Source organism: Trachemys scripta, chromosome 7 (genome assembly GCF_013100865.1).
Source record: "Trachemys scripta elegans isolate TJP31775 chromosome 7, CAS_Tse_1.0, whole genome shotgun sequence".
In the NCBI taxonomy this organism is placed as follows: domain Eukaryota; kingdom Metazoa; phylum Chordata; order Testudines; family Emydidae; genus Trachemys; species Trachemys scripta.
The window spans coordinates 43371344-43508750 of record NC_048304.1 but is presented as its reverse complement, the minus strand read 5'-3'; the positions used below and the strand labels follow the sequence as shown (position 1 = coordinate 43508750).

Genomic DNA, 137407 nt, shown 5'->3' with positions numbered 1-137407 from the left:
GGGTGGGTACGGCAGGGCGGCTCTCTTCTTTTTTGCCTGGGGAGGCAAAAAAGTTAGAGCCAGCCCTGGCCAGAAGATTTTTGCCCTAGCAGTATTCTTTAGATCGGCCTGGGCGCCCCCTGGAGTTGCGCCTTCATGGTGCTCAATATAGAGCCCTGCTGACCCACCACCCCCTCAGTTCCTTCTTACCGTCAGTGACGGTTAGCTGGAACGCCCCATAGCCCTTGCTTAGCAAGCGCTTTTATCTCCGTTATTGTACATATTTCTTCATGGCTAAGCGCATGCCAAAGAGTGACCCCAATGCTTCTTATTTAAGGTGCCTAGGGGAAGGTCACCAAAAGGACCAGTGTAGGATCTGCCACAAATTCCATCCCAGAACTATAAAAGAAAGGGAACAGCGGCTTAAGGTTTTCCTAATGGAGGCAGCTCTTCACCCCCACTCAGATCCGGGGTCAGGGGATCCCGTACCCAGCATGTCCTCGTCAACATGGAGTGCCCGGGCACTGTCATCTTGGGAACCGGTGCCGAGAAAGGACTCCTCCCGAGATGCTTGGCACCAGTGTGGCTCCTCCAGAGGCCAGTCAGCAGCCAGGCACCGGTCTCAGTTGCTGGTGCCTCAGAAGAAAAAGAAGCCAGAGAGGGAGCGTTCTCTCCCAGCCAAATCTAAGGAGCTGATGGCTGTGAGATCCCAGTAGAGCCACAGCACCAGGTCCCCGGGCAGGGCTGCAGCGACTCCTGCCCAGGCAAGGCAGTTAATTTCTGGCCCAGCGCACTCACTGGACCCTACTGGCAGCAACTGCCACTCTCCTCGACACTGGAGACTTTTGAGGCGGCTCAAGACTTGCTATGTCTCACAGCTCCGTTCTCATCCCCTAGGACAGAGGATGCTCCGTCTCCGTCTGCACTACTGTGACCCCAGGTGCAATCAAGAGGGAAGCCAGTGATGATGTCCCGGCGCTCTTCTTCTCCACGGCACCCTCTGGCACCGGCACCTCCGGAGAGAGAGCCCAGTCAGTCCCCGAGTTCCCGACAATTGGTGCCCCGAGGCTTGGCTCCTCCATGGTCTTCCTTTTCAAAGACTTCGGAGTTGGAGTAAGACTCTTACCGCTCCGATAAGAGCAGGAACAGGAGGTCCAGGTCAGTGTGAGACACAGGACCAGTGCAACCATTTAGGCAAACTAGGTGGCCGTTTAGGGCGCCTAGTGGTTGGGGGTGCCTAAAAGCCTGCTCAGGCGAGGAGGTGGAGTGGAGGTGAGCTGGGGCGAGGGGGGTGCGGGGAGGGCCGCCCACAGTAACAGGGGGGCACACAGGGGAATCACTCCCTGACCCAGATCACCTCCACTCTGCCTCCTCTGCTGAGCACACAGCCCTCGCTCTAAGTCTCCTCCAATCGGCGCCGCAAGCCTGCGAGGGGAGAAGAATTAGAGCGGCGCCGGCATGCTCAGCAGAGGAGGCAGAGCTGAGGTGAGCTGGGCCAGGCTCCCCAGGCAGGGTTAGCTGCCGCGGCGGGGGTCTCCCCAGGCGGGGTTAGCTGCCGCAAAGGGGGGGGGGCTCCCCGGGCGGGGTTAGCTGCCGCAGAGCGGGGGCTCCCCAGGCAGGGTTAGCTTTTGTGGGGAGTCTCCCCAGGCGGGGTTAGCTGCTGTGGAGGCGGGTTACCCGGGCGGGGTTAGCTTCCACGGAGGGGAGGTAGCTGCTGTGGGGTTGGGGGTGGTGGGCTTCCCAGGTGGGGAGCTGGGTTAGCTGGGGGGGGAGGGGGGCAAGGTGGAAGTTTCACCTAGGGCGCGAAACTTCCTTGCACCGGGCCTGGTGAGAGAGACGGGCTTTCCTGGTGCCATGGCCGCTGCAGTGGCAGAACCCATCTCAGTGGCCCTTCTGGACTCCCTGGGCCTTTCACCAGAACCAGGGAAGGAGCCAAGGATCCCGCTCAGCAGCGACTTTGATTGCTTCGGCCACCTTTATTCCACCGGCTGAGCAACCAGCCACTGAACCACCACTACCAATGTCGAAGCCATTGGCTGCGGCACTGTCGCCAGTACTGGCTTCGGGACCAGCTTCGGCACCAGCTTTGGCTTCAGTGGCACCGCTATTACTGGCGCTGGCTCCCGCACCACCAACAGAACCGACAGCGGCGCCGATGCTGACATTGGCACCGAGTTCAGTGCTGACAGCCACAGCACCAAGCACAGCATCATACGCATTGGCACCTGCCTGGGATCCCCAAGAGTCACAGGACCTCTTGGGTGCAGATGGCAGGGTGCAGTTGCCATTCTGTGGGGCTTCTTCCTTGTCACCAGATGAGGGTCTGGCAGGCACCGCCATAGCTCCAGCATTCAAAGACAATCGGATGTTGCAGAAAAACAACCTTTTGAAGGTGTGATCGAGGACGATGCACCAGAGCAAGAACTGGATCTACCCTGCCTTACCCTTTCGTCCCGACTATCCCCTTTCTACCATGCATGGTCCTGTATCACTTTGGACCGCTGGGTGCTCCGCACAGTAGCGAAGGGATACTCCATCCAATTCTGTGCCATCCCACCCTTCCACTCCCCTTCCCCATCCCTCTTCAGGGACCCCTCTCATGAGCTACTCCTTATACAGGAGGTTCACTTGCTCCTTTTTCTAGGGGCAGTGGAAGAGGTTCCTCAGGAGCAGAATGACAAGGGCTTCTATTCCTGGTATTTCCTAATACTGAAAGCCAAGGGTGGGCTCAGGCCCATCCTAGACCTGCGAGAACCCAACAGGTTTGTGAAGAAACTCAGTTTATCTGGTCTCTCTGTCACCCCTTCTGTGGATCCAGGAGTCTGGTATGTTGGCCTCAACTTGAAGGACATGTACTTTCACATAGCAATAACTCCATCCCACAGAAAATACCTCAGGTGAACAGCACCACTACCAGTTCACTGTCCTCCCGTTCGGCCTGTCGGTGGCACCTTGAGTGTTCACCAAGTGCATGGCAGTCGTGGCAGTGTTCCTGCGCAGGCAACGGGTGCAGGTGTTCCCATACCTCGATGAATGGCTGATCAAGGGCCAATCCAGGGCTCATGCGGAGGCACAAGTCAACTTTATAAGAACAACGTTCGATGAACTGGACCTTCCTGTCAGTATGGAGAAATCGACTCTGGCCCTGTTCCGCGGATAGGGTTCAGAGGGGCAGTACTGGATTTGAGACAGGCCAGGTCATACCTCCCGGAAGCGAGGTTTTGGCCTCTGAACAACATCATTCAAAGTCTCAGGCAGATTCCCACCACTACAGCAAGGAATTGCCTGAAATTGCTAGGACACATGGTGGCTTGTACCTACGTAGTACAGCATGCCAGACTCAGACTTCGACCTCTTCAGTCGTGGCTAGTGTTAGTGAATCAGCCAGTCCAGGACAGTTTGGACAGGATAGTAACCCTGCCTCACCTGGTATTAGACTCCTTCCTGTGGTGGCTTAACCCACAAGTAGGAGGTGCAGGGGTCCCCTTCACCAGCGCTCACCCGTCCCTCTTCTGAGTGATGAATGCATCAGCTCTGAGCTGGGGAGCATATTTGGGAGAACTCAGAACACAAGACCTCTGGTCTCAGGCGCAACTCGCTCTCCTCATCAATGCCAGAGAGCTGAGAGTGGTACGCCTGGCGTGCCAGACTTTCTGAGCCCACTTAATAGGGAGATGTGTATCAGTTATGACGGACAAAACCACGGCAATGTTCTATATCAACAAACAGGGGGGTGCACATTCCTCTCCCCTGTGCCAGGAAGCCCTCACGCTGTGGGACTTCTGTGTAGAGCACTCAATACATCTGCAAGCATCGTACCTTCCCGGAGTCAGAACAAGTTGGCAAACTACCTCAGCAGTTCATTCCACGGCCACGAGTGGTCCCTTCACCTGGACGTGGCAAACTCAATCTTCCATCAGTGGGGCTTTCCCCAGATAGACCTGCTTGCCACGCAACACAACAGGAAGTGCCAGCAGTTTTGCTCCTTCCTGAACCACAGCCCGGGCTCCATCACGGACACATTCCTTCTCCCATGGAGAGGCCATCAACTGTATGCCTTTCCGCCCATTCCGCTCATTCACAAGGAGCTCCTCAAGATATAGAGGGAACAAGCTTCGGTGCTATTGATTGCTCCAGCCTGGCCCCACCAGCACTGGCATTCATCACTCCTGGAAATGTCCAGTGAAAGTTCCAGTCTCCTTGCTGCTCTTCCTGGACTTACTAACTCAGGATCACGGCCATTTCCAACACCCGAACCTCGAGTCACTGCACCTCATGGTGTGGAAGCTCTATGACTGAATCCCTACAGAGCTCTCTTGCTCGGATCAGGTTAGACAAGTCCTCATTGGCAGTAGAAAACCCTCCACAGAGCCACATACCTTGCCAAGTGGAAGAGATTTTCAAACTGGTCAGCGCAGCACCGCTCACCTCCGTGCCACTTATATTAGACTATCTCCACTACCTCAAACAGCAGAGCTGTCCATGTCATCAATAAGGGTTCATTTGGCCGCCATCTCTGCCTTTCACCCGGGGCAGAGGACCGCTTGGTCTTTGCTAACCCTATGGTCAGTCGTTTCCTTAAAGGTCTCAACAGGCTATACCTGCATGTCCGGCAGCCTGTCCCGGCTTGGGACCTCAATCTGGTCCTTTCCAGACTCATGGGACCACTCTTTGAACCTTTGGCGACATGCTCCCTGCTCTCTCTCTCATACAAAGTAGCGTTTCTGGTAGCGATACCCTCAGCCAGAAGGGTATCTGAGCTCAAGGCCCTGACATCAGAGACCCCTTACACTATGTTCTATAAGGACAAGGTTCAGCTCAAGCCCCACCCAGCTTTCTTCCTGAAGATTGTCTCCCAGTTTCACATCAACCAGGACATCTTCCTCCCAGTATTCCATCTTAAGCCTCACTCGAGCACAGGGCCAGCTCCAGGGTTTTTGCTGCCCCAAGTGGCAAAAAAAAAAAAACAAAAAAAACCGCTATCGCGATCTGCGGCAGCAATTCGGCAGGAGGTCCTTCGCGCCAAGCAGGAGTGAGGGACCGTCTGCCGAATTGCCGCCGAATAGCTGGACGTGCCGCCCCTCTCCAGAGTGGCCGTCCCAAACACCTGCTTGGCAAGCTGGTGCCTGGAGCCGGCCCTGCTCGAGCATCAGGGAACAAAGGCTTCACTCATTAGATGTCCGCAGAACGCTAGCCTTCTACATCGAGAGAATGAAGCCGTTCTGACAGTTGGTCCAGTAATTCATGGATTTGATGAACAGGATGCAATGTCTTCCTATCTCTTCTCAGCAAATTTCCTTATGGATCACTTCCTGCATCTGTGAGTGCTACAGTCTGGCAAAGATGCCCGCTCCTCTGATCACTGTGCACTCCACCAGGACTCAGGCCTCTTCAACGGCATTCCTGGCGCAGGTTCCCATCCCGGAAATCTGCAGAGCAGCAACATGGTCCTCCATACACACTTTCACCAGGCACTATGCAATCACCCAGCAGGCCAGAGATTATGCGGCCTTTGGAAGAGCAGTGCTCCAATCAGTGGACAATTCCGACCCCACCTCCTGAACTTGGGCTTGTGAGTCACCTGATTGGAATGGACATGAACAAGCAATCAAAAAAGAAAAAAACGGTTACTCACGTTCTCGTAACTGTTGTTCTTCAAGATGTGTTGTTCATGTCCATTCCAATATCCACCCTCCCCTACCCCTCTGTCAGAGTAGCCGTCAAGAAGGAACTGACAGGGTGGTGGGTCGGCAGGGCTCTATATTGAGCGCCATAATGGCGTGACTCCAGGTGGCACCCAGGCCGACCCGATGGTTGCTGCTATGGGAAAAATCTTCCGGCTACCATGCATGTGCACACGCACACACCTGATTGGAATGGACATGAACAACCCTCTCGAAGAACAACAGTTACGAGAAGATGAGTAACTGTTTTATCCAACCATAATACTTTGTAAAGTTCTTTGAAGTACCTAGGACATGACAGATACTAAGGGTTTAATACTGTTGCCTATCACTATAGTATCCAAGCACCTTACATGTAAAATCAATAGCAATAACTAATTCTTAATGAACTTCATGGAGTCTCTGGTATATAAGCTCAGTTCTAGCCTGCTTCAGATGATGATAGGTATGGGAATTACATTTATTTTACAGCAGATGCAAAGCTATTGCTCATCCAGATGTATTTTTGCTCCTGCTCTCTGTTTTGTTCATGTTGCAGTCTATATTATTTAGGCCAAATTTGCACTCACATACAGCATACATGTAAAATGCTGTTAAGACTTCAGTTGTGGTGCATAGGGTATTAGAGGAGAATTTTTCCTTGTATCCACATTTCAGTTGCATAATAATGGAATTAAAAATGTAAATACACAAAAAAAGCGAACCTCACAGTACACTTCTTATTTGAGGCTATGTCCACTGATGGCAAGCAGACTATGCATCTTAGGTTTTTCTATCAGTGTGGTATATAACAGCCTGATCCAAAGCCCACTGAAGTCAATGACAATCTTTCTATTCATTTCAATGAGCTGAGGATCAAATGTAGAACAATTAATAATAGCACTGAGCATGCGTTGAATGGCAATAAGTCTCGTCTTCCTTTTGTCGCTAGTTTTCATGTTTGGTTATTGTTTTTTTCTTCTTCTCTTCTTCTCATCCAATATATGGGGTTGTCTCCATGCAGAAAATTGACCAAAATAGCTCCTCATATGCACACACTATTCTGGAATAAAAGTCACTTTATGCCAGCATGATTAGTGCACTCCCATTCTTCTTAAATACACTGACTTTTATTTTGGAATAGTGTCCCCACACAGGGTGCTATTAGGTAATAGTTATTGCAGAATAGCTTATTCCACAGTAGCTTTACCAGTCAATTTCCCTATATAGACAATCCCTAAATGTGGGATAGGGACATGTGAAAATGCCATGACAGGGTAAAGGCCTTAGCAAACTGTTGGGCATGACATTTAGTCCTGACTACAGTCAGGCTCTGTCTAATCTTCTCTGGAAAGGTACACGACAAGGCTGCTGCTGTTAAAAATACTCTATCCCTAGAGTATGTCAAAATTTTGTCTTGGCAGCTACAATTTGAAGCATCTTTGTGAAGTGCAGCATCTTGCAGCATATGAATAGTTATAAAAGTCTTTGAGATAATCAATCTCCCACTGGCAGAACAAAGTGCACTATATATACTGTATTTTCTGGTGTATAAGACTACTTTTTAACCCAGGAAAATCTTCTCAAAAGTCGGGGGTCGTCTTATAGGGCGGGTGCTGAAACTTCCGAGCTGTACTGGAGAATCTGCAGTCGCCGCATATGGTGGGGGGAGCTCAAAAACGGCCGCGGCCGCATCCCCGCCCGATGACGAGGTGAGGGGGCGCCTCACCGGGAAGGTGTAAGTGAAGGGCGGAGCAAGCTGCAGGCGTCCGGGACGCCCGGGGTATGGAAAAAAGAGATAGAGCGGCGCTGTGCCCAGAAAAACACGCCTCTTTCACCTGTCTGGCCCGCCCTTGTATCCTATTACCGTACCTCCTTCTCTGCCTCTCAGATCTCGCTCCTGAGGACTGCAGTGAAGCGGCGCAGGCGCGCATGTGCGAGATCTGAGAGGCAGAGAAGGAGGTAATAGGATACAAGGGCGGGCCAGACGGGTGAAAGAGGCGTGTTTCCGCTACCGCTCTGATAGTCTTGGAGACAGGGAGGGCTGGGCAGGCAGGGAGAGCTGACCAATCCAAGCAGGCTTTGTATACAACAACCAGCCAATCGCCGGTAAGGTACATCGCTTGCCGTGATTGGCTGGTTGTTGTATACTGGGTACCACATACAGTACAGCACCAGTATCTGTACCTGTTCATACAGTATAGCACCAGTACATACAGTACAGTATACAAATGTCCAACAGTCAAAACCCCATCATGGCTCCACCAGCAAGAAAGAAATATGAAGCCAGTTTCAAACTTAAAGTTGTAAACTTTGCCATGGAACATAATAACTGCGCTGCTGCAAGACAATATGGAGTAACAGAAAAGATGGTTCGGGACTGGAAAGCAAATGAAAAAGCATTAAAGAGTATGCCAAGGGGTAAGTGTGCATTAAGAAGAGGCACTCCACATTGGCCAGAACTCGAAAAACATTTAGCAGACATGGTGAATGAGCATTGCCAAAACGGTTATGTAGTGACACGAAATAAAATACATTTGTTTGCACTTCAGTGGGCCAAATCTAACCCAGATCACAGCAACAGATTTAAGGCCACTGTATCCTGGTGTACTAGATTCATGGGAAGGCATAATATGGTACTGAGGCAAAAGATGAAAATTGCCCAAAAATTACCAGCAGATCTTGATAGCAAAGTAAATAGTTTCCATCGATACGTAATACAACAGCGCACTAAACATGGCTATGCGTTAAGTAGTATTGGAAATATGGATGAAACTCCAATGAATTTTGATATGGTTGGAAATAAAACTGTCCATCAAAAAGGTGAAAAAACAATTTTAATTAAAACAACAGGACATGAGAAGTCCAGTTTTACAGTGGTACTAGGATGCACAGCTGATGGCGCCAAACTGAGACCAATGATTATTTTTAAAAGAAAAACAATGCTGAAATTCAAGTTCCCTGTTGGTTGTTTTGTACATGTGAATGAAAAAGGCTGGATGGATGAAGAAGGGGTAAAGCTATGGCTTGATAATGTATGGAGCAGGCGACCAGGTGGACTTATTCAAAAATGTAGTCTACTGGTGTGGGATATGTTCAGGGCTCATTTAACTCCCAGCACCAAGCAAATGCTTGCAAGACTAAACACAGATGCGGCAGTTATTCCTGCAGGATTGACATCGTTGGTACAGCCACTGGATGTGTGCCTAAACAAGCCATTTAAAGATCGCATTCAAGAACAGTGGAACGAATGGATGGTTAGCGGCGAAAAGTCATTCACAAAAGGAGGAAACATGCGTGCTCCACAGTTGGATGTTTTGTGCAAGTTTGTCATAAAAGCCTGGAATGATATTGATGCAGAAACAGTAATCAAGTCTTTCAAGAAGTGTGGCATATCAAATTCATTAGATGGTATGGAGGACGACTACTTGTGGCAAGATGAAGAGGAAGCCGAAGCTGAGACCACACCATCTGATACGGAATTCGATCCATACGATGACTGCCTTACAAATGTATCACAAGATGTCATTGATGTACTTATGATATCAGATGACGAACAGGAGGATTTTGAAGGCTTTTAAAGGGAAACTGTCACGCCAGCAAAACCTGTAAAAATACCGTAGCTTGCAGTTATGATGGGCGTTGCTAACTCGCCAGGGACTTGCCCGGCACTTACTCTCTCTCTCTTGTTTGTTATCTTCCTCCTATCATCATCAGTTCCAGTTTGGTTGACAGCTTAGAAAACAAACAGCATGGCAGCTCCCATGGGTTTATTGTCTTATTCTTCCTTTCAGTTTTAGAGTGAATTAGGAAAAGTTTAATCCACTTGCACTGTTTTATGTTTACATGTTTGATGACAAACAGCCTTATGTTTATAAGTGACAGTTTTCCTGCTAAGTACCTGCATGTCATAAGCATTTGAATTAAAATTACCATATTGAAATCAAATCTGATGTTTTTTTAATTTTTTTTTGGTGTGCGTTGGAAGAGGGGTAGTCTTATGCGGCGAGTATATCCCAAACTCTATATTTTAACTGGAAAAGTTGGGGGTCGTCTTATACGCCCAGTCGTCTTATACGCCGGAAAATACGGTATTTTAGAATGTTTGAGCAGCAAAAGCCTACCCAGGATGGGACAGAGTAGAACAGGACAGCCTAGAGCAAAACCACGTCATTGCTACTGGGGGGTGTCCAGCTACAACTGTGGAGTGCAAAACTCCAGATGCTTGCTAAATGCTAGCATCATAGGCGTGTGCACGGGGTGTGCCAGGTGTGCCCGTGCACACTCTAATGCAGGGCAGTCAGAGCTGTGGGGGGCAGGGCTGCGTGCTCCCTCGGGGCTGTGTGTATGGCTCCGCGCTGAGCCAGACGCTGCTAGGAGCCTGAGGGGGGTTGGATAAGGGGCGGGCGCAGTCGGGGGACAGGGAGCAGGGTGGGTTGGGCCGGGGGATGGGGTGCTCTCACCTCAGGGGCAGCTCCCCCTTCCCCAGTGTCCCTGCGTGTAGAGAGAGTCTCGGCAGAGGCAATGCTGCCTGCTGCCTCCCTCACAGCGCTGACCCAGTTCCCAGCCCTTTGGCCAGGAACCCCAGCCAATGGGAGCTGTGGGGGGGTGGTGGTGCTAGAGCTCCCTGACTGTGCCTCCCCAGCAGGGAGGGCGAGGGAACTGCTCTAGCTCCTCTTGCTCAGCCTGCCCCACCTCCCGGGGCTGAGCCGCCTGGGACCAGTGCAGGGGCTGGGTCGTTCTTGGCCAGCATGGGGGGGAGGGCTCGTCTGGGCCCCAGGCAAGGGGGTTATTAGGGGGAGGGCCCCCTCCCACTCTGATTCCCCAACCAACCCCAGCTGTGACGCTGGCTCAGCCCAGGCAAGGCAAATAGCCCCCGCCCAGCAGGCCGGTGAGTGTGGCTGGGGGGCAGGCAGGCGGGGGCGCTGGGTCTCTGGGGATGGTGCTGGGCAGTAGGGGTCTGTGTGGGGTATTCCTGGGTACCAGGGGGAATGAAAACAGCCCAGGTCCCCCTCCTGCAGCATTCTTTGCTTCCCGGCAGAAAATGAAGGAGAAACGGGTGTGTGATTGGGAATGTTCATGGCATAGTTTGTGGGCATTACCTCCCAAATAGAGGTGAAGGGTGGGGGGGCCACATGGGATGCAAGGTCACACCATTGCCCCCCCCCCATTTCTGTGAACACAGAGTTGCTGCAGCCCCGCTGAAAAAGGAAGGTGCTGCTCAGCTCCCTGGACTTTGCAGCTGGACACCACCTTCTGGGTCCTAGGGCTGGTTGAGCTCCCTTCTGTGTGCTGGGAGCCATCCTTCATTTTGTACAACAGTGAGTTGTGGGGCGGGGCAGGGCAGGGGAAAAGAGGCAGGGGGGGAAGAAGGGGGTGGGATGGGAAAGAGAAGGGGATGGGGGAAGTGGGAGCAGGGGGGAAGGAAGGTGGTGGGATGGGGAGGAGATGGAGCTGTGGGAAAGTGGCATGGGATGGGGAAGAGGATAGGGGAAGTGGGGGCAGGGGGAAAGAGGCAGTTTGGGAAGGAAGGGGGTGGGATGTGGAGGAAATGGAGTGGTGGGGAAGGGGCATGGGATGGGGAAAAGGATGGGGAAGCGGGGGCAGGGGGAAAGAGGCAGTTTGGGAAGGAAGGGGGTGGGATGTGGAGGAAATGGAGTGGTGGGGAAGGGGCATGGGATGGGGAAGAGGATAGGGGAAGTGGGGGCAGGGGGAAAGAGGCAGTTTGGGAAGGAAGGGGTGGGATGCGGAGGAGATGGAATGGTGGGGAGGGGGCCTGGGATGGGGAAGAGAAGGGGAAGTGGGGGCAGGGGGAAAGAGGCAGTTTGGGAAGGAAGGGGTGGGATGCGGAGGAGATAGAATGGTGGGGAGGGGGCATGGGATGGGGAAGAGAAGGGGATAGGGGAAGTGGGGGCCCAGTGTGCAGATCCCCTTGGCAGCAGCTGAGGCTCCCCTGTTAAGCAGGCCTCTCAAACCCTCACTCTGACAAGCCCCACCTCCCCTGCATCTGTACCACCCTGATGAGCCCCCCCCAAACACCCTCCCCACTGAGCCCCAACCACCTACATCCAGACCCCCCCAAATGAACCCCACCTTTCCTGCACCCAGACCCCCTCCCGCTGAGTTCCAACCACTTTCACTTGGTCCTCCCTGCAGACTCCCATTACCCCTGCACCTGGAATCTCCCTGTACATCCAGATCCCCCACTGAGCAGCCTGCACCCAGACTGCCCCACACAGAACCCTCTTACCCCCGCCCAGCCAATCACTGCCTCCCCAGCGCTACACATGATCTTTGTTGACTTACATCAGTCATCGCGCTCTTCCACCACTGCGCTCCAGCTTGTTTGGCGCTCTCTGCGCCCGCCCTGTAAGTGCCATTGGTCAAGGGGATGTCCAGGGGGTGGGATTTGGTGGGGACTCTGTTCTGAGCTGCAGCATGGTAAGGGGGCTGGGCTGGGTGGATTGGATATGGGCCAGAGGATCTCAGGGGCAGTCAGGGGACGGGGAGCGGTTGGATAGGCATGGGAGTCCTGGGGGTCTGTCCTGGGGCAGGGGTGTGGTTAAGGGTTGGGGCAGTCAGGGGACAGGTAGGGGGAAGGGTCCTAGGAAGGCAGTTACAGTGGGGGGGGGTCTCAGGAGGGGGCAATCAGGGGACAAGGAGCAAGGGGGGTTGGGAGTTCTGAGGGGGGCAGTCGGGGGCGGGAAGTAGAAGGGAGTGGATGGGGGCGGGGCTAGGGCAGGGTGGGGGCGGGGCTAGGGTGGGGCTCCCTGGGTGCACACCCTAATGAAATGTGCTGCGCACGCCTATGCACGCTAGCAAATGAACTGGAGCAGATCCATGAGCTAGAAAGGCATGAGGGAGCAGCGAGGATCCAGGGTCTTGGAGCTCAGGAACACAGCAATGTGGGGAGGGATCAGTAATATAATCAAAAGTCTGCAGGAAGCAGTGGAAATACTGATTAGGCAAGTCAGACAGTTTTAGATGGAAAGGCAGCAGGTAACTCCATAGGGACAAACGATATGAGCTTGAGACATGCAGATTTTCGGTTAAGAGGAACAAGGCAATGCTCTGATTAGGATTAGCAAATGCTGTAGAGGATCAGGCCTGCTGGAAATGTGGACAGTCTGGCCACTTAAAACCACACTGTCCACTGATGAAAATTGCTGTTGGATGGACTGGTGCAGGGAACAGTGCCACAAGCTATTTATTGGCAAATGCTAGGCCACCAAGTTATGTGAGTGCTGCTGTGGGGAGTGGTATCAATCTGCCCGGGAAGGTTGAGGGAGTCTTACGTGAGATCCAAATCGATTCTGGGGCACAAGCTGCTGTGTTATCTGAAAAGCTAGGAAAAGAAGCCTCTAGGCACAGCCCTCAGAAACTTATGCCCTACTTTGGGATAGCCAGACTGGCTAATAGTAAAAGGCTGAATGGAATGGATATTTGGCAAACCACTATAGAAAATGGCAACCTTAAATTGGTATGAGTTTTCATTGTGAAAAAGGACTCTGATCAAGGGACATTGGTTGGAACTGATTTTCTGATGAGGTATGGAGTTAACCTTAATGTGAGGGATAAAGCATGTACTGTAATTGGAAAACACATCCCTGTAATTTTCTGGAATGATGCACTGGTGTATGTAGTTAACACTGGTAGAGAATGTAATAATCCACTCAAGTGTGGAAGGGATAATTTGAGCCAAGGTATAGAAAATAATGATAGACTAGACAGCATTCTGGAGCCATCGATTGGGACATCGGTAAGGTATGGATTTGATGATGGCATAGTCATTTGGAACTGCAAAAAAGAGAGTTATACTGATCCAGGTTGCCAATTTAGCAAGAGACCCTCCAATGTTAAAGCATGGCACTAAATAAGGGGATCTTTTTCCTGCCAGGGAAGCAATAGGTCCCACCCTAGAGCACTTATGACAAAAGTGACATTTCCTCTCTAAAAGTAGCCATCAACATACCAGCATGCCAGTTTGGCATAAAGATTGTGTTTGCATAGTTTGTTCTGTTGATCATGTGGTTTATGTTGATGTGAGGATGCATCTCTTTCAAGAGGAGGAGCAGTGTAACAGAATTAGTGTGATGGCTGGGTCTGTGGGTGACACAGCCCCAAAGCCTATGGCTCCTCCCAAACAGGAAGGCCCGTGACTCAGGAAGTAGCCCTGAGAGGAAACGCATAGTTAGGTGTGTGCTGCCTGCTGAGGGAAAGTAAAAGTGTTTGTGGCGTCAGTAGCACCAGCAGGGGAGCGGCCTCTGTCCCCTCTTCTAGTAATAAATACAAGTTCTGTTATTTACTGAGCTCATGCTTGTGTCATCACTCCAGGAATTCTGCTACTTGTGCTAACCCACCAAAAGGGAGACCGTGAGGTCATGTAACAATATTCAGACATTGCATATATCATGTGTTGTGTTGTGTCCATGGACCATGTAAAATACAGCATCACAAAAACAGTAGAAGCACTGCATTTTCCTGCATCGGGAGAACTCTGATTCATACAAAACAATATGGCCATTGGAATTTTTTTTCAGTCATATGATAAAAGCGTTGGGCATTTTCCCGTCAGCCCCGTTCCCAATGACCTAACACTGTACTTACGTACACGAAACGTTTCTTCTGTCTGTTGTCTCAAGCCATTGAGTGAGTTAAGTCAACCTTTGTTCCCAGCTCTGCCAATGTACGTCCTTTCTGGGCTTTACATCTGTGATATTACCCAGGGTACAATCTAGACCACTGAACAGCTGTGTCCCATTAACTTTCTAGTCTGGGGTGCCTTTTACATTGCTTTACTGTCAGAGCAGCCACTCCCAGTCTGCTCACACAGTCTTCAGCATGCAAATTCACTCCCAGCTAAACATAAGGACTCTGACCAGACACTCATGATTTACATACAAATTACCAGCCTTGTTCCCCCAGGAATGTGCATCTTGTACCATCCAGCACACTACTGAAGAATGCAAACTCACAGAAAGTCCATCATTTCCTCAAAGGAAAATGATACATGTACCAGCTTTGTTATCCCAAATGGAGTTTCCCACACACTCTAATCCAAACACATTGGTTAAGGTAAAACAATAAGATAAGTTTATTAACTCCAGAAAGATAGATTTTAAGTGATTACAAGTGATGATGCATAAAAGTCATGATTGGTTATAAAAGAGTAATACGCAAGCTAATACCTAATTTAACGAGGTAAGTGAACTTAAAAACAAAGGTTTTGTCTCACCATATGCTGTTGTAAATTTCACAGGCTGGGTCTCCTTTTCAGCCTGGGATCACTCCCCCTTAATTCAGTCGATGTCATGATGTCATGATCAGAGATGGGAGGAGAAGAGGTGAAATGGATGCCACTGTCTCTCTCTCTCTTATACCACACTCCCATTTTTGAGGATTACCCCTCCCTGGGGTGCAAGTGACAAGTAGTCTCTTGTGGATGTGAGGATTGAACAGTCTCTGTGATGAAATGTAAATTTCTTGTTTATCCCTTCCATTGCTGAAGAATGGCTGCTTAAACCGGTGATAACTTTAACACCTGGCTGGGTTGCTAGTGTTTCTTTGTCTCTGAAAAACTGGTTTGGGCCTGCTTTTCTAACTCTGGAACATGTTACAGCAATGTTATACAGTATAAACTTATAACTTTACATACAATGTTGATACACATATTTTACCAGCACAATAATGTTCAGCAGAAGATGATGTTTTAAATGATATCTCTCTCACAAGGCATACTTTGTACAAAATTTATCATAGTCTTGTAAAATTGATGACCATAAAAGTATAGACTGTCACAACATCCCTTTCCCCATCTTGAATTATTCCAGTTCTGGAACTGCTTAAAGGTTTACCAATGCAATTAAATCTTGTCCTGCAACACCTCCAATTATTCCAGTCCTTCTCCCCTTCCGCAACTCTGCCACTAATGCTCCTCTGTTTAGACCAGGCATCAGGAATCAAGTCACTTTGTATTATCTTGTAGAACACTTGGGAAAACAAGTACATATTTCTGAGTTGTAAAGCCATAATATTATGCCAGTGTTATAAATGATGCATGTATGGAAATTAGATGCATGTCTCTTGAAAAGTAAAGTACAACTTAAAAGTCTTCTGTTAATCTTAATTTTATGTTAAAATTGCGAAATACAGCTTTTATGTTCATGGATGAATGTTTAATGTTACATATGATGTTTGACACTGTGCATGGAACCATCCCAATTGTTGGTGCATGACGGATTAAACTTTTTCTGAGAATCCAGAAGCCTTGCAGTAGCTGTCAGCTGTCCACCATTTAAGCTTAGTAAGAAAACAGGAGCTCCTGGAAATAGCATAGATACCTGATTCCCAAAGGGGCAGGAGAAAATGAGTGATGAAAGGGTAAGGGATGCCTCTGAACAGTAAAATCTATCCTACATGTTGAGACTTTCATCTAACAGAAGCTCCTTTTCTCTTTGCATAGAAGGCTGTGCAGGCATGAATGCACCATGCTGCCCTGTCAGGTGAATAAGAATCAAGTGGTGCAGATTCCTTTCCTGGTGTGACTAGCTACCCACATTGACTGGGCCACCAAGCACAACTAGTGGGCACAATTCTGTTCCCACTGGAGTTTATGCACGTTTTGTCATTGACTTTAATGTGAGCAGGAGCAGATCTCACAGTCTATAATCGAAGCAAACATATAAACATTATACTAGATGTACACATGCCGCTGGCCAAATGCAGACAAAATTACTATCCAGATCATAATATTTACTCAAAAGTGATTAGTGAGACATGCCATATGCGTCAAAGTTGGGAAAGTATCAAAGAATAAAAACTGCAGCAATCAGCTTCATTTAATAATGAGTCAAAGCAACTTTATTTCTCTGTATTGTTTTCTTGTAGTTAACTCTTTCTTGGTTATTAGGAAGCATTTTATTTAAAGTATGAGATTGCACATGTAAGTTTGTTGCTTAGTTAATAAATGGTGTGCTAAATAGGTTGGAAACAATATAATTGGTGTGAGCTCTATCAATCAGTCCTGTACCATTGTTATGAATAAACCAACAGGGGATGATTGTTCCATGACTGGGGTCTTTTCCATAATCTTTCTCACTAACCCTGAAATAAAGACAAAAAGCATGAATTAACTAAAATAATAGTACTTTGTAATGTGATGCATCTCTGATTCTGAATCTATCTGTGATTTTAGTAATTTTACCAGGTTTGTCTTTGTATAAATTCTTTAGACTAGTATTTACCTATGAATACAGTAGCAGTCTTTGTCTACACTTGCAACTAAACCATGCTGGATCCATTCAGTTGGTACCTTCTAGGCAACAACAGGTAGTTTTTCTAGTGTAAACAGGGTTTAAGTGGCTTTTCCATGGTCAAACAGCAAGTCTGTTGCATAATCAGGAATATGTAGCTAAATAATTGTAAGGAGAGGTTATAATTTTGTTGTATGTATTGCACCTTTGTAGTTGTAAGATTCCTGCCTGTTCACTTGGGGAAGAGTGCTGTGCTGTGATGGAGATTCTTACAGAAGAAGACTCTCGCACTGTGCTCTGTTCTCTCAGGGAGACTATTGTGTTACTTGTCTTTTATGGAAAAAAGAACTTAACCCAGTCCTTTACTGTAACAGCTAGAGAATTTTCCTATCTCCCTCTCCCCCAAATTACAGATCTTTTCAGGGTAGGGAAGTATTTCCTAATAATTTGGTTACCTAGTTACTGTCAGTTTATTGTTTTTGACAATCATTGTGGCATGTGGTTTCTCGGGGTCAGATCCAGGACAGATGTCAAAAACTTCAAAATCAATGTGCTGGAAAAACTGTCCTGAAAAGAAGGGGAGAAAATACAATATCAAAAACTGCTGTTAAATTAACTGATGGCTATAAGCTACTTTTGATACATACAAGGAGGTATAACTAGCAGTGAGTGGATGAAATTGAGAGAAGGAAATTTTGAAATTCCCAGAAAAACTTCATAATGGGGAGCTCTGTTAGTCTATGGCATACTCTTCCAAGAGAAGTAGTAGAATCCCATATCTTGAGACATTTAAAACTAGCCTGGACAAAGCACAAGAAAATATACTGTAGGGAAAACTTTTTGCACTTACACCAAGAGGATGAGCTAAATGTGATCTATTAGGTCATCTCCATTTGTAATTTCTTTGAGTTTAAGACATGGGCTATAGACAATCTCTCACTTACAAAACATGTTTTCATATTCTCAGTTTTTTCCATAATGCAGTTTTTTATTGAAGTTATAGCCCTACATCCCATTTTTATTTTTAATATACAAACTAGGACCAGATACAATGAAAGAGTTAATATATAGAAGGTGATACTTTAAAAATATTCTGTACATCTTAGCTCTGAGAATGTGGACACATGATTACTTTTCCCTAAATCAACCAGTTTGGAAAATGTCAGTCTTTTAAATTAAGGTAGTGTTCATCCATTTCAATGGATGTGAATTCCTACCTAATAAGCCATGGGTGTGTTCAGACACCTTGTGACTATCCAGCATGTACAATCCTAGGAAATCGTGGTGTATAGGATGCTTCTTCCACACTCGATGCAAAACAACAATAAAAGTTACACCATCTCTGAATGAAAGCACTAGCTTCTTTCCCCTGTTTATCTCCATAGTCAAACTGCAGCAGGACAACTGTTCATTTTTGGTTTTCAGCATTTAATATTGTGGACAATAAGTTAACTAACAGACCAAAGAGTTTATGGAAAATCCATCTGGCAGAGTAACATGGGTGTTTTTTTTTTTAACAAAACTTTCTGAAGATCCATAAATCAAACAAGTGATGCTTAATATGTGGTAGCAAAGAGTTCAAGAATGAAGAGACTAAAACCTCAATCCTGCAACTGTATGCACACACACATACTCCTGTGCTCATCTGGAGCTCCGCTGAAGTCAATGGGGTTCCATGCCAATGCAGAGGTCTACATGTTTGTAGGTAGCTGCAGGATCATACCGTTCATATCTAAGATCCTAATTCAGGAAAGCATCCTTGTTTGGGATAGCACTTAAACATATGCTCAACTAAGTGTGTGCAGAAGTGCTTTCTTGAATCAGCGCCTAACAGTATTGAAACAAGCAATTGAATGCGTGAATAGGGTACGTGGCTTCCAAGGATTTGTTAATCAGATTGCCACTGCCATCAGCCTTAATTACATTTACATACTAATGTTTTCATAAGTTTGAACATTCTTGAACAATCAAGAATGGGCTTTTGTGTTGTACTTTACCCTTCTTGTAGGGTGATTGTATCAAGCCAGGTAAAAGTGTCTGTCTTTCTGCCATTTTGGAGGGTGATTTTTTCAGTCATTATTTCTATTTTTAAATCCAGTTGTGTATTTACAATCCCAAGTTTTCCAATATATGTTTTTTGGATCTGTGCATTGTTGCTGACTTTCTTTTTTCCAATAAGCTGCCCATTAACTGTGATGCCTGTTATAAAGGAACAAAATGTGCTATTACTGTACAGATAGATTCTGATCAGGAAATATTGAGGAATGACGTGGAGAAGGAAAGTACTATGCAGCTGAACCATTTTGTAGAATAATTTCCAATCCTTTCACTGGCTACCAATTTACTACTCCACCTTTCTCTCCTTCAGTCTCTTGCCTGTATTTCTTTTCATTTTGGCCTCTCCTGCACACGAAGCTTTAGACCACTGACATAGCAGTTGCATTAGTCAGCATTAGTTTAGCAAGATTCAGGTGGTATATCACTTAAGGAGATGGATGAGCAGAATGCCTCCACCTGGTTTAGTGGGTGGGAGACTTGACTGGATCCAGAAGGCGCCAGACAGCTTTGGAATGAAATGGGGAGTGTATGCAGGAGTAGGCATTTCCTTCCCAGGGACACTTCTCCACCCTTTGACCAGCCAAAGGGATAAGGGATTGTTCCCCATGATCATCAATTTAAACTCTTGCCGGAGATTTCTCAAGCCTCTTGTCCCATTTTATCTAAACCCACGCTCCCTCCCCGTAGTTAGATAGCATAGGAACTGGTTTTTTTAGGATGCATTGGGTTTGACCGATCACCTGTTTTAGGGGGCGGGAAGGAATTTTTCCTATTCAGGCCAAAGGGCTGAGGCCTGGTAGGTTTTTGTCATCTTCCTTACAGTATCATGGAGACACAGTTAATCTGAATAGGAAAAGGACTTAGAAATTGAATGTTAAGAATTGGTAGGAATATTTAGCTTATTGTAACTTGAGGCCAGTGTCCAATGCAGATAAAAGGCCAGCCTCTAGAAATAAGAGACCTGGGATTTTGCTGGTAGACCTTAGGAAAAGGAGAGACCTGAAGTCTTCACAGACCAAAGTCCTTTTTTCTGTCCTCTTTGCTGCAGGGAATGTGAGGGCTGAATCCTAGGGGTAGGCAGTGGAGAGTTCAACTTATTCATAAATGATCTGGGAAAAGGGGTAAACAGTGAGGTGGCAAAATTTGCAGATGATACAAAATTACTCAAGATAGTTAAGACCCCCCGCAGACTGCGAATAGCTACAATAGGATCTCTCAAAACTGGGTGACTGGGCAACAAAATGGCAGATGAAATTTCATGTTGATAAATGCAAAGTAATGCACACTGGAAAGCATAATCCCAACTATACATATAAAATGATGGGGTATAAATTAGCTGTTACCACTCAAGAAAGAGATCTTGGAGTCATTGTGGATAGTTCTCTGAAAACATCCACTCAATGTGCAGTGGCAGTCAAAAAAGCAAACAGAATGCTGGGAATAATTAAGAAAGGGATAGATAATCACACAGAAAATATCATGTTGCCTCTATATAAATCCATGGTACTCCCACATCTTGAATACTGTGTGCAGATGTGGTCGCCCCATCTCAAAAAAGATATATTGGAATTGGAAAAGGTTCAGAAAAGGGCAAAAATTATTAGGGGTATGGAACGGCTTCCATATGAGAAGAGATTAATAAGACTGGGACTTTTCAGTTTGGAAAAGAGACGGCTAAGGGGAGATATGATTGAGGTCTATAAAATCATGACTGGTGTAGAGAAAGTATATAAGGAAGTGTTGTTTACTACTTCTCATAACACAAGAACTAGGGGTCACCAAATGAAATTAATAGGCAGCAGGTTTAAAACAAATAAAAGGAAGTATTTCTTCATACAACACACAGTCAACCTGTGGAACTCCTTGCCAGAGGATGTTGTGAAGGCCAAGACCCTAACAGGGTTCAAAAAAGAACTAGATAAATTCATGGAGGATAGGTCCATCAATGGCTATTAGCCAGGATGGGCAGGAATGGTGTCCCCAGCCTCTGTTTGCCAGAAGCTGGGAATGGGCCACAGGGGATGGATCACTTGATGATTACCTGTTCTGGTCATTCCCTCTGGGACACCTGGCACTGGCTACTGTCGGAAGACAGGATACTGGGCTAGTTGGACCTTTGGTCTGACCCAGTAGGGCCATTTTTATGTTCTTATGTATGTTCTTATTTATGGGCTATATCAGAGTTTCTCAAATGGGTCCACAGACCCCTGGGGGTCGCGAGGGTACGCTGCAAGTCAGGCCCAGGACTGCTGGCCCCACTGATCAACTCCTCCTCCTTCCTCCCAGTGCCGCCTGCATGCCGCAGAATAGCTGTTCAGTGCTGTGCAGGAGGTGCTAAGAGGGAGGGGGAGGAGCAGGGATGGGGCGCGCTCAGGGGAGGGAGTGGAAAGAGGTGGGAACGAGGAGACGTGGCGGTGGAGAGGGCGGGAAGAGGGGGGCGAGGTGGCACCTTGGGGGAAAGGGTGGAGTGTGGGCAGGGCCTGGGGTGGAGTGGGGCCAGGGCCTAGGGCTGAGTGGGGGGGTTGAGGGTCTGCAAAAATTGTAAATCAAAATGGGGGTCCTTCTGTTGCTAAAGTTTGAGAACCACTGGGCTATATGATAGGAGCCCTGTAAACCCTCACTGGACCCACTTAAATGCCTAGTATGGGGATATGTGGCAGATAAACCTCACTCCTGGGAGAAGTGTTAATAAAGTTAGTGCTGCTGCTTAAATCCATCCCTGTATTTGTCCTCATTCACTTGCATATCCCAAACAACACATTTTATCTGGAAGTAGACAGGTACTGGTGGTACTACGTGTTTTTTCTCAGTTCAGAATCAAAATTATTTCTCATCCTTTCCCTCCTGGACTTTTTGCCCTTTTACTTTAGATAAATATTAACTCACCTGTATCAGGGTCTTTTACTAGGTTTAACACCACACCTGGATCTAAATTGATATTGAAGCAAAGATGGTCTTTTTTCTGTGTCACTTCTATAAGGAAATGTGGATCTCCATCAACTGCAAACACATTACAATGTCTCAGATTAAATGACTTACAAAAGCAGCCTCTCAGTGATAGAGAAACAGTAAGTTATGGCTGAGATAATTAGTAATTAGACTCTTCACCCAATGACATTCACTGGAAGTGCAACAAAGAAGAACAAAATAGATGTGAACAAAATCCCAGACATCTGTTGGGAAAACAATACAGTACGAACAAAGACTAAACTGGGGGGAAGTGCTGGATCCAGACTAAAGGGATTTTTAGCCTGTGAATGGAACAACAGGGGTTTATAAGCTGTAAGCCAGCACAGCTTGCCCCTTAAGAGCCTGCAGCCTACTTGTATCATCATTTAGGGTGAGAATTTGCTATTCATATCCAATCTCTTTAGTATATTAAGCTTAGTTTGCGTGTTTTGTTTATTTGCTAGGTAATTTGCTTTGATCTGTTTGCTATCCCTTATAATCACTTAAAATCTATCTTTTGTAGTTAATAAACTTGTTTTTGCTTTGTCTAAAACCAGTGTGTGTATATGTCCTCTTCACATTGAGGGAGGGGGTGAATTTCATGAGCTTATGCTGTACAGTTCCCAGTGCAGTGCAAGATGTTATAATTTTGGGTTTACACTCCAGAGAGGAGGTATGTGCTGTAAGAACTGGGAGGTGCCCTAGCTGTGCCTTCCCATGCAGGAGCTGGTTAAAGAACCTGCCGGCATGTAACTGCAGCTGGGTCTGTCCCTACCTGTATGTATTGTGGCAAAAGTGCAGGCTGGAGCCTGGGAGAGGGCTTGGCAGGCTGGTTACAGCAGTACAGTGTAAAGTGAGCCCAAGCTGGTGGGTCAGGGGGGCTCAGTGGTACCCCAGTTCCAGGTGGCACCCCAAGGGGGACCCATCAGAGAAACAACAACAGAAAATATGGAAATGACAGAAGTGCTAAATGCCTTCTTTGTTGTGGTGTTCACCAAAAAGGTTAATAGCAATTGGATGTCTAACATAGTGATTACCAGTGAATGAGGTAGGATCGGAGGCTAAAATGAGGTAGGCTCTGAGGCTAAAATGTGGTTCTGTTCTTAAAATGTACTTGCCTGTAAAAATGGCATTCATGTTTAACATGTTTTAGTGATTCCAAATCAAGTGTGTACAGCTTACAAAGAGAAAGATGTATTTTCTAATTGCCAGATTTGCAACGTCAACCTGAGATCTGAGAGTCGAGTACAGTTCTTTTCAATTTGTGTATCATTTGATTTTGCCAAAAAAATTAGACTGTCAGTTGCACCTGTGAAACCCCTTGACTTCCAAACATGCATTTAGTGATACCTGCACAACCCCACTATCTTCAGTCGTGTCGCAGAACTGTTACCTTGAAACTTACTGACAAATTCTGTTGAGTATGCACAAGCTGAAGTAGAATCAGCAGCTGACTTTCTTAGCTGTTTGACTCTCCATGGCTAACAGGAGTAACTTTGTTACCAAAGAGGGTAGATATGACTCTGAATACACAATAGGAACAGTTACATTAAGTAAAATGGTGTAATTTTGCACAGTCACTTTAGAATAGCACTTCAAGCTACATAAATTACGTTACACAGTACAGAAAGTGTGTTATATGTTGTCTTGAAGTGTTTGCTTTTATTTCCCATTAACATCTCTATCTTTGGTATCTAAACACTTATGAATTACATAAGCACACGTTATTCCTATAGTTTTGATAATGATTTTATTGTGCCTTCATTCATGTTGAAAAGTTCTTATGTTACTGGTATCAACATTAACTTGAATTCATTTTCACAATACCTATACCCCAGGTAAAATTAACTTTCTTTTAAGAGCATTGTGATGACATCACATATTTGTTCTTGAAAAAGGGAGAACTGTGTATGGTTTTTGTAGGTATGTTTAAAAAAAGACAACTTACCAGAGTTTGCCTTTGAAGGGTAACTATACTGAATAGAAGTATCTGACAGATTGGAAAAAAAAAGTTAGATGACTCAAAATGATTTTAAACTGGCATCTTTTGAAGTTTAAAATAGTCCCCCCCCCCACCACACCCCTTTCAAGCTTCAGACAAGCTTTCTGAAATGGTATTGGATATCATTTTGTCTTGTCTACATTACTGCTTAAACCATTTTTACTACTGTTTCAAGGGGATCTGTTGATGAAAAGCATTTTCTCACAACAGTTCAAGTTGCTAGGGTAAAGAGGAAAGATATTCACCATCACAATCTTAGATGCTCTAACTACATTTAAGATACTAAAATCCTGGATATTCTTTTTTTTTTTTTTTTAGTTGCCTCACTAGCTCTGAACAGAATTAAAAAGACAGTAAAAGTTTTCCCCTCTTCAGAGAGTCTTCAGTGTACATTATTTGACATGATTCTCACTCTCTAACACAAAGCTGTTCTGGAGGACCCTTCACAGGTGACCTTGCAAAGGAAGAATAAAAGATAAGGGTTGTGCACACAATATAAGTAAAAATCAGTGTTATGGTATAAAATTTCAGTTGTATAATCACAGACAATACAGAGTGGGATAAACTAATTTGTACCCATCTACTTCATAACATATGGAACATAAAAAAATAATGGTTAAGATAATGTGGAAGTGGGTGTGTCAAGTTATGATTAGTACTTGCAATAAATATTTGTCATATATCATACAGCTAGAAGGCTGCAAGGAAAATTTTCAGTGTTGCCAACTCTCATGATTTTATTGCAAGTCTCACAATCTCTTGAGGTTTTCTAGATGCTTTCTGGAAGATAGGCTTTAGTCAAACAAGTTATTGGACTCAGTACAGGGATAACTGGATAAAAGTCTATGGCCTGTGTTATACAGAAGGTGAGACTAAATCAACTAATTGTCCCTTCAGGACAATCTGAGAGTCTATGATTATTCAGTCCAAAAATTCATACGGGAAGTACATTATTCTTTATTTCTCCTGCTTCAACAGCTTCAATCATCCAGTCAGTGATGAGGAACAATACCAGTCACACACTGGAGCAAAGTTTTCAAAAGGATTTAGAATTCTAAGTCCCATTGAAATCCAGTGGGACTTGGGCTCATAAATCACTCGTGTGTAAATTTTCAAAAGCACTTTATGCTAGTGACTATAAAAGTGACAAACAACCCATAGCTCCAAATTTGTTTGCTTATAGTATTATTTGAAAACTTGTAAATAATTAATAAATTTGCAGAAATTAGGCTTTGTTTGAATGATTAGTGAACATAAAATAAGATTAAATACATCAGATAATTTATTCACAAGGAATTATCCCACTAGATAAATGATCTCAGATTAGATTGTGAAGCAAAACTATGAAAATGTCTCTACTTTCTACTGGTTTATCATCAATTGCAGCTTTATCTTCATTATCTTCTGGTTTTGTTACCACCATGGATGTGAGAGGCGTCACAAATTTATATTTCAGAGAGAGCTCCAGGGCTTCTGTTGCAAAATTCCTCCATTTTAATTCTTGAACTGAAATGCTGAATGCAGGAAGTGAATCAGAACAGCAACTTGCACTTTTCTAGACACTTTCTACAAAGCCAAGACATTAAACACTGCATTATATTTTTCTGCATAATAGCAACATTCTCTTCTGTAATCAGCCAAAAACCACTGAACTCAGATTCTGTCTTTTTCATTCATTGGTTGTGTCTTATTACTTTAAATATTATTCTTAGAAATACTATTTGGATCTTATGAAGTATTACAAAACTTCTTGTTCAGCAAGTCTCAGCACCCAATGCTCAAGAAAACAATTCTGTGTATTTGTATTTTAATAATAGTTACCATTATCTTTTAGTGGTGAAAAAGATCCCTGTCTGAATTTTCCAGTTCAGGGACCAAACCAACAAGCAGCTATTGAGTTTTCCAAGGTGGTTTTTTTTTTTATATTTAAACATCACATTTTGGATATGATGCTTTTGGCTGATTGTATAGTGATAAGTATCAATAGACAGTTTTATTTGTAAACCTTTTAACCAGAGATGGCTCTTGTGTTTTGGATATATTGGCTCCTCAGTTTTGGCATCGGGGAAAAAACCATCACCATGCTGGTCCTTCCCCAAACTAAGCAGACTGCCTCTGTTTATAACTCCTAATGTATGGCCACCTACCTACAACCATCAATCACACTTACAGCATGCATGTAGAACCCACAACCTTTGGCTCTCAAAACATTGGTCTCTACCCAAGATGTTAAAAGGGCAGCACAAGTAGATCAGGCAGGAGGGGGGAAACCATGTATATTAAAGCAGATATGATTAAACCAGCCAAATCTCTCTATCACCTCTAATTTGGCAAAAGAACAGGTGTGTCTATTTTTCCTGAATTCACCAGAGGCTGTCGGTGTCCTATCAATATAACTTCAAGATTAAGTTACATTAAGTATAGGGATTCATACTTTAATAAGGCCAGAAGGAATCATTGTGCTCCAGTCTGATCTCCTGCTGAACACAGGCCATAGTACTTCCCTGCATTAATTCCTGTTTGAACTGGAAAATCGTTTTTAGAAAAACATCCAATCTTGATTTTAAATTTGCAGGGATGGACGGTCCACCAATAATTTTGGTAAGTAGTCCTCATTGTTAAAAATTTGCACCTTATTTCTAGTTTGAATTTGTCTAGCTTCAACTTCCAGCCATAGGATCTTGTCATACCTTTGTCTGCTAGGTTGAAAAGCCCTTTATCATCAAATTTCTGTTCCACATGCAGGTACTTATAGACTGTAATCAAGTCACCCCTTAATCTTCTCTTTGTGAAGCTAAATAGATTGAGCTCCTTGAGTCTATCACTGAAGGTATGTTTTCTAATCCTTTAATTATTCTTGTGCTCTTTCTCTGAACCTTTCCCAATAAATCAACATCCTTCTTGAACTGTGGCACCAGACCTGGACATAGTATTCCAGCAGTGGTTGCACCAATGCCAAATCCACAGGTGAAATAATCTCCCAACTCCATTTACATATTTAAGGATAGCATTAGCAAGGCCACAGTGTTGCATTGGAAGCTCATGTTCTGCTGATTATCCACCATGGCCTCCAAGTCCTTTTCAGAGTCACTGCTTTCCAGGATAGACTCCCCCATCCCGTAAGTATGGCCTACATTTTTTGTTCCTAGATGTATGATCTTACATTTGGCTTTATTAAAATACATATTGTTTGCTTGTGCCCAGCTTATCAAGAGATCCAGACCTCTCTGAGTCAGACCTTTCTGTATCAGGGGCCTGTCCTTTTCATCATTTATCACTCCCCCAATCTTTGCATCATCTGCAAACTTCATCAGTGATGATTTTATGTTTTCTTCCAGGTCACTAATAAAAATGTTAAGTAGTGTAGGGCCAAGAACTCATCCCTGTAGGACAGGGAACACACCCACTTGATGACGATTCCCCATTTACAATTCCATTTTGAGACCTATCAGCTAACTCATTTTAAATCAATTTAACGTGGGCCTTGCTGATTTTGGATCATTCTAGTTTCTTAATCAAAATTTGTGTTGTAACAGACTTGCAATCTTATAAAAAAATCAAGTTAATTTGACAAGATCTGTTTTTCATAAAATATGTTAACTGCATTAATTTTTTCACTCTCCTTTAATTCTTTATTAATTAAGCCCTATGTCCATCATTTTTTGCCTAGCATCAACGTCAGGCTGACAGACCAATAATTACTCGGGTTGTCTTGTTTAAATATTGGCACAGCATGAGCTTTTCCCCAGTACTCTGGAACTTCACCAGTGTTCCAAGACATTGAGAAACAACAGTAACAGTCCAGAGAGCTCCCGAGAAAGCTCTTTTAAAGCTCTCTGATGCAAGTTATCCTGACGTGCTGATTTTAAAGTGTCTAGCTTTAGTAGCTGCTGTTTAATATCCTCTTGAGTTAGTGCTGGAATGGAAAGAGTTTCATCACTTGATATGCATACATCATCCGTGTTTTTCCACAGGTACAGAACAAATGTAATTATTGACCACTTTTGATTTTTCTGCATTATTGATAATTTTACAATTTCCAATAGGCAGTGTGACCTTCTTTCTTGATTATGGGTTTGTGGCTTTTGGGGAAGCTAGTAATCTAGAAAAATGTTCTAAAACAGACCTCAATTAACATTCACATTTTTCTGTTTAAATTCTTTCTCTCAATTGATTTGGCTCATAATTGTTTTCAGCTTTGTCAAAATGGTCCCTTTAAAGCACCAAGTATTTATGTTACTGGTTTAGATGTTATTCTATTTGCACATAACAAATGTAATCAAATCATGATCACTTTTATCTAATTTACCACTTATTTTGAGTTCTGTGATCAGTTCCTCTTTACTTGTCAAGATGAGATCTAATATAGAATTCCCCTGAGTTGACTGCAACACTTTGAGTTAGTATCAACTCATGTGAGTGCAGATTAAAGTTCAGGTTCAATGCCAACCTATCCATAGTCAAGTAATAATAACATTTTTATGTGTTGCAACGGAGAGGTTATAGCCTAAAGTCCAGTAGAGGCCAGTACTACACACACATGCATGCACCAGAGAGTACTTTACAGACTATCAGTAGAAGATACTCTGTAAACATGAGTTTCCTATAAAAATTAGTGTTTCTCTTCATTTTTTAGTGGGCTGTTGGTTGTATATGTCTAACAGCTTATTTAAAACAAAGTCTATTGGATCTTTGTTATGCAGTTCTTAACCTGAATAGAAAGACTCACTCTGAATTATATATATATATTGGTAAAGAGCACATGCAATTGATCTATTTACAACAGTTTTTCTGCAACAACATTTAAAAATACAATACCACATGTTCCATTATCAATCTATTTTTATACATAGGTATCTAATGTTATTACACTGGTTCTTGTTTGATTAGTGCTATTCCATTCATTCTACATTCTCATTTTCTAAACCATGAAGTGATATAAAGTAGAAATAGACCTGCATGTTTATCATGCATTTGGCTTCTGTGGCATTGTTCACCTGAGTTAATAAGGTCACCATGAGCCAGTAGTTTCCATTAAATACTGACTTTAGAGGGAAAGCATTTTAGGATAAAGAAAAATGATCAAGCCTGACCATCTATAGCAAAGAAATATTTATTGTATTCCGGATTCCTAAAGCCATTGAGTGGCAAAATTATTTATTTCAATTCTAACCTGAGTCTATTCTAAAACGAATAAATTGCTTGCCTTTAGAAGACTAATAATCAAGCAAAGACATTGCTGCTATAATTGTAGCCACATTCAGAATCTGAATTAGGCATATGCAATAATACATGGGGAGATCTAGAGGTGCTTTGAGTTTCTATCTAGATTTAGTCCCTCATTCTTAGAGTCAGTAGGGAATAGGAAGCTGCAGAGGGGAAGGGGTGAGCAGAGAAGGGTATGTGCTGAACACTATAGGATGAGGAATGGTATTAATGGAACTCAGGGGCTATCTTCCAACTCCCCAAAGATAGTGATGATTACACAATGCATATGTACAGGAAAGTGAGGTTCCAAAACAGGAGAACAATGTGGACCTTCATGAAGGTGCAGGTTGATGCCAGGCACCCTCCCCTTTACTACTCACACCCCAGATTACCAGGCCCACGTCGCTCCATTCACTTATATCCCTGATCTGTTTGGAGTTGTGCCATTCTTTAGCGCCACTTGACAGCTATGGGGGATGGAAATAAAGCACTGAAACTGAGAGGTATGGGGCAGAGGGACAAAAAAAAAAAAAAAAAAAAAAAGGAAGGGAAGGATAGATTCAGGACTCTTATGCCTGGCCCACTATCACTATAATTAAAAATGAGTTATATGCACATAGGCTGAATTTGTCCCACATAAAGAGGAATAAAATGATCCAAGTCCATTTCCACTGGAATACAGAGCAAATCAGTGATGGTCAAAGGCGTGTGTGTGTGTGTTTGTGGGGGAGGGGAGGGTTCCTTGTCATTTTATTTAGGAAGAATTTAAGTGCTGGTGAAAGGTGACAGATTGAAAGTCCGAAGTGTTCTATTTATCCACAGAAGTTACAGGGTACAAGTGGCAGCACAAATGCACGATTTCCTATGTTGTCCTTCAAATGTTCCACAGCTCTGATTTGAATGGACCATTTCAAGAGAGGAGAGAATTGTTCAGTTTCCATGGCCCATTTAGTCTCTTGGCCCTTCTCCTGAAATTGACATGCTTTAGTGGATTTCATGATGTGGATACATGTTTACTGGGAACTGATATCACAACAACCAACCATTATGTGATATAATAAGCTTTGGTCACTACCAACACACAAAGCGATTTTAACTGCATACTTTTTTATACTTGGTTACGTTTTTCCAGTAATTGTTGGATGGTGAGATAGGCCCAAAGCCTCTCAATGTAATCCCCAAATATGTATTCCTGGTCTTGGAGAGCTTTAGCTGTTTCTTCAATATCTACTTGTTCAGTAAATGTCACATCATTGTTTGCCTGTTAGGAATTGAAAATCTGCTGTTTACAAAAATTAAAATGATCTCACCACTGCATAAAGGTATTTCAATTAGGGGTGCATTTTTTACATTCAGAAATGCAGCAACTAACAAATGGTCTCTATTAACTTGCAATTAATTACACTGATGTGATACAGTCAGATAAAGAAATTAGTATGTAATGGTGAAAATAAGACAAGACATTTTGGTGAGGCTTTGGGTACCTCTTCCTGGATGTATGCCATGCTCTGACACTAACGTACATATTCTGGGACACCTCTGTATTTTTATTAACCCCTGTTCAATGACAGTAGCAGCCAAGTACACCTCAGTGTTACCACATAAGGTAATACAAGGGTAATGCAGTGATATTACACTTAATTTAGATCAAATATGAAACAATGGGGTTATTGAGATATTTAAGTGGATACTCAGATTTCCTTTTCAATCAATGGCATGCAAGAGCATGATTTAACCTCCTTTTCGCTAATTCATAGTAGCTCATCTCATAGTGGGATGCTTTTGAGTTATCACCTCCCAAAAGTACTGAAACACTAAACTACCACTAGGGAATGTTTGGGGAGAGCTAGAACCATCTATCAGATCAAACAACATTGATTTATTTGTCAGTGAGGAAATGGTGGCACTGGCAACCCACCACATGTAGAGAGAGATATGTCAGTGTAACAGGAGCCATTTGATAGACTGTCTACCATTGTGCCAGCAGGTAAACATTTCAAAAGAAAAAAATGTCATTTACTTTCAAAGAGACTTAAACTTTTAAATAAGTTAGGTATTTTTGCAAGTTTACCCATTAACTGTATGGTGGATGTCAAACTTATTTTTTTTAGCGGTGATTATGCAACTGCTATCCATAAGTAGGACCACTGAAATATGTCACACACGTTCCATTTATAGAGTGGGAATGTAGAGTCTTCTTATTTGTTTTTATGTTTTCTCCAGGATTTTTCTGGTATGACTCAAGCCTTGACATTTTATAAAACAGGCTACTGCTTAAAATAAACACACAGCAGAACCAATACTTACACCTTGAACTTTCACATCAGCAGTAAAGCTGTTCAGGTCATTGTCTATAATACGTCCAGCCACCACAATTTCAGAGCCATCATAATAATGATTGAAATTGTTCTGCGTTAATGCAGATGTTGCATTGATAGGGTAGTGCAGCTGCACTTCTCGAAGCATGGGATTGGCCATTTCATCATAAAAACTCTGCAAGGGGAAAAAAGGGATCAAATCCAAATACGTAAGTGTCTGTGCGATGTAGTAATGCACAGGCACTCAAATTTTGCCCAACAAAGGGCTGCATTAGGAGCTAGCCAAGAGTCTGAAAGTTACACCTAATTTGCCCGCTTTTATTCTATGGAGGTATAGCCTGCAGAAAATAAATAGTTCCAGCATACAAATTTCCATGTTGAATTGACTGGCCAGGCTGCTTATATTAATTCAAAAACTGCATGTTGAAAACTTACATTAGAAGGCAGTGTGCTCTAGTGGATAGAAAACCAGATCAAGAGTCCCAAAATCTGGACTCTATTCCCAGCCTTGCAGATGTGACCCTCTCTAATCCATTTAGCTTCTGTGCCTCAGTTTCCCTGTTTTGGATAATGGGGATAAATAAGGCTTACCCCTTTGTAAAGCACTTCGAGATCTATATATGAGGAATATTTCATTGGATTTTTTACTACTTTCCATAGCTACACCTCTCTATTAAAGATGAGCAAATAATATAGCATGCATATCTGATGTGGGTAACAATCTGGCTACCTCTTTACTAGCAGACATTTCCCATTAAACTGCCCCCCCCCTCCACCACAATTAACAAGTTTAAATCTTTAGTGGTGCTTCCAGTTTAAACACCCTTTAATTAACTAAATGAAGACTGAGTACCTAAAATTGAACTTCTCAAAATTACAGCAGATATGGTGCATAAATTAATTTATCAATCTGTCAATGATACTGTACATAATGAGTAAGGCTACATTTTAGTCACGGGTATTTTTAGTAAAAGTCATGGACAGGTCTTGGGCAATAAACAAAAATTCACGGTCCATGACCTGTCCATGACTTTTACGATATACCCCTAACTAAAACTTGGGCGGGGGGGGGCCACGGGTACTGGGGGGGGAGTGGCCCAGGACCCCTGCGGGTGCTGGGGCAGGGAGCGGTGCATGGCCCAAGACCCCCGCTGATGCTGGGAGGGAGAAGGCAGTGGCGGCGTGCAGCCTGAGACCCCCGCCGGTGTTGGGGAGGGGTGGCCGGGCACTGGCGCGTGGCCCGAAACCACTGCTGGCCTAGGGGCTGCCTGCCTGAGCCAGCACCAGCTGCTGCACAAGTCCCGGAGGTCCCAGAATCCATGACTTTCCATGATCTCTGTGACAGACACGCAGCCTTAATAATGAGTAGTAACAAATACATACAGCGTGCCTGATTTATTTATTTATTGCCACCAAATCGCTCAGTCTCTTCAAACCTGTACAGGCACTTGAACATTGGCTAAAGGACTGAAGTCACATTCGGTGACAGAAAGATTATTTCAACTGTAGAAAAATGATTCATATCAGGCATTCATAAGAGCAATGTACCTAAATTGGAATTCAGCTGTAAATTCTCTATATGGGTAACACACATAGATCAAGTACGAGGTGTGATTGCTTCATAGTTAGGGGTTATTATACTGACAGTGGCTGAATGCATTAATCTCTCTCACTGAATTTAATGAGAGTTGAGGATGCTCAGTACTTTGCATGTTATTCTCAGCACTTTATAGTATTGGGCTCTCATGTTCTCTATCACACTCTGGATACTGAACCAAGAAAATAATACAACGTTGCATTATAAAAAAAATTATCTGTCTGTGAGACAAGGTGGGTGAGGTAATATCTTTTATAGGACCAACCTGTGTTGGAGAGAAAGACAAGCTTTGGATTAATGTCTCATTCCTTTAAAGTGAACATGACTTTGGATAGTGAACATTTAACAAAGGGAACTCCGCTTTCTCTTCTGCCTTCATCAACATGTATTACATATTCTTTATTTTAATAAGGGGAATAAGACTCCACCAGGTCCCCTTCACTTCACACTCTGAGTTGACAGACCTATACTTCAAAAATTATCAGAAGACTTCCTAAACACTAAAAGGAAGTAGCAGAAGGTATTTGGCTAGGAAAATACAATTGCACAGCTCAATGCAAAATCACTGTGGCCGACCAGTGAGAGTTTAAAATTAGTGGTGAAAACCAGGTATCTATAATCCTCCATCTATAAGACACTAACTTATCCTCATGATGCACAACTGAGCTGTGTTTTTAATGGCCAAGCACCCTGAAGAGACATAGTGAGTAATAAGCCAGGCATGGTGATGGGTGCAGTTTAAGATCCTAAACAAAATGGAATTGAATACCACTTCTGAATAACCAGAAAAAACAAGTTTTTAGTCTTATTTCTTATGCTCAAGTTTTAAAACTTGTTCTTAGAAGTTTCCCCACTGTATATTATGTTTGATACCATTAACAAAGTATGTTTGTTTACTAATGTCACTTGTTAGCTATGCTGGAAAAAGTACATCATCAAAGTACATTAGATAACTCTAATATCTCTAAGAGTTGCTGGCTAGGGTGATTATATTTCTTCTTACCTGTAGCTGCAAAGCTGAATCAGAATCCTCATAGATACGATGAGTCAATCCATTGTTCTCCAGTGCCATCTTCTCTAAAAAATTATAATCCATATCATAGCCAAAGGCAAGGTTGTATAAGGAATATCTTCCTTGAATGGCATTTTTCACATTCTCTTGAATTTTTTCCTGGTTCAATTCTCCTGCATTAAAGCACAGAAAACAATTAATTTTTATGGAGAAGAGTCTTTCCCTTTAAAAAGCAACAGAGGGTCCTGTGGCACCTTTGAGACTAACAGAAGTACTGGGAGCATAAGTTTTCGTGGGTAAGAACCTCACGCCTTGCATCTGAAGAAGTGAGGTTCTTACCCACGAAAGCTTATGCTCCCAGTACTTCTGTTAGTCTCAAAGGTGCCACAGGACCCTCTGTTGCTTTTTACAGATTCAGACTAACACGGCTACCCCTCTGATACTTTCCCTTTAAAGAGCATGTTTAGAAAAATACTATTATGTGGTTAAAATACATGCACAAAAAATTCATCAGAGAGAAAGTTCAAGCCTAGAGAGGAGAGATATTACAGGTAAATCCCAACTGCAGTTACTATGGGTCTGACTTTATTTTTTTGATTGGTTCAATTTTTTCTGTTTTTAACTTGGAAACCAGTTAAAGTTCTTAATTAAAATAAAGACAACTAAAAATGAGAGAGACCATAATGTTTTAACTCTTCCAGAAATAGTCTCAAGGTTCAACCAAATAGACAAACTTCAGCAGAATAAGAGTGAATGGCTGCCCAAAATAATTTTTATGATCACTGTATGAGTTCTTTGCTTTCTGGACACTCCTTAGGAGTGGCACCTGACTGATAACATAAGAACATAAGAATGGCCATACTGGGTCAGACCAAAGGTTCATCCAACCCAGTATCCTGTCTACCAACAGTGACCAATGCCAGGTGTCCCAGAGGGAGTAAACCTAACAGGTAATGATTAAGTGATCTCTCTCCTGCCATCCATCTCCACCCTCTGACAAACAGAGGCTAGGGACACCATTCCTTACCCATCCTGGCTAATAGCCATTAATGGACTTAACCTCCATGACTTTATCTAGTTCTCTTTTAAACCCAGTTGTAGTCCTAGCCTTCACAACCTCCTAAGGCAAGGAGTTCCACAGGTTGACTGTGCGCTGCGTGAAGAAGAACTTCCTTTTATTTGTTTTAAACCTGCTGCCCATCAATTTCATTTGGTGCCCCCTAGTTCTTATATTATGGGAACAAGTAAATAACTTTTCCTTATTCACTTTCTCCACACCACTCATGATTTTATATACCTCTATCATATGCCTCCTTAGTCTCCTCTTTTCCAAGCTGAAAAGTCCTAGCCTCTTTAATCTCTCCTCATATGGGACCCATTCCAAACCCCTAATCATTTTAGTTTCCCTTCTCTGAACCTTTTCTAATGCCAGTATATCTTTTTTGAGATGAGGAGACCACATCTGTACGCAGTATTCAAGATGTGGGCGTACCATGGATTTATATAAGGGCAATAAGATATTCTCCATCTTATTCTCTATCCCTTTTTGAATGATTCCTAACATCCTGTTTGCTTTTTTGACTGCCGCTGCACACTGTGTGGACATCTTTAGAGAACTATCCACGATGACTCCAAGATCTCTTTCCTGATTAGTTGTAGCTAAATTAGCCCCCATCATATTGTATGTATAGTTGGGGTTATTTTTTCCAGTGTGCATTACTTTACATTTATCCACATTAAATTTCATTTGCCATTTTGTTGCCCAATCACTTAGTTTTGTGAGATCTTTTTGAAGTTCTTCACAGTCTGCTTTGGTCTTAACTATCTTGAGCAGTTTAGTATAATCTGCAAACTTTGCCACCTCACTGTTTACCCCTTTCTCCAGATCATTTATGAATAAGTTGAATAGGATTGGTCCTAGGACTGACCCTTGGGAAACACCACTAGTTACCCCTCTCCATTCTGAAAATTTACCATTTATTCCTACCCTTTGTTCCCTGTCTTTTAAACAGTTCTCAATCCATGAAAGGCTCTTCCCTCTTATCCGATGACAACTTAATTTACATAAGAGCCTTTGGTGAGGGACCTTGTTAAAGGCTTTCTGGAAATCTAAGTACACTATGTCCACTGGATCCCCGTTGTCCACATGTTTGTTGACCCCTTCAAAGAACTCTAATAGATTAGTAAGACACGATTTCCCTTTACAGAAACTATGTTGACTTTTGCCCAACAATTTATGTTCTTCTATGTGTCTGACAATTTTATTCTTTACTATTGTTTCCAAGCGGTCCTGTTATAGTTACCTCTTGGACCAGATCCTGTGCTCCACTCAGGACTAAATTGAGAATTGCCTCTACCCTTGTGGGTTCCTGTACCAGCTGCTCCAAGAAGCAGTCATTTAAAGTATCGAGAAATGTTGTCTCTTCATTTCGTCATGAGGTGATATGTACTGTGACAGACCCAGACCAGTGGGGTACAGGAGTCTGGTAGAGGGCAAATATACTGATCACTGGATGAGTAGTTTTCTGTTCCCTGAGTGACCAGAGCAGGGGCTGCACTAGAGTAATCAGGAACCTGCTAGAACCAGTTAAGGCAGGCAGGCTAACTAGGACACATGGAGCCAATTAAGAAGAAGCTGCTAGAATCAATTAAGGCAGGCTAATCAGGGCTCTTGGTTTTTAAAAGGAGCTCACTTCAGTTTGTGGTGTGAGTGTGAGGAGCTGGGAGCAAGAGGCACAAGAAACTGAGAGGGAGAGGGTGTGTTGCTGGAGGACTGAGGAGCACAAGCATTATCAGACACCAGGAGGAATGTCCTGTGGTGAGACTAAGGAAGGTGTTTGGAGGAGGCCATGGGGAAGTAGCCCAGGGAGTTGTAGCTGTCATGCAGCTGTTACAGGAGGCATTATAGACAGCTGCAGTCCACAGGGCCCTGGGCTGGAACCCGGAGTAGAGGGTGGGCCCGGGTTCCCCCCAAACCTCCCAATTGACCTGGACTGTGGGTTCTTCCAGAGGGGAAGGTCTCTGGGCTGTTCCCCAACCCACATGGTGAATCTCCGAGGCAAGAAAATCCGCCAATAGGCGCAGGACCCACCAAGATAGAGGAGGAACTTTGTCACAGTACCCAGTCAATATGGGGATAATTGAAATCCCCCACTATTATTGAGTTCTTTATTTTGATAACCTCTCTAATCTCCCTTAGTATTTCATCATCACTATCACTGTCCTGGTCAGGTGGTTGATAATAGATCCCTATTGTTACATTCTTATTACAGCATGGAATTACTATCCATAGAGATTCTATGGAACATGTGGATTCATTTAAGATTTTTACTTCATTTGTTTCTACATTTTCTTTTGCATATAGTGCCACTCCCCCATCCCCTGCACGACCTGTTCTGTCCTTCTGATATATTTTGTACCCCAGAATGATTGTGTCCCATCGATTGTCCCTACTCCACCAGGTTTCTATGATGCCTATTATATCAATATCCTTTTTTAACACGAGGCACTCTAGTTCACCCATCTTATTATTTAGACTTCCAGCATTTGTGTACAAGCACTTTAAAAATTTGTTGCTGTTTATTTGTCTGCCCTTTCCTGAACACAGGGATGCAGTTACAGATGCTCGAACCAACAGTGGGATGTCCACAGGCAGCATAACTATGAACACTCATCGCTAGTGGAATTGCCATCAGTCAGCATTATAATTGTAGAGGAGCTTCTCTCAGGCCAAACCTTCTCTTTGTGAGCTTCATTCATCATTTCAACTGTTCTTATTAAAGCATCATTTATGTTTGTCGCTGCAAGAGACATGACCACAGAAAACAGAACAAGAGTAAGTACAAGTTTGTATAATGTTCCACTCTGTGTCAATCCAGAATGTTTCAAACCTACCAACAGCCTAAAGGCCCCTCTAGGAGTGAAAGATACTGTTGACTGCTTCTACTCACAGCTATGTGACAGCAACACAGACAGAAAAAAATATGCAGAGTGGTTTTATATTAGCATGGGGTGCTCTGGCCCTCAACAACTTCAGATCAAATGAGGGAGCAATTAGGTTAGTCCTGCAATTGCTTTCTTCATGTTTACTATGCATGTCTTTGAAACGTAAGCTTCTAACAGGAAACCAAGCAATATGTGCAGTAGCATTGAGGTTCATCATACGATTGTGCTAATGGTTGTAGCCATTTTAATTTGGCTCATTGTATAATTTGAATCATGCTAAATGCTTTTTACAAACCCTTTAGAACATTTGAACAATACTGTAGATCCCTCTTTGTTCCATCCTGTTGGCTGGGATCCCTTCTGCCACCATTACATGCTGCAGTCTTTCACCTAACACCAGCTCAGCCAAGTCCTTCTACTCCTTCTTTCTGCTCATGACTCCCTCACAAGCCCTCTGTGGCTCCAGACCCTGTTCCCATGTCCAATCTTTGGCCAGATTCTTTCTTGCCACCTTCCTCTGACCCAGAGATCCCTTCCTAGTCTCTTCTGCTGGAGTCAATTGTCCATCAGCAAACACATCTTCCATTTCCTCTTATTCATATTCATTGTTTGCCAAAGAATGACACCAATTATTTGTTATTTAGCTGACTAGTGAAAACATGGTTTCATCACGCCCCTATTTGAGATCCTTGGAGGAAAGATGTAAATGCAAAGTATTTATTATGAAATTTTTTTAGAGAAAGATATGTTAAAATTTAGTGATATTTACATCCTGTGGCTTTTATGAATTTAACAAACTTTTGTGCTTCCTTCAAATTCTGTAGGGTAGCCTTGACTAAGTATTCCTTCCAGGATATTATCCTGTTATTAAACAAGATAAAGTTGAAGTGGTCATTCTCTTTGACATCATCCAATATTTTGAGGAGTACTTCCTTTGTCTAGAACAAATAATAATCACTGTTAAAAGAAACAAATGAGAACATGAAATCTGAAGCTTGTTCATATTTTATTATAGAGACAGCTAGTAACAACCCCTATACTTAAATTACCTGATGCTTTCCATAAGAAGATATTCTTGCAACCTTTTTTGAGATGCTCTCCTGCCTCCATTGTTTGCTGAAGAACTTTGCAATTTGGCAGGGAAACAGTGTTCAGGCTAGAGAGATGCCTTTCATTGGTCTCATGACATTCCATTTAGGTATCTTAAGGTATGTCTTCACTGCAGAGTTAACCGGGGCTCTTACCTCGGTGTTACCCCGTACTCCCTCACACCTTCCCATCCATATACAAAGACCTCTCACCCAAGCTTCCTGGTGCTTTAAACCTGGGCTAGCTGGCCCGGCTAGGGTATAGGTTAGAGTCTGGATGCTGCTTTCACTCATCCTCACTTTGCAGTGAGGATGCAGGCTAAACCACTTGAGTGCCAATAGTCCTCCAATACCTTCCCACAATTCCCTCCATGTGCTCAGGACAGACAAGTTTTTGCACAATTCACCGGCAAAGGATCATAGAGCAGCTCAGCTTCCTGCAGCACAAAGAATGATGGGATATATCTCCAGAAGTCCTAGCAACACACAAGGGGTAGTGCAATACCAGTGAGGACTCAGTAGCTCAGATATGGTTTTGCAGCCTGTGGCTGCTCAGACATGGACTAGGTTAACCCAGATACTGCTCACGTGGTCTAAGCTAGTTCTGCAGTGAAGATGTACCAGTAATTATAAACTGTTGAAAATGGTCATTTCCTTTCTCTCAGTAGCAAATTAAAAATCTGGCAGACTGCCAAAATAATACCTAACCATTATAAAAAGATGGGCTCATGGTTCCCTCACTGTACAGGAAACTCTGCAAACTGCAAGAGCAGCTGTAGCAGAGGTGAGTGTGGGGGTGGGTTAGGTGGGGAAGAGCTTGGCCGGGCTCCTGTTCTCCCAACCATATTCTCTCCAGACCCAGCAAATGACCCTAGCAGTCCATCCCCCGACTCTTTGGGCATTATATGGGGCAGGAGTTGCCCAAACTACTGGGGGTTGGGGAAGAAAAGAAAGGACTGAGCTGTTCTCCCCACCTCAGCCACCCATCCAGATCCAACAGATGGTCCCAGCAACCTATTCCCCGCTTATGGGATAACAACATGCTGCTGCTGCCAGCTAAAAGAGTTAGTTTTCTTCTGAGAAAATTTTTGAGATTTTGAAAAATTTTCATGTTCCAAATTGTGACAGAAAGTCAAAAATCTCAAATGTTCACAAATCTGAGGAAAAAAACCATTGGTTTCGGTCAGTCAAAATGTTTAATATCTATAATATCAAAATCTTCTAAATTAAAAAGGCTAATCAAAATAATTTTAATTATTTATTTTTACTATAAATTAACTGAAATTTTGAACCAAACAAGGAACCTCACATTTCAAAAATGTCAAAAATAGGAAGTTTTGACAATTTCAAAACATTTCCGTTTTTTTTCAGAATAGGAAATTTGTCACAACCAACCTTTTCCCGTGGAAAGTTTCAGGTTAGATGAATAAGCAGTTTTGAATTAAAAACATTTTGCTGAAAAATTCCCAACCAGTTCGAGCAATAGCCTGGTATTACAATGTATGTACTTATTTCAGTTTTTAACACACATGCTAGGAGTGTTCATCCCCTGCTCTGAATGCCTTTTGCAATAATGACAAACACAACCAACAATTACACTGAACTGCTAAACTCCAGTGCCTGCAACAATAATTCATTCCCAACATGACTCCACTACATTACAACTCCCAGATGAGCAAACATCCTATCTTATGTTCTTTCTAGCTCCTTCCCAAATGCCTCAGCAAAAAAGGCAAACCTTACACTATGGTCACAACATTAGCATGGGCCTAAAGAGGAATTCAGACACAAAGATATAAAATGGCTAAAACTGGGAAAGAATATCCATGCAGTTCAGGCTTGCAGAGCATAGACATGAACGGAGTCAGCATGCCTGGATAGCTCAATTCAGATTGTTGCCAAAGTTCCGATACCAGACCTCAGATATGAAATGGCTGAGAGCTGGAAAGTATTAATTACGGAGTTAATCCTAGATTGGAAGAGCATTCTGGGTAAGGATATAAGGAGCACATAAAACGCCTCTTTTCATTTCAGAATTCTTCTGGCAAAGCAAGTGACTTTTAAAACTGTAGAATTTACATAATCCACCTGTGCAACCTCAGATAGTGTTTTGTCTTGTTAGGATTTATTACCATGATACAGTTGCTTAGCTGACTGGAGGTGAAGCAGAGTATAATAGAACAACCTACCAACAGTTGTGTGCTGGTCGTTAAAAGAGCTTTATGGCATTTTGAGCGATAGTAAAGTACTAGCTAGGGTGGTTTATGAATCAGGTTGGGAAAGAACATCTGCAACCTCAGTCCTCACAGATCACTCTTAAGTAATAAAAATAAACTCTGCAACTTTGTTTGAAATTGATTAATCCTGCTTATTTTATTTTAAGAACTGTGCTGTGCCAAGGAGCATCCTTTTTTATGCTCAAGTTTCTGGTAAGTTACCTGTTCCATTTTTTTGACCCAACATTGAGTGACTAATGTCTATTACAAAAATCACATTCTTGGGCACCCTGGGGAGATTCACAGGTGCAAAAAAATGCACAAAGTATCCACTGATAATCTGAAAAACAAAGAACATTATGCAGATGAGAACATGCAGGTTGTGCATATCACCTGCACAAAATGTAGGAGCTGACCAGAAAAGACTTAAACATATAATTAACATTACACATGTGAACTCAATGGGACTTTGCAGGATTAGGGCTTTAACACCCCTCCCTCCCCCAAATCAACATTGAATCTACCTGTAAATTGCTTGCATAGTCTCTTTTCACGTCATATTTTATAGTAAAATCTCCATCCAAGAAAGATGTCGAGCAGTTCTCACAGGTTTGTTGTTGATCAATAGTTGACTTGAAAGACACATGGCCCTGAAAAGCAGTAGATTAGAATCCAAAATTTTATAAAATTACAGAAAAAGTAAAGTGAAATATATTTTTCTACCACATAATTTCCCAAAATATATCCAACTATTGTATCCAGTAAGATATGTAAATACTGAATAATTTTCATAATCATCATATATACTTGCCTTCTTCCTTGTAATTTATTAAATGTGGAAAGCAGCACAACTCATTACTTTAAGACTTAGACATGATTGCAATTTATTATTGCAATACAGTACTCTAGGCATGAAATGTACAGATAAGTTTTCATGGGTTACCAATAATAAAAGCAAAAAAGACACCTCTCCTTAACAGTAATCCACCAAAAGATTTGCCACATATCCCATCCTCCTACCTGTACATCCTGTGCTTGGATCATTGTATCAAGCTTGTCTCCACTACAAGGTGCTTCAAATGTATCTTGGGAAAAACACAATTTTGAGGTATTGTGATGTATAGAAATTAGAAAAATAGAATATTAGGGTTGGAAGAGACCTCAGGAGGTCATCTAGTCCAACCCCCTGCTCAAAGCAGGACCAACACCAACTAAATCATCCCAGCCAAGGCTTTGTCAAGCCAGACCTTAAAAACCTCTAAGGATGGAGATTCCAGCACCTCCCTAGGTAACCCATTCCAGTGTTTCACCAGCCTCCTAGTGAAATAGTGTTTCCTAATATCCAACCTAGACCCGCCCCCACTACCACTTGAGACCATTGCTCCTTGTTCTGTCATCTGCCACCACTGAGAACAGCCGAGCTCCATCCTCTTTGGAACCCCCCTTCAGCTAGTTGAAGGCTGCTATCAAATCCCCTCTTACTCTTCTTTTCTGCGGATTAAAAAATGCCAGTTCCCTCAGCCTCTCCTTGTAAGTCATGTGCCCCAGCCCCCTAATCATTTTCATTACCCTCCACTGGACTCTCTCCAATTTGTCCACATCCCTTCTGTAGTGGGGGGACCAAAACTGGACGCAATACTCCAGGTGTGGCCTCACCAGTGTTGAATAGAGGGGAATAATCACTTCCCTCGATCTGCTGGCAGTGCTCCTACTAATACAGCCCAATATGCCGTTGGCCTTCTTGGCAACAAGGGCACACTGCTGACTCATATCCAGCTTCTCGTCCACTGTAATCCCCAGGTCCTTTTCTGCAGAACTGCTGCTTAGCCAGTCAGTCCCCAGCCTGTAGAGGTGCATGGGATTCTTTCTTCCTAAGTGCAGGATTCTGCACTTGTCCTTGTTGAACCTCATCAGATTTCTTTTGGCCCAATCCTCCAATTTGTCTAGGTCACTCTAGACCCTATCCCTACCCTCTCAGCATATCTACCACTCCTCCCAGTTTAGTGTCATCTGCGAACTTGCTGAGGGTGCAATTAATCCCATCATCCAGACCATTAATAAAGACATTGAACAAAACCGGCCCCCGGACCGACTCCTGGGGCACTCTGCTTGATACCGGCTGTCAACTAGACATTGAGCCGTTGATCACTACCCGTTGAGCCCAACAATCTAGCCAGCTTTCTATCCACCTTATAGTCCATTCATCCAATCCATACTTTTTTAACTTGCTGGCAAGAATACTGTGGGAGACTGTATCAAAAGCTTTGCTAAAGTCAAGATATATCATTTATTTATATATAATTAATATATATACACATTATGTGTTATATATGTATATATAATTTGTGAAATCCTCTTCTAGTCCTCCCTGTCTTCTATGTTTCAGAAGCCACCAGAACCTTGCTGCAGCAGCAGTGTATATATGTAGCGAGGCCTTGAGTGTTATATGCACTTAATAGACATGGTTATTTGGACCCTCTGTGCTTCCTTCATATTATGTATGTTGTGTAAAGAGCAAAGGACACAACAGATGTATGGTTTGATTTTTCTTGCATACGTAATCAAGGCTAATCTCATGCTTTGTATGGCCTCAGACAAGACTGGCAACCTTCTGGTGTGTGTGTCCATATTTGTGTGTAAGTAAATCAGGCTATCAATTGCTTCCTCTCAATTCTTTGCTGTAGGGAGGTCAGGCTGACCTAAAAGATGCAAACCTTGCAGGGCCTAAAGTAGTCACTGGATTGCTTGTTGTGCTTATGGCCAGACTGGTACAGAATGCAAAAAGCAGAAGTTCTTTGAGAGCAAATGAATCCAGATGAGAAGCCAGTGACAACTCATCAGTTAGGTTCTGCATTTCCAGGGACAGCACCAGGGTTTATTATTCTCATGAAAAAAGTGCAGTGTCTCAACAAGTTTAACACATGTATTCTCCATTAAGGTGAGAAATAGTTATACCTTTTTTCCAGAGAAAGATTTTTCAATGGTCTGAGTCAAGTCATTCTTGATAAATGATCCAAGTGCTTCTAGCTCACTGATACCTTGTGGCTCAAAGATGTTTGCCTCAATCTGAAATATTTTGTGAAAACAATTAGTAGGCCAGACATTGGAGGGTGGAATCACATAGCAGGCTGTGTGTAAAGGATGTTTAGCGTGAGCAACTCTGTGGGCAGACCAGGGGATTTTGTAAGGGGGCAAAGTGAGGATGATGGTGGAGCCAGTGAGCAGAGCCTTCAGGAGCTGAGTGGGCTGTCTGGGCACTGCAGCTGCTTGTGCCAGTCCCAATAACTGCCTTTGAGGCAGCTATTTAGTGCAGTGATCCCCAAACTGTGGGGCATTCCCCACTAGAGGGGCACGGCAGGGCCTGGGACAGCCCCCACACAGGGGTAGGGAGGGAGCACCACCCGGCTGGAACTCCCGGACCCTGCTCCTGGCCCTTGGCCTGGGGGCGTGGTCACATTCCAGTACTGGTAAGTGGGGGAGTGTGAGAGGAAAAGTTTTGGCACCCCTGATTTAGTGCTTATGCAGCTGCCAAACTGCAACTCCTCCTCAAAGCAGAGTGTACAACTCTGTGCCCAACTACCATATATATCAGCTACAGCAGTGGAGAGAGGGCATCTGGGGAAAGCCTCTTCCACTCTGCTGTTCTAATGGGACTTGAGGAGGGCTGGGTCCCTTCTCAGTTAACTGATGGTCAGGGATATTTTTTGGGTTGCACGGCCCACACAGAAAACTCTTGGCTAACAGGCCAAGAATAAGAAGGGATAGCACCTTCCCCATCCCTTCACCAGCAACTGGACCAGGACAGAAATACAACCCATAGCTGATTCAATGCAGCATCAATCCACTGATCATGCATGGGTTTTAGTGTTGAACTAGAAAAACTAGCATTTTCTATTAAAAAGATAGATATTATAGATACTTGGACGTGGACAAAATATTGTGGCTGCAATTATTGATTTTAAAATATATCATAATTCATGTGCAAATTAAGCCTGGTCTCATGCCCCTGTGAATTGACAACACGGTCCTGGATGTTGTAATGGTTGGGTGCAATTGCCGTGGAATAATCAGCATAAACTGTGGCCACCACAGTTGTCAGTATAAATCAAGCTTAAGCAAACACAGCAGGCTGTATAATCACTGGAACCAGCAACAGGAAGGAACCTTGATCACATGCATTTGTCAATGCATTACAATAACTTCCTGTTTCATATTGTTTTGCAACAGCTGTGTGGAAAAAATGAACAGAAAGCCTTTGATAAAGGCTGCTCAGACAGCTGAAACATTAGTTATTTGTTCTTGTACTCACCTTTATTAGTGGTAAATGGATTTATCTCCTGGAGCACACAGCTTAAGATATAAATATATACTTAGCTGGCATTACTTAGGAGCAGTGCCCTTCTTCGCCCACTGTTTCTACTAGAGTTTTTAACTGCTCTGTATAAACGCTGCTGAATATAAATGAAATCCCAGAGCAATTTACCTGAAATTGTTTGACTAGCTGCTTCGGTTTTACTTTAATCAACATCTCATATTTTCCCAAGTGCTGTTTCAAAAGCTCCTCATAGGTGAGCTCAAAAGTGACTTTGCTGGCTGCTGCAATGTTGACTGAAACAGTGAACTTTTTAGTTTTTCTCCCAGAGACCCTAGAAATGTTAAGCACAATAACTACAAATCAGAAAAACACCAATATAAGAATCCCCTGGATGCTTTTTCTTATCAATAAGAAATTGCTGTCACACTACAAGCATTAAATCTTTTCCCTGGTTTCATTTGTTTTAAGAATCAATATGAATAATGCTCTTATAGTTTTTAACATGCCTAAAACTACAGTTTCAATTCTGACCTACACAGCAGTAGGTATTTTGACTAGACATTCCTTGAAAGTAACTTGGATTGGCCAGCTTATTACGAGAGATTTCATAGTGTGAACTAGAAAGCACTGAGAATTTGGAGCTTCAGCCTAATAGGTGCATTGCAGTCAGTATGGGTTGAGGGTGCTCGGCATCTCACAGGAGTGCTCAGCACCTTGTGGGATCCAGTGGTTAGAGGCTACGCCCTAGGACAGTGGTTCTCAACCTTTCCAGACTATGTCCCCCTTTCAGGAGTTGCATTTGTCTTGTGTATCCCCAAGTTTCACCTCACTTAAAAACTACTTGCTTACAAAATCAGACATAAAAATACAAGTGTCACAGCACGCTATTATTGACAAAGTGCTTACTTTCTCGTTTTGTCTGTATGAAATTTTAGTTGGTACCGACTTTGCTAGTGCTTTTTATGTAGCCTGTTGTAAAACTAGGCAAATATCTAGATGAGTTGATGTACCCCTGGAAGACCTCTCTGTACCCCCAGGGGTACACATACCTCTGGTTGAAAACCATTGCCCTAGGATATTGATTTGAATTTGGCTCAAGTGAGTAGTAGTAACCAAAAGCCAATTTTGAAATCAATAGCTCTTTGGTGCTCTGTGTAAATGGGGCAGGTTGCATTAGCCTAGTTGTTAATGGACATGTGTCTACATCACAAAAACTCGCACTAGATTTAGCAGCCTCTTTTCAGGCATCAAGGATTAAATAATTATGGAAACTGAGCTACCCTGACAAGAGGTGGTTGCTCCATGGCAGAGTTGAAACATTGATGGAACAATGTGGGGAAGCTTTCTCTGATGCTGCCCTATGTCACACCCACTCTGTGTCTAGATAGGGAAACCAGGGAATCTTCTTAATGTGAGACTGTTGCTGTATGTCAGTCTGTATATGGTGAAAAGCTATGAGATTCTTGGAGAGCAGCAAACTGCTTCTCCAGCAGTGACGGGTACCAGTCACATCACTTAAAGCCCTACTGGAAGACACTCAGGCTTTGTCTTCACTACAGATATAGATAATAATATAAGAACGGCCACATTGTGTCAGACCAATGGTCCATCTAGTGCAGTATCCAGTATTCTGATAGTGGCCAACACCAGGTGCTTCAGAGGAAATGAACAGAACAGGCAATCATCAAGTGATCCATCCCCTGTCTTACACTCCCAGCTTCTGGCAAACAGAAGCTAGGGACACTCAGGCTAGGTCTACACTACAGGGAGAGGGGGTCAACCTAAGATACGCAACTTCAGCTACGTGAATAGCGTAGCTGAAGTTGCATATTTTAGGTCGACTTACCTGGCTGTGAGGATGGCGGTGAGTCGACCACTGCCACGCCGCCATCGACTCCGCTTCCGCCTCTTGCTGCGGTGGATTTCCAGAGTAGATGGCAGAGCGATCAGGGATCGATTTTATCGCGTCTTCACTAGACGCAATAAGTCGATTCCCCAATAGATCGATTGCTACCCACCGATCCGGCGAGTAGTGAAGACGTGCCCTCAGAGTATGGGGTTCCATCCCTGACCAGCCACTGATGGAGCTATCCTCCAGGAACTTATCTAGTTCTTTTTTTAACCTAGTTATAGTTTTGGCCTTAACATCCTCTGGCAACAAGTTCCACAGGTTGACTGTGCATTATGTGAAGAAGTACTTCTTTTTGTTTTAAACCTGCTGCCTATTAATTTAATTAGATGACCCCTAGTTCTTGTGTTATGTGAAGGAGTAAATAACATTTCCTTATTCATTTTCTCCACACCAGTCATGATTTTATCATATCCCCCTTAGTCTCCTCTTTTCCAGGCTGAAAAGTTCCAGGCTGTTTAATCTCTCCTCACACAGAAGCTGTTCCATACTCCTAATAATTTTTGTTGTCTTTCTCTGAACCTTTTCCAATTCCAATATATCTCTTTTGAGATGGGGCAACCGGGTCTTCACGCAGTATTCGAGATGTGGGCGTACCACAGATTTATATAGAGATATTTTGATATTTTTCTGTCTTATCTATCCCTTTCCTAATGGTTCCTAACATTGTTAGCTTTTTTGACTGCTGCTGCACATTGAGTGGGTGTTTTCAGAGAACTATCCATAATGACTCCAAGATCTCTTTCCTTAGTGGTAACAGCTAATTTAGACTCTATAATTTTATATGTATAGTTGGGATTATGTTTTCCAAAGTGCATTTCTTTGCATTTATCAACACTGAATTTCATCTGCCATTTTTCAGAGTGGGAGCCATGTTAGTCTGTATCAGCAAAAAGAACAAGGAGTACTTGTAGCACCTTAGACTAAAAAAAGTATTTGAGCATGTTTTCATGGGCTAAAACCCACTTCATCGGATGCATGCAGTGGAATATACTGTAGGAAAATATATATACACAGAGAACATGAAAAAATGGGTGTTGCCAGACCAACTGTAATGAGGGTAATTAATTAAGGTGAGCTATTATCAACAGAAGAAAAAAAACTTTTCTGGTGATAATCAGGATGGCCCATTTCCAACCGTTGACAAGAAGGTGTGAATAGCAGAGGGGGAAAAATTAGCATGGGAAAACAGTTTTACTTTGTGTAATGACCTATCCATTCCCAGTCTTTATTCAAGCCTAATTTAATGGTGTCTACTTTGCAAATAAATTCCAATTCTGCAGTTTATCGTTGGAGTCTGTTTTTGAAGTTTTTTTGTTGGAGTATTGCAATTTGAGATCTGTAATTGAGAGACCAGCGAGGTTGAAGTGTTCTCCGACTGGTTTTTGAATGTTATAATTCTTGATATCTGATTTGTGTCCATTTATTCTTTTGCGTAGAGACTGTCCGGTTTGGCCAATGTACATGGTAGAGGGGCACTGATGGCACATGATGGCATATATCACATTGGTAGATGTGCAGGTGAACGAGCCTCTGATAGTGTGGCTGATGTGATTAGGTCCTATGATGGTGTCCCCTGAATAGATATGTGGACAGAGTTGGCAACTGGCTTTGTTGCAAGAATAGGTTCCTGGGTTAGTGTTTTTGTTGTGTGGTGTGTGGCTGCTGGTGAGTATTTGCTTCAGGTTGGGGGGCTGTCTATAAGCGAGGACTGGCCTGTCTCCCAAGATCTGTGACAGTGAGGGATCGTCCTTCAGGATAGGTTGTAGATCCTTGATGATGCGCTGAAGAGGTTTTATTTGGGGGCTGAAGGTGACAGCTAGTGGCGTTCTATTACTTTTTTGTTGGGCCTGCCTGGAGTAGGTGACTTCTGGGTATTCTTCTGGCTCTGTCAATCTGTTTCTTCACTTCAGCAGGTGGATACTGTAGTTTTAAGAATGCTTAATAGATCTTGTAGGTATTTGTCTCTGTCTGAGGGGTTGGAGCAAATGTGGTTGTATCTTAGAGCTTGGCTGTAGATAATGGATCATGTGGTGTGGTCTGGATAAAGCTGGAGGCATGTAGGTAAGTATAGAGGTCAGTAGGATTCCGGTATAGGGTGGTGTTTATGTGACCATCGCTTATTAGCACTGTAGTGTCCAGGAAGTGAATCTCTTGTGTGGACTGGTCCAGGCTGAGGTTGATGGTGGGATGGAAATTGTTGAAATCATGGTGGAATTTCTCAAGAGCTTCTTTTCCCTGGGTCCAGATGATGAAGATGTCATCAATGTAGCGTAAGTAGAGTAGGGGCATTAGGGGACAAGAGCTAAGGAAGCGTTCTAAGTCAACCATAAAAATGTTGGCATACTGTGGGGTCATGCGGGTACCCATAGCAGTGCCGCTGACTTGAAGGTATACATTGTCCCCAAATATGAAATAGTTGTGGGTGAGGACAAAGTCACAAAGTTCAGCCACCAGGTTTGCTGTGACATTACAGGGGATACTGTTCCTGATGGCTTGTAGTACATCTTTGTGTGGAATGTTGGTATAGAGGGCTTCTGCCATTTTGTTGTCTCCTCACCCAGTTTTGTGAGAGACCTTTGTAACTCTTCGCAGTCTGCTTTGGACTTAACTATCTTGAGTAGTTTTGTATCATCTGCAAATTTTGCCACCTCACTGTTTACTCCTTTTCCCAGATCATTTATGAATATACTGAAAAGGACTGGGGGACAGCACTATTTACCTCTCTCCATGCTGAAAACTGACCATTTATTTCTACTCTTTTTTCCTATATTTTAACCAGTTACTGGTCCATGAGAGGACGTTTCCTCTTGTCCCATTACAGTTTACTTTGTTTAAGAGCCTTTGGTGAGGAACCTTGTCAAAGGGTTTCTGAAAGTCTAAGTACACTATATCAACTGGATCACCCTTGTCCACATGCTTGTTAACACCCTCAAAGAATTCTAATAGATGTGTTTTTACATTGAAATAGCTGTCTTGATGTAGAAACTTAGTGGAGACAAGGCACAGGTCATTTTTACTTTGATGTAACTCATCAAGGTCAACCCCAGACAGGAAGATATAAGATTGACCTAGCTAGCTGAGGTCAGGTATATCCTTCCCCTCATCTGGGGTTGACCTCAACTACCTACACCAAGCTAAACACTACCTGTGCCATGTCTCCACTAGGATTTTTAAACCAAGATAGCTATCTCAAGTTACCTGTCTAATTGTAAATGCACACCTCTTTTTGCAATGACTATATAGATAACACAGAGATGCATGTGGTAGAAGACCTGAATAGGATAGAATACCAATTCCCAAAATGAGTTAGGCATGACAATAAAATGTCCAAAGCACAGAGAACAAAGTTTAAATCCAACCACTGAATGGCTGGAATGAGATTAAATTTGGTCTCTTGACACCATTTCACACAACCATACATCCAACAGTCAAATAATTGCCACGTGGTATTTAAAAGCATTCATCTTGTCAAATGGGCACTAAGATACTGTTGTGGGGTTCTCAGTATAAATGCCTATATTAGATTCAGCAGATCAATGCTAATCAAATATGTTATTCAATTTACACCTCCCTATGAGGCAGGAAAATATCAGTGGTGTGATGAGGCACAATTAATGTTTGTCAAGTTTGGCACTTTGCTGAAGTCCCCAGGTAAAAGGAAATGCAGAGTCAATTACAAAATTAATGCCATATCAGGGTGAATAAGAAAAATGGTTTCTTCTCTGAGTCATTGTTCACACAGATTCCACTCTTGGGTGTGCACATGTCCCATGCATGTGAAATCAGATTCTTTTTGGATAGCAATGTCCACTGGGGCAGCATCTGCACACTGGATAGTCTTTGCACCCCCCACCAGAGGGCATACAGGGCGGTGCAGGCCCAACTGTCCCTCCATTCCTTCTTACTGATCCTGGCAGCAAGACAGAAATCCTGTAGTGTTCACTTACTCTGACTACTATACGATCTTTTGTTTGGGTAGTTAATAGTGGTTAATAGTTAGTATAGTTATTAGTTTTTTGTTTATGCCCATTGGCAACACCCCTCATCCCCCTAAAATTTTAGAATAGGTTTGGGCATACCCTTGATGCTAGGACTCAGGACTCATAGGGATAGCCTCCTATTGTGAGGCTGCTATCCTGCTCAATGCTGGGCATTCTAGGTACTACTTCTGCCTTGGCCAAGGATACATCCCTGGAAAATGATCGATCTGCTGTTCCTTCTCCAAGAGAATGCAGCAAGAGAGGAAGACCCAGCTCAAGCCCTGTCTTGTACAGTGCTTGAGGGCCTCTTCAGAGCCTGAGGTGAAAGATCCCAAAAAGCCAGAATGGTCACTTTTGGCTAGTGCTCCTGTGAACTGCAGCTCTGCATCAAGCTGCCATGCTCATTCTTCATCAAACGGATCAAAACCCCTCCACTACTAAATCGGGCAGAGCAGTCAAGTCTTCCTTCACCTAGTCATCATTGGAAAGAAGTAGGCAGAGCATCACGCCCAGAGTGAGCATAGGTTAAGGTCATCCTTGCCAGTGACCAGCAAAATTAGAAAACAAAACACATCTCTGTCTCTTATGCCCCTCAGCCAAAAGGTGGCTCATGGCCCACATCAGGATCCTCTGATGCCTTAGCACCACTGGATGGTCAATGTATACTCATGGTACTGCCTGTGACCATGGTGTGCACTTCCCTAGTACCAACTCCTTGGCACCAATAACCTCGGCTAGTGTCCAAATGAACATTTTGAATTATCAGATGTTTCTGTCAAAATACAACTATATGTCCTGGGACAAGATATCACAATGCATAGAGCAGTTTCCTCAGGAACATAGGGAGAACTAAAGTCTCTAGTGTCTAAAAGAGGGTTAGTGGCCCAAACATCTCTGCAGGCTGCTTTAGATGTCTCTGATACAGTGCCACATACAACAGCCACTTCCATTGTGATACACGGGGCTTCACAGTTCCAATCTTCTGGAATACCTAAAGAGGTCCAAATGATAATCAGACCATTGGGTCCTGGAAATTACAAACAAGGGGTATTCTATCCAATTCCAGTCCCTTCCTTTCCCCGTCCTTCTTCAGGAACCCTCTCATGAGATACTGCTAAAATGAATACTGCAATTCAGAGCATTGGAATACATGAAATGCAGACGCAAGGGGTTCTACCCCCATCACTTTTTAATCCCAAATTAAAAGGGGGGCTGGTGTCCTACTCTAGACCTGAGACATCTCAATAGATTCAACTTTCATTTCAAGTTCAGGATGGTCATCTGGCCTCAATTATCCCCTCATTACATCTTCATGACTGGTTTTTGGCTCTCAAGCTTCAGGACACTTATTCCCAGCTGTCTGTATATCCAGAACACAGAAAATACTTAAGATTCATAGTGGGAGACTCTCTACGAATACAGGGTGCTGGTCTTTGGGCTCTTCATGGCACTGAGAGTATTCTCTAAGTCCCTCATCACAGCCAGCTTAAAACAACACAGCATTCAGGAAGACCCATGCCTGGATGAGTGGCTGATCTTAGGAAAATTTCCCCAGCTGGTGACCAACTGAGTTTGTGTGATTTTAGGATTCTTCACCACAATGAGATTCAAGATAAAAATAAACAATGAACCAAAAAAAACCCACAACACACTTTTGCCAACCCAAAGTAGAGAATAGGAGGTGTGTTAGATTTGAGGTCAGCAAGAGTTTATCTACTGCAGGTGAGGTACCAGACCATAGTGAATCTCATCAATCAGCAGGCTCACCCAGAGATGTCTGCAAGAGCATGCCTCAGGCAGCCTTTGAGTCACATGGCCTCCTGCATCTACATCACTCAGCATGCCAGAGTTCAACCATCTGCAAGGGTGGCTGAAATCCGTGTACTTACCCAGCAAGCACCAGATGGACATGAAGATGAAGGTCCTGCGAGAAGTGTTCTCCTCATCAGATTAGTGTAAAGACCTGCTTCACGTGTGCAGTGGAGCATCCTTTTCTGCACCTTTGCCTACCAAGATATTGATGATGGATGCCTCCACATTCAAATGGGAGCTCATCTGGAGCACCTTCAAACACAAGGCCTCTGGTCCCCCCAGAAAACTCATATTCACATAAATATCCTGGCATTCAGAGCCATATACCTCGCATGCACAGCATTTCTACTTTTGCTTCAGGGATCCAGCTGATAATGGGGAACACCCACAGCCATACATTATGTCAACAGACAGGGATGATCATAATCATCTTTGCTTCCTCACACTGTCTGTAGTCTTTGCAGATAGGGTTAAGGGTCCCACCATTTCCACCCAGTTTGTCTAAATGGGTATCTAACTGTATTAGATCCTATGATTAGATCGCTAGGTTAGATCCACCCAGGTAAGCTAGAGCTCGTTCAATTTCCAAGATCCACCCTCCTTCCTTGCTTATACAGACTCGATCAACAATAGGATTCCATGTTGGCAAAAGAGCGGAGGAATGGCTGAATCTGCTCTGGCCTTTTATGCCCTGGGGTGAGGATGCGAGGATATCCAGGACACAAGGGCAGCCCCAGTGGACATTGGTAGCCAAAAATAATCCGATTTCACATACATGTGGTGCTTGCACATCAGAAGTGGAATCTGTGTGGACAACACCTCTCAAAGAACCACGGTAAGTAACTGCTTTTTTGATATCAAATATAGGCTTCTCAAATTACTCCTATGAAACACAGGAACACACTTTTCCTATGGGACTGGAAGTGAATAACGATGCTATAAGGGTGTACACACTGATCTGAGTCTTACTTGACTAGACCTCAGCATTCGGTAACCCTTCTTCTTACTGCCAAATATTGACTGTAAATATGGGGTGATTCTGGCTCCTTTTCCTACCTCCAAGGGCCCTGCAGATTTTTTCCAAACCAACAGGCTGTACTAGGCCTGGAGGCCCCCTGCTGGAGACCTTGTGGTCCTACCACACCCTGCCCCAGAAAAGGGAAGTTGAGTCCTCCAAGCTGCCTAGAGTGGCTGCATGGGACACAGCCAGTCAGAAAGAGGTTGCTGGGAAGCAGCCAATCGGGGCCAAGCAGGCGCATATAAAAGGAGCTGCAGGGCGCTATGTTCAGTCTGTGTGTAGGGACCAGGGGAGCAAGGAAAGTGTTCCTGGCCGGTTGTTGGGACTCAAAAAAGGTAAGGGCCATGGGGAAGTGGCCCAGGGAAATGTAGTTAATTAAAGAGATGTGGCACATGGGTGCTACGTATAGTATCCCTAGATTGGGACCCAGAGTAGTGGGTGGGCTTGGATCCCTTCCAAACAGTCACTGGGAAAGTGGCTAAGCCCTGAGCAAGGGAGTTTAAACTGGCCCAGAGAACTGCTATATCTGGAACTGGGTTACCCCTGAAAAGGCGCCGAACTGAGACTGACTCAGCGGGAGAGCTGGGGTCCATGAACTGAGTTCAAGAGGAGTGGCTCAGCTGGAGAGCTGGGGTCACTGAGGACTCAAGGGAAGGCAGAGGGATGGACTAGCACTCTAGGAAGGAAGCCCTGGGGCGTTAGTCCATCCCAGAGCAGGAATCTTTGTCAGGTAGCCAGAACCCAACTGAGGGTACCATGATGGAACCTGTTGGACTGTTAAGGGACTGAGCCCATGGAGGGCTGCAGGATATTACTGAGGACAGCGAGATTGTCCTGGCTGGACCATATACCCCAGAAGGGGTTTGGTTTGTTTAACATATGGACTGTGTGTGACTTGGCCAGAGGGCTGAGTCACCAAAGACCCATCTGACGAACGCAGCAGCCAATGGGGTGCACCGTGAGTGGAGAAACTGAGGGAAAAAACTGCAGGCATGTGTAACACTGACAGACCCCGGTTGTCGCCGGGCAGGATTGAAGCGGGGACCTCTGGAGCTTAGTACATGAGCTTCTACAGCATGAGCTAAAAGCAACCTGGCTGTTAGCTAAGGCTGTACAGCAGACTGTTTTTTTTTTCTTTTTTCTTTTCTCTTTCTCTCGCTCTAGACGGGACAGAACACCACACCCAAGAAGTGTGTGGGTTACACATGCGCACACTTGACCAGGTGGTGCTCGCATTAAGTGAGTGGACTCTGCTACACACGCATTGACAACACCTTCAACTTCAGGGTTTGGAAAACCAGTACACTTTTATTCAACCTGATTAAACATAACAAACATCACAAGAGCATTCGGTAACCCTTCTTCTTACTGCCAAAGGAAAAGCCTCATCTGATCAGAGCTTGGTAGTGCTTCTCTTCCTGACCACAAACTGGCTCCTCACCCCCATCTGTGATCCTGCTCCCTCTCTCCTCAAAAGCCAGCCAATGACCCTTCTGATTAAAACCCCTCAGCATTTCAAGTGGGGGAGCTTCCATCAAAGAATCCAAACCTCCATCTCTGTGCACCCAACTCAGGGGTGAAAGTAAAATTCAAGACTTACCGGTATGGGGGCCGGCTCCGGCTCCTAGAAGGGGCGGGGCCTCGGGCGGAAGGGGCAGGAATGGGGGGGGTCAGCATCCCCCAGCCAGTCCATCCATGCTGCCTGGCCCGTGCCGCCCGAGGCTCCAGCGGCGCTTTAAAGGGCCCGGGAGCAGCAGCCGGAGCCCCAGGCCCTCATAAATCACCGGGCCCTGGGGCAGCTGCTTCTTTTGCCCCCACTCCCCATTAGGGCTCCGGGGGGGCAAAAAGGGCAACGATGTTAAAGCGCTGCCGCGGCAAAGGACCCCGCTTAAAGCCACGGCGTATGGGCCGGTAGTGGCGGCCACTTTTCACCGGTACACCATAACGGACCGGACCGGCTTACTTTCACATCTGACCCAACTACATATGTTCTTTTTGGTCTTTGTTCCACAACATACCCCATCATACAATTTTGTTTAACACTTCTCCTAGAACAGCAGCTCAGATCAAAAAATTCCAAGTTAACATCATCTGTTCTCCACAATAATAAATTTGGAAGTATGTGCAACAGTAATTGTTTCTCTCCCTCACACACACACTGAGGGTGGGCATGGGGGATACAAAATCAAGACAGATCAAAGAAACAGATAATAATCTTTTTAAAAAATGCATGATTATTTTTGGCCAATCTCATGATTTTGTGTGGTCTGACTCATAATCTTTGATCTTTAGGCTGGTAATGTTATAGTGTGGGCCATCCTCAATCCCCTCTCTTTCCCTATTGGCTTTGCAGAGGCAGAGTCATGCAGAGATCTCAAATATTAATTTCTTGAATAATTTCCTATCTCAGCCCTTGCAGAAGCCAGTTTCAAAATTTACCCAGAGGCAAAGCTTTGTAGTATTAGGGGATTGTTAGGGAGGCAAATGTTAGGACTTAATTTTCAGAACTAATACAAGTTATCAACTCTAAAATACAGGACATGTGTGAGGGTTTTGTTTTAAATTAACAAGATTGTTCCAAATCCTCCTCAAAATGGGACCTGGGTTCAATCCTGAATGTGGGGAGGCTACAACGTTCCATAATGCAATGACCTGACAGCTGACTGGGTGAGGGTGAACAAAGCCACAGTGCACCAATGATCCAGGACTGGACTGTCGCATAGGATTATTGGGAAATTTCTTGGTGGGCCCTGTCACTCAATGACTGTGTCTGTCTTTAAAATTCTCCTCTGTATATTGAAGGAGAGTCCTAGTTTTTAAAATCATATAGAACCATAAGTCCCTCCCTTCTCTTCCTCCTGTAGGGGACTTGCTGGGAAGCAACAGTAGCTGCTCTGCATTCATGACGCCAGCACCTCACATTACCCCAGAATGCACTGTGGGAGCTGGAGCCAGAGCATGAAGCTGCTTGAGCCGTATGCAGAATGGATCTTTGCAGCAGCCTGAGGAGGGTGGTGGTGAAGCGCTGCCTGTCTCTCCACTGAGTCCTGATGGGGAATTTGAAGAGTCTGGCAGGTGGCTGGGTTCAGGAAGCTCCCTGCAGCAGGGTGAGAAGCCTGTGATGGCTCCCTCAGACCTGGTGAAGCAGTGAAGAGTTTCAAGTAGCCCAGAACGTGGCCATGAAGAGGAGCCTTCAGTGGCTATGGGGAGAATAGAAATGGGATTTGGTCACAGTGGGTGAGTTTTGTGGGGGAACATTGTATTGGTTTTGGTCTCTGGGGTGTGCAGCAGAGGGGCAGGAAATGTTGAATTGGTTTTGGTCGTTGGGAGTGAGGTATTTGTTTTTTCTTTTAGTGGTGGGAGGCAGTTGAATTGATTTTGGTTGCTGGAAATGAGATTTTTTGGCATAGGGTGTGTGTTTAATTTGTGTTCACTGGGCTGCAGTAAAGAGAGAGAGAGAGGAGTGGATTTGGCTTATGGGGTGCATTTACTGGGGATGATGGATTTATTTGGTAACCCTGGTTCCTCTTCTCATGCAGTGATTCAAAATTCGCACCTCTCACCAGGCCTCAGACTGCTTTGCTGATAGTCCAGCTCAACCAGTATATTGCAATGCTACACAGTTGTAGTGCAATGGAAAAATGGAGGGTGAGAACAGCTTCCAAAGCTCATGCATTCTTACAGGTTCAGCACCATCATGTTGAGAGAGAGAGAGAAAGAGAGCACATAATGGAGAAGGCAGATTCTTCTGGACTAGAAAGAAAACAGAGAAACACCAGAGAAAGTAGTAAAATTAGTTATTTTATTATATTCAGTGATGTGCCAACAGCAGTACAAAACAGAAGACAGTCCTTAATCTGGGAAGTTCACAGTAGAATCAGGATGTATAACCTTTCAGTTGATGATATTGCAGTTGATTATATAAGGTCTCATAGTAGAGATTTTTCCTGATGGACATGCAGGAAGGGTACAACATCTCACAGGAGATGTTTCCAATAGATGAAACTATAGCTGATTGTTGGTGGTTTTATAGGAGATGTTTCCCATGGATATCTGCCAAATATGTGGTCTCCTAGGAGTTGTTTCTTAGAGATGAGGCTGGAACCAGATGGCGTTTCCAGATGTTTCTTTCTAGCTTGATGATTATTCCATTTTGGACAAACATGGAACCTAAAAAAGCAGCCCAACATTTCCAGTTTAGTTTTCCATATTCTCTTCTGAGAACTTGTAAAAACTCATTCTTCCAGCAATCATAGGAGATATTGACATATCCTTCAGAATATCAAGTAAATTCATATGCTCATATCATTGGAACTAGGGAAAATGTGTAGGGAGGATGTGGGAGATGTTCTCTGGGTGAAGGAAATTTAGTTTTAATTTACTAAACTAGAAGAAAGGAGAAGGTGGTGAGCAAAAGGAGAGAGTTTTTTGAAACCCATCTTACTCTTGCCTGTGAGGTGGGAAGCAGCTATTCTAATATCAGTACAGGTGTTCTTTCCCCAATCAGTACAGCTGGGGATTAGGAAATTCAGCCTTTGTCAGTGGTTCTGCACATGCAAAAAAAGGAAATGAATGTGCAATATTCTAGAACTCTGTTTGGTGGAACTCTTGCAACTTGGCACTGTTTAATATTTCTTTGAAACTATGAAATACAAGGGGCAGTGTGAGGAAAACATATAATCTACCTTGTTCATTGACCATTTGCAGGATTTAGCCAACATCTACTTGTGCCCTGAGCCTGGCTGCCACAGGGCCGCCCGGGAGGGGGTGGGCAAGTGGGGCAATTTGCCCCAGGCCCCGCAGGGGCCCCCACGAGAGTTTTTCGGGGGCCCTGGAGTGGGGTCCTTCACTCACTCCGGGGACCCTGGAAAACTATCGCGGGGCCCGGGCCCCCTGAGCTTCTTCCGCTCTGGGTCTTTGGCGGCAATTCAGTGGCGGGGAGGTCCTTCCGCTCCGGGACCTGCCGCCAAAGTGCTGGGTCTTTGGCGGCAATTCGGCGGCAGGGGCCCCCCGCCGCTGAAGACCCCAGGCCCACTGAATCCTCTGGGCAGCCCAGGGCTGCCAGCTGACATCTTTATCAGATAGGACACCGTATGCTGAAAATACTGCAGCATGAGATTTAACATCAGTTAATACCACACTATTAAAGAGGTGTGTGTGTGTGTGTGTTTGATTAGGTAACTCACCTCCATTACAAAACTTGTAATGATCACAGGGCAATCTGTACAGGTGGTTGGCAAGGAGGAGGTAAACACTCACAATGTGTTTATTGCATAAGAGAGTAGAGCTAAATATGACGTGGGTGCCAGAGGATTGGCTACTTACTGCAGTGTGATTATTGAGAACCATAATGAAAGTCCAAAACTTATTTAAGAGCTGACATGTTTTTACTTTTCACTTCTCTCCTCTTCCTCCTCCTTCTCTTGCCTCATTCTTCCTTTGGGGGAACCCATAGGCCCAGTGTGAGTTCAGGGGGTTCACAGTTCCCCTCCACCCTCCCTGATCTTTGGGCAGAAGTTCACACACAATGCTATAATCTCCCACAGCAGAGATACCCGAGATACTAATTGAAAGGTTCAGATTAAACAGATGTTGCTTTGATACTAACATTTATGTTGGAATTGCCCCAGGTAGTTGCTGGGTTCTCCTCTCCTCATCATTGTAGCCAGTAATGCCGCTTCTTGAGGGTGCATGAGAGAGAGCACAGATAGACTTCAGGTTCCCCCAAATGTATCTCTTCGGTGCACACTCCTGCAGGGGGCAATAAGCCCAGGGTCATTCTCTTTGATGTGTTTCTACCTACAGGCTTTGCCTTTGTGCCAGGGAAGGAGTTTTTCCCTTCTCACCTAATGCTCTGGCACCAACCTTGTATTTAATGATAGAATAGATGGGCAGCAAACAGGGTATTCATGCAACTGAAATACAGGACAGTCCTGTCGAATTATCTGAGGCTGCATCCTAAGATTATGGTCTTGGGGTCCTTATTATCCTGACCTCACACTAGTAACTGCACCAAAGCTTTCTTGCAGCTCATATGCTGCATTGCTAGACATTATGGGAGCTTCTACAGTTGTAGCCATATCTCTGTGATGGATAATCCGAATCCCTGTCTTCTGGGAGGGACGAAACCTCTGATCAGTGTCTTGCTGGAGACTCTAAACCTCTTCCCAGTGTTCACTGGGGGAGAATAAACCTCTCTTGAATGATCTGTTGTGTATGGGGGTAGAAACATCTCTCTCACCATGGACAGAATAAAGCTCCAGGAACTTAACTTGTTTTCATTCTTAGCATGTTAATAGAGATGACGTAGATCCTTGTTGCAATATGTTGTTCAGTTGCAGCACCTGCAGTTTCCAAATACAGTATAAGGGACTGGAATAATACTCTTTCCTGCTGAACCCTGAACTCACTTAACTTTCGTTTTCAGCTCTGAGTTTTGGTTAGGTTTAACTACTTATGAGCTCTAAATAAGGATTCCTAATCTTTGTCCTCACTAGTTTTGTACTACTAGGATGCCTGGGTTTGGAGATATAGGACAAGTATTTTTTCGTTTGTGTTGTTTCCTGATTGCCGTTGATGAAGGTTCTGGATTCTATCACTGGTGTCTTCTCTGCTACAAGGGAACTAGAAGAAAGGCAGATTCGCCGTTTGGAACTGAGCTGTTCAATAAAAGGAACAGATATACTGCTACCAATCTGACAGTGTAAATACGTTTAAGGGATGAGGAGAACTTGTCTGAATACTCACTGCGGGGAAGATGGTCAGTTGTGATTCAGGAAAGCCCCACTCCAGAATATGAGGTTGGTCTGGGTAAAATAAGGATCTTCAGCTGCCAGTGATGGTTCAATGGCTCATGGTGGAGAGCTCAGCCTTAAAGGAAAAAGAGTTGAAACATCAGCCACTGAAGAACTATCCCCCTTTTCACACTTTGCCAATCTGTATTTGACTTATATCTGTCTCAATGTTCCTTCTTTCCCTAAGAAAAAGCGTCTTCCTTGACTCTTTGCTGTGGTTGAGGAGGCAGGAATAGCAAACAAAGAACTATAGGGAGGGGAATAATGGGCTTTACATTTTTCACCAGTTCATTGTCTGCAGAGATTGTAGAGTCTCCAAGCAGGAATCTTGCCTCCATCTAGGGTGACCAGACAGAAAGCGTGAAAAATCAGGACAGGGGGTGGGGGGTAATAGAAGCCTATATAAGAAAAAGACCCACAAATCGGGACTGTCCCTATAAAATCGGGACATCTAGTCACCCTACCTCCATCCTTCTTGTTAAAGCACCGTTGGAACTATATAATGAGGGGAAAAGTAAGACAGTTCTCACTAATTATACATGTTAAGATGTGGAGTCATTGCTGGAGCTATTTAGTGGTCAGACAGTGCCCAAGGTGAGAGAGAGAAGGTGGAGCCTGGAATGAGAGAACTGTCCTGCATTTTCAGGAAGGTGGCAGCACTATTCCTTACGTGCATTCGAGTCCTTACAGAGCTTCTTCCACAAACCATCCTTAATGTATGCACAAGCTAGTATTAAAGAGAACTTGAATACTCACTGAAGAGGGAAAGGGGATTATGATTTCATGGCCAGGCCAAACTTTATGGGGCCAATGATTAAATGTGAGCATCAGAGCTGTCATACAATGTACAATGAGTCCTAAAATCAGAAAAACAAATACAAATATTAGCAGCTGAACAATTTTCACTTCCTCTTGTCCCCAATGTGCCATAATGGTCCCTGTTAATGCGCAGCTAAATCCATCTCTGCAATTACAATCTCTTTAAATCCCCACTCCATGCCTTGGACTTTTAATAAAATCCAGAGAACAAAGCCTTTCAGTCCTGGGTGAGGCAGTAGAAAGAAGAAAACTAATTGTGGGGAGGGGAGCCACGAAAACCTTTGTATCCAAATATTTGTTTGTATCACTCCCTGGGACAGAGTTATCATGATCTATCCAAACAAGTAGTGGAAAATAAATATCTTACTACGAATCCCAAAATTATCAGAGGATATGTCTATAGTGCAATTTAGACACCTGTGGCTGTGGCTTGCACCAGCTGACTCAGGCTCATGGAGCTCAGGCTAAGGGGCTGTTTAATTGCATTGTAGACATTCGGGCTCAGATTAGAATTTAGGCCATACAAAGTCAGAGGGTCTCTGAGCTTGGACTGCAGCCTAAGTACATATGTCTATGCTGCTATTAGTCAGCCCCTTATTCTGAGCCTCACAAGCCCGAATCAGCGGGCATAGGCCATCCACTGGTTTCATTGTGCACATAGCCAGAGTGGCAGATTCCAGGCCCTGGGATTCTGAATAATAAGCAACAGGGCAACTCTGACTTCCAGCTAAAACTCCTCTGCCATAGCAGTGATTGAATCTTTGAATCATGCATCCGATGAAGTGGGTTTTAGCCCACGAAAGCTTATGCTCAAATAAATTTGTTAGTTTCTAAGGTGCCAAAAGTACTCCTCGTTCTTTGTGCAAAAAAATGTTATTTAGACATTTCTCCTCCATTGAAGTGCAGTGATATAGGAGAATATGACACTCACTAACTAAATAGTAGCAAGGTGAAGTCAGGAGGTTGGGAAAGGTCTATTTGTATTGCAAGACAATGTTAATATGAGAAGGAATGGTTGGAGCTGGTTGTTGGTCAGAAAGAGCCCAGTGGGAGAGAGAATTTGGTTCTTCCTTACAGTGACTGCAGAGAATCTTGTCTTGTGTTTATCTTTTTGGAATGGTGGCAACTGGATTGCATGTTTGTTCCCAAATCTCTACACAGACGTATCCCCACACCTCCTCAGTATACACACAGAGAAAGAAGTGAAGGAATCCCAATACTAACTCTGAGGCAGCAGGTGCACTCTGTTCGAGGAAAGCTTAATAAAGAATGAAGAGCTGAGCCTCTGGGAGTACAGGGGCAGGCAAAAGAGGATCACCAGTTAAATTGGCCCATGATGGAGCACTCATCCTAAAATATGAATTGAAAGAAACATTAGCATCAGTAGAGCCATTCTCTCCTGTGGCTCCTGTCTCCCTATAGGCCATAATCCACATTAACACCCTATGATCCCACCTTCCAGGAAGATCAATGTTAATCCAACTTCCTTCCATCATATATTAAAATCTCTCTTGTTTCATCAGCATAAATTTCAAACCAGGTTGGGGAACAGGGCTTCTGCTGTTGCCCTTGGTCCTTAAGGGAGAAAACGCCATCTGATCAGGGATGAGACATGACATTACTCAGAGGCAAGGGATCGTCTCCTTACAAGTGATTATTGGGGTCTTCAGAGGAGCTGGCAGTTCCCCCTTCCCAACACCGGACAGTAGAAATGCCTTTATAAAGACACTATCATCATAGTAGTTGTTGTCCTTACCCTGAGCCTGCCCTACAGTCTGCAGTGAAATACAGACAGTGAAGCTGTCATCACACTCGGGAGGCTAAGGACTTTTCCCAGGTGATTATCACCTCATTACTGACACAGGACAGGAATTTATCCAGCAATGATGTAATTTCTGCAGCATGGCATGGTAGTGTCACGTTATTGATTTGAACCGGGACCATATAAAACATGGTTGCAACCAAAGTCCTGTCGTGGCACCAAATCTTGTATAAAGGGGGTCAAATGAGGTGTCTAAGACAAGGTTAGGGTTTGCTGGTTATGATTATGCTGTCTATATGTGTGTATCAATTTTGTAGTTGAAGTTATGAATATTGGCTCTATACTGTCTGTATTTCAAACTTATGCTATGCTTCTGGGAGACATCCGAGACAAGTTGGTGTTAGCTCTCTTGGCAGCCAAGTTGAGCACTGACTAGAGCTCAGTGCCCCAGTAGCTGTGCTTGGGCCAGGTGATGTCGTAATGAAAGATGTAGCAGAATTGCCATGACAAGCAGGTGATAACTTCCAAAAAGGGAATATACTGGGTCTTACGTATGTGTGCATCCCTGCTTGGTCTGCCCAAGTGTTTGTGATTATCTTGTCCTCCCTATCTCAGAAAGAGAATAAAAGCCCAAACATTAAGGAGAGCTGAGGGTGATTCTTCTTTAGCTCAAGTGACAGGCCTATTTTTTTGGAATTTATGATCCTGAGAGCTTAGCACAGGAAACAGAAAACACCTGGTTTCTGTTGTGTCTATCTGCATTAAGACTCAGAAGCAGTAATTTATCACATATGGAACAATAGTTAACTCTAGAAAAGTTTAGAAGGGGAGATTGAGAATCAGGAGGGCTGTGTTCCCTTTGTAGTTATGCCACTGATTGTCTGTGAACTTGCTTATGTTACTTAACAACGCTGCTCCAGTGGTAGAATGGGGATAATATTTTAACCATCTAGTCTTTTAGCTAAAGCACTGTGGTTTTCATCACCAGGGTACATTGGTGGAGGGGAGACAAATAATTTTGTTCTATGGAGGTGTATTTGGGGCAGAATTATATTGATTTTGATCACCAGGGATAAGTTGCGGAGATGGGGAGAGTTGAATTTCCTTTTGTGAGTGGGGTAAGTTTTTGGGAGGGAGATGAATGTGTTTGTGTTTTCTGGAGTGATGGGGGGGGGGTGAATTAGTTTTGCTTCTCTGGGTGACAAATTGGGTGTGGTTGCTGGGGATGGGAAGAGGAGTTTAATTGTTTTCGGTCACTGCATAGGACGGAAGAGGGTTGAACTGTTTTGTTCCCTGGGAGTCCATTGAAGGGGGAGTTGAATTGATTTTGGTCACTGAGTGATATTAAGGGGGTGCTGACTCTCTGAGTTGCCTGGGCATGATGGTGGTGTGAAGAATTGAATTGTTTTTTGTAACAGGCCATGATTTTAAGGAGAGATAGTGGCACTGTTTTTTTGTTACCCCGGAATGTTGGCTGGGGAGTTGAACTGGGTTTTGTCAGTGGGGTGTGCTGGGTGAAGGGGAAAACTGCTTTGGGTTTGGCTATTGCTGTAAGGGAAGTTGAATTGGTTTGGGTTGGTTACTGGGGTGCTTTCATGGGTGGGGTAAAGGAGATTGAGGGGGTGGTAATTATGACAGTGAAGCTCATTCCTTCCCCTTTCTCTCGGCCAGCATTTCCTTCTTTTTTTTTTTTTTTTTTGCCTCCATGTCTCCATATTTCCCCTCCAAAGTCTTTTTTTTTTTTTTTAAACCCAAAGGAGAGTGATGGACAGAGTAGCACATCCCCTCACTAGTGTGTTTACCAATTAGGCCTAATTTCTGACAACCAAATTTAGTTTATTAATTTCCAGTCCCACACTGCTGTTCTTTACCAGGCAGGGATTTTAACACAGCCTTTGAATTATTTCAGCAGGCCCTTTTGTTTCAACTAATTCAGCCTTTATCTCTGTCATGCTGTCAGGAGTGGCTCACAAGCATTAGTGTCAACCTCAGGCAAAAAGAACAGGAGTACTTGTGGCACCTTAGAGACTAACAAATTTATTAGAGCATAAGCTTTCATGGACTACAGCCCACTAAAGCTTATGCTCTAATAAATTTGTTAGTCTCTAAGGTGCCACAAGTACTCCTGTTCTTTTTGTGGATACAGACTAACATGGCTGCTACTCTGAAACCTCAGGCAGACTGAGCTAAGCTAGTAGAGAGTTGCTAAGAGGCTTGTGGAGCTGAGCTGCAGAGGGGGCTACTAGCTGGCTTAGGGAGCTAAGGTAGAAGCCCGAGGCCAGTACTGAAGCCTCTGCCAACTCTCACTTTTTTTTGTGAGCAACAGGGTTTTGGCTGGGGTGGAGCCCAGTCTGGAGATGATGCTAGAAGCTCCAGCCCTCTGGCTGGCTGCCTGCCCGACTTGCCTGCCTCCTAGAACAGAGCAACCAGTCAGAGCTGCTGTAGGAATAGCTCTCTCAGGACTCATTTGCCTGTGAATATCGGGTGATCCTGGCTGCTTAGCCTACCTAACTATCTGAAGGCCCTCCGGGTCTTTTTCAAACCCACTAATTGACAACACCTTTGATGTCTGTGTTTAAAAAACCACTAAGATTTTATTCATCCAGATTAAACATGCAGAATTTTCTAAGGTTAATTTCTTGAGAACTTTCCTATCTCAGCCCTTGCAGAAGCCAGTTTCAAAGGTTACCCAGAGGTGAAAGTCTGTGGTATTAGGGGATAGTGTTGCACAGATGGAAGGAGACAAAGGAACATTAGACCATTAGCAAAAGATTTTCGAAGGAGGCTGTGATGAGGGCCACTCACCTTAGCGCTCCTACCAGTCGGGTATGTCTGCATCTGCACTCTCTCTCTACTTGGGCTGCTTATGGTGACCCCTGCTGGCAGTTAAATTTTTTCCGGCAGATTTTACTGTCTCAGCCCTCCGGGCGACTCACGCACAATCTGTATGTGAACACACACAAAACAGACCCCTTCCAGGGTGCAAGGTTCAACAGGGCCTATCACACTCAGTACTGTGATTGCCATATTTGAGGTCAGGAAGGAATTTCCCTCCAGGTCAGATGGGCAGAGACCTAAGTTCCCTCTAAGCTGCGTGGCCGCCTATTAAGTGCTGCGCAGATGCCCACTGCACCTCCCATAGTCCCTCTTGGGTTTCCCGGATTCCTTGCAGCAGGGATTCCCGTCTCCCTCATGGGTCATCTGCCCCCTTCCGCTGGGGCGCTGATGTCAGGGCCCAAGCAGAGATGGCATAAGCACCTTCCGCAAAGAACATCTCCGTGTATCGGGGATCTATCATCCCTCAACAGTGGAACAACTTGCCCAGTCTCCATAGTTCCCTTTGTATCGGGGTGGACTGCACGTGCTCACTTTCTCCACCATATGTAGTAAGGCCGCTGACTCTCCAGCCCGGCGCCTCCTGCTGGTCGTCCAGAAATTAGCTGTCTTAGCCCTGGAGCGTCCTCTATGGGCTGGTGTCTTGCACTCTGTTGCCTACCCCTCTGCAGTCCCTTTATCTGCACCATGTATAGGCCCCACGTCCCTCCTGGACCACGTTGCCCCTTACCTTGGGGTGCTGCCCCTCACTCAGCGAACCCCATATGTGCCCTCGCTGTCCACAGGCCCAACATGTCCGTCCCCTCTTGGGTTTCTTCACCCAATGGGCCTTCCCAGGGTCTTGTCCCTTCCCCTGTTCTGGGTGAGGCTCCTGGCCCTCAACCCAGTAGGGACAGTCCCCTCTCAAATGTCCCCACCTCCCACAGGCGGAGGTGGAGCTGCAAAAAGCCCAAAAGGAGAAGGAAGACCTGGCCTTGAAGTTGAAAGAAAGTGAAGAGAAGCGATGAGTGGCCACTTCAGACTGCAGTTTGATCATGAGTAAAGGGGCTAGATGAAGACTGGCAGTGGATCACTGAGGTGGGGTGGGCTCAGGGGAGTGGGGTTCCCTGAGTGAGAGGCAGCACCCAAAGGTAAGGGGCATCCTGGTCCGGGAGGAACATGGGGCCTATATGTGATGGAGATAAAGGGACTGCATAGGGGTAGGCAACAGAGGGTGAGACACCAGCCTATAAAGGGTACTCCAGAGCTGAGAGAGCTAATTCCCGGACAACCAGCAGGAGGTGCCACAGCAGTGAGTCAGTGGCCTTACTACAAGGACCTATCAGAGTACTCTGGGAAATAAACAAGAAAATCATGGAAATGTACACACAGTAATGCAGTTTTCACTACATTAATAAAGAACTTTCAAATTGGCTATTTAAACCTTATATAATGCTAACTACCTACCAGATTAACTGTTAGAGTGTAAAATGGTCATTTACTAACAGAGCTTTCCATGATTCTGAAACAGCATGTTGTACATTGCCAGGTTGTCATCTTTGAGCATCTGTCATCTCGCAAAATAACTTTGTAAGATGAAAATTATCTCTTGCAGTCCACACCGTTATTGGGCAGCGATAAACACCTCAAAGCTATTATGGCCAGACTTGGAAAACGATCATTTAAGTTGCCCCAAAATTCCTGAATGTCAAGTTCCACTTCATTTCAAAACTGCACTGCTGTAGCTACAAAACTGTTTTTGCCAACTCACTGTCTTCAAACATGGGAATAGACTCAAATACATTTAGTAATACAAGGTCAAGAAGTTTGGCCTGATTGGGATCAAACACTCGGCAGGGTTTAAGAAAACTGGCAGCGGGTTGACAAAACTGTTCAGAACCAGTCATGTAGGCTTCAATTTTACACTCTTAGCTGACAGGTGGTCAGTCATGCCACTGAAGGACTTTGACCAACTGGCAAGATAAGTCAAGTCATTGAGCACCTTACGTGATCTGTTTTTTCATAAGCTGTGAGAGTTGCCATTATTCTTGGTGCAAATGCTTCAATTGCTGCAATATTTTCTTTTATTTCCATTGATTTACTTAGTGATCACATCTGCAGCAGATGAACTATAGCTTCGCTCACACTCTTAAAAAAAATCCTGCAGGTGGCTGGTATGAAAATGGACAGCTTCCTTTGACCAGCTGATGGGTGTGGGGAGGGGAGCTCCTGGTGCTGTGGGGCCATCCTCTGACTAGCTAATGGGCGGCAGGGGGGGCTTCTATTGCCGCAGGGCCATCCTTCGACGAGCTGATCGGCGGGGGGGAGAGCTCCTGGTGCTGCAGGGCTGTTCTCCAACCAACTAATGGGGGGGGGCGGGGGGGGGTCTCCTGGTGCCACAGGGGCCATCCTCTCACTAGCTAATGGGTGGGTGGATGGGGTCCTGGTGCTGTGGGACCATCCTCTGTCCAGCTGATGGGCAGGGGGGCTCCTGCAGTGATGCTGTCTGAGGGCCAGCTGCTTTTACAGCCCTGGGGGCTCTTGTTTAGAGGACTGCTGCACTCCTGGACTGACAGCTGCTCCAGCCCTGCCAGGGTGGAAGAAGTCACGGAATTCATGACTTCCGTGACCTCCATGGCCAACTCGTATCCTTAGTTATAGCCCCTCCTCTGCTAGCTTTCAATGGTCCCTCAGCCCCTCCTGGTCTCTCTTAAGTGTTGTCTCTGTTCTGATATGGAGCAGTACCCTCAGGGCTTCTTCCCTGGAGACTCTTCACTCTGTAGTGAGCCTTACTGACCCCAGCTCTCCAGATGAGCCACTAGTTCAATTCAATCCCCTCCTGGAGGTTAACATAGTTCAATTAAATGTTGACCCTCTTTGGGGTCTTTTGTCCCCTTCTCTGGGCTTGGTTAAGCTCCCCTGTCTGCACCCTCCCACTACTCCGGGTCCCAGCCCAAGGACACTATAAGTAGCAACCATCTGCTGTTTCCCTTTAACTGCTTGCTGGTGCGTTTACCTGGGCCACTTCCCTTCTCAGCCCCATTTTCTTTCTTGCTTGTCTGGCTTCAGCCAACAAGTGATCTGTCAAGCCCTACAGTTGGCCAGGTGTACAGTTCTTGCTCCCTGGTTTCAGCCAGCAAACTGCTCTGTCCAGGTACTGCAACTGTTGAAAACAGCCAGGAGCACCACCTCTGCTCCTCTGGCTCCAGCCAGAAACTGAATCTGTTCTGTCTAGCAGCTCCTTTTATATGAAACTGCTGGGCTCTGATTGGATCCTCCCTGTAGCCTCTCTCTGATTGGCTGCTTCCCCATAGCCTCTCTAGGCAACCTGGAGGACTCACCTCAACTGCTTTTTCTTGGGATGGGGTTTGGTAGGGTTGTGAGGCCTCCAACAGGGCTTCCAGGCCTGGTAAAACCTGTCATAGAGGCAAATTTATGTAGTTAATTTTCAGAACAGATACTAGCTACCAACTCTAAAAAACTGAAAGTGTGTGGAGGTTTTGTTTTAAATTTACAAGATTGTTCCAAATCCGCCTTATAATGGGATCTGGGTACAATCCTGGATGTGAGAGAGGCTACAACACTCCATAAAGCAATGAACTGACAGCTGACTGGGTGAGGGTGAAACTGTGACTTAAAAGTCGCAGAGCACCATTAATCCAGGACCAGATACAGAGAAATCTCCTGGGGAGCCCCTGCCAGCCAATGCCTTTCTCTGTTTTTAAAATTCTCCTCTGTATATTGGAGAGGCCTGTTTCTTTACATCTCAAGAACTGTAGGCCCCTCCATTCTCTCCATCCTGCAGGGGATGTGCTGGGAAGCAATAGTTGTTCATGATGCCAGTACCTCAGATTGCTCCAGAATGCACTGCGGGAACTGGAGCCAGAGAGCAAAGCTGCCTGAGCCCTGTGCAGAGTGGATCCTCACAGCAGCCTTGGGGCAGTGGTGGTGGTGAAGGGCTGCCCCTCTCTCCCCTGAGCCCTGATGGGGAATTTGAAGAGCCTGTCAGGTGGCTGAGCTCAGGATGCTCCTGCAGCAGTAGCTGTCTCCTGGTTTGCAGGGAGGGTGGCTGACAAGTGTGTGATGGCTTCCTCACACCTGGTGGAACAGTGAAGAGTAGCAAGTAGCCCAGGATGTGGCCATGAACATGAGCCTCCAAATAGCTACAGGAAAACTAAAAGTGGGTTTTGTCACAGAGGGTGAGTTTTTGGCATTGCATTGGTTTTGGTCTCTGGGGTATGCTGAGGAGGGAGAGGAAATACTGAATTGGTATTGGTCCCTGGGAGTGAGGGTTTTTTTTTTTCTTTTGGGGTAGGAGGCAGTTGAATTGGTTTTGATTGCTGGGAAGGAGATTTGGGGGGGGGGGCGTAGGATATGTGTTTATGTGACTCTATATGGAATATGGGAGACACTTTAGGATATCATGAATACAAATATTGTAAAATGGCAATAAGTGTGAGGTCTCTGCAAAAAATGTTATAATTTGCCCAGTATGGTAATCTTGTTTATATGTTTGTATCACCTTTGTATTATGAGTTATAGATATGTAGGGTATGTCTGTATTTCAAACTTGTGCTGTGTGTCTGGGTGACACTCCCAGACAGATTGACATTAGCACTGCCTAGCCTGCTTGATGCCCCGTCAAGGGACATCAGCTATACAATTGACCCATTTAGAGAAGGCAGGGGATACACCCTATGACTCAGCAAGGCATGCAGGGATATGCCTATGGATAGGGGTATGGAATGGTTTCCATATGAGGAGAGATTAATAAGACTGAGACTTTTCAGCTTGGAAAAGAGACAACTAAGGGGGGATATGATTGAGTTTTATAAAATCATGACTGGTGTGGAGAAAGTAAATAAGGAAGTGTTGTTGTTTACTCCTTCTCATAACACAAGAAGTAGGGATCACCAAATTAAATTATTAGGCAGCACGTTTAAAACAAACAAAAGGAAGTATTTTTTTCACACAGTGCACAGTCAGTCTGTGGAACTCTTTGCCAGAGAATGTTGTGAAGGTCAAGACTATAATAGGATTAAAAAAAGAACTGGATAGGACCATCAATGGCTATTAGCCAGGATGGGCAGGGATGGTGCCCTACCTAGCTCCTGTTTGTGTGAAGCTGGAAATGGGCCACAGGGGATAGATCACTTGATGATTACCTGTTCTGTTCATACCCTCTGAAGCACCTGGCATTGGCCACTGTCAGAAGACAGGATACTGGGCTAGATGGACTTTTGGTCTGGCCCAGTACGGCCGTTAATATGTTCTCTCTGTACTGGACCTAGGTGCTGATTGGGAGTCAGAGAATGCAATAAAGAGGGCAGTGTGATTTCTTTTTTGCTTCTTGATAACCAGTGTGAGGGATCAGTTTGTGACCAGTTGGGGAGTTTAACTTCAGTGTTACCCACCAGTCTTGGGAGTATCTTCTCTCCCTTTTGTAGCAAGGCCTGACCTGGGCATTTCCAGTGCGGGATGCCCTAGGCAAACCGGGTCACATTGGCGTAATCAACAGGATACATGGAACCAGATCATTTGGGTTTTGGATCAGAACCCCATGCTATTCTAAATTTGAAATTTGATACTGAATGTTAAAGGTTAAAGTCAGTCAGAATGAGTGATCCACAATCATAACTGCAAACCCTGGAAGATTTGTGTTCACAAAGGACTTTATCCTTTAAGAAGAAAGCCACTGATTGAGAACTGAAAAACCTGCTAAAGAACTTTGACCAGAAAGAGGGTAACCAAATATACCCCAACACTGCCACCTTTTATGTAAATGCTATTACTGTGAGCTCAGGAGGAGGTAATCCCATAAATGGTGCCAATCTTATGTATCGGGGTGGTAATAGGAAATTCCTAAAGAACGTAAAAATCAATGGTAAAAGTTGTTTAGGGCAAGTTACAGCTTCTAACGTCACTCTAGTTAAAGCAGATTTTGACAGAGAAGATGATTACTTACCAGATAAGAGTGTGAATATTGTAATCCTCTATGAGTTTACTGTGTGTCTTTAGTCAGAATCCACCTTGAATGGCATGGTATTAAACATGAAGTTATAGTAGGTGTAAGGAAGTTATTTTGCCTACAGATCTTTTGATTGGGAATGATATGAAAGCTATGTTTTATCAGGGTAATGTCATAACCCAACCCCAGAAAAAGTATGAATGTGAATCCTCTGTATTATCTGTATCTAACACGGAGATTTGTGAAGGGGTGTGTGTGTATATGACTAGGTTGAAGAGCTAACTGAGGAAGGAAAGAGAAGATTTTTGGTGGGTGATGGATTGTTGGCAAGTAAAGTTTGTAAAAGCGAACCTGAACAAGGTAAAAGTAATTTGCTTGAAGTAGCTCAGTATGATGAGCTCCTGTTTGTGAAAAACACGAGCTTATCCGTGGGAGAATATGTCTCCAGTTGTTTGTCTGTTGGGAGTGTCAACCTGCCTGTTAAGGAAGCTGCCCCAGTCTCCCAGTGTTTGTCTGTAAACAGCCATGAGTGCTGGGATAAGGGAGAGAAAGGCAAATAAAGTTTAGATTAGCCTAGGCAGCCTTGTGAGCTGATGGCTTTGTCTGATCAGCAGTTTGGGAAGGCAAGGTTAGTGGAACATGAGTATCCCTATACCTTGCCTATTACGAGTGTGGACAATTGTGACAGTGAAGGAAATGTTCCTGTGTCTGTTAGGGGTAATGCCTTGCCCATGGAGGGAGCTACGCCTATCTGCAAGCAGTTGTCTGTGAACAGCCATGTGTGCTGGGACAAGGGAAAGTAAATCTCAAATTGTTTGCCTGTTTAAAAATAGGAGTATGCATCCTGAAGGAGAATATATCTCCAGTCCAGCAGTGCAAGTAGGGCAGTATGGTCCAGTACGTTATACCAGCAAGATATTTATAGCTGGTACGGTGTACTGGAAAGAGGAGGAGCAGAAAGGTGCATCCACTCATGCATTCTCACAGGTTCAGTACCATCTTGTTGAGAGAGAGCAAATAATGGAGAAGGCAGATTCCCCCCTAGTGTGGAGAGACAGAGGAAAAAACAAATAAAGTAATAAAATGAAATATTTTATTTTATTCAATGATGTGCTAAGTGCAGTACAAATTAGGAGACGGTCCTTAATCCCAGGAAGTTGACAGTAGAACAAACATGTATAACTTTTCAGTAGATGATATTGCAGTCGATTATATGAAGTCTCACAGGAGAGCTTTCTACTGATGGAAATATAGCTCAATGGTACAAGAGATGTTTCCAATAGATGAAGCTATGGCTGATTGTACGTGGTCTTATAGGAGATGTTTCCCATGGATATTTGCCAAATAGGAGGTCTCCTAGGAGTTGTTTCCTAGAGATGAGGCTGGAACCTGATGGCATGTGGTCTTGTGGATGCCTTTCCAGATGTTTGTTTCCAGCCTGATAAATATTCCATTTTGGACAAACATGGAATCTAAAAAGCAACCCAAAACTTCCAGTTATTTTTCCATATTCTCTTTGACACTTTATAAGCTCTCTCTTCTTTCAGCAAACAGAGGCGATATTGACATATCATTTAGAATATCAAGTACATCATTATGCTCATATGAGCAACCCTGGGACTGGGGAAAATGTGCAGGGAGGATGTGGGAGATGTCTGTGTGATGGAGGCTGAGAGGTTAATCGCTGTGGCAGATTGCAGGCACTACTATGATGGGTCTCACGCTTTCTCTTCTTGCCGGGGGGGAGGGGAGCAGGGGATTCAGGGTGCCGTTTCTTGCCCCTGAACCAGGATATTAACTGCCCCACTAGTGTCCTAGAGGAGGGGAGTGGAGAGGGAGGGACCCGGGCCCACCCTCTACTCTGGGTCCTAGCCCAGCGTCCCTAGGGATATTGGTAAACCACTTGAATTAGCAGTTCCTTCCCCTGGGCTACTTCCCTCTCCTGCCCTTCAGCTTGTGGGGGCTTCCTGCCCTCCCTCTCCACAAGCCAGGTGTCCCTTTACCTAGGGTCTTGGTCTTCTAAGCCCACTGCAGCACTTCTCTAAACTTTCCTCTGCTTCCCTCTAAACTGCTCTCTGCTCCAACTCCTTCCACTGTCTGATTGAAGCAGGGGTCTTTTATCAGGTGACTGACTTCAGGTGCTCTAATTGGCTTCAGGTGCTCTAATTAATCTATAGCAAACTTTCTTCCCTCTACAGGGAATAAGGCTCCCTTCTAACCCTCTACTGCTGCTCTCTGGCCATGCTGTATCACATCACTAAAACAGAAGAAAGGACTAGGTGGTGAGCAAAAGAAGAGAGTTTTGTGAAACTGATCTTACTCTTACCTGTGAGCTGGGAAGCAGCTGTTCTAACATCAGCACAGGTGTTCTTTCCCCAATCAGTACAGCTGGTGATGAGAAAATTTAGCCGTTGTCAGTGGTTCTGAACATACCAAAAAAGGAAAGGAATGTACAATATTCTAGGTTTCAGAGTAACAGCCGTGTTAGTCTGTATCCGCAAAAAGAAGAACAGGAGTACTTGTGGCACCTTAGAGACTAACAAATTTATTAGAGCATAAGCTTTGGGCTGTAGTCCACGAAAGCTTATGCTCTAATAAATTTGTTAGTCTCTAAGGTGCCGCAAGTACTCCTGTTCTTCTTTTTACAATATTCTAGAACTCTGTTTGGTGGAACTCTTGCAACTTGGCACTGTTTAATATTTCTTTGAAATTATGGAATACAAGGGGCAGTGTGAGGAAAACATATAACATACCTTGGGTGTTCAGTGACCATTTGCAGGATTTAGCCAGCCTGTACCCTGAGCCTGGTTGCCAGCTGACACCTTTATCAGATAGGACACCCTATGCTGACAATGCTGCAGTGTGAGATTTAACATCAATCAAAGGCACCCAGTTGAAGTGGGATGTGTATATTTTGACCAGGTGGTTTATCTCCATTATAAATCTTGTAATGATCATAGGGCAATCTGTACAGGTGGTTATTATATAAGAGAGTGGAGCTCAACAAGATGTGAGTGCCAGAGGATTGTCTACTTACTGCAGTGTGGTTATTGAGAACCATAATGGAAGTCCAAACTCATTTAAGAGTTGACATGTTTTTACTTTTCACTTCTCTCCTCCTCCTCCTGATCTCTCTTGCCTCATCTTCCTTTGGGGACACCCATAGGCCCCATGTGAGTTCAGAGGATTCAGTTTCCCTCCACCCTCTCTGATCTTTGGGCAGAAGTTCACAGACAATGCTATAATCTCCCACAGCAGAGATACTAGTTGAAAGGTTCAGACTAAACAGATGTTGCTTTGATACTAACGTTTATGTTGGAATTGCCTCAGGTAGTTGCTGAGTCTTCCTCTCCTCATCATTATGGCCAGCAATGTCTCCCCTTGAGGGTGCAAGAGAGAGAGCACAGATATATATTTGGGGGCACCTGAAGTCTCTCTTTGGTGCACGCACCCGCAGGGGACAATAAACGCAGGGTCAGTCTGTTTGATGTGTTTCTACTTCCAGGCTCTGCCTTTGTCCCTTCTGAACTAACACTGTAGCATCAATTTTGTATTTAATGATACAATAAGTAGGCAGCAAATAGGGTATTCATGCACCTGAAGTACAGGACACTTATCTGAGACTGCATCCTAAGGTTATGGTCTTGGGGTCCTAATTGTCCTGACTTCACACTAGTAACTGCACTGAAGCTTTCTTGCAGCTCATACACAGCATTGCTAGACATTGTGGGAACTTCAACAGTTGTGGCCATATCTCTGTGATGGGAAATCATCTCTTGAATGATCTGTTGCGTATGGGGGTAGAAACATAGATTCATAGATTCTAGGACTGGAAGGGACCTCAAGAGGTCATCGAGTCCAGTCCCCTGCCCTCATGGCAGGACCAAATACTGTCTAGATCATCCCTGATAGACATTTATCTAACCTACTCTTAAATATCTCCAGAGATGGAGATTCCACAACCTCCCTAGGCAATTTATTCCAGTGTTTAACCACCCTGACTGTTAGGAACTTTTTCCTGATGTCCAACCTAAACCTCCCTTGCTGCAGTTTAAGCCCATTGCTTCTTGTTCTATCCTTAAAGGCTAAGGTGAACAAGTTTTCTCCCTCCTCCTTATGACACCCTTTTAGATACCTGAAAACTGCTATCATGTCCCCTCTCAGTCTTCTCTTTTCCAAACTAAACAAACCCAATTCTTTCAGCCTTCCTTCATAGGTCATGTTCTCAAGACCTTTAATCATTCTTGTTGCTCTTCTCTGGACCCTCTCCAATTTCTCCACATCTTTCTTGAAATGCGGTGCCTAGAACTGGAACAATACTCCAGTTGAGGCCTAACCAGTGCAGAGTAGAGCGGAAGAATGACTTCTCGTGTCTTGCTCACAACACACCTGTTAATGCATCCCAGAATCACGTTTGCTTTTTTTGCAACAGCATCACACTGCTGACTCATATTTAGCTTGTGGTCAACTATAACCCTTAGATCCCTTTCTGTCGTACTCCTTCCTAGACAGTCTCTTCCCATTCTGTATGTGTGAAACTGATTGTTCCTTCCTAAGTGGAGCACTTTGCATTTGTCTTTGTTAAACTTCATCCTGTTTACCTCAGACCATTTCTCCAATTTGTCCAGATCATTTTGAATTATGACCCTGTCCTCCAAAGCAGTTGCAATCCCTCCCAGTTTGGTATCATCTGCAAACTTAATAAGCGTACTTTCTATGCCAATATCTAAGTTGTTAATGAAAATATTGAACAGAGCCAGTCCCAAAACAGACCCCTGCGGAACCCCACTTGTTATGCCTTTCCAGCAGGATTGGGAACCATTAACAACAACTCTCTGAGTACGATTATCTAGCTAGTTATGCACCCACCTTATAGTAGCCCCATCTAAATTGTATTTGCCTAGTTTATCGATAAGAATATCATGCGAGACTGTATCAAATGCCTTACTAAAGTCTAGGTATACCACATCCACAGCTTCTCCCTTATCCACAAGGTTCGTTATCCTATCAAAGAAAGCTATCAGATTGGTTTGACACAATTTGTTCTTTACAAATCTGTGGTGGCTATTCCCTATCACCTTACCACCTTCCAAGTGTTTGCAGATGATTTCCTTAATTACTTGCTCCATTATCTTCCCTGGCACAGAAGTTAAACTAACTGGTCTGTAGTTTCCTGGGTTGTTTTTATTTCCCTTTTTATAGATGGGCACTATATTTGCCCTTTTCCAGTCTTCTGGAATCTCTCCCGTCTCCCATGATTTTCCAAAGATAATAGCTAGAGGCTCAGATACCTCCTCTATTAGCTCCCTGAGTATTCTAGGATGCATTTCATCAGGCCCTGGTGACTTGCAGGCATCTAACTTTTCTAAGTGATTTTTAACTTGTTCTGCTAAACCTACCCCCTTCCCATTAGCATTCACTAGGTTAGGCATTCCTTCAGACTTCTCGGTGAAGACCGAAACAAAGAAGTCATTAAGCATCTCTGTCATTTCCAAGTTTCCTGTTACTATTTCTCCCTCTTCACTGAGCAGTGGGCGTACCCTGTCTTTGGTCTTCCTCTTGCTTCTAATGTATTGATAAAAAGTCTTCTTGTTTCCCAGAAGACTGCTCCCCTCTATTATAAATTGACTAGCTTCAGCGAACAGAGTGACTAGGTAGCTTTCCCAGCTCTGACCAGGGAATGACCCATACATATCTGGATCCCATTTCCTAAGTGAAGTCACTAGAGAGGGGACTGTGGCAGAGGCACTAGAAAAAGGCCCAGATAGCTTTTGTCATGTCCAAATGTGCCCCCAAAGGATAACAGCCCATTCTCTCCTTTTAGTTAAAGACGATAATGGGAGACACCAGAAGAAATAGACATTGTGTCTTTTTGAGAGAGGAGCAACTTCCCACACGTTGATTTTAGTGTGATAGAGGAAAATCATCGCAAACCGCAGCTCCTTTACACTGGCTCTGTCAGTTGTGCAGTGGAAATTAAAGATCCATTGCACGCTTTCAAACCACGTGAAAATTTTGGGCCATGTTGGTGAAGAAAACCCTGGTGTCCTGGACCAGCATTTCCTTCTTGCATAAGAACAGCTTCTCATTTCCACTTGGGTGTGTGAGTCATTGCTGGGTCTGTAATGATAGCAGTGCGGCCTCACAAACTTTACATCAATCAAGAGTTTGACACTGATTAAACAGTGCTTTGAGAATATGACTAAGGTCCTACATAGAGCCACTGCTGCATACTGCAATTATACACGCCAGCCAGGGCCAGCGCTTCCCCTAGGCGGAAATTCAGCGGTGGGGGAGGGGTCCTTCCACTCCAGGTCTTCAGCGCAAATTCAGCGGCAGATCCTTCACTCGCTCCGGGACCCGCCACCAAAGTACCCCGAAGACGCGGAGTGGAAGGACCCCTGCTGCCAAATGCTCAGAGGAAGAGCGCTGTTGCCTAGGGTGGCAAAAACCCTGACGCCGCTGCTGACGCCACCCTTCAGAAAGGGGGCCTTTGTTCTGACCTGCGTTGATAGGTACCAGGCTGCATGGTATTCCAAGCCCCGGTTCTGCTCTTATGAGCACAAGAAGCAATGCAATTAGCAGACATAAGTTTTATTCAACTAAATCATATCATCAGTGTTTCTCTTTTTGAAACAGGTAACGCCTCCTGCTAAAATATCATAAATTAGAGTAGGAATCCCATGAGCGGAACTCTTCAAAAATCTGAAAACTAGATACAAATAATAATTCATGGGCTGGACTGTGACCTATTAAAAATTACAGGAATTAAATGCTATTTCTGTCAGTGTTGTGGGCCTGACTCCCAAAAGTGGCAGATAACAGGAGAGGAATATATTGTCTTCATCCAGAAGGAGGAAAAAATGGTATCTATTAAAATCTCTAGTAATATGCCCATTTACCAGTCAGACCTGTATCAGTCTGCCTTCCTTCCTTCAAACTTCTATTAAAATTTCATTGCCTTAAAGGAGCAAATTCAAAGTCTCTTGGTCCAAAATGGGGCAGAAGACACAAGAAACATATGTTGAGAAGGGGCACAACAGAGGGAGACTGAAATAGCCAATCCTAGGATGGCAAGAAGAGAATCCATTTCAAACCTTCATGTAATTTGCAGAGTGCCTAGATAGACAGTATGGAGACTGGCACCATGGTTTGCTGTGACAGTTTTAGTAAGGCATTAAACAACTTAATTGCATGTTTTAGGCAGTTGAAAAGGGAATCCTTTATGTGGTGTGACTTTGCATAGACAGTGAGAGAAGAGAACTTCAGTTATGTGCTGTGATAAGTGTGTGACTTTGGTTAATTAAGGCTTTAATTGTATTGCCAAGTCTGCAGCTAAATGGTATTTAATATCCAATATCCTGCCCTAATGACTTTTCATTGCCTGTCTGAGGCCATGTTTCAGATTTGTTTTATCATTTTATAACTTTTCTGACTAAATCAAAGAATAAAACTCTCTCTTCCCTACATGAATGAGCATAAAATTAGTGACCAGGACCCAGATCCTCAAATTAACGTTGTCACTTAATTCCCACTGCAACCAATGGGAGTTAGAGGTGGGATCCACAAAGGTACTTGGGTGCCTAAGTCCAATTTTTAGGCCCCACTGAGATCCACAAAACTCCCCTTTGACTGCTGCTTACCCCTCTATGTTCCTAAACTAATTCAGTGCCGAATCATGTGCAGAGGGAGTACCCTAGGTGCCTACATTTCTGCCTGTGTGCATGTGCTCTGCTGCCTCACCGTAGGCGCCCAGACGCTATCTTCTATCTATGCTCCAGACTGATCCACAAACCAGGGAAGACAGGCATTTGTCCACCTAAATTGCATGCTGGGCCTGATCAGGTAGGCATGCCCAGAGGCTGCTTACTGGATTGGACCCATTAGGTGAGTTAACACAACAGTTGCAGGTGGTGGAGGGAACCTTCCTTTATAACCTTTAGCTTAGTGGTTATGGGATGTGGGAGACCCCCAGTTCAAGTCCCTCCTCTGCCTGATGAGAAGGAATTTTAACAGGGATCTACATCGCTCAGGTGAGTGCTCTAATCACTAAGCTATAGTGTCATTTAACTTTGTCTAGCCCAATTAATATATAATTATTTAATTTAAGTTGAAAAACTTCAATAGAAGAGACTGAGGGAGCCCCATATCAGGATATTCCATACCATAGTGATTAGGGTTCTCACCTCAGATGTGGCAGATCCCTGTTCAAATCCCTGCTTCCTCTCAGGAGAGGGGGGGGGAGGACTTGAATGGGTGGGGGGTTGTCTTCCACATCTTGGGTGAGTACTCTAACCACTATGCTAAAGGTTATAAGAAAGCTGCTCTCTGTCCCTCTTTCCCCCCCCCCCCAGCTGATTTGTGTAAACTCATCTAAAAGTCCTGATCCAGTTGGTGGCATCTGAGCACACCTGTCAAATCAGGCCCATTCACCACCTAGGTGGCCTAATGCCTTTCTTACCTCAGTTCATGGCTCTCTAGCAGAGATAGGTGCTGAACTCTGAGAGAAGTGTGGGACTTAGGATACGCCCCTTTTGTCTGCAGCTCCTGCTGGCTGGCTTAGGTGGCTCCTAGCATGCTGGCTTTGTGGATTGCATTCAAAGGTGCCTATCGCTTTGCCTAGGGGCCTAAAAGTTAGGTGTTGTAACACTGATCATCCTATGCCTAAGTCCCTTTTGTATATATTAGCCTAGGTACCTAAATACCTTTGAGGATCTGGGCCAAACACATTTCAATGTTGGTGAAAGATAACTAGCTGACTTGATATTTTATGGACCTAGTGCTGCAACCCTTACTCAGATCTGAATTGTACTTACGCTTGTGGGCCTGTGCGATGGGGTTTCCACCCCACATAAGGCCTGGAGATGAAGATTAGGCCAATTAGGCCTTAACATTTCCTGGCTTTCCTCCATGTGCTGCCTATAGGTAAATTGGCATAACTTACCCCTTCAGGCCTTTTTGGGGATGAACACCGCATCACAGCCTGCTTGCGTGAATCTGCACCACTCAGGAGTAAAAGATGCAAAACCCAGAACTTTTATTTGAAAGGTGAAGTGTGTAATGTAGCTCTCCTGTCTTATTTTAGTAAAGTCCGTTTGTGTGGAGGGTTGGTTAATTTATGAAAGTCTATAGGTTGGAGAGCTCTTTTTTGATGTTTTCCTGTTTGCTGTTTGTTCTCCTACAGGTTTTTGTATATTGCCATTCCTAATATCTGACTTGTGTCCATTTATCCTTTTACGTAGGGACTGTCCAGTTTGGCTGATGTACATAGCAGAGGGGCATTGCTGGCACATGATGGCGTATATAACATTGGTGGATGTGCAGGTGAATGAACCGGTGATGTTGTAGCTGATCTGGTTAGATCCTGTGATGGTGTCGCTGGTGTGAATATGCTTAAAGTTGGCGGGTTGTCTGTGAGCGAGGACTGGCCTGCCTCCCAAGGTCTGTGAAAGCGAGGGATCATTGTCCAGGTTGGGTTGTAGATCACTGATGTTGTGTTGGAGAGGTTTAAGCTGAGGACTGTAGGTGATGGCCAGTAGAGTTCTGTTGGCTTCTTTCTTGGGCTTGTCTTGCAACAGGAGGCTTCTGGGTACATGTCTGGCTCTATTGATTTGTTTCCTTATTTCCTCGTACAGGTATCGTAGTTTTGAGAATGCTTGGTGAAGATCTTGTAGGTGTTGGTCTCTGACTGAGCGGTTGGAGCAAATATGGTTGTACCTCTGCTTGGCTGTAGATGATGGATTGTGTGGTGTGTCCGGGATGGAAGCTGGAGGCATGAAGGTAGCCATAGCGGTCGGTGGGTTTTCGGTATAGGGTGGTGTTAATGTGACCGTTATTTATTTGTTCTGTGGTATCTAGGAAGTGGACCTCCCATGTAGATTGGTCCAGGCTAAGGTTGATGGTGGAGTGGAAGCTGTTGAAATCGTGGTGGAATTCTTCCAGAGTCTCCTTTCCATGGGTCCAGATGATGAAGATGTCATCAATGTAGTGTAGATAGAGAAGGGGCGTGAGTGGACGAGAGCTGAGGAAGTGTTGTTCCAGGTCAACCATAAAGATGTTGGCATATTGTGGGGCCATGCAGGCCAGTCATCTCCCACAGACAGCCCGCCAACCTTAAGCATATTATTGGCTGTGGCTTCTGAAGGTTTCTAAAGAAGATGGCATCAACTTGAAATAAGAGAAATGGAAATAGAATATTAGACACAGCTGAACAATCCCCATTTTACCTCTCCCATATGCTTTTATTGTCCGTGTTAATATACCCTCAACTTCACCAGCCAGCTGGATCTACATGACTCTTCAAAAGGATAAAATACAGAGCCGCCTTCCCTACAGTGGATTAGAAGAAGCAAGCACAGAACTGTGGGTAGAGAACAGTAGACTCCAGTATATCCCAAAGTGTTTAGTAGAGTGACCCCCACTGATTTGCATGTCTAGCTAATCTGTATTGTTCTGGGGAAGGTTGCAGGAGACAATGCCTAGGAACTGTGGGAAACTAGACCCTGTTCCCAATCTCATAAGCATGAATAATCAGAGTAACTGCTAATGATTGTGTTTGACAAGAGGGAGGAACTAGGCAAGGGCAGGAGAACTAGTGACTCCAGGCCTTAACAGTAAAATTCATTTAATATTGCAGATAACTGAGTCTGTGATAAAGGAAACAAGGCCCTCACTCACATAACAGAGAAGGAACAAGATAGCATGATACAGGGTAAAGATAGGGAGGGGGAAAGGATTTACTGCTGGGGGAATTCATATGGCCGGCATTTTTCTGTGCCCTTGCACACAAAAAGGCAAATAAAATCTACGGGGGACATGGCCTCTTCCCCAGCAGCGCGTCTGTTCCAGCATGCATGGAGCAACCTCAGAGAGGGAGTCGGGGGGCTGGCCATGCATGCCTGTGTGATCACCGGCGGGGAGGAGGGAAGCTGCAGTATGTGGGTGGACAATCGAGAGAGAGAGAGAGAGACTGTCTCTCTCCCTCGCTACCATAGCTCACTGGTGTGGAAGGGTAGGGCTTTTTATTATGCACGAGGCAGTCTAGAGGCACAAATGTAGTAGCCCTGCCTGAGTTAATTGATTCATTCTCTGAGGCATTAGCAGCCTGACTATGTAGTATTAGTAACGTCGTTAAAGTTGCTGTTGATGGTTAATTGATCTCATTCTCTGAAGCAGAAATGTAGCAGCCTGACTGTTAAAGTTAATGTTGTTAATGTTGCTATTGTTAGTTAAACTGTTTCCATTCTCAGTCAATTTCCACAGGAGCATAAAACCTGTAAAAGTTTTAAGGCCCCTACATTGCCAGTGTGATGTAAAGGAGCCTTATTACAAATGACAGTAAGGGAATCCTCAGCTAGGAAGATCTATGTGCTTTCTCACTTTATTTCTGTGCCAAAGTGGCACAATGGGGTTAGAATACAGCTCAGGATTTATTTTACTTACCCATTAAAAAAAAGACTTTGAGAGTAAATAAAACATTTACAAAAGAGTCAATAAAATGTCAGGACAATCAGAACCAAGCACTTCCCAAAGTACCCAGCCAGGTCCAGGACAATGATTACCAAAACTATATCACTTTCATGTGTGAAAGTCTGAACAATTTAAAATGACATTCTACTTTTTTTTTTTCTGTTTGGTGTTCTGTAATGTAATTTAAATGAAAGGGTATTAGTTACCAAGTGTTTGTAACTTAACTTTCATGTGCTTAGGAAATGCTGAATAGTTATTGTGATTTTTCTGTATTGTAGTTTAAGTAAATTACCAAAACAGTTGAATCTGGTGTGATTTATATTGCATTATTTTGACAAATAAAGGATGCAGAATTTTGATTTTTTTTTGGTGCAGAATTCCCCCAGGGGTAAAGGATTATTGACTTTTGAAGGAGATGCTAAAATGAAAAGCTATGACCAAGTTTTGTCTTCACTGTGGTGAGTCGGCTGGTGCCGCTCCACTGTTGACTCTGCCTGCGCTTGTCGCGGTGGCCGAGTACAGGAGTCGATAGGAGAGCGCTGGGGGATGATTTATTGCGTCTAGACTAGACGTGATAAATTGATCCCTGCTGGATCTATCGCTGCCTGCTGATCCAACAGGTAGTGTAGACATACCCTGAGTCTTTGAATCACTCTGCAAATACGTTAAGACTTTCCCCTTCCACTGAAGTGCAGTGATAGGGGAGAATAGGACAGTCACTAACTAGATAGTAGCAGGGTGAAGTCAGGATTGCGGGAAAGGTGTATTTGCATTGCAAGAGAATGTTAACGTGAGCAGGGCCGGCTCTGGCTTTCTGGCCACCCCAAGCAAAAAAAAAGAACACCTGCGGGTGGGGGAGAGAGAAGGGGGGCGGCCAGGGCTTCAGCGGGGCACTGCCACGCGACCCCTCCCGCCATGCCACCTGCTGGAAGGGCTCCGCACCGCTCCGGTCGGCGGGAAGGGAAGGACACGGGCTGCCCTGCCGGGCTTGCTGCAGGGTGCTCCCATCCTCCACGCCGCTGCCCCCTACAGGGCGGCCGGAGCGGAACAACAACAACAACTAAAAAAAAAAAGTGGCTGTGCCGCCCTAGGATTGGGCGGAATGCTGCCTCCTACAAACTGCCACCCCAAGCACCAGCTTGTTCGGCTGGTGCCTGGAGCCGGCCCTGAATGTGAGAAGGAATGGTTGGAGCTGGTTGTTGGTCAGAAAATGCCTAGGGGGTGAGAGAAGTAGAGAGTAGTTCTTCCTTACAATGACTGCAGAGAATATATTATGTGTTTATCTTTTTAGAAATGTGGTAACCATATTGTCTACACCCAAAGCCCTGCACTTGGACATGTGCCCTCCCAAATATGCATACAGATAAAGAAGTGAAGAAATCCCAATACTCACTCAGGGGTAGAGGGTCCGGTCTGTTTGAGGAACCTTTCATAAAGCCCAAAGAACTGAGCCTCGGAGAGTACAGGGGCAGGCAAGGAAGAGTCGCTGATTAAATGAACCCATGCTGGAGTATTCATCCTAAAATAACATGAATGGAAAGGAAATATGAGTATCAGGAAAGGAATTCTCTCCTGTGTCTCCTGCCTCCTCATATACCATAATTTACATTAATAACACCGAATGATCCTACCACCTGGTAAAATCAATGTTAATGTAACTTTCTTCCATCGTCTAATAAAATCTCTATTGTTTCATCAACAGAAATTTCAATCAATTTGGGGAACTGGGCTCCTGTCAACTCATAAATTCTCATATCAGCTAAATGGGCAAGAGAGAGGAAAAGCAGTGAGCCCCATGACTCTCTAATCCCTATATGGCATCAGCTCTCCTACCATGTGCTTTATTTCATCAGCCATTCTTCTTGGTCTTGGTCACTACCAAAGGAGAAAATAAACTCCATTGAATCAGGGATGGAGTGTTACATTACTCACGGGCAAAGGATTTTAGGGAATAATCTCTTTACAAGTGATTGAGATCTTTGGAGGAGCTCTCAGTTGCCCCTTCCCTAAACTGCACTGTAGAAATACCTTTGTAAGTACATTGTCCTCTTAGTAGAGCTGTTCCTCGCCCCCTGCCTACCCTACAGTCCCAGTGAAATACAGAGAGCAAAGTTGAGATCACACTACACATGTATAAACTGCTGCATTTTCTGTTCCTAATTCCCTTCTTTTCTCACTCTTGAGAGCATCATAAATTAGAAAAATGGGTCCCAAGCTCCAGATGTGGGCATTTCCAGACTTTGCTGGGGTCCAGGCAGGACACACACCCCAGCTAAGGAAGAGTTTTTTGAACAGTGCTGCATCCACATTTTCAGAAAGATGGGGGCCCTGTTCCATACATGTACCTGAATCCCTGCAGCCCCCAAAGTACTCTAACCTAGGGCAAGGAGTATGCTCATTGCCAGAATTACCTGATGACTGAGGATGGATCTGGCTTTTTGAAAGGTGAAGAGAGTTCATTTGGCAAGAAAAAGTACGTGAGGGGCCAAAAAGTTGCTGAAAATTGGGTGTGGACACGTGGTCTGGCCCTTGATGGAGCCTTCATCCTAAATGAAATGGAAACAACAAAATGTTAGGAATGGGTAAGGCACTGGGAGGAGTCTATCGATTTTAGGGTTGGAATACACAGTATGTTTATTATTCTGTTCCTCTGTGTAAAATGACAGACAATATCCCAATGAGTTCCTAATAAGAGTATTTTACCAATAACCAAAGCAATTTATTAACTATGGGTTTAAGGACTGCTGTGAACAGTAGAGGAGCTAAAGGTTTGCTGACTCCAGCATTGAGCAGGAAACCTGATTTAAAAGGGTAGCTTAATGAGTTTTTGAGGCACCTAAAAATATTATTTTAGGAAGGGATCTCTGAGAGGAACCCAGACATTTAACCACTCAACTGTTAGGGGGTTCAGAAGAAGACATGTGACACTATACACTAAGCAGAGCTGCCTGCAGGATTATGTGTGAAGATGTCAGTGGGCTACATGGTAGTCTGAGGCTTTTTGGCTACACTATGTGGCTCGAACTCTGACCTTTTCCCCTGTCACTCTCCCCCCCACACACACTCGCTCTCTCCCATGTGGTACAATGTAAAACTTTTCTTATCTTCTTACCAAGAATCCAACATGGACTTCAGGTAGTCCATTGTCCACTAATGGGTTCTGAGACCTTAATTGAATAAAAATAGAGAAATTTACATTAGACATTAGGGAAATCTTCCATGCGGTTAAAGAGCGATGATCAGACAATGGGAGTATCTTGTCGTCTGAAAGTAACCAGTGCCAGATGCTTCAGAAGGAATGAACATTACTGGGCAATTTCAAGTGTTGTACAGTCCCAGCTTCTAGTACTAGAGGTTTAGGATACCTGGAGCATGGGGATTGAGTCCCTGACTATCTTGACTAATAGCCACTGATGGATCTATCCTCCATGAATTTATCTAATTCTTTTTTGACACAGTTATACTTTTGGTCTTCACAACATCTCTTGGCAATGAATTCCACAGGTTGACTATGCATTGTGTGAAGAAGTACTTCATTTTGTTTTAAACCTACTGCCTATTAATTTCATTGGGTGACCCCTTTTTCTTGTGTTATGTGAGAGGTAAATAATACTTCCCTACTTTGATAGATGGATAGAGAGAAGTTGTGGTGATTTGTGATATATATTTATTTATTTTTAGGCTCACTGGCTAGACAGAGGATTATTATTGACTTTTGAAGATAGGACTGTTTTTCAGGTTGGTACTCATCTCACTAGTGATAGGGCAAAGGAATTAACATAATTAAACAATGAGGTGATCTCTGCAGCTGAAGATGGCCTTAAAACTGTTCCCAATATCTCATACAATATCCCTCTGTTTAAGAGACTGATTAAGTCCTATTTAAGGTTTTTCCCAGCAAACAAACCCAATAAGCTATTGCGACAGTGGAATAGGCTCCGCTGCTTTCTTTAGGACAAGTTCAAAATTAGGTTTGTAGCAGTTGGAAAGGCATTTAGCAGCTGCCTTTTCAATGCAGTTAATATGATCATGAAAAAAATTAAAAGCGGGCATTGTAAACCAAGAGTCAAATAACTTCTGAGCAATTCTTATGACATTAACTCTCTGAGTCCTTATTTCTATAATGAAGTTAACAGTCCTTCAATATAAAGAAAAGTCAGACTGTGAAGCCCTTGGTGCTGCTCCTTGAACAATCCTTTGCCAGATCTACCCATTGTGCCCACAGAAGTGGAAAATACACAGGCTACTGCACTAGGATTATAGTGGAGGTGGTTTAGGTCACCTAATCAATGTCTTTGCAATCCATAAAACAGGGAGTGGGCACAAGTGAGGGGATAGTGAAACAATTAGATTTTAACTTGCAAGGGGTAACCCATCTTATAATGGATACAGATACTACTAATATGTGCATATATGGGATAAAGTGAGCCTCACTGATATTGACTTTATAAGACACATAACAATACATGACATGGACTCCTGGATTAGTATGGGGAGAATTATTTAAGGGTTATACATTTATTTTCCTAGATTATTTCAAGCAGGATGGATTTGATTCTGAGTCTTTTAAAATTTCATAATTTGAAGTAGAACTGATGTTAATAAAATACATTATGAAGAGAACTGAGTGGATTAGGGGATTGATCCTGAGAAGACTTCTCTATATATGGGCCAGATCAGTATTGAAAGCAAGTCAATGGCAAAGCTGGGGACTAGATCTCAGAAGTCTGGCTCTCAACCCCCAGCACTAACTACAATGAAAATATCCACCCGAACAACAAATGATCCATGTTAAAACCCCCATGACTGAAGGAGTTGAAATCACTGGTGTAAGTAGACAACAGACAGTTTAAAAAAGAATAGACACCAAGTAATGTTCAGGTGTGCCTGAAATGTCTTGAAAGTCAAAGCTGATGTTTGATTCAGCATTCTGTCTATCATTCCTGCCATACTAGGTTAAGATTCTTTTCAGGCTTTTCTTTGTTAGCTTTGTTTTCATTTGAAATCATCTAGGTTCAAAGTTACAGGAATAATCTATCTAATGCCCACAAAGAACTAGGCAGAAACTCCTGTGGCCCCACAACTCCATTCATAAAAAAACTCACACAGTTCTATTATATTGGGTACATGAAAAAATTCACTTACTTCTGAGGTCTAAATGCCAAATCTTGAACTTATGTAAAAAACTGTCAAAATTGCTGCAGTACAGCACAGCACCAACTCTCTCTCTCTGAGGCCAAGTTGAGCACTGACTTTTGTCCATTGCCTCAATAGCTTTGCTTGGGCTAGAGGATGTCACAATGAAGGATGTGGTGCAATTGCCATGACAACCAGGTGTTAACTCACAAAAAGGGGGTGATGTAGTGGCTGTTATGTATGTGTGCATCCCTGCCTGCCCTGCCCATTTGTTTATGAGTATATGCCCTCTCTAGAGTCTAGCCCAAAAAGGTAAATAAAAGCTCCAATTTTAGGGAGAACTGGTGGTAATTCTCTTTTTGCTCAAGTGACAGAGGCCTTTTTGGAACTGAAGATCCCGAGTTCTGCTTCCCATGCTTGGCTAACAGCTGGCATCTCTGGTGTCTGTCTGTAGTCAGCCCTGGTTCAGTAAAAGTAGTTCATCACATGACAGGTAGCTATAGAGAGGAGGATAGATCAGGAGAATCAGGAGATCTGGGTTCTTTTTATGGTTCTGCTTCGACTGACTGTGACTTGTAGAAATTGCTTAACATCTGTGCCCCAGGGACAGACTACAAATAATATTTCAATTATCTACTTTGTCTTTTTAAGTAAAGTACCTGCTGAAGAAAAGCATTATATATCTTTTTCATCAAGCTATACATTGTACAAATACGTTTATAAACTGACAACTGCTCTAAATATCAGATATTAAAGCAATACCCTAATTAACTCTTTCTGATCCTTTCATCATCAAATATTAAAGTGCCAAACATTAATTAAGCAACAGAACACCCTTGTGAAGTAATTAATTATTATTACACTCACTCCACCAAAATGAGGTTAAGTGGTGTAAGGGAAGTCAGTGACAGAGGTGGGAACTGAATTCAAGTTTTGACTTTCACACCCCTGCTCTAACTACTGAAAAACACTGATATGGTCTTAAGACATTTTGTGTTACTGACTACAGTTAACTGACCTTACTTTTAAAAATAAAACTGCTCCATGGATGTGATATCTCAAACTTTACTTAGCACATACTACGTAGATATGTAATACTACTATGTACAAAAGGGCTCAGTTACCTTAAGTTCCTTTGGCCATTTGTCATTCACTCTAATTTCCTTAGTGCGCTATGCTACATGAAATGCTGTAGCAAGAGTGTCTCTCTTTTGGCTTTTTAAAACATACATTTAAGCATTGGTCTCTGCTGCTATGGGTCTTACCAGAAGATACAAAAAGATCTGATGTGATTTCTACATTCTTGCCAGAAAGCACCACATATGAGATTGCCGAACATGATGGGTGTGATCAGAGACGTGAGCCCCACTAAACATTAGTGCCCTATCTTAGCTGTTCTGAAAGCCAGAGGTGCATGGTTCTGCAGTGATTACAAGGAAACTGTTGAAGTAGAACTTGTTGCCATGGAGCTGCTGACACAGAGGTTTCAGGAGTGTTCCAGAACTTGGACGGTGAAGGAAATGGATTGTTGTGGCTGGATTCTTAGGAGGGGTTTTTCCTCAAAGGGTTCAGCAGTCTGGTGTGTTGGGAGCTGTTATTCCCACAAGTGCTTGTCCTAATTTGTGCCCACAGCTTCTGCAAGCAGTGGCTGGTAAAGAGCCTTATCTGCCAGAACCGAGGTCATGTAATAGATGATTCTGCTTCTTTCTGTGCAGGAAAGTAAGTACAGACGTTCATTTAGTCTAGTTGCAAAATACAGTGTGGAGCAGATAGGTATTCTCTCCATTTTAAAGATGGATAAACTGCGGCACAGTGAGAATTAATACTGATAAATAGCCTATTAAATATCAAACATGAAATGTATCACCTTTTTATTTATATGCAACACTTTTTATTTATCTCATGTAATAGAACTGTCATATTCACATGTACATTAATTAATGATATAATGCTTCCCTCTCTTAGTTTCTCCAAGTCTTTCTCTCAGTATCCTAGTTTATTATTTATTTATATTCTTTGAAAAGAACACAGAAAACAAGAAGAAACTTGTCTATTTTATTTATCTATCACAACTTAATATTTGTCAAAAAAGAACATGAAATCCCTGATAGCACAGTATGAACTGTCATACAGAGTTAGTAATTTCACAGGCTGTTAGTACTGCTTCCTCTCTCTAGTTTTTAAATTATTTTTTCTGACTCTGCATTGTTTTTAGTTTCTAATTTTATTTTCACTTTTTTGTCACTTTTGCAGAGATATGCACATGACCCCTGAAAGCACATATTTGTTGTAGTTGTGTGCTTTTTCAGATATCCAAGTCATGTAACTTACAGAGTGACTTTGTGTGGTAACATGCTGAAAAACTTAATACATTTTAATTCAACAACAAACTAAACAGAATGACTGATGGCTGCGGAGGTGGGAAGATGGCAGAATGCAACTCATTCATCAGAATAGCTCGATATTAATAGATTATAAACAAATGTTCTCTATTACTAACTGATGTTGGCAAGAGATTTGTGTAGCTGGCGGTGTGGGCATCATGGCAAATTTTAGAAAAGTCATAGAAAGGTCATAGTTATGTTAAAAATAACCAAATTTGGTTGTATCCAAATTAACCCCTTTAACTTTATAACAATAGTATTCATCAGATACCTTTTCCCTACCAAAGCACTCAGAATACAATACAACTGTATTGTTCAGTTACATTACATATTTATGTATGCACACGTGTGTGTGTGAGTATATATAAAATTAATAAATAAATAAAATTAAAGCCTTTACGAAAAATAGAAATGTAATTTCTAAGATATAAACAATTTTGATTGAAAAAGATGTTGAGAAGATAACAACCCAGAAGAAAAGATGGGAGAATGATTTGGAGAAAGAAATTGATCTGCACGAGTGGGTATATGTGTGGGAAAGGGGATATACATCTTCAATTTGTGTAGCTCATAAATAAAATGTATATAAATTTAGTGTGTAAATGACATTAGACTTCAGTTAAGAGCCATCATATTGTTGCTGCTAGAGAAAAGCTCTGTGAGAGAGATTGTGGGGGAAATGGGAACATACTTGCACACGTGGTAGTTGTGTCCAGGAATTAGAAAGTTTTGAGAGGAAATTATTAGAGATCCATCTTATGACAAAATGCTGGCTTCTTAGCAATCCCCTGACCTCCTTACTTAATGCTCCAGTAAAGAATCTGCATTTTAAACAGAATGACAAAGTATTTTCTTCTTATTGCTAGCAGCTAGACTTTGTATTGCACATTACTGGAAAAATGTGACGACTCCTCCTATGGAATTGTGGTATATAAATAGGGTGTGTTATATAAGAAAGTAAATTGTGGACTGTCCTTGTAGTGGAAAAGCTTTCACACCGAGTACTTACACAAGAGAAACTCCAGAAAGAGGATAGGTTTTTAGACATTTGGTCATCCTTTTTAACACACTCGGAGGAGGAGAACTCAGTCAGCAAACCAGAATCTTTAGCCAGGTTCTCTGAATATTAATCTGATTGTGAATAAGTAATGTATAATTAGTATGATTACAACCAGTAATGTAACTTTGCCTTAATACAAAAAATTCAAAAATACAAATAAATTAAAAGAACCAAAATATTGACAGTTTTTCCAGCACTTATGGAATAAACTTGTCTCCAGTGTTTTCAGGAAGACCATGATGAAATGGTTAAGTCAGATCACCAGTGGTATCAGAACAGTAAGAAAAATGTATGCGCAGTGCTAAAAGTGGTGAGCTCTGAACATTTTCCTTTTCCTAGAAACATTTCTTGGTACAGTAAATCCTCACTTAAAGTTGTCCCGTTAATGTTGCTGATCAATTAGGGAACATGCTTGTTTAAAGTTGTGTAATGCTCCCTTCTAACGTCATTTGGCAGCTGCCTGCTTTGTCCACTGCTTGCAGGAATTGCAGCCCGTTGCAGCTAGCTGGTGGGGGCTCGGAACCAGGGCGAACCGGTGGCCCCCCATCAGCTCCCTGCTCCCCTAAGTTCTCTGTGCTGCAGCCGCCCAGCAGGCTATCAATTGCCAGCAGTTCAGCTGTCCCTTCCCCCACTGCCATGGGCTGCTCCTGCACTCTGCCTTGGAGCTGCTCCCAGAGACTCCTGCTTGCTGTGCGGGGGGGAGGAGGGGAGGAGGGGAGGGCTAATGTCAGGGTGTCCCCCTCCCCCTTGCTCCTGCACCCCACTTACCCCTTCTCCATATAGAGCAGGGAGGGGACACAGGTGGAGAGAGACAGAGAGTGCTTGGAGCAGCAGCTGCTGTCTCAACTTCCTGATCCACTTAAAAAGACAATGCACTTAAGACTGGGTCAGCTTACTTAAAGGGGCATTGTGCATCTCTCTCTCTTTCCCACAAACAAGGTGTGTGTGTGTCTCTGTCTGTTATGCTGTCTCCCCTCCCTCCTGTTCATGCTGCCTTGTGGGAGATGCTACATTAACAGCAATGTGTTAACCCTTGAGGGCTCAGCCAACTGCTAGTTCATCATTTAGCAGCAAGGCATTCCCTGGGAAATATCCCTCCCTCTTCCACCCTCTAACTTCACCACCTCAACCAAGCTTCACAATCATCATAGCAGTGAACAGTATTAAATTGTTTGTTTAAAATGTATACTGTGTATATATCTATATAATATATAGTTTTTTTGTCTGGTGAAAAAAATTTCCCTGGAACCTAACTCCCCCATTTACATTAATTCTTATGGGGAAATTGGATTCGCTAAACATCGTTTAGCTTAAAGTCGCATTTTTCAGGCACATATCTACAATGTTAAGCGAGGAGTTACTGTACACCTGGCACCTAGAAAGTGATGGCCATTCATATGTAAGCATTTGTTAACAGTTATTGCATCATGGCATCTGAGATTATTTCTTGGCATCTGTTAACTTTTAGTACCTTCTTGGATATGTAGAAAAATAGAAACAATTAAAAACTCTATTTGGACAATTCCTAGCAAGGCAGCAACAAAATGGAGGATTGTGAACAATCCGGACAAGAAGGGCAATAAAGAAAGCAGACAAATAAATGCAACTGTGATGGGGTGTTCACCCCACACTTTCCTTGAAAGGGTTAATGCAGACTGAGAAGAGGGCTAATGAACCCAATAGGCCACAGCGGAGAGCAATCAGGTGACTAAGCAAGCCACTGATTGAATGAGGAAGCCAGCTGAGGAGGGGATTATAAAGGCTGGCAATTGGGAGCAAAGGAGGGGAAAGTCTGAAGTCACTTCCTGGGAGAAGGGAGGTGTGTTTGGGCTGCCAAACCCAGTGAGAGGAGAAGCCAGGACACGGCTCAGGGAAAGGCAGTAAGGTCTAGAAGGGAACAGGCTTTGATTGCTGGCTAGAGGGTCCCTGAGCCAGAACCCAATGTAGCGGGCTGGCCCGTGTTTCCTTGCCAGCCATTGAGGGAGCGGCACTACAAAGCAGTGAATGGGAAGACTGCTGAAGGAAGTCTTTGGTACCCCAGAAGAAGAAAACAAGAAGAGTGACTGGTTGGCGTCATAAAGAGGCAGCAACAGCTCATAGTGTGATAGAGGGGATGCAGACTCAAAGAGAGGTGGAGAGACAGTGGGCAACTGCAGAAAGAGGTGATGCTTTTGCAAGCTATTCTTCAGAACCTCCAAGAGGAGGTGCCATCTTAGTGGTGTGTGGAACCCCTCATCACAGCATCTTTTATTTATTTATTTAAAGAAATAGTCTTCTTCAAGTGCTTGTTCATGTCCATTCCAATCAGGTGTGTGCACGCTGCATGCACGCCAGCCAGAAGATTTACCCCTTAGCAGCATCTGTAGGGTCGGCCTGGGTGCCCCCTGGAGTTGTGCCTTCCTGGCATCCAATATGCAGCCCTGCTGATCTGCCATCCCCTCAGTTCCTTCTTACCACCAGTGACTGGAACAACTGTTGCTGGAACAACTGTTGCTCTTGCATTGCAAGCTTTTTTGGCAGTGTCCACTTCAGTTTTCATAGTTTAAATAGTTAGTTATTAGTCATAGTTGTTGTAGTTGTTAAAAGTTCTTGGGGGTTCCCCCCCCAAACAACATTTTCCCTGGTTCTGGGGTATGCCCCAGTCCCTAGGTTTCAAACTCTGTGAGGACTGTGGCAAGTTTATGCCGAAGAGTGACCCGCAGTCTTCCTGTCTACGGTGCCTCGGGGAGAGCCACCAGAAGGACAAGTGCAGAATCTGCAAGGGATTTCACCCTAGGACCCTTAAAGACATCAAAGGCTGAAAAACCTGCTAATGGAAGCAGCACTCCAAGCGCAATCCGACTTGGGGTTGGCAGAATCCACGCTGAGCACTTCCTCGTCGGTCCGCAGTGCTCCGGTGCTGTCAGTGCACTAGCCGGTGCCGAAGAAGGACTCTAAGGACTCATGGCACTGCCACGGCTCCGCCCCAAAGAAACCTTCTTCTGTCTGGCACTGTTCTCAGTCCCCGGTGTCACAGAAGAAGAAAAGGCCGGATGGGGTCGCTCTCCCCCTCCAAAGACCAAGGGACCTGCAGCATCGAAGCACCTATTTTGAGCCAGGTCACCTCGTCTCTCCCACCTTCATTGACTCCTGCCCCATCTTGGGTACAGTTGAATCTGAACCCCTCAATGGTCCCCGGACCGCCAAGGGGATCACCTCCAGCTCCCCTCAACGCCAGAGGCATTTGAGGCAGCCAAGGACCTTATGGGTCTCACGGTGCCTTCCTCCCTGTAGAGGAGAGACAAGCTCTGCGAGGGAGTTTTGGGTGCAGCAAGGGGCTCAGGGCTGGGGCAGGAAGCTGGGGTGTGGGCTCTGGGAGGAATTTTGGGAGCAGGAGGGGGCTCCAGGCTGGGGTAGGGGTTGGGGTGCAGGAGGGGGTGAGGGTTGTGGGCTCCAGCTGGGAAGTGCTTACCTCGGGTGGCAGTGCAGCAGGTCTAAGGCAGGCTCCCTGCCTTCCCTGGCCCCATGCTGCTCCTGGAAGTGTCTGGCATGTCCCTGCGGGAGGGTGGGGGGAGGGCAGAGAGCTACACACGCTGCCTGCTCCCGCAAGTGCCGCCCCCGCAGCTCCCATTGGCCAGAGTTTCCAGCCAATGGAAGCTGCAGACTCAGTGCTTGGGTCAGGGGCAGGGGCAGTGCATGGAGACTCCTGCACCCCCCACAGGGGCCGCAGGGACATGCCGGCTGCTTCTGGGAGCGGTGTGAGGCCAGCGCATGTAGGAAGCCTGCCTTAGCCCCGCTGCACTGCCAGACTTTTAGTGCCTAAAATCTTCCAGTTTGGCTTTAGTAGCCTCTAGGAGAGGGGGCAAGATTCCAGGAGGCTCCCAGTGAAACCGGGAGGGTTTGCAACCCTATTGAAACAAGCTATCAGCAAACTACCTACATGCTGAAGGCCGTCTTGGGGAGCTCCACATCAAAAAAACACGTCCTTAGACACACTGGCACAATTGACAGCTCGACTGTGATGACATTGTGGGCAAATCGAGATGTCACTTTGCTATCAATTTTCATGCTGTAGATATCTATGCCATTGAAGATCTGAAGAATGAAAGAGAAACCCTGGTTACAGTGAAAAATCTGTGCTAATTATTCTAACTCCATTCTACAGAATCACGCAACAATGGTAATCACAGAAAGAGTAGCTGTCTTCCAATACGGGGCAAGGAACTTTATTAGAATGAGAAAAGCTAAGTTACCCCTATAGCTACTCTGTCTCTTTATTTGATAGATTGTTTAATGAGGAGAGAGAGATAAGTGGGCAAAAGCCCTGGTGCTTGATGAGTTAAAGTCCGTCTACATTACAACAGCAACCATTTTTGTATAAGCAATTTTTTTGACTCTCCTCTAACCTTGTAACAAAAAAACATGGTTGGGTGGTGTCCACAAAATAGCTTTTTTCCCCTCACAACTCAACCATGTTTGTGTGTCTGCATTAACCAGACTGTTTAGCCATGTTTGGACAAGCACGTTCTGGAAAATTCTGGGCAGCTTGCCCATAGTACTTCAGCAAGAGATAGAATGCATGGATGACATGCACAGAGAACCACACCAGCAACACCCAGGGCAATGGATTCTGGGATGGTCTCCCCCACAGAGTGCTCAGAGGAAGGAGGCTTGATCAAACTGGCTACACAAACATGCTGGAGCTGGGGGTGCTGCTGTGCCCCCTGGCTTGAAGTGGTTTCCATCATATACAGGGTTTACAGTTTGGTTCTCAGCACCCCCACTATAAAAATCGTCCCAGCACTCCTGTACACCAGTATGGGGAGGAGGTCCTGTCTGCATAGCGAATGCTAAAGAGTTACAGGAAGATAACCATGTGGCACCCTACTCTGCTGGGAAGGGGAGAAACACTGCTAGTAGCCATCATTACTGACTGCATATTAACTGTGTTTTATGTGGACGTAGATCTCAGGTAGAGCCTACCAAGTCAATAAGTGGTTAAGGACTCTATATCATAACAGGGTCAGATATGCATTATAACTTACTCACAGACTTCCAAATGAGCCAAAGTCATTTCTGATAAAGGGATTTAAATCCATAATAAGAGCATGAGAAGTAACAGCACCTTACACCCCAAAAGGCCTTAAACTCACCCTGTTGGGTCATGGGACCACTTACCACATCACGGGTGCTTTGTTTCTGTAAATTAAAATAAAAAGAAATTAATATAAATTTCCCACAGCTATACTTATCTTGGCCATAGAGGTGAAGTAGTGGAGGACAAGTCACTCCCCAGCCATCTCCTGCATTTATTTCTAACTGCTTAAGTATATAGCTACTCTTCAGTCAGGGCTGGATCTGGCTTTCTGGCAGCCCCAAGCAAAAAAAAAAAACCCTGCGGCGGCCAGAACAGCAAAGCAACAAAAAAAAAAATGCGGCGCAGCCGGAGCCTGGGTGCAGGGGGACTCCCTGCCCTGCAGATGTGCCCCGGCTAGCGGGGAGACGGGGAGGGAGCGGGGGGAGAGAGAAAAGGAGGGCGGCCAGGGCTTCAGCGGGGCACTGCCACACGGCCCCTCCCGCCGTGCCCCCTGCCGGGAGGGCTCCGCACCACTCCGGTTGGTTGGGAGGGAAAGACGCAGGCTGCCCTGCCGGGCTTGCTGCAGGGCGCTCCCATCCTCCACGCTGCTGCCCCCTACAGGGTGGCTGGAGCGGAACAACAACAACCACAAAAGCAGCCGTGCCGCCCTAGGATTGGGGCGGAATGCCGCCTCCTACAAGCTGCCGCCCCAAGCACCAGCTTGTTCGGCTGGTGCCTGGAGCCGGCCCTGTCTTCAGTAGAACTTCACAACTCATTTTTGTTTGCTGTGTTTTGTAACCAGGCTGCTCCTAGGAAATTAGAAACACATGGTGGGTGAGGTAATATCTTTTATTGGACCAGCTTCTGTTGGTGAGAGAGAAGTGTTTACGATTACACAGAGCTCTTCAGACCTGAAGACGAGCTCTGTGTAAACTTGTCTGTTTCACCAATAGAAGTTAGTCCAATAATAGATATTACCTCACTCACTTCACTCTCATTTTATCATCCTGCTTGACCCATAATTCTCACAAGAAAGCCCCTGCAGTCACACGCTGCTGCCTTTCCTGGATTCCTTTGAGGAAAAAAACAACTGATAGGAGGTGAAATGAGTGTAATTAACTTCTGTCTCTACCCCCAGCCATGCTACATCCGCCAAGTAGACAAAATACTTGTCAGTCTAAAGAAAACTAAAAATATGAATTTTCTCTCCCATTATGACTTGTCCATTTAAACAACTGTTGTGGTTACCATCAAAATGTTTGTCATTGCAATTGGGAGGTGAGGCAATGGTCTGCATGATCACAAACAGGTAGGGAAGTTTGAATATGAAAAACTAATGAGGTCCACTTTAAGAAAAAATTGAGAAGCCCTGCTGCAGAACATTTACTACTGGATAGGAAGTATAAGAAATCACTAAAACTGAACAACACTTGTTAAATAAGGCCCTGAATCAGCAAACACTTTCCTAACTTGAAACATGAGCTGTCCCCTTGACCTCACTGGAACTACTCATTTCCTAAAAGGCAAGGATATGCTTCTGTGCTTTGTGATGTAATCTCCCTCATTTCTTAGGTGTTCATTTGCTGCCTTGCTAATTTGCAACATTTATTAATTTACACTGGGTCTTCCCCTTCATTTATACAAACAGCAAGTTCTATTGTATAATGTACAAAGGAGAGAGATCACATCAGCTGTCTTCAAACAACTCTACTGGCTCCCCACAAATTTCAGTAGTGAATTCAAAATTGCCCTCCTGGTGGGTTTTGGTTGTGGTGGTGTCTTCTTCTAATAACCCCACCACCCTAGTCTTACCTAGACTAGCTCATAGCTTTGGCCCCTCATGATTCAGTACACACCAGCTTCCTTTATTGTTCTGCTAACTGCTGTTCATGCACTTCTGTGGTAGACAGTAGCCCTTGAAACAGAGCCTTTGGTACATTGAAGGGTGTTTGCCTGCCTGCCTGTGCTTAATTAGTAATAAGAAACAACTGCCCCAAGCAGCCTGGGCTAGAAACAGTCTGTACAGCACAGAGAGTTGGCTACAAACCTCATAGCTGCAAGGAATAATCCATGGAAGTTAAAACCAAAGCTTTGGAAAAAGGTGGTGAAATCCTCCAGGCAATTAAATAGCCGCTGCTCTTGCATAGGAGAAGAACAAGGGAACCATGGACATTGCTTTTGAAGAGAGGAATAAGGTGCAGACCAGCCCTCAGACTGAAAGATGGACAGTCTTTCCCTGCTTTCAAGATAGTTATTGACTGGACTGGCTAGTAAAGGTGAGCAGCATTTTGAGCTCTACACTGCTAAATGTTTATACTGGGCTGTTGAGCTGTGCGTTAGACCATTTTTAAGCATGTCTTTGCTAGATTCATCTCTCCCTTGTGGATATTGTTAAAAAGCTTATGCCATCTTTAATGTTATTTGTAAATGTAGATAACTGTATATCCCTGTGATATCTTGGGGTTCACCCAGGCCAGAAAGGAGCTTGGTCACCATCTGCCTTGTAACCCGGGGTATGCTGTGGTTGTGCAGCTTTGTTCCAGAACTCGGACCCCAGGAGCCGGCCAGCAGCTAATACGCCTCTCCCTGGCTCTGACCAATCTGACCAGGAGATCTTCAATGATCTAAAACTCAAAAAAGAGTCCTGCAAAAAGTGGAACTTCGGTCAAATGACAAAGGATGAATATAAACAAATAACACAAGTATGTAGGGGCAAAATTAAAAAAGCCAAGGCACAAAACGAGTTAGCTAGGGACATAAAGGGTAACAAGAAAACATTCTACAAATACATTAGAAGCAAGAGGAAGACCAAAGACAGAGTAGGCCCATTACTCAATGAAGGGGGGAAGACAAAAACAGAAAATGTGGAAATGGCAGAGGTGCTTAATGACGTCTTTGTTTCGATTTTCACCAAGAAGGTTGGTGGAGATTGGACCTCTAACATAGTGAATGCCAGTGAAAATGAGGTAGGATCAGAGGCTAAAATAGGGAAAGAACAAGTCAAAGATTACTTAGACAAGTTAGATGTCTTCAAATCTCCAGGGCCTGATGAAATGCATCCTAGAATACTCAAGGAGCTGACTGAGGAGATAAAGCAATTATCTTTGAAAAGTCATGGAAGACTGGAGACATTCTAGAAGACTGGAAAAGGGCAAATATAGTCCACATCTATAAAAACAACCTGGGGAATTACAGACCAATCAGCTTAACTTCTGTACCCGGAAAGATAATGGAGCAAATAATTAAGGAATCAATTTGCAAACACCTAGAAGATAATAAGGTGATAAATAACAGTCAGCATGGATTTGTCAAGAACAAATCATGTCAAACCAACCTGATAGCTTTCTTTGACAGGGTAACAAGCCTTGTGGATGGGGGGAAGCAGTAGATGTGGTATATCTTGACTTTAGTAAGGCTTTTGATGCTGTCTCGCATGACCTTCTCATAAACAAACTAGGGAAATACAACCTAGAAGGAGCTACTATAAGGTGGGTGCAAAACTGGTTGGAAAATCATTCCCAGAAAGTAGTTAACAGTGGTTCAATGTCACGCTGGAAGGGCATAACGAGTGGGGTCCCGCAGGGATAGGTTCTGGGTCTGGTTCTGTTTAATATCTTCATCTATGCCATTATCTAAATCATTGAGAGTACACTTATAAAGTTTGCGGATGATACCAAGCTGGGAGGGGTTGCAAGTGCTTTGGAGGATAGGATTAAAATTCAAAATGATTTGGACAAACTGGAGAAATAGTCTGAAGTAAATAGGAAGAAATTCAATGAGGACAAATGCAAAGTACTCCACTTAGGAAGGAACACGCTTACAAAATGGGAAATGACTTCCTAGGAAGGAGTACTGCAGAAAGGGATCTGGGGGTCATAGTGGATCACAAGCTAAATATGAGTCAACAGTGTAACGCTGTTGCAAAAAAAAGCAAACATCATTCTGGGATGTATTAGCTGGAGTATCATAAGCAAGACACTAGAAGTAATTCTTCCGCTCTACTCTGTGCTGATTAGGCCTCAACTGGAGTATTGTGTCCAGTTCTGGGCGCCACATTTCAGGAAAGATGTGGACAAATTAGTGAAAGTCCAGAGAAGAGCAACCAAAATGATTAAAGGTCTAGAAAACATGACCTATTAACGAGGATTGAAAAAAAATTGGGTTTGTTTAGTCTGGAGAAAAGAAGATTGAGAGGGGACATGATAACAGTTTTCAAGTACATAAAAGGTTGTTACAAGAAGGAGGGAGAAAATTTTTTCTTAACCTCTGAGGTTAGAACAAGAAGCAATGGGCTTAAATTGCAGCAAGGGCGGTTTAGGTAGGAGATTAGGAAAAACTTCCTAACTGTCAGAGTGGTTAAGCACTGGAATAAATTGCCTAGGGAGGTTGTGGAATCTCCATCATTGGGGATTTTTAAGAGCAGGTTGGATAATCACCTGTCAGGGATGGTCTGGATAATACTTAGTCCTGCCTTGAGTGCAGGGGGACTGGACTAGATGACCTCTCGAGGTCCCTTCCAATTCTATGATTTTATGGTTACTTCTTTCAAGCTAACCTCAGTACACTTCCAGCCCCAAATTCACTCCCAAATCGTCCCACTGCAGGGACCATCCCTCTCATTGGACCTTCACAGACAATGTGTTAGCTTCACTCCCTTTACAGAGACAGTAAAACACTCCAACTTGTTAGCTTTCTAGAAGCGCACACTTTACTGCACGTACATAGCACTGATGATTTATAATGAAAGCAGAATAAGTTTATTAACAAAGCAATCCTGGATTAAGCAATGCCAAGTAAAAGAGATAAAGGTAGAGATGGTGACAGGCAAAAAAGTGAACACATACATCTAAAGAACTAAAACTTAATCTAGCAAGATACAGTCTATGTTCAAAATGGTTTCTTTCACCCACATCTCCTTTCCAGCTTTTTCTGGCCAGGACCCATCACCAAGATCTGATTGCTTGGTTCCTTTGTCTCCTAAGATAAAGGATAAAGATGGAGTTTCTCTCTCTTCTTTATATTTCCAAAGGGATATAAGTCAGGAAGGCCTCCTAGGGATTGTGTCTCCTGTGTCTTTCTGAGATGCAGGAGCCATGTTAATTCTGTCCTCAAATTCAGGAGCAGGTTTAGCGCAATGGCTTTATTTACTGCTAATATGTAAATTGAAATAAACCCACATTCCTTTGTCTAGTACAGACCTGTTTATCACCTTTACCTAGGCTAGGCTGTCTGGTCTTCAACATGTTCCAGTAACATCCAAGGGAGGGAATTCATAACTTCACGTATGTTAATACATACATTTTACAATGATCTTAATAATCACTTCTATAACACCTTTTATCTGAGGATCTCCAATCATTTTTATAAATATTATATAAAGCATATGTTTCATCCCAGTGGTGTTGGAAATGCAGGATATATTAAAAATATACTTCACATTCCACTGCAATACCATGTACAGTTCTGGACACACATGTTAAAGAAAGATGAATTCAAACTGAATCGGGAGAATGGAAGGCCTGTCTTACGATAGAGGACTAAAAGAACTTGGCTTGTTTAGCCTAGCAAAAAGAAGGCTGAAAGGGAATATGATTGCTCTTTATAAATACATGGCTGGCGGGGGGGCGGGGGGGAGGGCAGATGGTAAACATCAAAGAGGGAGAAAAACTAATTAAGTTTATAGGAAAATGTTGGTACAACAAATGGATATAATCTAGCCATGAATAAATATAGGCTGGAACTTAGAAGGTGCTACTAAACATCAGAGAAGTGAGGTTCGGGAACAGGGAGTAAAGGGGGCAAACAACCTAAATAATTTAAAAATAGATCTTGATATTCATTTGAGTGGGATTGTATGACAGGGTTGCCTGCAGGGACAGGCAGCTGGGCTCCCAAGGCCTGGGGGTTCCCTTTCAGTCCCATGTCTTTTGTTCCTAAATTTCATGCTTGGTACATCAGCAGTTCACTTGTATGAGTCAGGGAGGAAAATTTTCACCCTGATGTACCTTTTCTCCCTCCTTTCTCTGAAACATCATAGGTGGCTATGGCTGAAGATAGGACACCAAATGGGGTGGGTTGGTGCTTTCAGGCTGTGCAGAAAAATATGTCTGAATCCTGGCTGGTGGGTCTTGCTCACAAACTCAGTGTTGCTGATCATCTTTTTGGGGCCAGGAAAGATTTTCCCACCCAAGTGCAGGATTGGCAGGGACCTTGGGTTTGTTTGGGGGTATTGTTTTCGGCCTCCTGCAGCATGGGGTGCAGGTTGCTTGCTAGGGTTATCTGGGTATAGCTCATTAAATCAATTGCCTGCTATTGCAGGGGCTTTGGGTATTGGTACACTACAAATCATTCCTATTTTCTGCCCACAGTAATTGAGTCTCGTGAGGGCTGTAATACTTTAGTCTAATCCAGGTTATTGGGCTCAATACAGGGATAACTGTGTGGGGTTTAGTGGCCTGCGATGTGCAGGAGGTCAGACTAGGTGGCTGCTTCTTGAACTCTGACACTCTCAGTAATTTTTGTACAGCATAAATCTTTCTTCGGGAATATATATCGTCAACTACGGTAGTTCCATCTCACATAAAACAATTGACCCGACTTTAAAATAACCATTACCTACCTTGATGATCCTGAATTGTGCTACCACAAATTCAGCATTTGTAGTAGTTGCAATAGATGCCAACAAAGCATAAAACAAGACACTATCCATATTGAAAAACGAAAGTTCCAGCTCAGAAAAAGCTAATACCCCACCTTAGTAACCTCACAGTAGGTTTGACGTTTACATTTAGTTAAATAGGAAACCAGCAAGTTCAAACAAACAATGGCTGGAAAAAGTTGTTTACTCAAAGTGGGGACAGCACCGCTCCCTAAGTGGGGGAAGGGATATATCACTTGAGGGGGGGAGGGAGGGAGACAAAGGCAGATGCTATAGCAAATGCAGAAGTGGTCAGAGTTTGGGCGAAGCCTGTTTTTCCCAGACTAGGCAGAGCAGCAGCAGAGACCAGAGGACTCTGCCAGTTGGCCTGGAATCACATTGGGTGAGAGGGGGAAATGGAGGGGAAAATCCTCCCCAACCCCAAGTCTAGAGAGGGAGAGGCAGGAGAGTAGCAGCAGAAAGGGTCAGTTAGCAAGATAACTCAGCGCCAGGTCCGATCACCCAAGTACTGTATAGGGACAGGGTGCTGGAACAATCTGTACAATGGGGGTGCTGAGAGCCATTGAACCAAACTGTAGACCCTGTATATCATGGAAACCAGTTCAAGCCATGGGATGCGACAGCACCCCCAGCACCCCTAGTTCCAGCACCTATCACAGGGAGAAGGGGGAGAGGAGGGAACATAGCTCCCCCCCACTCCCCCATGTAGCAATCGGGCTGTGGGACGAGGTGTGGGGGTTTCACGTTTTTCCAGCTGCTGGCAGCGCTGGGATGGTGGATTAACAACCCCTGAAATGGTGTCAACAATGTCCAATTGACCATTGGCCATTATGTTTGTCAGTAGATTAAACAGTTACCCAGATCCTTGCAGCAGCTTCTTAGTTTGATGGTTTCTTTGGCGGGGTCATCGTGAACCAATGGCCTGAGGGAGGATACATGATGTCCCATCACAGTTAACATGATTTAGGCTCTGGTGCAGGTGCTGGGAAACAGATGTCATAGTGGACAGGAGGTGGCCTTGTTCAGGGCAGCATTTTTGAAAGCATTTTTTGGCACTTTCAGGATCAGCGAGCTAGTACCTGAGTACTGTAGGGACTCTATTGGAAGGGCTTTGGAACTGCAGGATGTACACTGGTGGGGCAAGCAGAGATCCAAAACTTGCAAAAGTCCAAGACTGATAAGGAGGCCAAGGTGACTCCATTATCCTAGGGGAGCATGGCGAGACTGGGGTCTGCCCCATGGAGGCTTTGAGGGCATGAATGGCGATATGACTGGAGAGGGATGGATGGATCCCTCTTCATGCATGGTGACGGAAGTCCTCTCACAACATACCAGTTTGTTATGCTATTGAGACGGGGCCTGATGAGGTTGGGGCTGCCAGCCGAGGAATTTGGTTTCAACTCATTCAGGATCCAGGTGGCAACAGCAGCAGCACAGCTGGGTATGAGGGTTGAGGCAATTGGGCGTTGGCATTTGGAAACCTACAGACCGTATATGAGATCCCAGGTGGGAATCAGTGTTAATGTGTTGTATTTTCATTCCAAAGGTGGGAAGAAGGGCTATGCAGACAATGATATGGGTCTGTGGGCACAGTATTGTTTATGTGACACATAGGCAGGCATCCAAGTTGCCCAAGGGTTCGCAGCTGGGGCTCAGTGAAGCAATCCTGAGTTGGCACAGAAAAGGGGGCATGTTATGGGACCAGCTGATGTCACTGCTGTACATCAGCAGGCACCTGATATAATTGTGGTGCATCTCGGGGAAAATGATTTGGGAATTTGCAAAAAGATGGACTTAATGCTCAGAGCTAAGAGGGACTTGAGGCAGATCTTGGAACTTTTTCCAGGAGTAAAAATTGTATCGTCAGATACATTGCAATGAATGGCCTGGAGGGGAGCTGTGAAGCCCCGCCCCTCTGCCCCAGATGGACAAGGCTAAGAGATATGTGAATAGGGAGGAGGCCAAATTCATGGGGGTCATAGGAAGGTCAGTAATTTTGCATCCTGACCTAGCAAATGGGGCACCAGAGTTATTTTGGGAGGATGGGGTTCACCTGTCAGACTCGGATGCAGACATGTTTTTGGCAGACATTAAAGGGGGCATTAGATGTCTGTTGCGTTGGGGAGGAGGCAGTCAAGCTAATTGCTGGCACCTCCTTGCAGCGGATGTCCCATGCAGGTACTCGCTAGGAAATGGATATAGTGCCCAGATAAGTGGCTTAGAGAAGGACTTAAGGTGGTGTTTGTTAAAGAAGTGGAACAGGGGGGTTCGGGGCTTCTATGACTGGCACAGCAGGCAGCCAATTCCTCTTTTCTTGATAGCCCACCTTAATCCTCCTTCAAGAGGGGGATGGCAAGGCCCCAGCAGCAGGTTGGCTGGGGACCAGGATGGAAAAAGCAGAAGCCACTGAGTAGATATTGAAATGATCATGGAGTTACCTGCACTGCACACATGTCTGCGAGGTAGTCCCAGACATCTAATAAAGTTGTGGCCTGATTAAACCATATCCTGTAGTTCTTCTGGTGTAGCCGGACAACAAGGTGGTCATGATTATATTTTCATAGGAATATAGTTGTAGGATTACTTTACTCTTTTCCATTATTAGGATTGTTCTAATAGAGGCAGAGAATGTATTTATTCTCTCATACCCATTTTTAATTTGATAAGAAATTGGCACTATATTGATAAGAAATTGGCACAGTGGTGAAGAATCAGGCAAGGCCTAGTGAGGAGCTCTTTATTAAACATAGTGTGTGACCTCTGCTCCAGACTTCTGCTGTACTGGGGCTGTTATCTTCTCCCATGTGTATCTCCCAGGCTTCTGTCATGAGCACCTGATGCTAATGCACAGTACTCAGCAAGAGTCCTGACCCAATTGTTACAGTAGTACGCCACATGCTACATCTTACCTGTTTTACAAATAAACAGCTGATTAGCATCCAACCTATCATACCTTCCAGACACTGGAAGTTTCTGGCTAGCCTGGCTAAAGTTATTTATCATGTACACAGATAGAAATGTGGTCCTTAAGAGAGATGGCCGGAAGTGGATGGCATGTACTTTGGCCTCATTCTGTAATCTCAGGGGTCTAAGCAGCCTCCAAAGTCTCTTCCATGACCCCTTTCTTTGTTGGCATCTAGAGCTGCCTGGTGCTTATATTTCCTGTATGTTATCTGGCTTTTTATGAGTGCTTCTTGCTCCTTTGCCACGTGTCAACTAGCTTGCAGCCAGCTGGTTCTCTTATTGCTTGTTCCTCCTTTATGATCACTGGGTATGACCTGGGTGCCACTGCGCAGTACTCCTTTCATCTGCTTTTCCAGTGTCGAACGGATCCACAGAGGAGCATCTAGTACCCTAGACAGAAAGCCAAAGAACTGATATGGGGTATTTTGCGGTATCAAGTGTATATGATCTGTACTATCGCCATCTCCGTCACAGTAATTCCATGGTAGCACCATTTCTTTATAATGCCAAGTTGAGTAGTTCGGGTAATTAATTGGTTAGAATGCTCAGCTTGGATAAGAGAGTTGTACTACTACTGATAAAGACTGCCATTTAATGGTAATTTTTACCGGACGTTTTGGCAGAGCTCAGTAGCAAGTCAGCTTCATTTCTTATCTCTAGAAACAAAGGACAAGAAGTTTGATAATTTCCCCTAGTTCCTAGGGAGAATTTTGCCCATTGGAAAAGGTGGTGTGTTGCGGGGTGCACCGGCATAGCCGTAGAGGGAGAGCATGCCCAACACCATGTCCACGCGGTGCCAAGTTGAAGGGAGCACTTTGTCCTTCGGTTTCTTGAGGGTGAGACAAGTGCAGTGCATGCTGATTCTATCATGGTTTTAAAACTTCTAAAGCAAAAAAACTCCACAGTTTCCATTTGATAGGTTTTATCTTCAATTTAAAAAGGCATCAAACTTCCTGTAAATGTACCTAACCATTTGTACAAAGCTGTACTGTATGTGGGAATGGAAATTTCTTCTTAAACTCTTCAGGCAGTCTTATGCCAGGAAGTATAATTATCATACTCTGTGTTTCTAGTTGGCAATAGTATTCTTAATTGTTAACCATTCCAGTTCTTTTTTTAAAATTCCGCTATAAAATTTGGCTCAGTGGAGCAGTGAATTCCACAGGTTGACTGTAAACAACATGAAGTACTACCGTATTACCTTGTATTTGTTTTCAGTTAATTGCTTTAGTTTCACCTGGTGACTCCTTGGTTTCATATTACATGAGAGGATAAAAAGAGAAAATGATTAAGAGGTTCATGTGTGTGGAAGTTTCTCTAAAATCACATGTATTCTCTGGGCCACTTTCTAAATACACCTCTACCTCGATATAACGCTGTCCTCAGGAGCCAAAAAATCTTACCGTGTTATAGGTGAAACCACATTATATCGAACTTGCTTTGATCCACCGGAGTGTGCAGCCCCGCCCCCCCGGAGCACTGCTTTACTGTGTTATATCGGGCTAGAGGTGTACCTACTTAGAGCCATCTTAGGCTTTTCTGCAGGATCCCTTGGGAAGTATTTGTTTAGTTTTTATAAAGAGTAAGAAAAGAGCCTAACAATTCACCAGCTTATCGTAACATTATTAATGAAGGGAACTGGATAACTTGAGTTGTGACCTGCAGCAATTCCATCTCTTATGATCCCCATACAGGAAAGCAGGCAAATTAAAACACTATTCCCCTCTTTTAAAACACTAAGGGCAGGTCTACACTATAGCTTAAGTCGATATAACTTATGTCACTCAGGGGTGTGAAAAAGCCCACTCCCACCTCAAGCAACACAAGTTTTGCACTGTCCACCCGGTGCGATGTTGGCAGGAGACGCTCTCCCATCAGCATAGTGTGTCTTCAGCAGACACACTATGGCAGGGCAGCTGTGTTGATGTAGCACTGTAGTGTAGCCTTGCCCTAAGTATCCTCAGAATTCTCCCTAGTTTTCAGATGTTGAGGGCGAGTGGGGGGGAGATGAACTTTACAAAATGTTCCTGAATCATAAAATGAAGGAAAGGTGCTTTCCGAGATAATGCCCTGTCAGCAGTTCTCTGTGTTTTCATTCGTCTACTTGAAATTGTGGAAATTTTCTTTAGAAAAGCCCATGCATGTGCAAAGGAAAAAAAGTAATAAAAATCCCCCATAAGTGTTTGTCATCTGAATGGACAGTTCAACAGGCAAGTTTTATATTTCATAGAAGATGAAGTATAATTCTTTTTAGAAAAAAGGATGTGGGGATCTCACAAGGTTAAATGATCTGGAAATCTCCTCGCATGAACAAGTTCTCTAGACAGACTTTTTTTAATTCTAGTCAGGCTGGAAATACCCAGAGGAAAACCTCAAGCCATTTGGCTCCTTTGATCTGGCTGGAATCGAAAGCTAACCAATGCAGTTTTATAAAAGTGAAAAATAAAGGCTAGAAAAAATGTATTGAATATTCTGAAAAACTTGGTTTGGTTCAAAGTTACATCAAACTCTTCTTTTAGCCAAACTAATTCCCTTGAATTTGAAGATATAGCACAGTAGCATGTAATGTATTATTCTAGTATTCCTAGAACAAGAACTTTTGACTTTAGATGTAGCTTGTCTGCTTTGAGAACACCTGCTGGTGTGTGTGTGTGTGTGTGTGTGTGTGTGTGTCACAACTCATCTGAGTAGCAATAGCTGTGCCATTCTGAAAGATTTTGGTGCAGACAAGTTGCACATATAGGGAAGGAGACTTATTCTAGATCAATTTATAGAGGTGTTGCAATATGAGTTAAAACCTCACTCATTCTTTTTTAAATATCTTTTCAGGTGCCACAGCTTGACAGCCATGTTGGTGTAAGTCATATTTTCAGTGCACTGTTTTGTAATGCTGGATGGAACCTAATGTATCTGTCTGTCTCAATAGTTTTTAAATAGTTCTAAAATCCATAAAGTCTCTAGCTTAGGTACTGTGTAGCCCTCATCACTGTAGACATTCCTAGCTTTTGATGTATTTATCCTCATCCTACCCAGTGAAGTAGGGCAGTGCTATTACGCCCATTTTACAAATGGGAGTGAACAGAACCACAGGCAGAGTATGTGACTTTCCCAAGGTCACACAGGAAGCTGGTGGCAGAGCAAAGAATTTAATCTGGATGTCCGCGGTTCTATGCTAGCACTCCAACCACTGAATCATCCTTCCCTCTCTTGCATCCCCATATTCAGTGTTCTGTGCATGACTGGGGCAACCAATCCTTTCAATTTGATTCAGCTCTGTACAAATTGACCCTAATGCTCTGCACAATGCTGTCTAGAGTTGTGGATGTGTGGTATTCAATTTGACATGGTTGCATCTCACTCATTAGAAGTAAATAACCCATCCTACTCACCATAATCCTTAAGTAAAGTGTGGCAAGCAGAAGTACAGGAAAATATCAGGAAAAAACTACAGATAAAAATGAAGTCTTTTATCATGTTTTTGCAAAATTACGTGGTCAACTGTGAAAATAGCAATAGTATAAAAACATTTACAGTTAGAAGGAATTGTACTGAAATCAAATCCATATCACTCATTTATTTTACTTTTTTTGCACTTAAGATTATATTGAAAATTTAACTAGATCACAGCTCTGGAACAGAAGTCTTAAAAAAAAACACATACGTCATTTAAGTAGAAATTGGTCATTACTATGCCAGCCTGTGTCCAGTGACCAGGTTCTTATTGAAACCATTACAGCATGTACAATATAGAAAGAAAATACTTAAACTTATAAAAGGAAGTTGTAGCCTACAAAATGAGTGCTCCTAATTAATGACTAATTTGAAAGTGATTTACTAGTGCAGCAATAAGTTTAGTATGAGCGACAGCAATTTGGGATTAAGTGTTACATTAGGAATCTTTGTCACACAGGTTAAACTTGGTTATCAGCCAAAGACACTCTTCGGTGGTTCTTCTTTAGGCTTCTCAAAGGCTGTTTCACCTCCTGTCCGATCTTGACTGAATATGGAAGGTGCCACAGAGCCCTCTTGTTCTTGAAAATGAAGAACAAAAGGAGACAATCAGTTAAAGATTTATGCCAATAATAGCTGTGCTGCTGGAACATGTACTTTTTCTGTGATGAAATACATCAACCCATTCAAATGCATGGAAATTCAGGACCTGTCAAGTGTACTCAGTGGTACAAAATGTGTGGGTTTGCACCACACACAGTTGGATTGCTCAACGCTATAGAATAGAGCTATTGTTCTGAATAATGTTGTAGACTCTCAAAGGCAGTGTAGTCCAATTGCCAAACATCTTGGCCAGTATCTTTAACTATTCCCTCTGAGGAGAGAATCCCTGCAGCTACATTTGAAGCTTTCAAAACAGAGTTTTAAATTCGGAGTAGTATTTCAAATTTAAACCCCATCTTTCCTCATGATCCCCCAATCCTAAAAGAGTGACAAACCATGAGCACCAGGTGAGAGAGATTTCAATCAATCAGAAATTTCTCTTCTTTCTCCCTGTTTATGTCCTGTAGTCCAAGCACAGCTAATATATTCCCCTGACATCCCAGGCATCTCCCAACATAGGATCAAATGCTCTAGTCCTGACCCATTTTTAAACTCAATGCTTATTCAAGGAAGACACACAGACATTAATTAGGGAGTAAGAACGTGGGTATCCCATGTTCCGGAAGTCAAATCCATGGCAGTACTTCACAGCCTGTAATGCTCAGTCAGTATAGTCTGGAGGCAGAGACTCACTTTGCTGCAGAGCCTTTCACCTCATGAGCTCCAGCTAGTGAGAACCTAATAGGTGGAAGAAGGGTGGGAAGCAGACCAATTCCTGCCCTTCCTATCAGGTGACCCACACAACCAGGGCAAAATATATGAGCATTATCGTGCCTGCATTTCAGCAGAGGGTTCTGCCAGCTTTACATTTGTGTGCCTTAATGCATATACTGTACTCCTTGGAGACATGAATAAGCTCCATTTATTATTAGAAAAATTTTTTTTTGCTGTACACAGATGGAGATTGCCTGAATGAAACTAGTTTGGCTGTTCTTTAGAGAGCTTGCACTTCAGCTGGGATTATCAGTTAAATTCAAGTTTTACTTTGAAGATTACAGTACTACAAATGCTAAAGCAAACAGATAAGAGATTTACCACATTGCTTCATGACTTGGTAGGTTTTGGATTTAATTTGCTGGTTGGTGGAGAGCTTTCCTCTAGCCCCTTTGAGATCTTCCTCCTTCACTGGAGGACGCTTCTTTTTCACGGGGGCTGCCTAAAAATATTGACAGATGGGGAGATGTCAGTATTTCAAGTTACAGAACATATAGGAGACAAAGTTGCAACATATAGAACTGTTATCTAACACGTATTCCGTATTCCATCTATACCTACACTATATTGTACACACTAATGATCAGCGGCCTTGTACAGCACATACAGATAACAGTAGGCAGCTACATTGCCCACAGATGGCAAAGAAGAAAAAATGTGCTACCAAAACATTCATCTTCCTGAACTAGATGTTGAAAACACTTGCCCTAGTAACCCGAGAACCATTTTTACGTTATAATTATCTTGAGATGACGTAACTTTTGAAAGACGGAGTGGAAGTGGTTTATAATCATATATACCAAGTTTTGCCTTGCGCCTAAAGACCAAACTGGTAGTTAAGGAACCTGAGTCTAGGTTTGGGAAGTAAAGAGGAGAAGAAATAGAGGAATCTAGATCTCGACTTACAAGTATGAAGACATATCCATTAATCTATTATGCTGAGGGAAAGATGTCCAGGAGTGTCAACATACCAACTGACAAAGTTGGAATGGTTCAAACCATTGTGGTAAAATCTGATGTAGGCATCAGACTCTTCACTGCAGAGTTAACTCAGGTGATCAGCACCTGGGTCTGAGCACCCAATTTAGTCTAGAGCTGGTGTGAGCAGCCTGCAAACTGAGTTAGTGTAGTTACACTGATGCCACACTTACCCAGGTGTGTTGCTAGGACTTCCAGGGTCTTCTCACATAGTTCTTAGCACTGCAGTAAACTGAGCTGCTCTATGATTCTTTCCCAGTAAATTCTGGGAGAACTTTTCTGTCCTTCTGGGCACATGGGGGGAATTGTGGGAAGATATTGGAAGACTACCAAGCACTCCAGTGATTTAGGCCTGGTCTACACAGGGTGGGGGTGGGAGAATCAATATAAGTTACACAACTTCAGCTACGTGAATAACGTAGCTGAAGTCAATGTACTTAGATCTACATACTGTGGTGTCTTCACTGTGGTAGGTCGACTGCTGATGCTCCCCCGTCGACTCCACCTGCACCTCTCACTCTGGTGGAGTACCGGAGTTGACGGGAGAGCACTCAGCGGTCGATTTATCGCATCTTCACTAGACGCGATAAATCTACCCCCGCTGGATCGATCGGTCCGGAGGTAAGTGTAGACATGCCCTTAGCCTATATCTTCACTGCAAAGTGGGTAGCTTATCAACCCAAGGCAAAGCCTCACTGGGGCTTTGGCCTGCAGCCCAAGATGGGGCACCTACACTGGGTTGAAAGCACCACTAAAATGTGGGTCAGAGGTTTGTGTGTGTGGAGATTAGGGGCAGCACCAAAGTAAGAGTTTGGGATAACTCCGCAGTGAAGACATACCCGAGTCTAAACTTTCTAAGTGTTCATTATTTATTTCTCTAGAATTTGTTTTATGCATCTTTCTACTGACTTGTGAATCAATAATATTTTGGAGAAAACTTCTGGTTGGACTTCATTGATCCAGATTAAATATAAAATTGTCCATAAAATTATGTCTTTTGGTAACTAAAAGCTCTCTTTCCCATCCAATCTCTTCTTTTGCCTTACCAGAGAGTTTGTATAATTTAGTCGTGAAAACCAAGCAATCAGTGGTATTGGCTACAGGTTCTGAACATATTTACATGTCTTAATTCATAATCTGGAGTGAATAAATAAATGATGAATAAAATCTCAAGTCCTACAGCAGAAACAGTTGTAACTGAGGGTTGCCATTTACCATATTTTTGAAAGTACTGTACGTTGTACAGATCTGATTTTTCTACCTAGACTTCTTCCAGCCAATGAGCATGGTAATAGCTGAATGCATCACCGTCAAAAGAGGAAGTTGTAGGAATGACACAACATTGGTCAGTGTCAGCCAGTCTCACACACACACCATTCCTGAAAGTCTTGCCTTCAGGGTGCTATTTCAAGGAATGACAAACATGATGCCACCACTCCCTTCTGGCATGGAGTGCACAGTGATAACTAACATACAGGCATGCAATTCGATTAGTCCAACCCCATCCTCACAAGAGAAGCAATTGAAGAATTAAAAACAATAGCCAAAGTGTTTGATTTAAGAGTAGTTGTGTATTATTTGAGCACCAAAAGCCTGACACACTGTAGCTAGATCCTCTTTCCTTATTTTAACTTTAGTTAGTCATTGCTGACTGACTACAGAGAACTTATTTTGGTGGAAGGGAGACAATGGATGAATTTCTAGAGATTGGGGACCAAAAAAGGAGATCATGTAATTCAGGGAAATGGATTCTCTTGATCCCAAGCGTGAGAATGATTTCAATAGTCTGTTCCAAGCAGCATCCACGCTCATGACTTTTGGCAGTGGGAAAGTTGGTTGTACTGGAGACTCTTGCATATTCTCTCTTGGCTACAAACACAGAAGAATGCCTCAGCATAGCCTGCAATCAATGTCACTGAAATTTACTGTGGGAACCAAAATGTCCTTAAGGCCTCTGGAGAAAGTGTTATATAGCAGCCAAAGAAAGCAAAGGCATAAAACCTAAAAAAAAAAAAAAATCCTTTTAACAGAGTTTCTCAGCAAATGGTTAGTGCCATTTGTTAACTGATTATTCAAGAGATAGGCTAAGTATCTACTATAGGCACAGGTTTTATGTGCATGTCTGTACTGGTATTTGTCATGCAGTGTAAATTATGTATATACCTCACAGCCCCACAACTGGACAACAAAGAGAGTAATACACAGGCCTTTTAGTGTGGGTGCAGGTTCTAAACCAGAACAGGAGGAAACTGGTTTCATGAACAGAGTGAGCATGAAACCTGCGGAATCCCTTCTTAAATCTTAAATGCCAGGCAGCAGGATTTCCTAACTTACCCTGGCAGAAATTATTAACTCTAAGGCTTTGTCTTTACTGCCAAAAATGGTGTGTGTTGACAGCAGGGTAATGAATGTACATTAGCTATCCCACTGTAAAACCCTAGTGTAGTAAGGCACCTGTAGTTTTTACCATGTGGTAGGTTGGTAAAACCAACTCTTCTCCTCCCACCCCCCCGCAACCTGTAGTTGATCTCGTGGTAAAAGCTACCATGCCTTGTCTCCAATAGGAATTTACAGCAGGTGAGCTAAAGAACATTAGTTATCCTGCAGTAAACACACCTTCTTTGGTGGTGAAGACAGCCTAAGAAAAGAAGCTTTCAGGCCTGCTGGCACTCCGGGTATTATTGTGAGTGGCAGAGAGTAGAACTATTTTCAATCGCTTGCCAGTCACAAGTGACAGGATCTTAGCCAGAAACTATTCTTAGTAGGCACAACAATCCAGCCTTGGTTTATCTCCAATTGTCAATAGCACCAAATGTTAGTTTACAAGATCTACAACATTGCCTTCAAGTCTGTTTCACTTGGAATAAAGAGAATAATCAGAACTGAATTTTCTCCTAATGCTTCTTAAGATTCTTTTCTCTAGCCTTGCAGTATTGCTCCTATAAAGCTTTCTTACCGTCTCAGCTCTGTCACAAAACACTGCCCATTAGGAAATCTGTATGCAAGTATACATTCTTTGGGTTCTTTATACATTCATAGCAATCTTGAAATTGAGCCACTCTTAGACATACTTTAAAATGCATAGGGGTGGGGAGTCGGAGAACGATTTTAACCTATTGGTTACATGGTACATTTGAAGTTAAGTGAGGACTTTGGGTCTTAAACATCTATTTTATCTTTTGTTTAGAATTTTTAGTCCCTCATACTCATTGCTTTTCTGTATTTTGTTAAAATGAGGCCTCATTTTACATAGGGAACAGTACACTTCAAGGAATTCTCTTCCTCAAGGAGACAGAGCAAGAAACAAAAAGTTAAACCTACAAACTAAAATCCCACATTTACACATTTCATAGCCTTTGGGATTAGCCTAAAAGCAAAACAGGAATCACCTTTACATTTAAATCTATCACCATATCTGCACAATCTAGAGAAAAAAAAAAAAAACTTTCCTTTTCAACAAATGTGGTTTAAGCTAAAAAGTATAGTTTACATTATGATGTTAATTTGCAGTCGTTCCAGTATAGGAGAAGTTGCTTTTTGGTCACTAGCAAAATCAATGATTTGAGAAAATTTTCAGTAACACTAGGTTTAACAAAGCATTAACTGTCAAACTACTTAACCAGAAGAATCATTAAATAGTGCAATAATTGTCAGATGTGGTGCAACACACCAGCCAACTTAATATCGTTCCATACCTGCGACATAGCTGGGGTGCTCACTCAATATTACTCCTCTCGGAGGCAGTTTTTCCCTTGGATCAGCTCCGAGTGCACTCTGCAGAAGCCTGGTTTTCTCTCGACTTATATAGACCATTAACATGAAGTCATTAGCTGGGTCATTTTCCCAAACCAGATCCCAGAATGATTCAGGTTGACACAGGCTGCTGTTTTGAAAGGTTTATTCTTAGAGATGACTGGGGTTTGTAGAATGTACTGACCTGCCTGCCTGGCTGGAGCTAGATGAAGCTCAGAACTGACAAGAGGAGACAGCTGCAGTAGTGAAACTGAGTGGATGGAAGCTCAGTCCACTCTACTATAACAAATAGTTCTTCCAGGGAAACCTGCTGGGGCTCTATTTATAACTTTAAAAGGCAATGCTTTGTTAGGGACTCTTTTCTGACTCTGTAAATGCGTCTGATGGGAAGGCTGACAAACAAATTTGGAGGGGGTTTGGTTTTTTACTCTCCCAGTGTTACCATAACATGTGTTATAAAACCTACAATTAGGAGTATGACAACATCCGATGCCAAATAACCTTACTTTTCTGCTTAGGTCTCAGCCCTAATATTTTCTCTTTGTTATTGTTGCATTTCAAATACTTGATATTATTTGATCATTAGAATTCTTCCAATGTCAAAACTTGATTTCCTTGATGTTCCTTTGCTCTTAAGACTGCTAGTATTTTCTCTTTAGAAGGAATTTAAAAAAATTAGAATCCTCACAAGTGAAGAGAATGGGAAGTTAAGTGTTAAGTAAGAATGATAAATAACAAAGCAGGGTAGGTAACTATTTTTGTACTTTGTCAGCAATCACAAACTCTTACTTTTAAAAAGATGTCCCTCATTTTTCAGTGAAGAATTTTTATTTATAAGTTATAGCAAAAATCATTTCAAATTGTGTTCTAATTCTGGTTAGTTGAATTGAATTGGATTGTATTTATACTAAAGTTAAATTATATTCAGGATGGAAAAAAGTATTTAACCTCTGTGTTTGGATCAGCTGCAGGTAAGAAACACCCAAAGTATAAAATCTGCAACTTGCAATTTTAAAATGCAAAGTTCAAATCTGCGATGCTACAAAAACATGCTTTTGCTATAAAATAGATATTTACTGGAATACTACTACTAGCTTTAGTTGAAGACAATTTCATTTTGTCTTTTCTCAAGCTTTGTTCATATATTGTTTAGTTTTACTGCCTGTGCTTGTTGTTGTTTACTAATTATAAAAACATAACAACATACTATAATCATCAAGATGTGGCAAATCACCACTTTACCTGCCATTCGTATTCCTTTCCCATATCCTTTGTCTGGATTTTAGATTTAAAACTCTTCATGTGAGAGAATGAGACTTTTATGTTAATTTTTTGCCTGGAAATAATGAATTACTAATAGCATCATAAACACTCAATTATCTATTTAAAAAAAATCAGCGGCTTAGTATAATAAAGACTTTCCATTCCTCCAAATCCTAAGCTTTTGCATCATTGTTAGAATCAAGTAATTCCACATTGGAAAATAAAACTGGTATCAATCCACTCCAGTTTTACCGTATTAAGAGATTTGAAAACTAAATCCAGGATTTTTTTTTAAATCAACAGAATGCATGACCTTACTGATGCAATTTATCCAAAGCAGAGTTTGAGATCACATTAAAAATGGTGATATAATTTTAATAATTGAAAGCAGTAACTGATCTAGTTAAGAATTCAAAACTTGCACTAGGAAAGAAATTGTTTTGTTTCTGAATTTGATAAACACCTTATTTAATCTCATTAGGAATTACACCACCCAGCCCCAAACAGGAAAATCTGTGCTTACCTGACAGTTTCCTTTTCTCAACTATTAAGATCCACAGACCAGTTACAATGGGTACTTCAAAAACAACAAGGAGTCTGGTGGCACCTTAAAGACTAACAGATTTATTTGGGCATAAGCTTTCGTGGGTAAAAAACACACTTCTTCAGATGCATAGAGTGAAAGTTACAGATGCAGGCATTGTATACTGACACATGGAGAGCAGGGAGTTACTTCGCAAGTGGAGAACCAGTGTTGACAGGGCCAATTCAATCAGGGTGGATGTAGTCCACTCCCAATAATTATAATTACCATTCTAATAATTATAATTATTGGGAGTGGACTACATCCACCCTGATTGAATTGGCCCTGTCAACACTGGTTCTCCACTTGCGAAGTAACTCCCTTCTCTCCATGTGTCAGTATACAATGCCTGCATCTGTAACTTTCACTCTATGCATCTGAAGAAGTGTGGTTTTTACCCACGAAAGCTTATGCCCAAATAAATCTGTTAGTCTTTAAGGTGCCACCAGACTCCTTGTTGTTTTTGTAGATACAGACTAAAATGGCTACCCCCTGATACTTGACACCACGCAATGGGTACTTCAGGCTTCTTGTAGCTTGAGGGAAGAACCAGTTTTGCCAGTCCCTGCCAAGAGAGGAATGCCCAGCCCCATGAAGCTCCCTTCAGATGAGACCGATTCCTTAGCCAGGATAATTCAATTCTACTTCCTAAATTACAGGTTGCATTAAGAAGAAAAAGCACAACAATGTCTCTTGCTTCTGAGTATTGAGATTAGTTTCCTTAACAAAATAAACGTGAATCTTTGGATGTCAATTTTCATCTCTATTCTCGGTGATCTGTTTGTGTGTAGGGTGGCCAGATCTGTGGATCTTCTTATTGGAAGGAAGAAAATGTTCAGATAAACAAATTTTCCTGTTCATCATGCTAAGGTCCAGAGTTGGAAGCAGGATCATCTTTTAAATATGGACATTCTAAATAAGATGAATTTATATAATTAATATCCATCTTTTGCTGGTCAGTGAGGTATTCAGAACACTTCTGCTGAAAAATGGCGTTGGCTAAGCATTGGATGACCAACATGTCTCATGTGAACTCTGGTTCACTGATGCAGGTCTGTGCAAGAGTTCAGCATTTCCCTACAGGCTGCACTAAGTAGTCAGTTTGTTTCTGAGCCACCTCATTTTCCTTTATGGCTGTCTTTATCTTCTGTTGACATTCTTCTGAGATGACACCTTATACCTAATAGGATTCATCCTTAGCGCAGCCTATGATTGAGGTGCCTGGCACCATATATCTGTGTTTGTCATGAATCTAAGATACTCCAATCATGTCATTCTGTGTTTGATCAGGGGAATTTTCCAGGCAGAGGGATGGAAATGAGTTTCCCTCTTCCTTAAAGCTAGTATTAATATCAGCACCATCGTGGAAGAGGCTCTGGGAGCACTTGTCAGATCAAATAATAATGTTGGAGTTTGGAAAAAAACTACCATCCAGATGTAAGTGCACAATATGCCTGTAGAATGGTAAAAATGGGAAAGTGAAGATAAGCCTTCTTTAGGGACTTGCTCAGATGTGTCACATGGCACCCTGCTCTGTTACCAGATCTGAGATTAGAAATAGGATGGGGAATGAGAAGTATTATTTTGATGAAGCAGATGGGTTGTTTCATTCATGGCCTGACATTACCATGGGTTGCTTGATATTGGGAATGGGACAAAACTAGCTGTGATTCATCTGGAGCTCCACAGAGTACCCCCTCTGGGTAATGCCCAATGACATCATTGTGACCAAAATTGAAAAAGATTTGCCCCTTCCTCTACCCTGCCACCCCAATTAGTGCTAGGCTAACTCCAGATAGGGCTGGCTGGGAGTCATACAGATAGGTGAAGTCAGTAGTTGCCCTCAGTTGGCTTAGTGCTAAAACCCTGGATGTATTCCAGCTACCACTTGTGAAATGGTATTCCCTCTTGTACTTTGTGGACTGTTTCATATTTCCACATGACCTATAATTCTTTCCTACAGAATCTGGCAAGAGTCAGGATTATCAATTTACTTTTCCAGCAGCTCTGAGCCTTAGCTTCCCATAAAATTTCCCACGAGCTGGTAACTGATTAGCCTGAGCATCTTATCTCAGTGATAAAAAGCCCCATCTTATTTGCATGAAAGATGTGTCCCCACTCTCTTTTTCAGGGAGAAGCCCTTAGGCAGTGAGAGGGGCCCATACTTCCAATACCACCTGCCCATGTCACCACTACTTGTGAAAGCTAGTAGAGCGTGCTAAATGCACTTTATAATTTATTTTGTTGTTGTTGCTGGGCTGATGCTGCCAGAGAGTTCTCATTCCCAGAGGAAGGGCAGAGGTGACACCTGCCCAGGGCTTTATAGCAAAGTGGCCACTGTTTCAGGTAAAAATCTCTTAGTTAGAAATGGTGAATGCCTGACCACCAGGAAAGGGCCATGTTCACATTCAGTAGTGACACAAGGTTGAATTTGGACTGGTGCACACCTAGAACGCTTTTAGCCTTATAAAATAGATGTTGAGGAGGTAGATAATAGTAAATAGTAGACTAAGAGGTCCCTTACTGCCTACTTGTTCTTCCACACCTGGGCTGCTGTCTCCCTTGTTATGGACCCCTGGGCTGAGGGGAAGTGGAGGTCATGGCAACACATGCCAATCTGCAGCACCAGCTGGGAAAAACAGCCTGGATGTGAAGGTGTGGTACCCCAGAATGGCAGGTGGGGCCAAAGTCTGAGGCTTTCCTAGTCTTGTGTGTGACAGGAAATCCCCCATTCCTTTAATGCAGTGGTTCTCAACCAGGGGTTTGGGGTCCCCTGGGGGGCTGCGAGCAGGCTTCAGGGGATCCATCAAACAGGGCCAGCATCAGACTCACTGGGGCCCATGGCAGAAAGCCGAAGCCCGAGAGCCTGAGCCCCACCACCTGGGGCTGAAGCTGAAGCCGCTTAGCTTCGTGGGGGGCTCCCTGTGGCATGGGGCCCCAAGCAATTGCCATTTTCTACCCCCTAATGCTGATCCTGGCTTTTATATGCAGAAAATCAGTTGTTGTGGCACAGGTGGGCCATGGAGGTTTTATAGCATGCTGGGGGGCTCAGAAAGAAAAAGGTTGAGAACCCCTGCTCCAATGCAGCATCTTGGCTATAACTTGTGTATGGCAGCTACAGCCCTCTAAAGTAGTTCAACAATACTCCAAGGACTCTGCCTGAAAGTATCTATCTTCTGGTTAGATTTTTTTTTTTTTAAAACTATTTGTTATTTGAATCTCTAACTGTGATTCAGACTGCTGGCCTTCCTTCTCTACAGAGGAAGGATTTCTTCTCCTCACCCTCCACCTTTTTGTGTTTGTGCATGTTCAGAGGAATCAGCACAGATCTATGGCTTAGTTTCTGCTGCATTGATATGCCCTGAGGCACCCCATTAATTTGAGCAGGGAACCTAACTAATTTTGTTTGTCCCCATAATTCTGCTTCATATGGGGGGAGTGAAATTGGGCCCTGGGATCACTCCAAAAATATTTCCAAAGGGTTAGTGATCTTGCCCTGAAAGAGGCTGGGGTTGTCATCTTGTCTTTCCAACAGAGGTCCCTTCTGGATCTCTCAAAGAAAGTACTGGGGTTCAAGAATGGAATCCCCAGGAGCCTCTACCACTGGCAGGGATCCCACATGGACGAGTATTTTCCCTGTAGGCTACAGCCTGAGCTATCAGTAGTCAATCCCTAGGAGGGACGTTAGAGAGGTGGCAGCAGAGATCAGAAGCATGATTGCTGGTACAGCTCTAGGGACTTAGGTATGATCTTCCATCTAGTGGCTGACCTTGTGGCTTCACTCCCTTCTTGGAGATGAGGCAGGGGATCTGCTTGCCTCTGGCTGCTTGATTCCTACTTGGCTCTTCGTTGGTCATTGGAAGAGGGCCACGGTGACCCTGCTTGCAGCATGCTATGAGGGGGAATTGCACTCAGCCTGGCAAGCTCCTCAACCGGACACACAAAGGCATGAAGCAAGAGAGAGCTCTTTCCTTTTTATCTTTTGGCATTCTTTGCTGAGTTTGCTTCCTGAAGCCTGCAGGAGCATCAGCCACAGCAGGAGCATCAACCTCCGAAGTGGAGCCAAGGGGACAGATATACAAATTGAGCCAAATTAGTCAGAAATTTTCAATAAGAGATTGAAATTTGCCTCCGGAAAGCTCTGGCTGAACCACTGGTCACTGTGGAAGCAAATAAAACATGATTGAAGTTCAAGAGGTGGGGCATTCCTTTGATACCAGTGACTGATTTCTGTCTAAAGTCCACAGGTCTGTTACAATAGATATTTTAGCTGCTGACAGCTTAGGGGCAGAACCAGACGCAAGTCTTCACAGAGAGTATACCTAAAGATTCATTTTGATTATTTCATGACATAGATATGTTATGTGTGTGTACACTCAAGGCAAAATCTGTGTAGCACAACCACCTTTGCACCTTGTAAGTGCAACTCTTTGAGAGAAATTTTAAATATGTACGACATTTGCAAATATAAATAAAACTTGAAATCTAACATCTCTTGTCTCTCCTTGGAAAATGGATCTTGAAATGTGTCAACATACTGAAACTAATCCCAATGCAGAAGCAAAAACTAATACCAGCAGATCTGAAGTTCAGTGCTTAAACTCTAAATAACAAAATGCGTACCAGAACAGAAGGTAATCAACATAAAGGCCCACTGAATACATCTAATAAGCACATCCATTTTAACATAAGGGAGCACAGAACACATGTAAAAATCTGTAATAAGTCAAACTTTATTGTAAACCATTATACAATGTAAGTACCCTTACATCATATACCCTTAAACTTTAATGTAACACCACTGATTAAACAATATGGTTCAAACAGAGGGCAGCAGATTTGTCATTGTTTGCTGACATAAGCTCTACTCCCAATTTACTTATGAACAAATAAATCCAAAGTTCACTTTGAGACACACCCAAGCAAGACAAAAACCCAATTACAAAAAAGAGTCCCTTTTTTAAAGATGGTGTAGTTTTACTTTGTAGAACTGTAGTAGTCATTTTCAGTCATTGAAATGGAGACTAAATATTGTCTAAAAAAAGGTTACACAGCTGTGCTGTAGATCTACTTTGACCTGATGTGGCTGGATTTGTTCACTTTCACTACTGTTTGCTGCTGCAAAAAGCAGAGCACGTTGCAGACTTGGGGTTAGTCAAGCAATGGCAGAAATTCCTTAAGATACTCAACCCTTCACTGCTAAGGCTGAACATTCCTTTCCCCATCAGGCACAGCTGGAAACGGTGCATACACTTGTTAGAAGACCTCTGGAACACTTTGCATTGTTTTAGTTAAGTTCACAACTCAAAAAGTATGAATTTTCCCTGAAGAAAAGCTATAGCACATTTTAGTCAGCAACATTAATATACAGCATTTTACTACATAAAGAAAGACAAGGGGACCTGAACGCATTAAAACCAGAACTTTAAGACCACATATTAGATGACAACATGTCACAGCACAGATATAACCGATTCATGTGTTGTAAGGTTGACAAGTTGTGGTGAATCTTGACCTCCAATATTTCTAATTTCTGCTCAACCATACATTTAAAGTTAGAATCCCTGTCTTATTTATTTATACACAAGCTTATTTTAATTAAACAAATTATGGAATAATGACCACCTTTTATAAGTACAGTCTGAATTAAACCTATTGTGAGTTGTCTAAAGGATGGATTTGCCACAGCAGACTAACATTTGGAGGAGAATCACATATGTGCTGCCAGGTCTTCAAATTATCATCATATGAACTCATTAGGGAATAGTTTCTCTTAAACTGTTCTGCCAAAATACTCCATCTAACAGCAAAACACAGTGAAGCACTAGATGTTACATGTCTGGGCTTCAAAGAAAAAATGTATAAACTTGTAACTACTGCATGAATTCATTTTTTTTCATTTAAGACTTTTGCAAACAGGGAAATAATTTAATATTTGCCTTTTCTTCATCAAAACTAATGAGCAAAAATGTAACTTCTTGCTGTCACTTGGGGGAACTTTAAGAGTCCAGTATTAAAAAGAGGAGACTATATCAAACAATGCTCAAACAACCTTTTTAATAAAAGGTATTCATTTTCCATGTTATGATTGTGGGAATGTGAAATACTCAAGAGTCTTTGGCTAATAGAATTTCACTATGTCACAAGTACTGTTACAATACCTATAAACCTCGACCCAGAGGTATTGAAGCACTTAAGGGAAAAAAGAGGGAAAAAAAGCATTTTTACCCTTAAAACAATCTGAAGAAAACAGCTCTATGGTGCTTTATGCCATCTTTACTTGGACAGTAAATATGAGGTCTGTACAAAAGAAGCTCATTTTACATGATTAAGGCCATTTGATGGTTCACAGACTAAACTTGACACTAGAAATGAAGCTCATTTTGATATTCTGCATAATTTGAACACAAGAAGGAAAAAAATAAAGCTCATAATTTGTGCGCTGTTCAAATGATCCCTAATGACTAAAGTGGATAGGTAAGTATAATATGGTGGAATAAAGAATGCATCAGCTGTTTTATTTCATTACCTCAAATAGAACAAGGCCTAGGCAAATCTCCTCAAACTCCTGACTAAAAATACTGAAGTTTGTGAACAGAGGAGATTAATTCTTAATTCCTATGGGGGTGGCAAAGTTGTACTAGATATACTGTGCATTGAAGTGAATTTCTTAAATTACTGTACTGGAGAGGTTGAACCTGCCTGATTGTACAATAATCAAGACAAGGTGTAAATCAAATAAGCTGAAACATTTACTGAAAATGTAAGCTAATAAATTGATTAGACACACTTCCTTACTTCATACTTCAGAGAAACTCAAATTAGGCAAGTGTCTGTTTTCCTTAGTTTTTAGATTTACTGTAAGAAAAACATTAACATTTAACTTATTGCAAATATTACATTTTAGCACACAGTAACAGTGATCAGGGGCTCTAGCTAGCTCAAATGTCAGGTTTGGTAAAATGTCCCTTTTAGTCAGCTGGACAGATTGAGGTGTATGGAGGAAGTTCCAGGACATTTTGTTTACCTCAATAGCCAAGCAGTAAACAAATATCTGAATAGTGAAGGTGAGCAAGGGAGTACACAGTATTTCCGAAGGCCTACCGACCCCACTTCAGCAGTATTGATAACATACCCCATTAAGACCTACTAAATATATACAAAATTTAAAAAAATCTTTAAAAAGTTCTGAGCTGTCTTCCAGTGAACTTGTTTGGTTTTTTTTAAGGCTTGGAACACATCTGATGTCTAGATTTGCAACTTATTTCTGATCTTTGCCATCTTTTTGGCACATCACCTCATCCTACACAAGGCTTAATTGAATCAAAGAAAGCTGTCCGAACAGTAGCGACCATTTGGGAAATACACAAAGGAACAGGAGGTCACTGAAAACATGTCTACAAGGGTTCAACACCAGCAGATATATTTTCATTAACCACAGAAAGACGACACTGAAAGCCACAGACATCTTAGATGTAGTAACAGGTGCACTGTACCTCTCAGTTTTATTCCAAATAGAGAAAGGGAGAAACAAATAGGCTTTTTTTTTTTTTTTTAGGAATTAAGGAATGTGTACACTGGGGAAGTATGTTTTAAAGCCTTCAAATGAAGTATTGTTATTAAAGGTCAGCATTACACATTTATATTTTAATGGAAAAAATCTTAAGTAAAAACGCAACCCAGAGGAAGAATTATATGTATTAAGGTAGTGCTAAGAGCTCTAATCAGATCAGTGTCTCGTATGCTAGATCCCATATAAGGAATGTAAAGAGAGAATGTTCTGCCTCCTTTGGAATAGTTGAGAGGTACGGTCAGAGACTTGCAAGTTCTTAAGAGACAAATATTGATGAAGTCATCATTAGAAGTTCATTTCACAGATGAGGAAACTATCATAAAAATTTGTTTTCTTTATCTGCTAAAGTGCATATCGCCAAATATGCAGAGAACATGTCCATTTTACAAAATACTATTGTTAAACGACGTTGCCAAAACCACACTTGGGGCTACATTTCTAGTTGACATTTGGTGGTTTCAACAGTGAAAGAAAGCTTTTCCCTTTGTGAAAACATCATTTGCCTTATCTTAATCAAGTGACGAGGATGAATGAGAACTTCACTGCAAATCTTTTGATCTTTTTCCACACAAAAAAGGGAATAGTGTCCTTCTCTCTGACAGAGAATCCTTAAATATAACAGTATGAAAATATAACTTAAATATAAAATAGTCAAATAGGTTAGAGGAGACTTGAAAAAAATCTTTGTTCTGCCTATTAGTTCCATAGGTACCTTGTAGGAAGTAAACATGTACTTAAAAAAATAACATTAAGTTACAGCTTGTAACAATAAAACTATTCTGCTCTAGGAATTAATATGTTGCAATTGCCAGTTTTAGTAATGAAACACACTGGTTCCACTTAGTCAATCCCGATGCCTTTTTCCAGAATGTCTTGCATTGAATCACCACAGGAACCATAAGTGAGTCAACACTGAGTAATAATTTTTCTGTGGTCTTCTCTGAAGTGTCTGATACAAACCAGAATTTTAGTGTCTGGTCCCTCACAATGCTGTGTTTCCATAAATGATGAAAAGACGCTCTTGCATATTTGGTCAGTGTTTCTATAGTGCAACTGAACTGGAATGCTTCAAACTACCTGCATCCTAATCACAGACCTGTTGCTGAGTAACTGTTAGTAGGAAAAAAAGGGATGCTGTTGCAAAGTGAAAATCCACTGACCAAGAAGATTATGCCATGAAACCTGCAAATACACAGGTCAGGAATGCATCATACAGGCAGCCCAAATCGATGCTTCTTCTTAACAGGCTTTAAGTTAGTCAGTCTCCGTAGGTCCTCTTCAACTTCTGACTCCTCCATTTCATCATCTGCTGAAATAAGGATCTAAAAAACAGAAATATAAATAGCATGCTTCAAATGAGAAAAAATAGAGCTTGAATCTTTTCTTTGAATCTATTTTAAATAATTGATTCCAGTAAAATGCCCAATTATTCAATGTTTAAGAAAAGAGGCTTTATTAAAACTGGAGAATTTTGGATTTGTTAGGTTTCATGTCACTGCCTGGCATTACTATCAGACACTTTAAATATTACATTAGAAATAGAACTGTCGATTAATCGCAGTTAACTCACGCGATTAACTTAAAAAAATTAACCTCGAATAATTGCACTATTAATCGCACTGTTAAACAATAGAATACCTATTTAAATTTATAACATTTTTTGGATGTTTTTCTATATTTTTAAATCTATTGATTTCTATTTGCAGTGTTCACTTTATATATTTTTTATTACAAATATTTGCACTGTAAAAATATAATTTTTCAATTCACCTCATACAAGTACTGAAGTGCAATCTCTTTATCATGAAAGTGCAACTTACAAATGTAGATTTTTTTGTGTTACATAACTGCACTCAGAAAACAAAACAATGTAAAACTTTAGAGCCTACAAGTCCACTCAGTCCTACTTCTTGTTCATTCAATTGCTAAGAGAAAAAAGTTTGTTTACATTTACGGGACATAATGCTGCCTGCTTCTTATTTACAATGTCACCTGAAAGTGAGAATAGGCATTTGCATGGCACCTTTGTAGCCGGCCATTGCAAGATATTTATGTGCCAGATATGCTAAACATTCGTATGCCCCTTCATGTCCCTTTCTTTGTCAGGGTAACAAGTCTTGTAGATAGGGGAGGAAGTGGTAGATGTGGTATATCTTGACTTTAGTAAGGCTTTTGATACGGTCTTGCATGACCTTCTCATAAACAAAATAGGGAAATACAACCCAGAAGGAGCTACTATAAAGGTGGGTGCATGACTGGTTGGAAAATCGTTCCCAGAGAGTAATTATCACTGATTCACGGTCATGCTGGAAGGGCATAACAAGTGGGGTCCCGCAGGGATCGGTTCTGAGTCCGGTTCTGTTCAATATCTTCATCAATGATTTAGATAATGGCACAGAGTACAGTTATAAAGTTTGCGGATGATACCAAGCTGGGAGGGGTTGCAAGTGCTTTGGAGGATAGGTTTAAAATTCAAAATGATCTGGACAAACTGGAGAAATGGTCTGAAGTAAATAGGATGAAATTCAATGAGGACAAATGCAAAGTACTGCACTTAGGAAGGAACAATCAGTTGCACACATCCAAAATGGGAAATGACTGCCTAGGAAGGAGTACTGCGGAAAGGGATCTGGGGGTCATAGTGGATCACAAGCTAAATATGAGTCAACAATGTAACGCTGTTGCAAAAAAACAAACAAACAAAAAAGCAAACATTCTGGGATGTATTAGCAGGAGTATTGTAAGAAAGACATGAGAAGTAATTCTTCCGCTCTACTCCGTGCTGATTAGGCCTCAATTCATAGAATATCAGGGTTGGAAGAGACCTCAGGAGGTCATCTAGTCCAAATCCCCTGCTCAAAGCAGGACCAATCCCCAACTAAATAAACTGGAATACTGTGTCCAGTTCTGGGTGCCACATTTCAGGAAAGATGTGGACAAATTGGAGAAGAGCAACCACAATGATTAAAGGTCTAGAAAACATGACCTATGAGGGAAGATTGAAAAAATTGGGTTTGTTTAGTCTGGAGAAGAGAAGACAGAGGGGACATGATAATAGTTTTCAAGCACATAAATCAGAGGGGTAGCTGTGTTACTCTGGATCTGTAAAAGCAGCAAAGAGTCCTGTGGCACCTTATAGACTAACAGACGTATTGGAGTATTCACCCACGAAAGCTCATGCTCCAATACGTCTGTTAGTCTATAAGGTGCCACAGGACTCTTTGCTGCTTTTACAAGTACGTAAAAGCTTCTTATAAGGAGAAGAGAAAAATTGTTGTTCTTAACATCTGAGGATAGGACAAGAAGCAATGGGCTTAAATTGCAGCAAGGGCAGTTTAGGATGGACATCAGAAAAACTTCTTAACTGTCAGAGTGGTTAAGCACTGGAATAAATTGCCTAGGGAAGTTGTGGAATCTCCATCATTGGAGATTTTAAAGAGCAAGATATACAAAAACCTGTCAGGGATGGTCTAGATAATGCTTAGTCCTGCCTTGAGTGCAAGGGACTGGACTAGATGACCTCTCGAGGTCCCTTCCAGTTCTATGATTCTATGCTTTGGCCACCATTCCAGAGGACATGCTTCCATGCTGATGACACTCATTAAAAAAAATACGTTAATTAAATTTGTAACTGAACTCCTTGGGGGAGAACTGTATGTCTCCTGCTCTGTTTGTTTTACCCATATATTTCATGTTATAGCAATCTTGGATGATGACCCAGCACATGTTGTTCATTTTAAGAACACTTTCACTGCAGATCTGACAAAACGCAAAGAAGGTACCAATATGAGATTTCTAAAGATAGCTACAGCACTCAATTCCAGGTTGGAGAATCTAAAGTGCCTTCCAAAATCTGAGAGGGATGAGTGTGGAGCATATTTTCAGAAGTCTTAAAAGATCAACACTCTGATGTAGAAACTACAGAACTGAACCACCAAAAAAGAAAATCAATCTTCTACTGGTGATATCTGACTCAGATGATGAAAATGAATATGCGTTGGTCCGCACGGCTTTGGATCATTATCAAGCAGGTCCCATCATCGGCACGGATGCATGTCCTCTGGAATGGTGGTTGAAGCATAAAGGGATATATGAATCTTTAGTGCATCTGGCACATAAAGATCTTGTGACACCAGCTACAACAGTGTCATGCAAACACCTGTTGTCATCTGAAAGTGACATTGTAAACAAGAAATGGGCAGCATTATCTCCTGCAAATGTAAACAAACTTGTTTATCTGAGTTATTGGCTGAACAAGAAGTAGGATTGAGTGGACTTGTAGGCTCTAAAGTTTTACATTGTTTTATTTTTGAATGCAGTTTTTTTTGTACATAATTCTATATTTGCAAGTTCAACTTTTATGATAGAGATTGTAATAAAGTTTTTGTATTAGGTGAATTGAAAAATACTATTTTGTTTTTTACTGTGCAAATATTAATAATAAATATAAAGTGAGCACTGTACACTGTATTCTGTGTGATAATTGAAATCAATATATTTGAAAATGTAGAAAACATTTAAATATTTTTAAATAAATGGTGTTCTATTTTTTAATCACGCAATTAATTTTTTCATCGCTTAATGGCCCTAATTAAAAAGTAATTTTCAAACATCAAAATGCTTTTTCATACTTCACCTTCTATGCAAGAAATAAATCAGGGTGCCCAAAATGTGTTTCTAACCAAGAGCAGTTTAAGCAACTTGCCATGAACACATTTGCAGAAATTAAAGACTGCAGCCATCATCATCTCTAATAGAGATATGGGCCCATAAAGTCTACAGGTATCATCTGATCTTAAAGAAAGGTCTTTTGACTCAAGAAAGCACTGCATAATGGGACCCCACAAATGTTCCAGTTGTGGGCAGACAGGTTCTCTGACCATCTTTCAGTGGCAGTTTTATTTACTAAACAAAAGAATTGTTACTACTGATAATGTAGAAAACGGATATTTAACAATAGTGACAGAAGTGCTCATATACTCAAGGAAGCTTCTTGTCCTTATGCAAAATGAAAGGTGCTTATCAGAATTTTAAATAAGTATCTTTAAATCAAGAAAATTAAAAAATTGACTTTTTGGTACTTTTACTTTCAGCGTAATTACTGAAAGTAACATATTCCACAGAAAAATGGAACTAGAGAGCAGTACCTGATATAACCATGACTCTTACACAGCTGTATGCTTCAGCTGAATGGTCTTTCATAATGGTTAAGTTCTTTTAGTGGGTAGCAATCAAAAGGAACATTTCTGATCCACCTTAATTAGGCTCCTCTGTTAAGGAGAGACTGAGAATAGAACTGAGAGAATGATGTTCTCATCTTATCACAGTTGTTTAAAGTCAAATGCAAGGTTATTTGCAATGTTGAATGGGGAAGCTGCCATGGCACAGGTGTATAATCCTGTACACTAATGACTAGGTATGGTTTTAAAACTCTTGTAGACTCTTTAACCTCACAAACCCTCAAAAAAACAAAAAGGAAAAAAACCACCAACCACCACCTGACATTGATCTTATGTTCAAATGTGTAAGATTTTTATCATAACAGATGAAATGTCTGTTTTAACAAATCTGAAGTCACCATTTTTAGACATACAATATCCTTATAAGATAGCCACATTAAAGCTGTAGTTCACTGTTAACTGAATTAACTGACACCACAGGATCTAAAAAACAATCCTTTTGAAAATTAGCAGTAGCCTTTTGAGGGATCTCAAACCCCAGGAAAAACATCAGCAGCTTTGTAAAGGGTCAATAAGTGAAGTGAATTAGCAGTCACCGATTTATTCAATGGGGTTTTACGAACAAGTGCTCTATTAATACAAAACTAATCAAGTCTAAGATAGTGTTGTAAGTCAAAGTCAAGAGGAAGGGAGTTGACTCAGGTACAGCAAGTGGTGCATCTACATACTTCTGACTCTGACTCTTCATGTGATGCTGCTCTCCTGTATCGGACTTTATTTCCATTCCTTGAATCTTGCCCCACTTCCTTTTCTTCAAGTTTAGCTTTTGTCTTGCCTTTCTTCATAAGAAAGTTATCCACTACCCAGAACATTAATGCCTGTTAACGGGAAAATTCACAGTTCAGTTTTTCTTTAGGTCAGCATATGTGTTAGTCATTCAGACCTTGGAATTAAGTTAGGGAATAGTACTAAGTGGGATTTGGCCAAATACTGCAAAATCCTGTACAGATTCAGTCACATGACCTAACATATACCCTATATCTCCTGAAACATAGCTGCCCTATTTCCTGCTCTTGCACCAATAAGAAAAAAGCTGCTGCTTAGTGGGCATTTTTTATTCACTCTTAATCTTGACATATGGATAGTCTTGCTCAGTCCAGGGCATTTCAATGGGATGATATTTTTTGGCACTCCAAACAAATTAATGCTTTCCTAAATAAACCTAATTTAACAGGAATTTTCTAACTGGTACAATCATATCTGTATAGTACATTTAACAATGGGCATTCTGTGCACCATTTCTGTGCCCAATGGCATTGTTGATTATAGATACATAATCACATTTTTTATACACACACACACTCTCTCTCTCTCTCCACACACACACACACACACACACACACACACACACACACGTGTGTTGAAGACTTGTAACACTAAGACATCACTAAGGCACACTGTGCGGTACGGATTAATTTTAACAGATGGAGAAGAGGATGGGTGGGGGAGAGAAACACAAGTCAACCATCTCTGAAAAGCGTACAGTTGTACTAACATTAACAAAGAAGGGAACTATCAGCATGACGATAGCCAGCTCCAACTGGGGGTTCTCTATAGGATTCCATAAAGCTACCTGTGAAAAGAAAAAGATCAAATTCAGACCACAATAGTATGTGTATGCAGTTGGGTTGGAAAGTGTTATAGAAAGTATTAGGCTGGTAGCCAGATGAATTAGAAAGGACAGTTTCATAGGAAAGGAATATAATTTTGTTAAGGAAGGTTTATAAATTGCATTTAGTAAACAAGTGGGGCTGACTGAAAGCAATCTGCCATCCCACTAATTTGTGATTACAGAAGGAATGTGATGACTTGTGAGTAGGTGAAGCAACCAGAGTATACTACTTGATAAATTAATCACCTTATATTCCTAAAGAAAATGTCTGACACTGTATCACTTGGAGATCTAAATAAACTGGTCAGAATACTGTAAAATATAGTGTAAAAAAATCCTGTTTTATTCTACAGGGATGGTCTAGAACAGTGGTTCTCAAACTTTTGTACTGGTGACCCCATTCACACAGCAAGCCTCTGAGAATGACCCCCCCTTATAAATTAAAAACACTTTTTTTATAGTTAACACTATTATAAATGCTGGAGGTGAAGTGGGGTTTGGGGTGGAGGCTGACAGCTTGCGACCCCCCACATAATAACCTCGCAACCCCCTGAGGGGTCCCGATTCCCAGTTTGAGAACCCTTAGTCTAGAACACCTAACAGCAGTTATTCAGCTCTAACTGCTGTGAGTAATCATCTTGAATGTTAAATTGTGTATGCTGTACTAAACCAGACAATCCACCTAGTACCTACATGGCACTTTATTTCACAGTTCAGTTATATAAAATGCTTTATCAATTATAGACAAAATTATAAATTATCCCTTTAAAAGTGTGTGGACTTGTGGTTCCCACTTGATTCTACATTGAGATGAAAGATTCTATTAGCGACATGTCCAAGATGATGTATGTGCTTCCTGCAGTTGAACTAACCATGGCCATAAAAGAGGTTTGACCAAGAAAAACAAAGCATAGGCTATATTCAAATATCCACTCAACCCTTTTTCCAGAAAGCTTTGACTGGAAGAACCAATATCTCGGAAATCACTTACAAACATATGCTGCAGTTTTAAAGTTAAATATCTGGACATGGGATGCAGAAGTTCAAATATTTTATAAAACAAAGACACTATAAAGGTGAATTACAATACATTATGGTGACTTCTGCTGCTCCAGGTAAGTGTTGTCATGTTTAGATTATAAATCAGGTCACTTACAATGTTATGATCTTTCATACAGATCTCAGCCTGGGAGTCATTCCTCATTACTGCAACTTCATTATGCTTACTGAATATACTACCATACACTTATTACTATAACTAATAGTATTAGCATAAATTGAAGCTAAGCTATACTGTACCTGTATAAAGGTTCAAAATACACTTTCTGCTGCAGTAACTGACTTTTGTTTGCTTATTGGCTAATTGTTTTAATTCAGTAACTCAGCAATGTGTCTTATTGCAGTGTGAATTACTAAGGTTTTACTACAAAAATGTAACAATGTTCTATTATGCTCTAAAACTACAGAAAAGAATGCACAATAGGTTTAAAGTTAGGACTGTAATTTAACTAAAAGAAAGGCCGATGCACTCGGTCTCCTTTTAGGTAGCATTGCCAGCAGATCGAGGGACGTAATCATTCCCCTCTATTCGGCATTGGTGAGGCCTCATCTGGAGTACTGTGTCCAGTTATGGGACACACTCCACGAGGGATGTGGAAAAAATGGAAGTAGTTCAGTGGAGGGCAACAAAAATTATTGGGGGCTGGAGCATATGACTTGAGGAGAGGCTGAGGGAACTGGGATTATTTAGTCTGCAGAAGAGAAGAATGAGGGGGGATTTGATAGCTGCTTTCAACTACCTGAAAGGGGGTTCCAAAGAGAATGGATCTAGACTGTTCTCAGTGGTGGCAGATGACAGAACAAGGAGTAATGGTCTCAAGTTGCAGTGGGGGAGGTTTAGGTTGGATATTAGGAAAAACGTTTTCACTAGGAGGGTGGTGAAGCACTGGAATGGATTACCTAGGGAGGTGGTGGAACCTCCTTCCTTAGGAGTTTTTAAGGTCAGGCTTGACAAAGCCTTGGCTGGGATGATTTAATTGGGGATTGGGTCCTGCTTTGAGCAGGGGATTGGACTAGATGACCTTCTGAGGTCCCATCCAACCCTGATATTCTATGATACCTCAAGTGAGCATGTGATCTTATATTGTACACGATGCAATACCTACTAAATGCAAAATAGAATGGCGGCATTATCACCAGTGAAATCCAATTAATGGTATCAGGATGCTCCATTACCAGAGGCAACAGTTAAGTAGCACCAACTGTGGACTTTTACATAGCTTGCATGATAGCCTTAGTCTTTTTGGATTAAGTAGAATTAATAGCTTATCACTTTCTGGCATCTATCTACAATTCATTTAACTGTAAAAATCGTATAAAGATTCAAACCTCTTTCCATTGAGGTATTAGGAGGACTATAATGATGATGGTTTTCTCAAACATCATGATCACTATGTACAGTGCACACTGTCCCACCCAAGCACTGCACTGCAGCGGGTCACCTACAAAAAAAGCAAAAGTTTAATACACCGATTTAGCCCACTGTAACTTGACTTAACACATGTTTAAGAAAAGCAAAATTAGACAAGGGAGAAAAACTTAGTAAACCAAAGTAAGACGAAATATTTGATAAGTGATTGCCATCTAAAAATAGTCTAATGATATTTCTGAATAGCAACAACATTCATTGATATCCCTTTGCTTGGATGAAGTTGCCTTCCCTGAGCAGTCCAAATTTTTGTGCTTTACTGTAGAAAACTCAAAAGAGCATCTTTTGTTTAGTTAGGGAGTACCTTGTTAGTTTGCTTTAGTACATTATTGAACTCAGCAGATAGAGCACAGAATTAGCTTACATCTCACAAGATTTTTACCTTTCCATAAAGCCAGTTGCTATAAATTATTTCCCATTTTGGCAAATAATGATGTTTTCTAAGGCAGAAAATTTACAAAATACTTGGCTGCTGCAGTGTATCTTGCTCTAGCATAGATAACCTTTTAAAAGAAATTAGAATATTCCTGCATTTGTGCTTTTGCCATCCTGTATATATAGGTATCTTATACAAATGTCAGCAACCATGACTGACTGATGGTAATTATAGCAAGAACTGCAACAGATTACAAGAGAATGAGTAGCCTTCAAAAATTTAATTTTGTTCAAAGCTTCCTGCAAGCTAATCAGGATACGTCTTCGTTGCACTGATTAAAATAGTATCATATGTAAATCATAAAAAGCTAAGTAATTTTGCTGTACCCCAGGTAAGGTGCTGTACAATGAATACCAAGCAAATTACTGATTGCTCTGGAATTAGAACTGTCATACAAATATTCCAACAGAAAAAGTATATATCCTGTTATAACTACAGCATAACTGAACATGCCTGGTTGCAGTTGAGATAAGAGTGGAGTGCCTGACAAAACATTCAGGTGAATTTTAACCAGCATCACAATATCACCAAAATTTGACAGCTCAGGCGTGCTAACAATTTAAAACAAAAGAAGTTTTTCTACAGATTTCACCATTCACTTTCAAACAACAACTTTTAGAGCATCTTCAAATATGGCTTAATATTTAATATTTTTTATTCTGTTCACCTGCTTTTAGACGTAGGTATAGCACAGATACTGCATGGTTTCTCTGGTTGAGTCTCCTGCTGATGAATGAAAATAAAGTGCCCATAATCATTCTTTTAGGTCTATCAGTGGCTTTGAGTAATCTTGACTGAGGTATTGATTTGGCTGCAGACTCTGCCAAAGACTTGCAATGGCTCTATTCACAAGGATAGGCTTCAGGTGGTAGTGTTAGGTAGGTAAGTGCTCATCTACTCCAGGCTGTTTCATGTAGAGTATCACAGGGTTCTGTTCTCTCACCCTCCTATTCAAGGTATATTTATGAGACTGTGGGAAATCTGCCCTTCCCCACCTGGTAATAGCATTTGAGATCAACTAAAATGAACACACTACCCTTTGGTTTAACTGGAAAGGTCCCTCCACTGAGTAATCTGCTTCCTTTAGTGGTGAATTCTGTTGATTGTCAGGTCATATCCATCTGTTCCCCACAGGCTATTTCTGGGGTGTGGGATGAGCAGATGTGTGGAGTGAATGAAGATTTTGTTTTGAGGGTTACGTGGAGAGAGAGTCTTAGTCTTTGCACGTTGGCCCTAACTTTCACTGTAGTTGTATAAAGATTATATATCGTCTAATGCAGGGGTCGGCAACCTACAGCACGCGTGCCAAACACAGCACGCGAGCCGATTCTGAGTGGCACGCTGCTGCCCACTGAGAGGAGGAGAAGGAGAAGGAGGAGGGGCCGGAATGCACCACGTTGTGGGAAGAAACAGGGGAGGGGGAAGCTTGGCTGCCGCAGGATCAAG

At 43.0% G+C, this 137407-nt stretch overlaps 3 protein-coding genes and 1 long non-coding RNA gene across 4 annotated transcripts in view; all 4 read right to left on the bottom strand.

Moving 5' to 3' along the window:
• Nucleotides 1-16597: 16597 nt before the first annotated feature.
• Nucleotides 16598-104295, bottom strand: LOC117880047 (inter-alpha-trypsin inhibitor heavy chain H3-like). The gene is given in 25 exon segments (XM_034775721.1): nucleotides 16598-16745; nucleotides 17350-17461; nucleotides 18112-18284; nucleotides 18892-19093; nucleotides 21839-22000; nucleotides 23850-23891; nucleotides 25263-25390; nucleotides 26767-26800; nucleotides 30234-30372; nucleotides 31419-31604; nucleotides 34030-34211; nucleotides 37728-37838; nucleotides 38753-38921; nucleotides 41510-41524; nucleotides 41526-41627; nucleotides 41812-41937; nucleotides 44243-44353; nucleotides 45771-45933; nucleotides 58007-58077; nucleotides 60819-60983; nucleotides 69855-69929; nucleotides 87063-87117; nucleotides 96450-96604; nucleotides 97688-97708; nucleotides 104206-104295. Coding segments are annotated over 25 exon segments (2937 nt in total).
• On the bottom strand, nucleotides 90171-93339 carry LOC117880879. Its single transcript, XR_004646631.1, has 3 exons — nucleotides 93299-93339; nucleotides 92480-92601; nucleotides 90171-90793 (listed from the first exon to the last, which is right to left on the bottom strand). It is a non-coding gene; the product is annotated as an uncharacterized LOC117880879 (long non-coding RNA).
• Nucleotides 104296-110762: 6467 nt separating the features above from the next.
• On the bottom strand, nucleotides 110763-117028 carry MUSTN1 (musculoskeletal, embryonic nuclear protein 1). The gene is made up of 3 exons (XM_034775943.1): nucleotides 116709-117028; nucleotides 112357-112477; nucleotides 110763-111239 (listed from the first exon to the last, which is right to left on the bottom strand). The coding sequence occupies exons 1-3, from the start codon at nucleotides 116715-116717 to the stop codon at nucleotides 111133-111135; spliced, it is 237 nt and encodes a 78-aa protein (XP_034631834.1). The 5' UTR covers nucleotides 116718-117028; the 3' UTR covers nucleotides 110763-111132.
• A 6293-nt stretch (nucleotides 117029-123321) lies between these two features.
• Nucleotides 123322-137407, bottom strand: part of LOC117880145 (store-operated calcium entry regulator STIMATE-like) — a 99742-nt gene continuing 85656 nt past the window's right edge. The window contains exons 5-8 of the mRNA XM_034775942.1: nucleotides 135426-135538; nucleotides 132921-132998; nucleotides 132094-132243; nucleotides 123322-127507 (exon numbers count right to left, since the gene is read on the bottom strand). Coding sequence (XP_034631833.1) covers nucleotides 127394-127507; nucleotides 132094-132243; nucleotides 132921-132998; nucleotides 135426-135538 — 455 coding nt within the window. The 3' untranslated portion in view covers nucleotides 123322-127393. The remainder of the gene's footprint in view (nucleotides 127508-132093; nucleotides 132244-132920; nucleotides 132999-135425; nucleotides 135539-137407) is intronic.

What these genes read in the sequence shown, in the direction of transcription:
- MUSTN1 (XM_034775943.1), bottom strand. An exon ending in CCAAGTCATGAAGCAATGTG is followed by an intron (nt 111,240 to 112,356) that starts GTAAATCTCTTA and finishes TTCATTTTCAAG; the next exon opens with AACAAGAGGGCTCTGTGGCA.